General features: G+C 39.6%; 3 protein-coding genes across 13 annotated transcripts in view; 1 reads left to right on the top strand and 2 right to left on the bottom strand.

Annotated features, from left to right (window-relative positions):
• NEXN (nexilin F-actin binding protein) overlaps positions 1 to 34,280 on the bottom strand; it is a 34,953-nt gene extending 673 nt beyond the window's left edge. The window contains exons 1-14 of one of the 7 annotated variants that reach the window (XM_072419508.1): positions 33,722 to 34,280; positions 16,106 to 16,189; positions 13,477 to 13,668; positions 11,922 to 12,000; positions 11,243 to 11,391; positions 10,015 to 10,056; positions 9,166 to 9,363; positions 8,682 to 8,861; positions 8,150 to 8,338; positions 6,352 to 6,546; positions 4,442 to 4,639; positions 3,241 to 3,462; positions 2,913 to 3,098; positions 1 to 144 (exon numbers count right to left, since the gene is read on the bottom strand). The exon at positions 1 to 144 is cut by the window's left edge and continues 673 nt beyond it. In XM_072419508.1, coding sequence (XP_072275609.1) covers positions 1 to 144; positions 2,913 to 3,098; positions 3,241 to 3,462; positions 4,442 to 4,639; positions 6,352 to 6,546; positions 8,150 to 8,338; positions 8,682 to 8,861; positions 9,166 to 9,363; positions 10,015 to 10,056; positions 11,243 to 11,391; positions 11,922 to 12,000; positions 13,477 to 13,668; positions 16,106 to 16,132 — 2,001 coding nt within the window. In that variant the 5' untranslated portion in view covers positions 16,133 to 16,189; positions 33,722 to 34,280. The remainder of the gene's footprint in view (positions 145 to 2,912; positions 3,099 to 3,240; positions 3,463 to 4,441; positions 4,640 to 6,351; positions 6,547 to 8,149; positions 8,339 to 8,681; positions 8,862 to 9,165; positions 9,364 to 10,014; positions 10,057 to 11,242; positions 11,392 to 11,921; positions 12,001 to 13,476; positions 13,669 to 16,105; positions 16,190 to 33,721) is intronic. The other 6 variants (XM_072419507.1, XM_072419513.1, XM_072419511.1 and 3 more) reach the window with 6 other exon arrangements.
• A 2,422-nt stretch (positions 34,281 to 36,702) lies between these two features.
• On the bottom strand, positions 36,703 to 89,306 carry MIGA1 (mitoguardin 1). Of its 3 annotated transcripts, none has more exons than XM_072419522.1 (16): positions 89,276 to 89,306; positions 81,273 to 81,405; positions 78,165 to 78,339; positions 76,553 to 76,683; positions 75,892 to 76,018; positions 75,321 to 75,457; positions 74,188 to 74,311; positions 59,692 to 59,792; positions 54,540 to 54,658; positions 53,681 to 53,753; positions 52,425 to 52,511; positions 50,392 to 50,490; positions 50,040 to 50,174; positions 47,212 to 47,265; positions 45,443 to 45,559; positions 36,703 to 44,707 (listed from the first exon to the last, which is right to left on the bottom strand). In XM_072419522.1, the coding sequence occupies exons 2-16, from the start codon at positions 81,375 to 81,377 to the stop codon at positions 44,507 to 44,509; spliced, it is 1,785 nt and encodes a 594-aa protein (XP_072275623.1). In that variant the 5' UTR covers positions 81,378 to 81,405; positions 89,276 to 89,306; the 3' UTR covers positions 36,703 to 44,506. The 3 variants fall into 3 exon arrangements, with proteins under 3 accessions (XP_072275623.1, XP_072275622.1, XP_072275624.1); XM_072419521.1 differs by lacking the exon at positions 89,276 to 89,306 and adding an exon at positions 83,462 to 83,611; XM_072419523.1 differs by lacking the exons at positions 36,703 to 44,707; positions 45,443 to 45,559; positions 47,212 to 47,265; positions 89,276 to 89,306 and adding an exon at positions 83,462 to 83,612 and having other exon boundaries at positions 49,517 to 50,174.
• A 5,375-nt stretch (positions 89,307 to 94,681) lies between these two features.
• On the top strand, positions 94,682 to 142,071 carry USP33 (ubiquitin specific peptidase 33). 3 transcript variants are annotated; one of them, XM_072419504.1, is made up of 24 exons: positions 94,682 to 94,824; positions 106,891 to 106,994; positions 108,284 to 108,337; positions 108,424 to 108,486; positions 112,402 to 112,530; positions 114,136 to 114,238; positions 116,528 to 116,597; positions 117,966 to 118,079; positions 118,332 to 118,410; positions 120,972 to 121,386; positions 121,475 to 121,603; positions 122,583 to 122,695; positions 123,623 to 123,795; positions 125,681 to 125,751; positions 125,857 to 125,890; positions 126,817 to 126,862; positions 128,311 to 128,491; positions 128,585 to 128,711; positions 130,416 to 130,585; positions 130,887 to 130,968; positions 132,508 to 132,616; positions 133,520 to 133,622; positions 134,909 to 134,977; positions 135,615 to 142,071. In XM_072419504.1, the coding sequence occupies exons 2-24, from the start codon at positions 106,914 to 106,916 to the stop codon at positions 135,770 to 135,772; spliced, it is 2,673 nt and encodes an 890-aa protein (XP_072275605.1). In that variant the 5' UTR covers positions 94,682 to 94,824; positions 106,891 to 106,913; the 3' UTR covers positions 135,773 to 142,071. The 3 variants fall into 3 exon arrangements, with proteins under 3 accessions (XP_072275605.1, XP_072275606.1, XP_072275607.1); XM_072419505.1 differs by lacking the exons at positions 132,508 to 132,616; positions 133,520 to 133,622; positions 134,909 to 134,977; positions 135,615 to 142,071 and adding an exon at positions 131,635 to 132,501; XM_072419506.1 differs by lacking the exons at positions 94,682 to 94,824; positions 106,891 to 106,994; positions 108,284 to 108,337; positions 108,424 to 108,486 and adding an exon at positions 109,407 to 112,272.
• The last annotated feature ends 2,108 nt before the right edge of the window (positions 142,072 to 144,179 follow it).

The following is a 144,179-nucleotide window of genomic DNA, read 5'->3' as shown; positions in this document are numbered from 1 at the left end:
TGTAAATCTTACCGGCTCCCCATCTACCACAGACATATTCTTTAAAGGTTTTTTAAACCAAGGAGCCCCTGAGCGAGCCAGCTCCTCCTCTTCATACTGTGAGCCGTTGACACTGGCTTCTTCCTCATCTTCTTCTTCTCTCTTCTAATGGGGAAAAATAGGTAAGTGAATCTCTGCATATCAAAAAAACTAAAAATTGTCAAGAATACATTTTCACATGAAAGCTACCATTTCAGCCTTTGTCCGTAAACTTTGGTTCTACTTCATTGGTGATAAAACTGGTTAGCTGCAATCGGGCTTTTAGAGATGTTTTTTTTATATGGTAGATTATTCTTTAAACGTTGGGGGAAAGTTTAGTTGCTGTTAGCTAGAACAGCTTAAAAGGCTGATAAACGGTTCGCAATTGCCAAAGGTTAGACCTACTCTGGCATGCTGCAAGTACCGGACGGATGTGCAGACGGCTAGCCTACACCATATTCCCCCTCTCCATTGCATAGAATGATTGTCCAATTGATCATTTTGCAAACAACTTGAACTAATCAATACTTCATAACTCATGTTTCAAAAAAAAAAAAAAAAAGTTTTCCCAAAGTTTTAAAATGACATTTCAGCTAAATGTAGATTGTTACAGTATTTTGATCAAACAAAAGTGCTATCATGTATACACAATGAAGCATGGAAAATTTAGGAGATATTTGAGTTGTGATCTGTGGAACAGTTGAATTTTCTTGGGGTTGCCTTTATTGTTTTGTATTTTTGTATTATATCAAAAAAGGTTACCAAACCGGGAAGTCATCAGGTGCATCTCTTCTAGGCTTTCTTATATACAGTTGTACTCCTGCAGTCATATGGAATTGTCTGTGACTGGCTAAAAGGCAGATGCCACCACCTTGCAGCAGTTAGATTTCCTATACTTTGAGTACAGTATGAAAGGCTTACAACCATGAAATGAAGAGATGCCACTGCCCCTGTACATTTCTGATGTATAATGCAGTGTTTACACTGGTCCAGACATGATCATGTTGAAAAGACACGATAGGTTACATACTGGTAGGTTAGGTTGAAAAAAGACAAGTAGGGAAATATAGGGGTTTTATATATGGGATATCTCTAAGACATAGTTGGTCCAGAGGAAGGCAAAAATAAAAAACACCGGGCACAATTTGCTTAAATGGAAAAAAAATTCCGTTCTGGTTCCATGAGGCAATCGGATGTTCCCTGGCTCAACAGTCCCTGTTATTTTTACTTTAACGCCCTAATACCCCGTTATATTCGGTACGTCTGGAAAAGCATCTAGCTTTTTCTTAAAGCAATGTATAGTAGTTGCTGAAACTCCTTCCTGAGGGAGCCGATCCCACATTTTCAGACCTTACAGTGAAGAATCCCTTCTCAGGAACTTAAACTTCTTTTCCTCCAGACACAGAGTGCCCTCTTGTTCTTTGTAATGATCTCAAAGTGAATAATTGGGAAGAGAGTTCTCTATATGGACCATTTATATACTTATACAGGGTGATCATATCCCCCCAAAATGTCTCTCCTAATAGCTGAGCTCCTCCATTCCTTTTATTAATTTAGTTGCCTTTCTCTGCACTCTCTCAAATTCAACAATGTCCTTTTTGTGAACTGGTGCCCAAAACTGGACTGCATATTCCAGATGTGGTCTGACCAATGCTTTGTAGAGGAACATGATTATGTCTCCATCTCTGCAGTCTATTCCTCCTAATAAAAGAAAGTACTTTGCTAGCTTTAGATATTGCAGCTTGGCTATAGGTATGCTGTAAGTCTGATCTACCAGAACCCCCAGATCCTTTTCCATTTCTAACTCCCCCAAATGTATTCCCCCTAAACACTATGAAGCATGCATGGTATTAGCTCCCAAGTGCAAAACTTTACATTTATCTATATTAAATGTCATTTGCCACTTGGATGCCCAATCAAACAGTACATCCAGGTCTGCTTGTAGTTTATAGACATCCTGTATGGACTAAATTCCATTCAAAGTTTGGCGTCATCTGCAAACACAGAAATGGTACTTTTAATCCCAAACTCTATCATAAAGTTAAACAGTAAAGGTTCCAACACTGAACCCTGGGGTACACCACTAATAACCTTAGACCATTCAGAGTATGAATAATTAATTACAACTCTCTGGATGTGGTCTTTAAGCCAGTTCTCTACCCATTTACAGATTGACTTTTCAAACCTATTGACCCTAACTTGCATATTAAGCGTCTGTGGGGTACAGTGTGAAATGCTTGAGCAAAGTCTCTATCAACTGCTACTCCACTGTCTACCTGTTTACCTTACCTTTACTTCCTCATAAAAAGAGAGGAAATTTGTTTGACAACTTTGGTCTTTCTTGAAGCCATGCTGACTATCACTTATATTATTTTCTAGCAGAAACTTCTCTATGTGGTTCTTTATCAAACTCTCTAGGACCTTTCCAACTATGGACGTTAAACTAACCGGTCTGTAGTTACCTGGTAATGACTTAGCTCCCTTTTTTAAAGATAGGAACCACATTGGCCTTATGCCAATCCATCCGTACCTTGCCAGTGACTAAAGAGTCTAAAAATTGAAATAATGGCTTTGAAATAACTGAGCTCAGCTCTTTGAGGACATGTGGATGTAATCCATCAGGTCCTGACGCTTTGTCAACCTTAATTTTTCCCAGCTGTTTCTCAATCATATCAATTCTAGTATACAACTTGGTAAATATACCGAGTGTCCCAAATTTCTAATTAAAAGGTACAGCCAAATATTGTTCCTACACTTTCTATAAATCTTTACATTTCTGAACTGGAAATGTTCACCAAACGAATATAGATATACTATTTGTTCAGTCAATAAAAGTACTAAAGTCAGCTTTCCTTTAAATGTTAATGTATTATTTCCCCTGTACTATACAATACCTTCTGCAAAGCCGCATCAATTTCCTGCTGCTCAAATTGCATTCTTTGGAGCTTTTGTTCTTCGATTCGCCTCTGTTCCTCCTCTTCCCTAGCTTTTGCCATTTGTTCAAACCGAGCCTTCATGTTGACCTTGTGTGAGAAAGGAGCATGACTCTTCACAACTGGCCTCACATCAACCTCTTCATCCTGAAACATTTTAAGAGTTACTATATTTTGTCTTTACAGCTACCCCTGCAACAATCATGACCTCTGATCATGAGAATTGCAGCATCACAATCTAGAATCAGAATGGATTTGTTTTCAAGCCACACATCCTGTACACACTGACCTCATGAAAATGTTCAGCTTCCCTTTCTTTCAGTTCCTCATCTGTGGCCTTTCTTCTTAACCTTTCTTCCTCCACCTTTTTCTGTATTTCTTCTTCAGACAGTTTTCCAATCTTTTCAAATTTACTTTTCAAGTTTTTGGCTTGAATTGAACCCGTCCTCTTTAGCTTAATCAATTCTTCATACTCTCTACTTAATACTTCATAGCTCTCATTTATTTCCTCCTGAAAAATATAAATAAAAAGTTAAGGTATAACATAATTTTAGTGGCCATTCAACAACACCACATATATCTAAAGATCTGTGAAAAAAATAGAATCTGCATTGTGTAGGTTTGACTATTGATGGTGCACACTGCACCTGTGGTTAGCATAGCTCAACCCTAAGAATTTTTTAAAATCCTTTTGGCCTGTTGAACAATGGTTTGTTCTGAATAATCTATGCAAATGCTTTATCTGCCAGAAATCTAGTGCGTGCCTTAACTTTTTATAGTGCTGCACTGAAATCTCCAGCTTTGGCTCGACATGAGTTTTCAGTGGTCCACAGCATACGTTCACCTATTTAAGGGGGAGAGCCTTTCTTCTACTTGCCAACCAAGCTCTGTTCTTAAGACTAGAATACTAAGTGAATTTGTCACTAAGGCGCACAACGAAATACAAGTCTTGAGAATAGTAAATGCTTTTATAGTTATTACTGAGGGAACTAGACTTAGGTTTGAGGCTGGTGCAAGATGAGATACTTGACACAGAGATGCCATGCTGCCAAATTTAGGACCAAAGTTTTCGTACAACATACAATATTGAGTGGTCAGAGAGCGTCATAAATAAGGTAGGGCGGTAAGTGTGTCTGTATTAAGCTCAAAACTAATTTTTTGTTATAAATGGGTTAGTAAATTACAGGTACCCGTCTAAAGAGGAGCACAATGATTATTGCTCAAGGAACTTCTAGCAATCACTAGAGCAGCCCTGGTTGAGTAGTGATAGGTAAAGTCCTTTCTACCTGCCCTTTACAGTATATTGTATATTAATTTTGATGCCATGACCAATGTGACTAATTTCGTACACACCACTTAAGTCATAATATACTTCAATGGTGTCTGAAAGTGTCATATCTAATATAGACAGACCCTAGCTCTGATCCTGGAGAAAAAGTTTCCTTAGTGGTAATTACAATATCCACTATTATCTATAAAACATTGTGTACCTCTCCCATCTCTTGACGTAGCTGAGCAAACTCTTGTTTTTCAAGTTCCAGCTTTTGTTTTTTCTCTTCTTCTTTTAACCTTTTCTCTTCTTCCATTTTCTGTCTGAGTCTTTCTTCAAAGTTTATTTCCAGTTTACCTGGTGCAAGTGTCTCCTGAGATGTGGTTTTACTGAGTGGCAGGGTGTCTTCATCTGGCTCCTGGGGAAAAAATATATATTTCTAGCAAGTTTCCATATATAGCAACCTTATTGTTTCCCAAAGTAAACAAGCTCTGTCTTTCATGGTTACCAAAGTGGTGAATGAAATGACTCATGGCCCAAAAGATGTCACTTTGAGTTCCCTGGTCTTGTTGAATTTTGCATCAGTGGTTAAGCTACAGACCTATGGGTCCTTTTGCACAATTTAGACCTGGATTCCCCCTTTTGTGGAAACTGCACCATTACTTATTGTTGCCTAGCTAAAGATCAATGGGCCTAGTGCTAATTTTTGACAAGGCCCTCCAAAAAAAAAAAAAAAAAAAAAATACAAGGACAAGCTTTTTCAAATCAGAATCACCTCTTTACACCAGAGAAAGCCAATGGTAGAAGATTGAGTAAGCGGCCTGGACTCAATCAAGACCTCAATAATCCATTCCTTTGTTTCTGGTGTATAATTTTGGCAAATGGGTGCCTGTCTTAGCTACATACCCATGCAACCAAATGCACAAACCCCGGATGCTTGGGGTTAACAGTTGAACAACCTCCCATTTGTTGATGCGTGCAAAGTTCTGGGGCCAACATTACTTGGTAGAGCCATCTACATGACTCTAAGTATGTTTTTATTAGTCCATAAAGGTGGTATTCTAACCACTATTGTTTGGGCCATTATTTCCACCATCCAATTTAAAAGGTTTTTTGCCCTTGACCCAAAATTTGGTCTTAGTAGGGATTCCCTGAGACCTAAAAATTATCTCGGGTTTCGTAGGGGTAAAAAAGCTTCAGAAAGGCTGATATATATGGCATAACAGGCTACTTATTTCCAATTATAGATTATTATAAACCCTATCAGAGGCAGTTCAAGGGTGACTTCACATGTATGTCTGTTATACAGATAGTCCTCGACATACAGATGACTCCTAGATGCGGACGGGCTTCTCTGCTCGTTCCTGTGCTGGACAGAGGCTTGACGAGAGAGAGGGGCGGTTTGCATGACTTGCAGAAGAAATATTATGCTAAACACAGCTGAGGTTGTGGGTGATCTTAGCGATTGAGCTCTTTCTGCAGTCTCTTGTAACTCTGTAATGACCAAGACAAACTCTGCAATTGTTTCTTTTTGCATATCAAAGCACAGCTTTCTCCAGAAAGTAATGAATGTCTAGGCTCCATAAAGATTTTTTTTTTTTTGCTTTGTGATACATTGAGGATTTTATACAGTAACTGACACCATGCTGCCTAATAATATGTTGAGACAAACATCTGTCCTAATTGCATTTATTAAAATAATGTACCGGTTACAATCCCTATCTCGTATGTAACCCGGGGATTACCTGTACTTGAGTGGGGGGGCTTGCAGCCCATTAGGCCAAATGGGTTATTTGACACACAGCATTGCACAAAAAGAAGTGCATATACTTTATGTTTAGATTCTTGGAGCAAATGCACAGCACATGAGTTACCCTACAATGAACTGCAGATCAGCTTATGGTACCTTGGGGTATGGTACCTTGCTCTACTGTACCAACGTTTGTCACATGCACTACTGTGTATGAACTAGCCTTATCTTTTTAAAGAATGCAGATGGCAGGGATGTCTATTCGAATATAATGGAATAATAATTTTATACCTGCACATAGAAAAAAGAAGGTCTGCTTTTAAACCTACAATCTGTAAAGGTTTTAGGAATTTTAGTATGGTGCATTTTTGAGACATTACCATGTTTTTCCTTGCTTCTGCAAATTGCTTCCTTTCCTCCTCCAGTCTCCTCCGGGCTTCCTCTTCTGCTCTCCTGTGCTCCTCTTCTCTCCTCTGTTTTTCCAGTTCTTCAAAACTTAATTTCAGTTTACCAGGTTGGCTGTTCTCCTTTGTAACTTCCAGTCTGATATCCTCGTCGTCGTCCTCATTGGAAGCCTGTAGAGATTACATATTTACTTGTTTAAACATTCATCAAATCTTTTAGAAGGAGCTTCCAAAAGACAAATCTTTTCCAGACCATCTCAAAATTACATTTTTTTTAACAGATATCAAGGTTCACCTCCCTGTACTTTTTTCCTGCAGTCTTTAGGCTGGTGGTGACATCACTGATCTTTCTTCTTCCACAGAGGTGGGTAGTCTTTCCAGACTGAGCATTCTATCCGTTCTGTGACCCAAGATGCATAGGGGCAGTACCAAATGTTTGACTTAGGCTGGATACACACATGCAATAATTGTCTGTGGAAAGGATCTTTCACAGGCCTTTCCAATGACAAAGGACTTCACGATGCATTAACTAGCGCTGTACATGCAGCGCCCTTCTGGTTTAGGGAGAGTGAAGGGGAAGAACGATGGAGCCTCACCGTGCTGGGCTCTATATCCTTCACTTTCATTACAATTTTTCCTTGTCCATTCTCCGTGGATAATCCAGGATGATTGTCCAGACGATGAGCGCTGTACACACACCAGATTCTCATCTTGATATCAGCCCTGAGGGGATAATCGGACAAAAATCATCTGGCGTGTGTACGTAGCTTTAGTCTCATCCCTCCAACAGAGCTTGGCCTGCAAGAGGGGGTAGGAGCTTAAAAAGTGCATGCCAGTAGTAGGAGAGGCATACGCTCATCGGTCTGCTGTTGTGCTGTCCAGTCACTGGCTATGGGCAAAATACAAACCTTTTATTATGACCGCAGTAGAAAAGTCTGATGTCCAGGCTACCAGAGCTGCCTGAATCTTTTAGAGTAAAATGAAGTAAAATACAAACTATATGGTAAGTAACTTTAAAAAGAAAAAAAAAAAAATTACTGTATTTCAAAATAAGTCGTAATCCTAAACATTCAATTATCTAACTTTTTTTTTTATTATTTCAAAAAATTGAAAGCAAGGGAATGTGCATTAGTAATTTGCATTCTGCTATTATTTAATTGCTGAATCTATGTAATCAATGCAAGTACCAAAAGCAAATCAGATTAATGATGCACTGATAGGAAATGCAAAAGCAAAGTTATCCACCATCCCCATTGTTGTTTTTTACATTTGCAAATAAAAGCAACAGCATTCTATAGGTAAGTGTATCAGGATGTTCAATAAATGGGTTGGCTAAATAGGGTGTTGAACTTGGAGCCAGTGGAAACCTCCAGTTGGGGCCAAGCACCTAACTTAAAGCTCGTCACAATAATTGCTTAATATGACTATACGTAAAGTAGCCCTCATTCAATTATAGTCAGAATATTGGAGAACTGAGAGCTAGTAAAATGACTTTAGGCTATGTTCACACTGGGTGAGGTTGTGGTGCATTTACCTCTTGCCAGGGGACTGCTACCTCTGAAATGCTACATGTACCTTCTCCCTGTGGAATCCTCATAGAGCATGAATGGGAGCAGCAGTGAGCGGTAATGACTGCCTCCAGCTGTTTAAGAACCACCTCTGCTGTGCAAGTCACCAAGCAAGGTGCCAGCCGCCCACTGTCACTCAATCACATATTACAATGACCAGTTTACATTTCCCATTTTTTTCCCCAAAAACAACATTTCTACTCTACCATGCTCTTCCTTGCTTCAGCAAAGGCTCTCTTTTCTTCTTCTATCCTCCTCCTCGCCTCCTCCTCCACTTTTATTCTCTCCTCCTCCTTTCTCTGTTTCTCTAACTCCTCAAAACTCAACTTCAGTTTTCCTGGACGTATTTCATCTTTGTGTGCGTTGACTGGCTGTTCTTCGTCTCCGTCATTGACCTTTTGGAAAACATATGCTACAAATGTTATGCAAACTTCATATCTTGTAGCAAAAGTTATTTCTGGTTTAGTATCACATCAACACCTTGGGTTGTAACTGATGACAAAGCTAAATGCTATAGAAATTGGCCCCTTTATCCAAAAAAAACTAATAAAGATGTAGGTATTATGACAAGTGTCTCATTATAATTCTTAGAAATGAACAACCCCCTTAAAGTAAAAATGGTCAAAAGACAATATGGGCAGTATATATAGATGGAATAGCTCCAAGCTCTGGGGTATGGCATTGAGAAATACTAAAATCTTAAATACTAGGGGACCAGATCTGCGCCATTTTTTTTACCACGTGTTGCCTTGCTTCTTCAAAAGCCCGTCTCTCTTCCTCTAACCGAATACGAGCCTCTTCTTCTGCCAGCTTTTTCTGTTGTTCCTGCCTCTGTTTTTCTATCTCCTCAAAGGATAATTTGAGTTTTCCAGGTGTTACTTGTTCCTTGCTCTTCTTGTCTTGGGTTTCTGTCTCATCCTTGGAAAATAAGATTTGCTCTCATAAGTTGGGAAAGCATTTTGATATTCTGACCTCTTGGTTCAATAAAAAACTGGCCACTAACTATTAAAAGTATCTGGAGAAACCCATAAATGAACTATGGTCATGTTTATTATCAGATATTTCTCTGCTTGTGCCCTTGCTTTAAAATTTCTTCCTCTAACACATGGTTTTTACTAAAAGATAACCCAAACCTCTGAATTTTCTAGCCAACATGTTCTAAATTTCCCAATTCTTTTGGTCTATAAACAGCTATACCACCTCCAATATATCTAATCATTACCATAGCAGAGGAACGTCTCTTAGCATCTCGGAATGACCTCCTATGTTCATCATATCTTCTGTTTTTTTCTTCCTCGCGTCTTCTCTTTTCTTCTTCTTCCCTCTGTTTTTCCAAATCCTCAAATTTCATATTTATTTTTCCAGGAGATCTAACTGCCTTTACTGGAGTCACCATAACTTCCTCTTCTTCCTCTCCTTCCTGTTTGAAATAAACATTCTTCTTGGTTAGTGGATTTGTTTTTTAAGACCAGTTTTTGCTAAGAGGAAACCTGTTGACACATTCAACTCTGAAAACAAAAGAATGTGAGTTTCTACAAAAAGAGTTATTATGTAACAGGATGACCTTGTTGGCAGAGCATCTTCATCAAGAAACCATGTTCAGTAGATGATTGGTATAAATCTTGAAGATCTGTGGTTTGAAGTATTTTTCACACTTTAAGTATTGAAAAGATACTGTATCTGAGGAACACTTAAAAGGTTCAGAAGAACACTCAAGCTCAATACGAACGTATAAAGCTGAGATGAAAAAATAATATGCCTGTATTCCGTGCACCACAGAGGTAACCTATTATGTATTGGACAGATATTTTGTGAAATTTACAAATTACATATTTAATATGTAATAATAATAATAATAATATCTGTTTTCTTGATCTCCCATGTCACATTTAACATGGGCCTTCAAAATGAATTTTTAGACATGGTCACCAGGATATTATTATGTGAATTGAAAAAAAACAGGCTATTTCCTTATTACCCAGTGGTGTTAGTATAGACAGTGATAGAGTGTGGAAAAATAAGAAAAGTTACATAAAGAAAGGATGTTTGAATTGAAGAAATATCTTTTTACCTCCATGTCCGAGTCACTTTCCGCACAGTTAATGTCCTCAATCTATTAAATAAGAATTTTAAAGTGTCAAACCCTGCTGTGTTTTACTCTTCCAAAGTAAATACTTGCTTCTGAATAGCTCAAGACCTCAGGTGCACTGGAAAAATGTAATTCTGTGATTTAGAATCCCCAAAATACAAAAATAATGCATGACAGTTAAAATTACGAGAGATATTTTGACATTGTCTGGAAAGTGTTCAAAATTCAGCAGATGCAGAAATCTTCTTTCTGTTCCTAGCTGTTAAAGAAGAAAACCACAAACGGACAAGGTTCTAAAAAAGTTTTATCGTTCTGCTTTTTCCCTCATTTTGTTAGAAAATGTAGCAAAAAAGGATGCTTACGTTGTAAAAAATATTTAAGGAAATTAAGTCAAACAGTAGCCATGATTTATTTTCATTTTTGCAAGGTCTGATGTTCTTTTTGACTGCAGGAAAATGGAACATGTTTAGTATTTCTTATCTGCACATGTTCGAGTACCATGTTTATCAATCAAGGTCCAGTGAAACCCTGGGGTTCCTCCTGAGTTTGCTGGGGGTTCCTTGAGCAATGAGCAGTTTCTGACTCAACTGACACTGATGATCTTTTTGGCTATCTGTAAGAGGGACATTCTTCCCAATGTCCCAGTAAAGTAAGAAGCATTCTTCCCAATGACCACTACACTATGTAGTTAGCTGTGGATAAAGTAATTAGAGCCGGGGTTCCCTGAGACCTGAAAACTTTTAAGGGTTCCCCTATGTTTAAAAGGCCAAGAAACACAGTTCTAGTGGTGAAAGTTTAAAGAACCCACTGTGCTGGAACTTTTTTTAAAGATGACTAAGAAAAAGCACACCTGCAATTCTTGCATTGAGCTTCCTTGACTTTTATCCACTTTGGGTGTAGAATGTGCAGTTTTGCTCTAAAGTTATATATAGACATAAGGAAATGCTACGGTATTGGTAAAAAGTAACCTCAAGCTGCAAAGCATGCCTAAAACTGCTAAATGTCAGCTGAACTCCAATAAGCTGATTAGTTTTTGCTAAGCCAAATTTTTCAGCATCTACATAGTAGCAGGTAACCCATGCAATTGATCCAGGTATAATACAGAACAAAGCCTATGACAAAAAGGCACATCAATAGAGTCTGCATATTGGTACCCAGGACCTGTTGTTAGCTCTTTGGTCAAGTGCTCATTTGACTACTGGAGCCATACCTCTTCAGCTTTCTTGGCCAGTTCACGCTGAATCTTCCTTTTCTCCTTTAGGTCCTGTTCAAGCCTTCTTTTCCTCTCCTCCTCCATTCTTTTTCTCTCCTCATCTTGTCTTTGCTTTTCCATCTCTGCAAATTTCCCTTTAACTGTTCCTGAATAGAAAGGATTGATCAGGTTGGAACAACTCCATCTATTGCAGTAAGCTACCCAAAGAGTTTCACCATAAAAAGTAACTATTTCTGGGGTCTACCAACTATCACTATAGCTGTGCACATTTAGAAGCAACCACCATCTAGTGCTAATGCATAAAAAAAATGTCCTCATGCTAAACGTATAATATATTTTCCAAAAAGAAATATACAGCCTACAGCAGCTGCAGCTATGTTCTTTTTACCCGATGCTTCAACACCTGTCTGTCATGTTGATCCCACAGCCTCAATAATGCCAGAATCACTGACTCAATACAAGTAGAGTGAAAATTCCCCATGTTACTTAGCCGATAATATATATAGAATGTTTTATATGCTAGATGCTTTTTTATGTATAGGGGTATCCATTGTGCTTATGATAAAAAATAGTGTATTACATGTATGTGACCACATGGAGGCATCAGAATCATACAGATTACACTTGAATTTGTAGAATAGAAAAAAAATATTATTCTATGATTTACATCACTTACCGGTGAGTTTTGGAACATATCCCTTTTCTGCCTGCTTCGGTTTTTCTTCTTCATCATCAGAAGCTAGCAGTTCTTTAATCTGGAGAATTGGAAAAGGCCATTTGGTATTAGACTATAAAGTGTAGGATTAAAATGTAACATTCCAAATTTTTATACTGAAAAATGTTTTGCAAAGGAGACCAAACTAGAGAATATTATTGCCAATAATGACCATTGAGCTTTGATTTAAAGTGACAGTCCCAAAATTAGAAATTGCTTTTGGAAACTTTTTAGGTTCAGAAATGACTAAGTTGGAACTGAAATTTGGTACCATGAAATGTAATTCTTATCATCTTGTTATAGTCCTTAGGTACCTCTATGGCAACAGTTAAGCAGAAGAAGAAATTAAAAACAAAAGTAATGACAGCTGGATTGTCTGCACCAGTTATCCCTCCTATTGTGTGCTACTCCCCCCACCTCTTAGATTGTAAGCTCCTCTGGGCAGGGTCCTCTCCTCATCATGTGTCATTATTTATATCTGTCTGACATTTGCAACCCCTATTTAATGTACTGCTACAAACAAAATAATAATTATATTAAGATACTAAGTACAAACCTGTAAAGACAGGCAGTAAAAAGAATAATGCTTTTTGCACTGTAGCTTTTAGTACACCTATCATAGGAGAAGTAAAGGGTCCTAGCTACCTTGCTGTGTCTGCCTTTAGGCCTTGTTCCCGCTATGGGGGGTGCAGTGTGGTTCATAGTCCTTAAGTATCACACACAAACATGATGCGGGATTCGTAAGGACATCAGATGTTTCATAGATAGCAATGTCTAATGTTCTAACCTATGCAGTGCACTTTGTCAGTGCACTACTATTGTCCCTGGTTTACTGCCCCATTCAGTGAGCTTTAATCAGGTCAGCATTGCAGCAGACACAGGTGCGATAAAATGCGCAGCAATGCACAAGTCTCAAAGTGGGACCAAAGCCTTAATGCTTATAAGTCACTGACCTTGAATAGACCTGGTGTAAACAAATGCCAGAATTATCTCTTTACTTATTCCTGGTCAGTGACTAAGAAAGCATTTGTTCCACAGCATCAACATAACATCCAGGCAGCTAACATTCATGGGTCAGGAATGGCAGCCAACCATGGGCAGGTGAACTTTAAAATTGGAGGTCCTCTTGCATTGAGAAGATGGTAATCCAGTGGGCTCTCCTCCATGCCGCTGATCAGGGATTGTGTTCTGCTCAAAACCCAACCAATCAGAAGTTAGAGTTATGCTCATGAGCACCTTTACCTATGAGAGTTCATCTTTTCGCCTTTCATTGCATTACTGTACTGGGTCATTTGCACTGGAAACCAATGGTTAATAAAGGAATGCTATGAGGAAAGCCAAGTAACTCTACTAAGTCTCAAATTTGCTCCTCAAAAAGCTGATTGATGGGTGTTTCAAACAGAATACCCCCGCTGATCACTGGAAATCAACTTATTGCATTTGTATGAGGTGCCTTTGTGCTTTTTTCTAATACCCTTATACACTACAATAGGGGTGAATTATCTGGACAGAGAACCTCTTGCTTCCTTTTGTTCCAGATTCTCTCTCTGTTATATTGCTCTTTTCTCCGCTGTATCTCCTCTGTGGTTTTTCTTTGGCTCCTCTCCTCTCTGGCTTTCTGCATGGCTTCAAACTTGTTCATTACATCTCCCTTGGCAAGCTTGGGGACGTAGGTTTTTTGGACAGGCTTAGATGTAGAAAGCAGAATCTTGAAGATGAGAAAAACAGGAAAAGACAGAAAAGCGTGACAGGTTAAGCAAGAGAAGATGAATAGTAGAAGTGAGTGTGGAGCCTGCAATGTGTGCTTTTCATGCTGCTGAAGTTTGAAAGTTTTTTTTTTTACTTTAACCTTTTTTTACTTAATTATTCTTTGCAGGTAGCCGGTTATTATTGTACTTCTGGGCAGTGATACAGCCTCTCATCACATGATCCTATTTTATTACCTACTTTTCTGAGAGTATTAAAGGGTGGTGCTGGAAGACTTAACCTGCTTTCTCAATGCAGAGCCATTCAAAAAGTAAGGAAACTGGCAGCCATTAGATTTTAGCTAGATGGACAACCAACTGCAGATGATGAATACAAAAATTAATACAAAACTTGATTCTGTCCAGCAGATTAACAATGGCCTCTGGGGCATTATATACAGTATATGAATTGTTCATATTTGACTAGTTTGTACTTTTAGTTTACATCAACTATTTCCTAGTAAAAGAAAACACTAGTAAATGCCTTGCAAATACCTGGAAGTGGCCAGGGCTGTCTATAGCCTTGTCACTCTTTTACAACTCTAGTATAAACATAAATTGCCCCCAAAATGCATTGTAGAGACCTGTATGTACTTTTCCAGGTGTTTTTTCTTATAAAAAAGGCACCAGGCTTTTTAGGCCCCTGTTTACATTTGCATTCAACAAACACATGGTTAGCTGCTCCTAGGTACAAGGCAAACTGCACCTCAGGTCATGCATTTGCATTCAATGCCCTTGCATTTGCAGTAGCTGTGCGGTTCTTCCTTCAGAGGCCAACATGTCACTTCCAGGAACCGTGCAGCAACCTCATCTAATACAAACGTGGACAATGTTTCCCAACTGCACTGATACAGTCGAATAAAAGTGGTTTGATGCATGGTTGAGCGTTTTAAACAACGCTGCAGTTTACAGCACTCTGAAAGGGGGCTAAGGATATATTACTAAAATGTTAATTTTGTAAATATAATTATCCTATCTTTAGGATGACGTGTGACTATTCACTAAGATTCAGTCTAACATTAGTATATTGAAGATAAAATGAATCTACATAGAAGGGGTCATGTGAATGCTCCCTAAATACAGTTTGAATAGGCAATGTGCAAACTTGAACAGATGCACCCCACATGAATTTAGAAAAAGCTAAAGCTATTGGCTCAACATGGCCAGGCATCTTTTACTTTCAGAAGCAACGACAATCTTTGTACTTTCCTCATGCTTTCTGTAAGCCCGACCATATCATCTGATTGACAAGTTGGGGTATGGATGTGAATAAACACCAACAAAATGGAAAAGGAGCAGGCTAGGGATTCACTTTAGGAGTGTTTTTTTTTCTAATCCTGAGATGCAATACCCCATTGTATCCTGTAGAAGTCATTGTTGCAGTTATCTTGAAACTCAATAGAAGTAGTAGAAGCAAACAATGGGCAAATAACTAAGCACAAAGAGCAGTGAAAAATATTCAAGGAGACATTTGTTAAATTAGATACAAGTCAGGCTGCCTGTCATGTGGGAAAGTCTATGCAACAGTTTTTATACATATGTATACATCTGTATTCCTGGACAGCCAACTGCAACAGATTTGCAAGGAACTGAAGTGGATTTTCCACTGGAGATGAGAACAATTTGTACTCCAAATGGTCTTAGAATTAAAGCTAAATTTGATAGGAGACACAAATACAGCTCTGTAGTCATAAATACATCACTGAACATATTTAATTTAAATTGACCTGGTATCAGTAGAAAGACTCAATCAGTTCATGTGATGGATAGGAAGACCAAGCAGAATGTCAGGGAGATGATGTATTAACTGTACTGCTTCCCCATTAACCGCATGCAGTAGATCTGGAAGTCTAGGATAACCTGAGCTCACAGAAAGTGGGTTAAATGACATTGATGATCAGACTGGTGACATCTAGTGGTCGAAAAAAGTACTGCAGAGAAAATTGCTGGACTGAAGGTGAATGTTTCAGCAAAAGTTAGTTTTGTTACTCTATAGGTAATGTACTATGAGTTTTAATCTGATATAAGAAGTAGTCAGGGTCAGTTTTGCAGGCAGGGAAATAATGTATTACTTAGGCAGTAACTTTGTAGTGAATCAGTGTTACTGCTCCTGCATATCATTGCTTTGCTGTGTGCCGGAATGAATAAATGTCGACCACGGTGATTTTGGGTGTAGAAAACCCACACACATGCTTTGCAATACATGTCCTGTACATGTCTCTATACATGTGCACAGTTTCGGCAAGGCCATGATCAGGCAGTCCCCCCTTTATATACATTTCATGTTTAGTAACATTTCACTGCTTCATTAAACAAATCTGAGGCAATCTGATGAATCAGCAGTGATAATGCCACTTTTAACGATAATTACACTTTATTTGTTTTTTTTAGTGTACCTACCTCAGTCTTTTGAGCCACGTCATTCATGATTAATTATCCCTTCCCTTCTGTTCCCCAGGAAATTGGATTTCTTTTGCACTCAGCCTGAAATCATACAAAATAAATCACGTTGAGCATTTTCCTTTCCTGTTTACAGATGTATTCAGAGTGGTTGGGTCAGTCTCACACACAGAACAATGCAGGATAAAACCTTCACCGAGGGGGCAATTTGAAACTGTTTTATCCAAAATGAACACATTTGTTACATTAGGTACAAGTAGAAATATTGTGAATGGGTGAAAACATAAATTGACCCCTAAGATTTATATGGCGAAAGAACCAAACACCTGACATCGAAGCTAAGCTGGAAAAGTCTCTGAAAAACAACAATTTGGTTTATTTATATAAAAGTATCACAGATAATTTTCAAATATATCAAAGCCTCAGGGGTTTGAGAACAGAAAGTGTATTAGATAAAAATTACCTTGTAGGGGGCACAGGGAACTAATTGTAATACACGGGTGACAGCCTGTTCATGATCAGGTCCCTGTAAGGCTATGTTCACACTGGCCTTGATGTTGCTGTGCAAGTACTGCTTCCTCATGCCAGTGAATGGCCATTTTGGGGGTGGTGCTACATTGAGCTTTTCCTGGCAGCAACTCTATTGAGAATGAATAGGGGCGTCACTGAGTGGTACCGGTACTGCCACCAGCTGCCAAATGTTCCAAAGCTGTTTCGCCAAAGTTCAAGTGAATGAGTGGATGGCAAGGCACCACCCGCCAGGAGCTGCGCTGGATCACGAGGCATGTGTGAACCTACCCTAAAACCCTAGCAAATGTCAACATATTACCCAGAGCTGTACATTAAATAAGGGTTGCAGGTAATAGACTGACACAGGAGGAGGAGAGGACCCTGCCTCGAAGAGCTTACAATCTAGGAGGTGGAGGAAGTATCACACAATAGGAGGAGGCAATGATAGAAGAACCTGCACATTGTAAGCTCTTCGGGACAGGGTCCTTTCCTCCTGTGTCACTGTCTATATTGGTCTGTCATTTGCAAACCCTATTTAATGTACAGCACTGTGTAATATGTTGGCGCTATATAAATACTGTTTAATAATAATAATGTCAGATTTAGTTTCTGCATGTGTATATAGAACTTTATATATTTTACATTTTGCTAAATAGTTTAACTTATATCCATTAGAAATCATCTTTATGTTCATTATAATTCTTTTCTGTATCTGTTAGCCAACCGTTTGCTATCAGTATGAAGTTTATATTGTAAATCCTTTTAAATAAATTGAGTTGTAGCTCAGGATTCTGATCCTTATGGGTATGACAAAAATAAAATATGCACTCAAGATATGAATTCCGGAACTAAATTGTTAGTCTCTGGATAACATTGTAGATGGTCATGCAGAATACCGCAGCTTAACCCCCAAGCTTGGTCCATGTATCGGTGCTTTAAGACACAGCTGGTTTTAGGGTAGAGCAAACTGGATAATTGCCAAGAACCACCACAGGTAGAATGGCAATAAATATTTGGAACACTTATTGTACCCTGATCACTTTCTTTATGGGTTTTGGCCTTGTGATGATGGTAGTGCAAGGAGCTGGAATGCTGTGCATTTAGAGTCCTCACTTTATATTTGCCAAGGGCACCATTGTGTCTAAATCTGTCCCTGCTTACAGATATAGCACAGAAAGATATAGAATAATGTATCTTTTCACTCAGGTACAATCCAATTACAAGGAAGTGAACACAAATAGGTGGCTAACATAGAAAACAGGTGAGTGGGGCATGTACATATCATTTATGTCTGTCTCTGGGAACGATCTTTCATGATCGTTTTCATTAACCTATGAATGAACGAGCGCAGTACACACAATGCAGTTCTGTTCTATGAAGGGGGGGGGGGGAGTGGGATGAGCAAGCACTGAAATGGACAGCAGCTATTCCTGGCCATTCGCCAGGACGGATCAGTGAGTGACGCTGGGGACTGATATTCACATATCAAATTTTAAGACATGTTTTTCTCAGAACAATTTAATGTGTGTACACAGCCTTTCCCCTATACTCAAATACAAACCTACCCAGGACCTACTTTTTAGTCGTCTTTTGTAGATTTCTAGTATTTATATCCACAGCCCTATCTGGAACTTGCAGTTCTTTGCTACCTTCCAAACACAATTGTATTGCAAAGGAAAGCTTGCCAATTACGAGAGCCCGATCACATGTGAGACTGCTTTGGTATACAACAGCAACTGAATTACAAAAGACTGTCATTTTAGAGATCTCTACTATGTTATAGGTAACTGGTAAAGACTGCATGCAAAATTGCAGAAGTTTGGACAGACATGTTCGAAGGGATGAGGGCATTTGTTAAAGACTGGTGAAATTTTACAAGAGACTAACAGGCTGATGTTATGTTATCTGTCATCGTATGAGCAGAATGTAAGCTTCCCTGTCTGCCCAACTTGTTAATTAATAAAAATCAAGCGTTATCGCTAATCCAGCTGGCAGTGATATAGAACAGATGGTCTCATGGCCTAGATGATCACAAATGGGCAGCCTGATTGTTGATTTACATTGCAAAAAAATCTACTGCGTGACTCAAAAGGACCATCGAAGATCCCTTTAGAGCAGCTTTTCTCAATGTTTTTTTTTAACATGGGGGAACCCTTGAGATAACTTTCAGGTCTTCAGGAAACCTCTGGTGTGTGTGTGTGTGTATATAATAAATATATATATATATATACACACACACATATATATATATAAATACACACACACACACACACACACACAGCTCACAGTATATTAGTGTGGTGGTCAGGAAGAATGACTCTTACTTTGCTGTGCATTGGGAAGAATGTCACCCTTACAGACAGCCAAAAAGATCATTGATGTCACTTAAATTCACCTGAGAGTCACAAATTGCTCAAGGTCCCCCTAACAACCTCTGGAGGATCCCTGGTTGAGAAATACTGGTTTAGAGACAGCTTTGTTAAGATGGCAGGAACTCCATATTCAAGAAAAAGCATGACAACTGATAATACCATTCTAAACATAAACACATATTGCATGTTTCTTTACTTGTTTGCTTTACTTTCAACTTTCCAATTTGATTTTCTCGCCAAGAGTAACAAAAAGAAAAATGCAGTAAGTTGCACATTTCTGTTAAGTAACCAAACAAAAACAGAAATATGCTAAAAATCAGGATGTTTGTTCATTTTCCATTTAGGATGCAAAACATGCATTAACAAAACTGTTTTTCCTAAAAGAAAAGATGAGACAGATGTCCAATTATCCTTTACAGCTTAACTCTATTTCTTGGTTGTTTTGCCTTTTGTACGCAAGGGGTAAGGGTTAGACAATTGTTTCTCATTCAGGGTTCCTCCAGGGGTTGCTAGGGGTTCTCTCTGGCATTCTTCCCACTAACCACCACACTAATATACTGTAAGCTGTGAATATAGTAATTATAGCAAGGATTCCTTTTAGACATGAACGTTAGTTCAGGGGGTTCTCCTATGTTAAAAAGATTGAGAAACACTAAGTTAAATAGTTTTGATGATGTTCCTATTGAGGAGATATATTTTCAATTCCTATTCAGGTAACACGGGATAGACACATCAGAAAGCGGTGGGATATTTCTCTAATAGGGACAGAGACCCAACCCCTCTAATTATTTGTCCTGATATGATAGGAACAAAAAGTGAGGGTAAATCTAAATAAGGATACAGCACTAAATTGTCCAAATTAAAAATGTAAAAAAAAGTTAAAATGGCCATATAATATCATAATATATTAATGCGTAATGAAGGGAAAGGGGAAGATGGATTCTACCAAAAGGGACTACTTAAATAATTGAAGTTGCCAAGCCTGAGTAAGTCTAAATATAAAGCATAGTAAGAGAGAAAGCAGGCTTTTACTGGCAAATTCTGTTGGAAAAAAAAATTCACACAGTATTTGAATCCTATTTCCAACATAGATTAACTATATTATTATATGTTTTGAGGTTAAACAAACTGTACAGATAGATGGTTTGAACAGAAAACCAAAATGTCAGGGTATTTATCTCAGGGACCTGACGTGTTTTGCCTCTTGGCTTCCTCAGGGGACTGGCACCAAAAGTATGTATTAAACATTCAGTTGTACAAGTTAATGGGGGACAGCTGGATCAAAGCATCCCTAGGTTCTTAAACACATATGTTCACTTAGTCACTTTTGCTTTGCCAGTCCAAAAGATATTAAGTGGTGTTACTGTCAAGGTGGCGAATAATAGCCATTCTCAACCAAAAATCCATTGAAGTTCCATCAGCTTTGCAGAACTGTAGCTGTTCATCCTCACATTTATTGGGTGCCTTCTATTCCTGCTGTAAACACCATATGAAAGAGCCAGTCACAGGACCCCAATCACCTTTTTAGCTGATTATAAGGGTGATGTTTTGAGTACCACTGAAGGCGTTGTATTCTTCCCATAAAACCAGCAAAATAGGGGATATTTTCCCATTGACCCCTTAATTTTAACAAGGTTTCCTCCAGGACCTGAAAACTAGTTCCACTGAATCAAAAAGATTGAGAAGGGCTATCATCTAGTGCTGCAAAGTAGCTCACAGGTTAGCACTTTGGCCTTTGCAGGACCAGCCTTCCAAGTTCGGACCTGGCCAGGGTACTACCTGTATGAAGTTTGTATGTTCTCCCCATGTTTGTGCGGGTTTCCTCTGGGTACTTCAGTGTTCCCCCACATTCCAAAAACATGCAGTTAAGTTATTTGGCCCCAAATTGATCTTAGACTTTTGTAAGGACTTATGACTATGATAAGGACATTGGATTGTGAGTCACCTTGGAGGGACAGTTAGAGATATGACTATGGACTTTGTACAGCGCTGCGTAATATGGTGGCGCTATATAAATACAAGATAATAATACTATTCTTTTCTTTACTGGTTAGTGAGTTGCTGACTTGGAACAAGCAACCAGCCCATGAATTTAGAACTCCTATGATGAATACTTGATCCAACTAGGAGTTTCTCACCGAGGATAGTTTAGATGCTTGTAACTTTCTGTTCTGATAGGTACCCTTTAAACTGTCTTGGGAAAGATAAAAGCTTATATACAAATTGAAAGTAAGACTGAATGCAGCCTTTTTGACCTTGTTAACATGGGGTAACCCCCTAAAATAACTTTCAGGTCTTAGGGAAACCCTGCTATAATTACTATATCCACGGCTCACAGTACATTAGTGTGGTGGTCGATGGAAAGAATTTCTCCTAGATTGCTGGCCATTGGGAAGAATGTCACCCTTACAGATAGCCAAAACGTGTCACAAATTGATCCAGGAACCCCTAGCAACCTCTAAAAGAACCCTGATTGGGAATCATTGCTATGGATCTGAAATCAAAAAAGTAAGCAGTAAGTTGTGGGAAGCTAGATGTTTCCTTTACAAGCTTGTTGAACTATAATGGATGATATGGTTTTGTTTAGAATGTCATTACTATTTTAAGGATGCTTTTAATTTAGGATTCAGACAGAAAAATGATGATGCTTTGTAGGCATAGCCCTATATCTGTGCCCTGTGCCATATTCATATATGTCAGTATCGTATGAGAGGTGGACAGCTGCCAGGAAGAGTATATGTGAGCCATTAGTCGGGTTCATGTTCCCAATCTGAAACGTTATCAGACTGAATTCCTCTGTTATCTCCAACAGCATAAATTGATACCTACAATGAGACTCTATCTCCCACTGGATTCCAGGCCCCCTGAACCCTGCCAGTCTGCTGCATACTTATCATTGTGCTTCTGCAAGTTTTGTTCAATGTAAATATAAATGGAGCGTCTGACATCCTAAATGGCATATTACAAGATAGCGGCACCCTCAACACCAAAAAATGTGTTGTGCTAAAAAAGAGGTAAATATGTATCAGTTCTCAGGAATCCCAGGGCCGTGTTTGAACTGCTGTCTGCCAGTGGCTCAGTACTGTAATTTAAGTGAAGCAAAAGCACCAGCCCTACTTTGCACCTTCATATCAAGGACTATTCTTTAAGACTTCCATTTTACCCATCCCATCTTTTTTAACTTGCCTACCCGTCTTCTTCTGTCTCTTTAAACCCTCACTACATACCCACTATTGCATAACCTCTCCCCTCCTATTGTGTGCTGCTTACCCCACCTCTTAGATTGTAAGCTCTTCTGGGTAGGGTCCTCCCCTCCTCCTGTGTCACTGTCTGTACCTGTGTCAATTGCAACCCCTATTTAATGTACAGTGATTTCGTAATATGTTGGCGCTATAAAATATTATTAATAATAAGGCTTGTTCACATGTCCCTTGCTCTAATATTGAAACCAATAGTAGTGTTCCCATAGGTGCTTCTAAGATTGTTTAAGGAGTTTGTCAGCATGATGGTAGATCAGTTGTCAGCATAATGGAACAAATGACGAATAGATGTCAACCATGGTTGATTTCTATGTGAAGTTGGAAAATGATAACCACCCCTTCTTCACAACCTTCCATTAATATTATTAGCCAGTATTTATATAGCGCTGACATATTACACAGCGCTTTATAGTCTGTAGTCACATTATCAGAACAAGCAGTGTCAGGTCAGGGAGCATTGAATGAGTTCGAGCTAATGAACGCAATTACTATTATTAAACTGTATTTACAAAGCGCCAACATATGCAGCACTGTACAATAAGGGGTCGCAAATGACGGATACAAACAAAGACAATGAGAAGGAGAGGACCCTACCCAAAATTTCAGGCACTAAATTTCAAGGCAAGTGAAGAACATACATATTTTTCCAACAAAGCTATCTGTATTCAGAGAACAAAACAGTACCAGTCTGCAACATACACACATCCTACTATGAAAACATAAAGCAAAAAAAAAAAAATATATCAATCGTCAAGTTGCCCAGAATCGATTTCTACAAATGTTGTGTGACCCTTCTACAATCATGATACATTTCTTTCTAGGTTACATGCAAAACAAACAGAATAATAAAACTATCAACACAAACTGACCACTGAATAAGATACAATACAATGTTATATTTTTTGCAAATTCTGTTAACCATTTACCCTTTCAGATATGATATAGTCATATTACCCAAGACTTCAATTAAGCATCAGGAACATGAATGGACATCAATGCAAAGAAAAGAACAAATCAATGAGTATTTTTATTATTAATAACTTGTATTTATATACAGGTTATTAACAATATATGCAATTTACAAAGTCCATAGTGATGTCACTAACTGTCCCTCAAAGGAGCTTACAATGTCCCTACCATAGTTGTGTAATTAACCCAGTGGAAGGACAATTTTTGGAGAGAAGCCAGTTACCCTAACTGCATGTTTCTGGGATGTGGGAGGAAACCCACACAGGAAGAACCTGCAAACTCCATGCAGATAGTGTCCTGGCTGAGATTCAAACCTGGGACTTAGCACTGCAAAGGCCAGAGTGCGAACCTCTAAGCCAACAATGCTGGATAGAAAGTACACAAGGTCTCGTGGCAGGTACAGCTAGTGACTTACACAGTCACTGTTAATACTTGCAGTAATCATTCATCACAATTTGGCAACCATTTATAAGGTTTCACTAATACAGTTAGCGGATAGGAGAATTTACAAGAAAGAAAACTTTAAAAATAAAATGTAATTCTAGTTAAATACCTTATGTATTTTGTTACTCTGTCATTTTTTTTATAGTAAAACATTTGAAAATTATTCTGGTAAGTGGTTAAGGTAAAAACGTGTATAGCCTTTCCTGGAGTGTTCAGTGTTAGGACAATCCCGCCGGATGCTCCAACCGAAGTCAGCCATCATATGTACATCCCATCTACCCTGATACTGTCCTTCCCTGACCTTCAAATCTTGGTGGAAATTTTCACCTTGCTCATCACTGCACCAAGGTATGCACTTGATTCTCATATTGCAACCAAGCATTTTGCATCTGAGAGTTTCTGGACAATTTCTGTGTAATTTTTTGCCTGTGTGTTTCCAAGAAAGTCCTTGACAATGGCTTTGAATGATAACCAAGCATTCTTTTCGACTTCTGCCATTGTCCTGATGTTAATTGTTAATCTTTGATGAGCTGCCAAATCTGTGGACCATCAAACACACCGGCCTTTATTTTTTCAAATGACAGGCTAGGAAATGCCAAAATTAGGTACTTGAAACAGTCTCCTTCAGAACTGCTTCATAAGACCCAGTTTCATGTGCAGAGGCGGAAATATATTATTCTTTTTATCAAGAAGTGGCCCATGTACAATGTTTGGATCACCTAGTTTTAGGACAGATCTTTGGCCAATTGGCCAATTCCTTCCTACCCAATGCCTCTCACAAGCTCTGCTGTCCCACATGCACAGATAACAGGGATACTTGGTGTATCCACATTGCTGACCAAGAAGGAAGCATACCATTTTAAGGTCAACACAGATAACCCAATTGTGTTGGTGATATTGCAACAACTCAATGGGTCTGATGTATTAAAGCTCTCCAAGGCTGGAGAGGGTACACTTTAATCAGTGAAGTTGGGGGATCTAGCAAACCTGGAATGGATCTGGTCCAGCATTGAAAATATTTGCTAACAAAAACCAAATTACTTTTAAAAACTCCATTCCAGGTTTACTGGATAACTCACCTTCACTGTGAAAAGTGTATCCTAACCAGCCTTGGAAAACTTTAATAAATCAGGCCTCATGACTCCGTTTATATCTACATATTCTTCACAAAGAGAAACTGAATGGCCAATTGGGATTGACCCAAATATATTGCTATTGTGAAGGAGGATACACTTTAAGCTCCGCTTTGAGCTATCGATGAATAGTTGCCATTCAGTTAATGATTACAATTCCCAATTCCTCCATTAAACCAGGTTATGTTATGGCAATACACAAAGCCACTGCCAGTTCTACGGTACTGCAGAAATACAATTTCTCTTGTTCGAAAGTACGATACCTTTGTTCCTTTTTCGAGTAAGTTTTTCTCATGTAGTCTTGATGCTAGGAGTTCTGAAGCCTTCTTCGATAGTTCCAAATCACTCAAATCATGCTGATCAAATCCCTTACGAACTGAGGCCTCTTCAATTTCAAACTCTTCATCATTGTTGTCACCTAGTTCATAACCATAATCATGTTCTTCAAGAGAGGGTAGTGTATTGAAAACCGGCACTGGGATTTCATGTGAATGAGCCACTGGGGGTATACCCGATGGTAGACTAGGGTACTCTGTTACATTTATTTTTCTTGTTATATCCTGAAGTTTTCACTATACAAAATTAACAGTCACTGAAATGATCTCCTGGCCCTCGCCCAACTATAGGTTATACCAAATGGCATCTTATCACGTGTTCTCTTTGTCCACATCTGTAAACCCTCGACACACTGTTTGCACACCTTATGAGGGGCCCAAGACTTATCATGATCACCAAGTTTAACTTTGAAATATGCCAAATAGGCTTCCTCTACAAATGTGCTGATGTTTGCCCTTTGAATGGGAATGGTGAAACTGCCACAGAAAAAACAAAATGAATCAGGGTTGTTTAGGCCCTTACGACGAGAAACAGCAGAGCCAGACATGATCTGAAAGAAAGGAAATATATGTGTAAGTTGAAAAATAGTTTGCTTATTCACTACGTAGAGCAGCGCACAACCTCTGACCACACTATCCTGCGTGTAAATGAATAGCCTATACAAATCCACGCTACAGTAATTGCATTAATATAGGCGGTATAGAAAAAACCTGACGTGATAGAAGAAAACTAACTGCACTTTCAGATTTAGCATACCTATTTTAGTGTAAATAAGCTTAAAAATTGAAGTCAACAAAAAATTTGTTCAAAATTAAGTGTAATTCCTCTGATGGGAATCAATTATTGCCATTGAAACACATGAACCTGGAAGATGAATGTCAGATTCTTTGATTTACAGAGCCCTATACTTCACATCATCTCAATAATTTGCCAAAACCAAAACCATACCAAATGTATGTTATTATTTGTTAGGATAAGTAAGTGAAGTGGCCCTAATCTCCCCAATCTCTGCACGGACCTTAACTAACCCACGCTCCCTCTCCACACTACAGTACTTCCTTAGATCCAGGAACTGAGTCCATCAGTAGTATACTTCCCTCACTGCTGTGCTGGACCACAAGGTAGACAGGAATAGGCCCCCTATAGAGGTGAATGGGGTTGTATTGATAAGGCATGGGCAGCAGGGAGGCACAGGATATAAATAATCAGAGGGGCACAGTAACTGTACCCCAAATTCCAAGATATAAAGCTACAGTCCAGTACAGTACTATCCTATTGCAACATTTTAAGAACTCAGCGCTCACCTGGATATTGCCCAAATGGTGTTGGTGTTTCCCTTGTCTTGGCAATGCTGGCAGAGGCTGGGTTAAGGTTAGCATAGAAGTCAATTTTCTTCATCTTCCACTTTTTATTGAGCATTACTCATACACTATACAGAACAATACTTTATGGCATAATACAATATAAAAACATAATAAATTGTGTTTATGAACTATATCTCAGCCAATTGTCAATACACTTTTAAATGGCAATACCAGTTATTTGTCTCCAATTTAGAAAAGTTAACGGACAAGTAACTGAATTGTTGTTACAGCTGACAGTAAACACTGCAGGTCACCAGTTAATATTACTGGGAAGGGGTCACAGCAGTCCTACTGTAGTTGCAGCTGGTCTATGGTGGAACAGATGGGCCATCTTGCTATCACCACCTGTGTCACTTCACACTTGCCTACTAGGCCTACATTACCCCTTCATACATGTATACTTCAAGGTTTTTGAACCTGGCTAAAAGTTGGCTAAAAATAACATGTAACATGTTTGTATAAAACAGATGACGGCTTTAAAATTAAATTACCAAACCAGGACCAATTTACCAAAATCAAAGCCAAGATATGTGTGTAAAAAGTCCATTAAAGTGAACCTATACATGGATATATTCATGAAGCTATTCTGGAAATGCGGTTCCTTTAAACTGAAGCCTAGATGTTAGGTCATGTGATCCATGCCAAAAGGGGAGATAAAGGTTCTAATTGATGTATCTACTTCTCTAAAGGAGATCATGTGACCAAAAGCCTTGACTGTGAGATCAGCAAGGGTAAGAACCCAGAGAGATATATTCATAGGACAAAATACCATTTAGTTAACAATTTACCTTAGTCCACCCTTGAGAGGACTTTTTCGGTTTGGCCATAAAGTTCCCCCAAACATGAGATGGTCATTGTACAGTCCAGCGATTGGGTTACGAGAGAATGCCTGTGCAAATTTTGCTACCTGAGCAGACAGACCCTGGCCAGTTGATCTTGGGGTAAGAATCAAATGGCAGAATGGATTTTCCCAAGGGATCATTCCCTGGGATGAGCAACATAACACAATGCATTGCTAAAAAGTGAGTTTTCTGGTCTGTTTTGGTGTGCTAACAGTTCATTATAATGAAAAACCCAATTAACTTTGGTGCACATTGTAACGTGTTAATGCACTGCAACAAAACACAAGGAGGAATTACAAAAATATGAACCAACTCCTAAAGAAAAACTAAACCCATCTTAATAGGGGTGAGCTTTAGACACAGCATACATGCTGATCATGGCACACACTTTTTCTAGGCGCCCTGCAGGTCAGGACAGGTCTAAGATTCTGACACTACTGCATCTCCCAAAGCCGCCATCTTTGCCCCCAAGTCTGATGTAGTAAGTCCTGTGTATGCCAGGCTGTACACCATATGGTGCTATGCATTGTAGGCAAATTACATAAAGCCACCAGGAGCAGGGAAAAGATTTTTTTAAGAAAAAGAGACTTTAAATGTCTCTTCTTCCACAAACCTCTACCTCCTGGTGACTTTTTGGGGTTTAGTTCCACTTTAAGGAAGAAAGCTTTGCAATGTGCCCAAAACGTTGCTAAAAACAGAACCAGATTATACTGTTTAATTGAGATTACAATAGGCAAACCCTTTCAGCCACGTTGCAGTAACATTCACCTTCCAAATTCAATAAAACAAAAGTCTGTGTTCCTGGCATGGACTTCCAGACTTCTTCTGCCAAAAAAAACACACATAATATATATATATATATATATATATATATATATATATATAACATGAAGCGTCGCTCTGAAAAATTGAATTGGACCTTCTTTTCAGAATGTCATTACATGATCTGTTTGTTTTAGTGAAGATGAAAAATACAGGCTGGCGGTTTGTGCTGCGTGATTACTGTAAGCCTGTACAACTGTTTCCCAGTGAGTAGAAAAGTCTAGAAAAACAGAAGCTGACATGACGGGATGGAGGGGGTCTCAGCTGTGTGAAGCTCAAAATAGCCAAACCGAACACAAGTTTGTACGCCGAAGTCTCGTCTTTCAGATGTGGCGTTGTGCCAGGGCCAGTAGACAGCCGTAGAGTCCCAAGAGATTCCTTGCATTGTGCTCTGCAAAAAAGTAAAACTAAAGCCTTGCATTGCAAATATGGAAGTTTATTATGCTTGTACTAGCACACCTTGGCTACTTTGGGGACCGTTCCTTCTGGCATGCTGACTCTTGGCTGTGGACAGTGGTTTACAAACTTTCCAAGGTACTGACCTACAAGAAGTGAGTGGATCAGGACTTTCTGATATTTCTGATATGCTGTAGCTTCCTGTCACATGGCTTTTTGGTGGATAGCCAATCCTTCTGGGAGCTTTAGAAGGTGGTACTTGGACACTTAGAACATGAGGAAGTAAGACAAATGCTATTATCAGAATTACAACAATTAAATAGGTCTGCTATGCCTCTTGAGATTAAAGCTTCAGCCAACATAAAAAAATCCTAATAAAACCAAAAACCTAATAAAAGATAACTTAATATTGAACTCTCCTCTGCACTACTACCTTTCCAACACAAGATGTTCTCAGTTTGATGACCAGCATCATTGAAACCAGTTCCTCTGAGCCCAGACTGTCCAGGCCCTGCCCCCAGTTTATGTTCATCTTTTTTGTCTTCTTCTCCTAGCAACTTGCATTTTGAGCTGCTTCTACCTCTAACACACCATCCCTGCCAAACAAAGTCTTCAAGTGATTGCACTGCACACATTAAGAAAATAGATTTAGGTGTCATGTAGGCTGCTCTGTACTGAAATGGGCTAATCTGATTTCACTGCACAAAGTAACTTTTCACAATGTGCATTTAAAGCTGCATCAAGCCTGATGGAACCCGAGTCATTTCCCAGCTGGAACATATCCAACATACTCTAGCCATTTTCTTCCAAGCTTTAGCTGTCTATGGCTTCTATTTTTCATGGAGACTCAGCATCACATATAGGTGTTACTACAGCTTCCTGGTTTGTTTTTTAAAGCTATGGATGCAGCTTAACGGTGACAACATCAGGATTTCAATGCATCCTTTCCACATAGAATGCAAAATAATTTAAATCATTTCAGCTGGAGCTGGGCATTAGCAGCATAAATATTGGGGTCTTGGTGGCCCATATAAAACAAAAAGAATATACTGATATCCACATTTTGATGGACACTGCAGTATTATTCATCATTTTGGCCTGCACTCTACAGCTCATTCATAAACACAGCAGAACTATGGGAGGTCACATGGTTTCCGGTTTGTTTTTGTCCTCCTCATTGGGGTCTGTTTATAAAACAGTGAATCTGACATCCCTGATGGAATATCTTCCGGATCCATGTGTTTCAAAGGCAGTAATTAATTCTCCATCAGGGAATATTTCAGTGAAATTTAGATTCACTGCTTTGTAAATAGACCCCATTAAGTTTTTTAATACTTAAATTGCTTCATTGTCCCAAAGCACACCTAACCTATAAATAAATAGAGGCATCTAAATTGTATAATGTTTCTGAAAAATGCAATACACTTGGAATGTTCAACCCACAGTATATTTGTTTCTAGTGAAGGTAACCACCTAACTGTCACTGTTATCCTAAAAAGCTTTTGGGATCTATCAACACTCGTTGACACTGACAGTCCTACAAGTACAAGATTAATGTCCAAGTGAATGACCTTTGTCTACCTCAGAGTGGGGAGTTAGCAATGGTCAACATCACAGTCTTTGTATTGCTGGTCCAGGGCATGACACCGCACAAATAATATAATTTATATGATTGATTAATTCTTGAATCCAAATTCCAATGGAACTTGTCTCTCCTCAAGATTGAAAACCTAGGATAGCCCAAAGGTTATGGTTCAGCATAAAGCTGAACAAGCTACAATAGTGGTCGCCAACCCTTTTTGGACATATGTACCGCTACATGCAAAGCCATTTAAAGGGGACGAAACTTCCCCTGTAGTGACGTCATAATGCCAGAACCCGTCCACTCTCTCATCGCAGGTCTAGAAACACAACCCGTCCACTGCCCTGAGCCTGTGATCTTAATAGGAGACATAGTCCGTGGACCACCCAAATTTTCTTGAGGACCACTGATCTGGCAACCGCTTATCTACGACACCCAAAATCGAAATATAATTGAAAATAGCACAACCAAAACAACATGAAGGCAACTGGATCCCACATAGACATCAGATCTATTCCCTAATGTCATGGAAACACAACAATTGTAAGGTCAACCATTGTGAAAGACTTGTCAAGGAAATGCTAAGTACCAACTGAAAAAGCAAACTATTTTGTCCATATTGTCAGATCATTTATGGTTGGGTTCTTTAAAATGAAGAGGGAATGAACCTTTTATTGCACATGGACACATCAAATCTTGTCAAGTCTTGGCGGCCTTTTAGGAAGGGCAGATTTTAAACCACACATTGCTCTTGGTGGGATGATTGCTCCTCTACAGTCAACCCAATAGTTGTAACACTTTCTTAAATAGTATACAATTTAAACAAACAATAGTAACACTTTCTTAAATGTCCTATAGTGAGCACTTAAAATTCCAACATACTTTGGAGCTTTCTGAAAGATATCTAAACCACCATCAGATTTTAATTCCCTATTGTACACCCCTTGTAAACACTTCCAAACTTTTCCTGTGTTAGAGACATAAAAGTCTACCTAATATAATTCATGTCCAACATTTGGCAGAAGTCACCAACACAGGGGTCTACTAGGGGATACGCTTTCTAATCCTTTGACATTTTGGGATTCTCCTTACTTCCTGTTCTGGTGACAACTGGCAACCAAAACTCTACCCAGAACTGGAGGTTTAGCTTGCAAACTATGTTAATAGGGTACAAAACGTCAAAGTACTCTTTGCCATCCTAGGCTGTCATATGTACCCCTGAGGTAATTAAAAATACACATGCAGTACCAATCAGAAATGTTCCCAACAGTTCATCCAACTCCTTTGTTGTTTGGAAGTACCCAGCACTGCCCCTTCCAAAGTGACGTCAGAGCCAAATTGGGGCTCCATCAACTTTCACCTGGGTCCCTTTTGACACATTGTAGGTAACATCCAGGGATAAATAGTTAATTTGTCCTCACTGGTGTCAGGCAGAAGGTTTGGTATGACAGTGACAGCTGCCACCTGTTCTGAGGACTCATGCTCTGTTATGGACTGCACCAACTGAGACTGCAACCTGTCCTTGTCAACTGCTGCACAGCCCAAAATTATCACTTCCAGCAAAGGGGTCCTCAGGTTTATATATTTTAGTATCAAAAGCACTCTAATTCATAACAAGAATATCGGATATAGTTTAATATAAGATTATTATTATTGTTTATTTATAAAGCACCAACATATCATGCAGTGATGTAGCATAATGACAACCCAATCAAGTCTCTAACCTCTGTTTTTTTACCATGTCAAACATCTAAGCCAAAGTGCCATTATATTGGAGGGGCAAAACAGCTCAACCACCCATGAACAAAGAAAACAACTCAGTAATTTTGTAGAGAGAATGGAACCCCAAAATAGAGAATGTCTTAAGATGTTCTGATGTACTATATTCTTTCTGAGATAGTGATGTTTAATTATCACACATTTAGGAAACAAACCTTAACCCAAATCATTGGTGCTCCACTTTTTCTATTTCACCCTCTATTCAATTGAAAGACTTAGAAGTAGCCTATTTAACACAGCTCAAACAATCTTTAAACATAAATTCCTTCTGGCTGTAGTGGCCAATATAATAATCAGTACTTTTTAGGTTTCAACAAACACAATTGGCAATTGTAACCTTGCTACCAAATCAATTACTGATGATGGGTAAGAAGGGAAGATATTGGTCAAAATGTCTTTCAAACTTTATAAAAAGAAAAAAAATATTCCCTGCAGATGAATGCTTTCAACAAACGTTATCAATACAAGTGATTGTTTAAATTATGGGACAGTTACAGTCTATACTTTTGCAATGTTTAGTATCTGTTAGTGTCCAGAACACAAGAGATCAGAAAGTGGCTAACCTTAGAAATGCTAGGAATATACCATGCAATTCTCTCTCAATAATATTTTAAAATCAATACACCCATCAACATACAAACTGATCCTTTGCAATCAGCTACAAATTGGTATGTATTATGATACATATCACTAATATATCTAATAAAAAAAATGTCTGTAATGTTATTTTTATTTATCATATTGTTATTAGTCAGTTAGTAATAGTAAAACATATTCAACACAATATTGCTAACCAAACAAAAAAAGCATATTTGATTGATCAAACTCTGATTGATATTTTGCCCAAATGGTGATCAAAATTAGCATTTTTTTATTACTTTTTAATGAATTATACATTTTTGTCTAGTCAATCAAAATAATTTCATAGAATGCTAGCTCACGTAAAACAAATATAACATATGTTTAGTATACTTTTGCTTTACCTAATATCATGCCAATATTATGAAGATATATTTTTTGTTTTTAATGTTTTAAAACAAATGTGCTGTGTATGGCCATTTAATTCTATTAAATCTTCATCTCTAGCTTCTTTTCTCTTCCTAGTAGCCCCCGCAAAGTGAGTTATGTCCTACATCTCTCTTCTTCATTAGTAAAACCAGAAAACTGTCTCCCGTGACCATTGACATTGAACAATTTTTGTGTATTGGTGACTCCATTGTTTTTACTATAATGGTCCCTCACTGCTTTGTGGAGCCCTCACTCCAAACCATGTCAATTTACTAAACAGATCTCAATGGTACATGTCGGTGGCAGAATATGTCAAAATACATTAGTTAAATAGCTGAAGTCAAGGAAACTTATGGAAGGAAACATACTTTCTAAGTCCCTGATATTGAACAAGTATGCAGATCAGAATATTTGACTTCCTTCTATAAGCTCGTTTCATGTCAGTGCCTAAAATGTAAAATTGGAATAATATTAAAAAAAAAGTTAAAGTTTTCCTTTAATGTAAACCCTACCACAAGCATTAATCATAGGTGACACAAAACTTTTTAACTGAACTCTCAGAATGCACCCAAATTAAAGAAAACTACTTTTGTAATACACTTTTTGAAACTTATATAAACATTCTGATGTACTAAAACACCCCCTGATTGTCAGACAGGTGCAAAATAAGTGGAGGTTATGCTGTGGCTTGTGGTTCTACACTTGCTTTAACCTTCAGCTGGATGGGAACTTGATTTTAAGGACTTGCTGGGAGCTAGAAAAAGGTTACTTGTACAGGTGGCTGATGCTAGGATCTTACCTTGCTCCAGAGAAGAGCTATATGGTCAGTTTTCTGCTGGGAATGAGACAGTTACAGTAATTCCTGGCTGAGCTGTCCTCTTCCTGTGCCAGATTTGGAATATTTTTAAGGTGCACCCTGGCTTGTCCTTGGTCACCCTGAGTTGTTGCTGAGCAGATCCCCCTCCACTAGTCCACACTGAGCTGCTCCCTGTTTGCTGCTGCTGCTGCTGAGCTGTCCTTCTCCTGGTCTGCTCCTCTCATCAGACTAGATGCCATTTGGCTGCACTTACTCCCAGCCTGCGAGTTTCCATAAAAGTCCTGCTGTCAGGTCATCTACTGCATTCCAGACAATCCAAAAGCAGCTCTCAGCTGTTCAGTACTCACACATACAAGCCTTGACTCTTCCCACTGCGACCCCCTGCATGGGAAACCACTTCATTCCTGGGCAATGAATGAGCACAGGGTGATGGCAGCCATAAAGTGGTCCTGAAGGGGTTAACCTCCATCCTGATTGTTGCAGATGCTGGAAGCAGGCTGAGAATTTATTCTTCCATCATTCAGACTTTTTGGATCTCTACCTGGACTCCTCCCTCCTTTGGGAAAAGGAGAGCTGAAAACTTTTTATGAACTTGTAAAGTTTTCAAATCTCCTGCTTCCTCCAAAACAAGATCCTGAGTTCAGGAAGAGTGAAATGTCACATGCATTCTGCAAACAGAAAATGAAAGTTAATAGTTTCCAAATGTCCCTTCTTTGGAACTTTGTGTCCTTTTTCTTCTACAACTGTCCAGCTTTTATGGCAGATCTATGTCAAGCAGTGTCCTGCAAACCTATAAATGTCTTGTTTTATAATAGAGCAATCCATTTTCCTTCTTATTTGAAAAAAAAATGAAAACGAAAAGTAGTTGCATCCTTGCTATACCAGTCATGCTAAACCAAGATACTAAGGAACCACAAGGTGTTCCTCCAGAGGTGTCTAGGATTTCCTTTGGATGTAGTTGGTCTGATGGTACCTGCGTAATTCCAAGACCAACATTAAAAAACGGACAAATCCAGCAACATCACCCCACTTATCCTTTTATCTGTGTGTAAGGGTAGCAACCTGACCACCAAAGTAAGGGTTGCATTCTTTCTTCTGCTGGTCAATTTACTCAAAGACCCCAATGAATTGGTTTTAGTTTAGTTGAATTGGTTTCACCGAGATCTTAAATTTGTTGGGTTGAGAAAGGTTGCAATGCTGTGTATATGTGCAGCAAAACTGCCTGTAAACTACAATCATGGACACAATAAAGCACAGATTTGATTTTTTAATATGTTAATTGATAAAGTAAGAAAAAAAAGAATAACAACAGAACAATACTGCAATAATAAAAATAAAGAGAGGATGGTGGCAGTGGTGATGCTATAGGGACAGGTCAGTATTCACAGGGTTTAATTCTACTTTAATGTATTGTTTACTCGACATGGATAACAGATCACGTCTTATTGTGCCAAACCTTTATAACCTTCTGCCAAATAAAATGTAATACATTGTAATTAAGCCTAAATCACAAATTAAGTTATTACATAATGGAATGAACATCAGACTTATTTCATGTTCAGTGTAAGCATGCTATGTGTAAGTGTATAACATTCAAGTATATATTACTTTTCATAGAAATCACAGTAATCTTCCATTGTCTTCATCTAATTTCCTGTTCAGAAAGAGAGAGCCATCTTTGTCAGGCATTATCCAGGATCACCCATCTACTTCCTAGGCCGATATACCAGCTCAGTGATGGTGCAATTATCTAAATCAGTTCTAAGCTTTGTTCACAAATATCTGACAAAGTCAGACCCTGCTGCAGCTCTCACCTTGTGATCGTAAGCTCTTCCGCGCAGGGTTCTGTCCTCCCCATATGTCACTCTGTATCTGTCATTTGCAACCATCATTTAATGAGCAGTGATTCATAATATTTTGACGCTGTATAAATACTGTTTAAAAAGAAATAATTTGCTACAAGTTTGGAGTCTAGTCAATAGAGTGGGGGGGGGGGGGACTGAAGAAATGCTTCCTCCTGCTTGCAGCAGACTGATAACATCACTGTGAAAGTCACTAGACCAGAGTTAAAAAAATTGAAGCTGTTGTTATATATTGAAACTTGTTAGGAATTTATTTATGTAGACTTTTTAGTAAATGTCCAGGGAACCAGGGTTGGGTAGACTAGAGTTAACTAGCTAGGACTGACTAGAGTTAGCACACATGGACAGCCACGTAAGAATAATGCACCTACTGTCTTTAGTTTGGGAGATGTTCGATGAAAAAGCCACCGTAGGCCATTATTAGGACAAGGGTTATTTAGAGAAGAAAATAGTCCAAGGAATGGTGTGTTAAATCAATGTTGTGCTGTGCCAAGGATGAACAATTGTGGAGTCTGAAGGACCACTTATAGAGGAACTAAATGTCCTTTTCTACAAATGCTTGATCAGGCAGATGATGTCCTTGCCTGATTTTTACAAGTTTCTAGCGACAAGGCTGAGATGTGCATGCTCAGCTTTAGTTGTTCAAAATTCGGCAACCCGTTTCCCTTGCATGTGCTGGAGATGAATGGAAGATGGGGTTATATCATCCCGGCAAGGCCAATTAAGATAGCCAAAGACGTTACCTGGGAAAAAAAAAAAGATGGCGGCACCCTGCAATGGAACATGGATGAGTGATTCCCATGGCTTTAGTATCATTTTACAAGTCTTTAGAGAAGGGGGCTGCAACCTACATCCCCCCTCCCCAGGTGGAGTGCACATAAACTCCTGTTTAATTCTAGGTACCAAGGGTATTAAAAAAAACCCAAACCATCTGCACAGGACAACAATATGATATAAGTGGGCTTGTATTAACATATCATGAAGCCATAATGACACCATTTCCAGTATAGTAATCTAGTAGCCCTGGAAGGTGGTGGTAGACATGTTTTGTTTCATGCAAAAAAAAAAAAAAGATAATGATCATTTCCACTACAAGTGTCACATGTTTTAAATTTGTGTTTATTTACCAAAACATACCAAGAATAGATACATCGTTATTTTACTTATTTGTCCTTTTCAATGTTAAATACAAACCGCTCGCAAGACGTACACAAAAATACAACCGCTTTACATCAAAGAGTAACAAGTCACCAAATCCAACACAGCAAATATATTCAGTGCATATTCCAAATATATCCAGTGTAAACAAATGACAATATTATATACCTTTGTAGTCTGCTGCACCAATGAAATTTGTAGATTTTACAAGGATTAGTGCATTACTATTGATGTCTTATGTGACATTTTGCATTTAAAGGGTCAGTCCATCCTTGGAGGCTACAAAGCAAAATATCTGTGTGAGAAGTAAAAGGTAGAAATGCCATCTTTGGCACCCACCGGTATACTCTGTATAGAGGTAACCTGAACCTGTCCCCTTAGTAGGTATGCGCACTTTTTGAAAAGGGTGCATGTAGATCCCACTATTATTGTAGGGACTCCAGAATAGCATTGGCCTTGATTTGGCTCTGGGCTTACCTTCATATTGATGGGTATGTGGAACTAACAAATCTCTGGTTTATTGAAGGTGTTGGGTTTATCCGCTAGCTTCATGTGAACTTTGAACCCAGGGTGTTTTTATCTTGTGCTGAACTAATATCTGTGATTGGGATCAATTGCTTAACTATCATGCAATCTTTGTGGATGATTTACAAATGGCAACAAATTCTTTCATTTGGCTCCCTGATAAATGCCCGTTACCTGATTTTTCAATTGACCCCAAATCCAGGTGGGCTGGACCATTTATAGGCCTAATATATATCTCAGGGGCTCCGGCACAGACATATATCCTGAGTTCCCAACTCCTCCCACCATCACTGGCTTTGCTTTGGTTCACCTATTTACAATACAGGATTTGCAGCCAAATTATTGGACTTCCATTGTGGTACCCCATCCATAAATTCTGTGCTGTTGCCCATTGGAGTCTCAGAGACATAAAAAGCCAGATCTTCCACCAATACCTGATTTTGGGTGGATTGACCCCTTAAAGGAAAACCTGAACAGGAAGTATGGAGGTTGCCATTGTTATTCCCTGACTATTTCCATAATCAATGGAAAGCCAAAACTCCTGAACTGTTCTCAACTTCAGGATCAATACTAATGGACATCAAGCAATCAGCATTTTTAACATGTGACCACCAATGGCAGGTGAGGTTTTCCTCAATACAGGTGGCCTTTAAATTACAAAGTTAAAGTCACAAAACCGAAACAATCAATCAATGGTCAGTGGCGCCAAGGTCCATTTAATTACCTGTCCATGCAGTATTCTGCTAAAATATATTATCCACATTTAATATCAAATATAGATTATTTTCCATACACAGCACAGCCATATAAATAAGCAATCGGTTACATAGGTGAAGATATAAAGCAGAGATTGGCAGCTGTATAGATTGCAAGACACTACAAGATCTGACATGACAAGGATTAGAATATTTGTAGGGTTATAGTTGAATTATTGTTACAGCAGAAGACATGTTCACTTATGTCTGTTACAGGTCATAGGTTGTGCTGAACGGACTCTAAGCATCTATTTATATTTGGATATGAAAATCCCTTTGCTCTACTGATTGATAATGTGCAATAGTTTAATAAGTGCCAGGATTCTATGATACACATTTATTTTACATGAAAGCCCCAATGAACTTGATTATAAATGAGTAAAATACATTTCAGGTATAGCAAAACCAAAAGGAGTACAGAGTCTTAAGGTTTGTTTTTTGGAATCCAATCAAGGGAAGTCTGTCCGCCTCTGGCATGCTGTAAATAATGAACTATGCAGCCTGTGTGGAAGCAGTGGTCTCTTTGCACAGATAGGACAATGCTAAATCAAAATTAGAGCTCTCATATCAGCCAAATGTATGCTCCCTGGTGATTATGCAGCTAACTTATTAGGGAGCCTTCTACATAGATAAAGGGGGAGGAGAGTATTACTTTAGGGAGTCTCTGGGCCAAAAATCAGCAGGAGAGGCATCAGACTTCATCAGAGAGACCACTCCTTTCATACAAGAAGCAAGGGTCCTTTTCTGCAGCATGCTGGCAGATAACGGTTTTCTAAATAAAGCTGCACCGGTTTTGTTAATTTAGGGAAACATATTACTAGAAATCCAACACCTTTTCGGTGCACCTTAACTGGCTTTAATGAATCAATTTAAACTAAAGATTCAGAGGGGATTTAACAGGAACATATAGTGATTTGTACACATTTTGAAAAATAAAGATTTTCATAAGTTAATAATAAATATGTCATATAAAGCGATAGAGGAAGAAATATGTACACAAACATCACTTTAAAATATGTATAAGCATAAAGTGTATGTAAATTGAGAATCAAAATTGCTGTACATGGAAATCATTCCAGTGACATAATTTCCTAGTTCAGGCTGACAACCTTAGACCAGTGCCTTACACTTTGCAGCCACGTTGTCAGCCTGATGTGCATACTCTTAACAGTCCTAAGCAGGCAATTTCAATTATATAAATAACAGTCGTTATACCCAGGAAAACAATAACTATATTGAGTTAAAGTCATGCGTTCATCTACTTCAGCTCATTAAAAAGGTGGTCTTATCTTAATCATCTGCTTGGTAGGGATTGAGCTACTATAGATACCTATACAATGCTATAAGTCATAGGTGATCACTGATTTCAGATAAAAGCACAAACCTAACACAGAATAGGAAGTGACAGCCTGAAAACATCTAGCCAACTGTTAAGTACAGAAGGTGGTATACCCTAAAGGTAATCCAATTCACTGTACGTTACAGATGTCCAAATGAACCCCTTGGACCTGCTTGGATTTCTTCAGGAAATGTGCAAAAATAGTGTAAAATGAAAGCCTCTTATCTAACAACAACCCACTAGAGTGCACATTAGTATATTTTTACTGAATTAGTTCTGCTTTAAACCAACATTTTATTCCACTTTAAACAATTTGGGATCAGGCAGGGCTTTATTGCAGAAAGGGACAGGTGACGTCCTCTGGCTTCATTCACTTTTACACCATTGTAATCCAGGTCCTTCCACATAGATTTTGATGTCCTTACAAGGCACATACTTCTCACTACTTTTGGTTACCAAAATTTGGAATTATCTATTCACCTCACCAACATGAAAATCCGCTAAATGCGTTCTATGTAATTACCCCTGAGGTAGCCAATAGGCGAAATGCGTCAGGAAAAAACAAGGGCTGGACCTATTTATTATTTCTGTGAAACTATTATTTATCAATTATTGTTTTTCACTGATTAATTGTAATCTCTAATGTGTATGAAACCAATACATATTGAGTTGCCAAAAAAACATTTCTCTGTTTTAGTTTTCCTTTCTCAACAATTTGTCAACTCACACAGTGTATATGAGTAAGATTTTGGGTTGATTTGAAATATATGATGGAGTGAAGCTATTTACTTCCTTGGCTATTCCTTCTGCAATAAGCTAGCCAGATTGGTTGATTTGGCTGCTGAGAATACCCGGCACATCCCAGCTTCCCCTGCAGTTGCTGGAACTGAATGAACTTCTGCACACCTATGTGGGAGTTATGTCATCCTGGCCCATCTAAAAGGATGACGACAGATGGCTACAAGAGAAGACAGAGACTGTTGATCCAGGGAACATCCGATTGCCTCACAAGATCAGAAAAGATTTTTTACCCTTGTTGGAACAAATTGAACTGGGCTTTATAGGGTTTTTTGCCTTCCTTTGGATCAACTATGTCCATAGGGTTTTCGTTCTGGGAAATGTTTATCTTTTGCTTGCAATTAATGGATAATTGAAATCAGTAAACCATCATATCATCCACAAAGCTAATTTATGAATAGGCTCTACGCTTCTACTGGTAAACAGCCCCTCTGAGTTTTGTTCAACCTGAAACACAAAAGGTAAAATAGTAACAGAGGAATAAATTCTATAATATAGAATGGACAGGTTCAGACCTCAATCTCACTAAAGTGCTGTGATCAAATGTAGGCAATGATTGAGCTTTATACACTAAAAGATTTTCCTTAGTTAATAATATATTATACACACTTCTATTAAAATATTGACTTAATACCAAAGGGTCCACAAACATGCATGAATCATATAGTTGGTCTCTTGCAACTTCTGGTCCTTCAGCTGCTGTGCAACTAAAATTCACAAATTATAATCGAGGATTTATCATTTCATTCCTGTTTGCCTGTTCAACCTACAGGATGTGAAAAAACCCACACAAAAAACAACTGCATTTCTTCACCCTGTTCTATCATATCGTATATCAAAATCTGTTCCTGCATTGTGTAATATGCTACATTATATTACCCAGCACACTCATAAAAAGTTATATTGCTGCTACAATCTATTCTACAAGTGAAATATTATGTTCTACTGTAGTGTACTGTCTAGGTGAGTACAAATATACTGTAAATACTCAAATATAAACCGGTCACAATATAAAAAGAGGTACATACTTGTACTTGAAAAAAAGAAAGATAAATTAATTGACTCAAGTATAAACCTAATGTTCAATCAAGTAAGCTGAGCAAAAAAAAATCAAACATGAAGGGTATATCTAAGGATGGCACTCAGAATTAAACAGAGGCTTCATAACTCTTTCATTGGGATTGTTTCTATTTTGTAAGGAATGGATAGAATATTAATGAGTTCATATGCCAATTTCTGGCCTTTTTCTAGCTGCTGTTTCATATTAACAATAAGACTTAACAATAAGGATGGTGGTGGACCACTGGAGACTCAGACCTTATACTCGGTGTTAAAGCACTGGTCAATAGGAGATCACAGCACTAGAGACCAAGACTGTTGTGCTCCGTGTTGAAGCACTGGGCAGGAGGGCGGTGGGCCACTTGAGACCCAGGTCTCTATGCTTTGTGCAAAAGCAATGGGCAAGAGGGTATTGCACTGGTGGATACTCAGATTGCTGTGCTTTTTGTTGAAGCACTGGGCAGGAGGGCACTGGATTATTATTGGAGACCCAGACCATGGTACTTTGTGATAAAAAAACTGGGTAGGGGAGTCTGTCACACCCCTGGATATCAAGATGGCTGTGGTCTGTTTTGAGCAGTGATCTGGCTGTCTAGGGGGTCTTGATGCTTAGTGTTAAAATATTGGGCAGTAGGGCATTGTCCTACTTGAGACCCAGATAGCTGTGCTCTGTGTTACAGCACTGGGTAAGATGGTGGTGGACCACTAGAGACCTAGACCTGTATTCTTTACAACAAAGTAGGAGAGCATTACACCACTGGAGAACCAGAGTGTTGTGCTCTGTGTCAAAGCACTGGGCAGAATGGCAGTGGACAATGGAAACCTGGACTTCTTTGCTCTGCAATAAAGCACTGGGCAGGAGGGTGTTACAGCACTGGAGAACCAGACCACTGTGCTCTGTGTTGAAGAATTGGGCAGGATGGCAGTGGGTAATGGAAACTCTGACTGCTATACTATACCATGTGAAGCACTGGGCCGGATGGTGGTGGACTACCAGAGCCCGTACCTCTAGTCTCTGCAATAAAGTACTGAGCAAGAGGTCATTACACCACCGGTGACCCAGAATGCTGTGCTCCCTGCTGAAACATGGAGCAGGATGGAGGTGGATCAGTGGAGATTCAGACCTCTATGCTTTACACTAAAGCACTGGGCAGGGGGTCATTGCACCACTGGAAACCCAGACTGCTTTGCTCTGCATCAAAGCACTGGACAGGAGGGCACTGAATCACTGGAGTCCCAGACCAGGTGCTTTGTGATAAAACACTGAGTAAGAAAGCGTATCACACCCCTGGAGATCAATACCACTGTGCTTTGTGCTGAGCAGTAATCTGAGTTTCTAAGGGGGTTTCATTATTCTTTGTTAGGGTCACTAGCCGGTTTGGGGAACATGGACAAATGGAATACATAAGGCCCTAGTTACTGAATATAATAGGACGATCACACATATTTCAAGAAATGACAATTCTCTGTAAACCGCAAGCAATAAAAGTGCAACAGTATGTAACATATTTGTTTCTTCACATTAACTACATAAATATTTACATTTATATACACAGAAAAATGTAAACTAAGCTGGGACAGCTTGTGGTCAACCCGCTCTTTTGATCAACATTTCCCAGCATGCCATTTGGCCAGCATGGTGGTTGGGATCTGAAGAAGAGAAGGAAGGTCACAGACCGCCTTCCTCCAATGTAAACAGCACATCTTGGTCTCATTTTCCTCAATAATCTCCCTGAGAACCGTGTAAACTGCAAAATTTCAGTGTAAACTGTTAGCACCTTCTCAGTCAAGGCCACCACATTTCCAGTTGATGAAAAAAATAAACTCTAGAAGGACAAGTTTACTCAAAAAAGATTGTCAGCATTGGACACTGATGAGCAAAATTACTTATTTGCAGACTGCTTGGAGCCAACATATCACATTTAAAGTAAAATAAAAAAAAAAAAAGAAATCAGTGCTTACATTTAATTCTCTAGAACATAACATCTTACAAAGCGCTGTCATTGCCTTTGCTGACCCTCTTCTAAAAATGATAGTTGCTTGATTTTAAAAATTTATTTAGGCTATGTACACATGTGCAATAATTGTCATTAGAAAGGATCTTTCACAATCCTTTTCAACGACCAACAACTGCATGATGCATGAACGAGTGTTGTACATAGCACCAACCTGCTCTATGGAGAGGGGAGAATGACGGAGCGGCACCCCGTTGCGCTCTCTCCCCCTTTACTTTCATTACGAAGGTTCGTCGGTCATCGTCCGTGGATCGGCCAGGACGGTCATTCAGAAGATGGACAACAAGCGCTGTACACACGCAAGATTGTCGTCCGATTTTGGACCTGAGGCGATAATCGGAAGAGAACTATTGCACATGTGTACAAAGCCATGGTCTCCAACCCAACCCAAAATCTGTAAAGTTTTTGGGTTGTACGACAAGAGTCAGAAAAAAAGTCAGAACCCTTATCTGCATACATGGTTTGAGTTATTGATTCAACAGTTTTGAAGGAGATGAATCAGTATAACAACCAAGCAACAAATTTTCAGAAGCAGAGGTCAGAAATCGCCTCTTCCATAGGACAGGTTTACTTTAGGGGGAAATGCCAACATTTTAGGAAGAGGTTAACTACTACAGTTGAGGGGCAAATATTAAATTATTTCCACCAGTTTTCCTGTTTCTATAAGAAAGGATGCTGGAAGAAGGAAGAACTGGGGGGGGGGGGGGTACATCCCAAAATTAGAAAGGATGAGTCATGATTTTACCATCCTATTTACCACTCTCTACAAAAATGTATAGACAAACTGTACTATCACATAAAAGAGGGGAAAAAATAAACATTCACCTAGAACTAGACTTATTTGCTCCAAAATCCAGATATCAGAATCCAAGCCAATCTTAACTGAGTGTAGAAACATAAACAAGGTGTGGCGCAGTTTTGCAAACATATTGTTTGGGGATAAATTGTGTTGTTAAAAGTTGTTATGGGACAATTTGTGGAGGGCCAATTTTGGCAGTGGGAAATGAATTGGGAATACATTATTTTGCTTTTGTTTGGCTTGTTTTATAATTAAAGATCTGTCCTGTACACGCAGAATACAGCCATTTAGTAACATTGAAACACATTTGACATTCAGTTATACCTTATATTTTCCTAAAGACTCAACCATTCCTAATATCCAATGGCTTCTGTGGCTTATGATAAACTCATAGGATGTGTCCTGGGAAAACATGTGGTTCATTGTGTGTAAGGAACCAGTTTGGACTAAATATAATTTATGCTAGAAAGGGTTTTGGTGGTTGGTATACATGGGAGGGGGCATACGGGGTTTTGAAAGTGTCTTTTCCTAAGTAAGCATCAAAGAGTTCCATTCGATGCTGCAGACAATGCATAATATCTTCCGACAGACTTTCCACACTGGAATAGCAGACTTTCTCCAGATCAAATATGTCCTTCAAGAAATGCATAACCTGAACCTGTATACAAAAGAGAAGATAAAAATGGAATAGTATAATTCTGCTTTATTGACAGATTCTATCAGTGTATGAAACCGTCTATCAATCTACAATATTGTGTGGTTATATTTTGCAACTAGTGAGTCTGGTTGTATTGTGCATCACATTGCTCATAGGCTTTTCTAAATGTCAACATTTTTTCATGCGATTACATTAACATGTAGCTGGGTATAGTAAAACCTCTAGCTGCACTTCTCGTACAGTGTTACTTGGAAGGAGACAAATATCACTCCCTGTATTGATGCACAACAGACATTTTTTTTACTGATGGAGATTCCCTTCCAGATGTAATCTTCTTAACATCAACATTTAACGCTCTCAATGTACCCTTGAAGAAGCTGATAGACGAAACGCATCGGGCTTAGAGATGTTATTTTGGAACACAGGGAATCTGCTGATTAATTAATAATCATACATTCCATGCTATTGAATAGGATGTGAACCATTATTTGATGAAAAGTTGTATTTATTTTTCCTTATGTATGTTTACTTCACCCTATTTAAAAGCTTGTGACTTTCAATACAAGTTAATTTACCAAAGCGAAATCCCCAGTTTGACCTCCTCTTAGTAAACCTATTGCTTTGTAAACATTTTACTGTACTATGAGAAAGAGAAATAAATAGGAAGAAAACAGCCAACTCCAAGTATGAAAAGGAGGGGGCAAGTTTATGAGAATGAGTAGTAGTTTTCATTACCTTATAAAAGCAACACAGGTCATTTAATGAATTTCTAGGTCCCAGGAATCCCCAGGCCAAAACTGGACTAATGTGCTCACAGACTGCATAGAAATGGGAAAAGAATCCATCAGGCACCTATAAATAAAATGAAACCACAGTTATGAGAAGTTCTTGTGATGAGTCCATCATTCATTTCTGTCTCTACATGGTAGGTAGGTAGAGATTATAATTGGCCATCAGAACACAAGCTGCAACAGGGAGGTGACCATTATCCACAGGACAGAAAGTAATGCAAATCCAAACTGGTTTAGAATACATAAATCATAAAATAAATCCGAACAGGAGGGGATCAGAAATCTTCCAACATGGCCACCTGAGGCCATAACATTATCTAACAATATATTTTCCTTTGTTTACCAAACCTCTTTCTATGTCTCTGGGGAAGAGAACAAAGGAAATACTCTATGTGTAGGCAGTGGACAAAACTCTTCATGCAAATGGCAAAGCAAAATAACAAAAAAGGCTATAAATACACTTCAAAATATTAAGACTCTGGCAAAAGCCAGATGACTGTTTCTTTTTAGGGCCACATTTGGTAAGCTTATTTGTTCCCAATGCCCTACTATAGAGCTGCTGAACATCACCGATGACACCAAAGCAGTGTACACAGCCAAACAACTGACATTATATATTATAATATTATCATATCTGTACTCTAGAGACAATGCAGGTGTATATGTCAGTACTGATGCCATAGGATTGTACTGTTGAACACTTCCCTCAAACGCCACCACCAGCTCAGGAGGTGCGAAGAGTCGGCACCAGGAGGTCTGTGCATCCAGAACTTGGTATATCAGCCAGTAGGATCTGACCAATTGTTTATGCCGGCTCAAGATGTAGTCAGGTACACTTTAGAGATCTCATTTCTTGTCACTGCTGGAAATAAACCAAGGACATTAAATCCTTTTCAGCTGCTTCCTTTTCACAGCAAGATCCAAGTTTTCCCTCTTGGGTTACTATAGTTCTTCTTGGCCGTGATGCTGGCAGATTACATCCACTCCATTATAAAACTGCCATATTATCCTCTTTACTAACTTGCCAGGAACTGGACAACTCTTCATAAAATAAACAGTAATAAAAGAATAATACTGTGTAATAAATGTGATATAATGCCAAGAGGTGTCAAAGGACTGTGTGTGAGTGCATATTTTATATCTGTAATACCAAAGCAGGGCCAAGTATGGCCTTTACAATAAATGTTGAGATTTGTATTTAAATTTAGTTACCCTTTTCTCTTTGCTATACATGTTTATTGAAAGCAAATCCTTGGAAACAATGGTTTAATATTTTATGATTTCCAACCACTAAGCTCCTTTGTGTGTTTACCAGGTTAATCTTAACTGCTTTTATTAAATATCAAGCATACATAGGTAAATATCTGAAGCTAAAAATACACAAAAAGATGAATCAAGAGATTCAAGATGAAGATGAGTCAAAAAAGGAATTTATATAATACCCCTTTCTTTCTTCCTATAAACCACGTTCTATTGACTGCAAAGAAAGAGAGACAGAATGAAAGGAAACAGCTTCCTCTGTTCTCTCAACAGTAAAATACATATTTTGAACAAAACATAAAAAAAAATATCAGTTGTAAATATATAAATATATTTTACTGCAAATAACTCAAAACTGCTACAAGCAAAAGCTTCAAACTCTGCCCATCCAACCAAAGGGGAATCATTTTTGGAAGCTAAGCTCCATATACTTGCCATACATGACTGCTTTACCTTTATCTGTTGCTTTTTCTGCTTCAGAACAGACCAGCAGCTGGATGTCACAGCCTAAGGGCAATCAAAAAAGGTGATATGGGTACAGAAAATTAATTTTATTATTTAGATAGATATGAGAAGAACATATTCAAAAATATGTAGACTTAGTGCTGTGGGTGGATAAAATTTTATTGCCCTTTTATATTTCACTGACTTTAAGGCACACAAAACTCCAAAGAACAGTAAAAAAGCAAATATGTAAGTACATGCCACATTATTTGTAATTCTGTCAAGCTTTGTGATTCAGGTATCCTTGCCATTATCTAATCGAAACGTCATTCATTTTTAGTCTTACCTAAAGTTTTTTTTTTGTCATTGCATCTTATCTACAAACCAGATATCAGACACACTAAAATAGTCACTGATCTGCTCTTCCCTATTGCAAACATGAAAACTGAACCCCTACATTTAATTTTCAAATCTTGGAGAGCCCCTGGTAAAACCCTAACTAATTCATGGGTGTCCATGGGAAAATGCCCTAAATTAATGGTCAATTGGCAAAAAATGTTGCCCTTAAAATGTTGTTCTGAATGCCACTTTGAAATCTAAAATGACCTCTGTTGTCACTCTGCTGATTTTACAGTAATGTTAGCTTGAGAACTATGCAGGCATCAGAAAACAGGAAGTCATTCAAGTCCAAGGAACTCCTAGGAACTTCTGAAGGAACCCTGGTATGGAGTGACTGGTCCAGTGTGTCTTTAAATTGACGCTGGAATTTCAGGGGACTTTCTATAAAGGGGCAAATCTGTTGTTCACCAGAGAATGGTGATTTATAAAGAAAAGTTACTTCACTGTTCCCCGATTAAAGATTGCTAAAGAAGAAGGAGTTGGAAAATTCAGAGGCACTGTATGAGAGGCTAGAACTGGGGTGTATTGCATTTTCATTTGCTACGGTCCGCTGACATGGCTAGTAGGGACGTCAGCATTATCTTCCATTAAATGGCTTTGTTAAGTGATCGCTCTCAGAGATCCCGTGACCCAAAGCAGACAGGATCTGGTTTGATGGAATAAACAGTCTGCTGGGTAATTAAACCCATCAGTCTGGACCTCAGACAAGCACAGAGCTGTATATTTCTCTGTTTGCTTGACTTGGATGTTTTGCATTTAGCTGCTTCTGTTGCAGAGAATTCTGTGCCAGACCGAGCACTTTAAATCCTCGGCACATCATTCCAATGGAAAATAATGGAATGTGGAAGGAGCCATATGATATTTTCTTTTTTTTTATGACTTTCTGATGTGCCAAACTAGAAATAGTTTAGTCATTCTCTGTAATTTGCCCAAATAAGGACTCAGAACTGCAATGTAAGGATAAAGAAATCTCATGTATTTGTATTCACTGCAGAAGCCTTTCTCTGCTTTTGTTTCTACTTGTAGTCTGAATTGCAGGGCAGTAAGTGCGCCAGAATATTCAGGATATTCTATCATTAATAAATCAAACAGTGCAGGTTTACTAATAGGAGGTGTATGCTTGTCCACTTATTCAGCTTTGTTTGCCTTGCCTTACCAATCCTGAAGGTTGTGAAGATCAAAGTTCACCAATGGACTGTGCCAGCCCCTTATGTCTGGAATAATCCAACTACCAAATCTCCCTGCTAATTCCAACTCTGTTTCCATCCACCTGGAAGTTTTGGATGTTCCTGCCCACCACTGTGTGTTCCAGCTCCTTCTGTTACATTCTCCACAATACAAAATGGATAATAAATCCAACAAGGAACCCTTCATAAAAAAGCACAGATCTGGGAACTCAGCAAAGAAATTGTAAGAACAGCTCATAATGGGCACATCTAGTGTACAGACCTGGGAATATAGGACAGGGATGTGGGAGTCCCTCATAGTTGGCACAGCAGGTGTGAAGACCCAGGACCTAAGCACAAGGATGGTGGCAATCACTTTATAATGGGTACAACAGTTTAAGGACTGAATGGGGCGGTGGGAGTCTGTTATATTGGGCACAGAAGGTTCAAAGACCCAGGAGCTTGGCACATGGATCATACCAACAGAGCCCAAGGAAAATCAAAGGAACTGCCAGGGGGTTTCACTGTTCAGCATACACCGAAACTTAAAATACCAGTTTGGTCCACACATTCTGTAGAGATAAGTGGATATTCAAAACAACAACAGGAAACTGAACTTATAGTGGTAGTAATACTAAATAATGTAGGGGAGTACAAGAAAATACAGCAACAAGAGCTGGCTACCCACAGGCTACTCACCTGGATTGAGCTCCAGCCACTAATATTTCCAAGCTAAAACAAAGGGTGCACATGTGTGGGGTGGTAGCTGCTGATGCACACGTGTTGGTTGGCAGGTGCTGGTGGACATTTGTGCTTGATCATCATAATGGGAACTGGGCAAAGTATAGGTAAAATTTGGTGCCAGAAAACAAAATGGCCATGCAATATTTTGCTGGGCTGAATGGAAGAGTTAGTATGTCTTTTAATTTGGATGCATCTAACATTTTTCCTACTTTCTTTTTTTAAATTTTATTGTATAGGTGGAAGTTCTTATTCAAGCATATATTTGGACGACACTAACCACGCTGCTTCGAACACTCCAGAACCCCAGGCCTAACCAAACTCTCTTCTAAATTGCAGATCTACAACCAGTGAATAGCAGTATATGTGCTGACAGCTCACGGTTAGGTCGAAGCAAACAGCAGAGGCGATATGAAAGCTTTTTATCACTTCTTATCTCTATGGTGACTTCCTTACTTGGGCAGGCAATGGCGCTATCAGTGATTATTTACAGACACCGCTGACGTGCTCCTAAATTTGGCAACTACTCACTGTTTCCTTAAAGGAGGAGTTTAGCCAACGGTTTTTCACAACATTCTGTATAGATAAGGGTGGATTTTCCAGATCTTCTAAGGAATCTATTACAATAAAGTCCAGGAAAATGTCATAGAAGTTCATATTTCTCACCTGTAGGCACATTGAACACATTATCAGAATTGTAAAACTTGTATCATTTTAACATTTTTTTACTGAAAAAAAATATTTCTCAAATGTGTTTTTGTAGTTGTGTAGGCAAAACCAACAATTAAAAGTGAGAAGTGGAGCTTTTTTTGGAAACCTGTTACTGTATATTGTGAGATGTCTTATTGGCTATATATAACACAAAAGACTGCACATTACTTACCCCCCGAGAGAACAATTCCATCTCTGTATGTGCCCAGGGCTCTGGCTGCTCCAAGAAATACATCATTTCATCATAGGAGTCCTCAAACTTCTTAGGATTCTAAGAATAAAAGTGAAATCTAATTGGTTGCTTTTCTATTTTTTAATTATTTTTAGTTGTGATTTAGAAAGAATCACACAAGGATCCTTTGGTGGAACCAATAAATTCGCTGCTGCCTCTGTGGGATTAGTGCAAAATGTCTTCCTCCTCTGAAACCTATTCCTTATTTTCATGCAGATGTGGAACACTAACCTAGTCCAGTTCCTCACAGATGGGCTCTAGAGGTGCAGGGACCTGCAGCAGAAGTCCTCAACATCTCCGGGTGTAGGTACCTCTCCTCCAGCCTAAAAACTCTGTATGAAATGTACAATGCCAGGACGTTAAGTTTTGCCCAGCACAGGAACAGGTATACCTCTTTTGCTGCTGAAAGATTTCCTAATATGTAATGTACCCCACTGCTGCCAAATTATCTGATTGAATCTGGATCAAAATACTCTGCTGTCTTTAGGGATGATTTATCATCCTGCTTCATGGTCTCTGGCTCTATTGGCATGGTGGTGAAGCTCAAGTTTAAATAAAGAGGGGCATCTCTAAGTCTCTAATTCCAATAATGCTTAAAGCTAAGAAGCCAACTTTCCACAAGGTCTATCATTGGATACTGAAGGTAAACTTGGTTTAAGTCATAGAGGGGTTTATCCTCAGAAGTTTCTCTTTTGGATAAATCCTCTTCTTCCTGCAGTGGGGTCTGAAACACGATCAGGGGTGGTTCAAAATATGAGTGTCTGTTAGTTGACTACTACACCTTTTAGAAAGGCCATTTCCCTATTTGTCATCCTGGACCCGAAAAGGGTGCACCAGCTGCTTGTCCCATTCTTTTCTAACAGGCCATCTTCTAAGCATATGGTCTTTAGAATCATGTTCCACCATGTTCTCAACATCTCCTAGTGTAGGGACCTTTTCCCTAGCTGCTGGCAGTGCCAGGTTTAAAACGCTGTACTAAATGTACAAGGTTAGGACATAAAGTTCTGCCCAGCACAGGAACAGATCTACTTCCTCTTGCCTCTGTACAATTTCCTGACGGTTGATGTACATCGCTGCTGCCACATTATCTGGCTGAACCTGGATCAAATGAGCCTCCAGTAGTATGGTAGAGCTGTAGTGCTGTAGAGCAGGGGTTCCCAAGGCCACGGCCGTCTGACAGGTGGGCCACTTCTATGGCCGGTGGACCCCGCTTGGGGGGGGGGGGGGAGTACTGGCCAGAGCCACGAACCACGTCTCCAGTACCCATCGTAGGCTTAGGGGGATAGAGGGTTGTGTCTCTGGATGGCTCAGACCTACGATGGGAGAGTGGGTGGGTTCTGGCATCATGACATCACTCTGGGGGAAGTTACAGAGTCAGTGCATTTAGTGGTCTGGGAGCTCCAAATAGTTGGGGACCACTGCTGTAAAGACAGCCAAATATCTTAAAGGTCCAGGATGTTGATTTCAAGACCAGACTCCTTGGATGACGTCCACTGCAAGGACAGGATATCTCCCAAGCCTGACAGATTGGCCTACATTGTGGGAATCTTCCAAAGGACAAGAGGAAAGAACTTCCTCAATTCAAGAGACAGAATCCTGAGCCACCAATCTAGAAAAGCAACAAAGCCTGTGCAAACTGTTTTCTCAACAGCTTGTCTAAGTATCCCACAACATGGAATCCATGAGATCACTGTGGGAGTATAAAAGGGGCCAAAGCCCATGTGAACACCCAAGGCACAGACAAAAACCTGAAAACCAAGGCCGTAAGCTGGTAGTGTAGGGATGCCACAGTAAAGTATAGAAAACAGTGATTGACTGGAGACATAAGGGGGGCAGTGTTTGCCAGTGTCCAATCCTTCTGTAAGTAGCGGTATATCCTGCAGGTTATAGACTTTCTGTGTCCCTCAAAGGGGGGAGAAACATATATTTGTTCCAGGAATAAAATATGCATTAGCCTATGCAGAAAGTCTTACCTTTTTTGCTCTGACAATGAGCGTTGACAAAATTTTTCTACCAGCTTCTATCAAAAACTTCCTGTAGTCAGTTTTTGAAAGGATCATCTAAAAATAAATATAAAGGAGATAAGAGGAACCACCACTGACCTTCCAAATAACATACAGCAAACAGATTTTGTTACATTTGTCCATGCACAATAGGCCTTTGTCCCATATGTTCTTTCCCTACTTCATGATATAGAAAACTCAATGCTCTCCAGTAATCCTCTTTTGTATCCATGCATCTTTCCTTTTAAATACTGAAGTATAAATACATTGGATTTCTGTTCATATAAAGTATATAAATATAACTATATAAATACTGTATATTATTATTATTATTAATAATAATAACAACAACAACAATAAAAGAAACACAACTTAAATAATAATAATGCAGATCACATATCACTGCTTTGAAAGCAAACCTGAAGGAAAATATGGAGGTCTCATGTACTGATTTCTTCTTGATATCACTGACCTGGAACTGGTATGCAAATGTGGACCTCTGACTTATTTTGACTTGGCATACTTGTTCCAACACCGCCAGGCTAGTAAAATTCTTTCAGGGGCAACTGTTGGGAGCTCATTTCCTGCTGACCTAGCCATGCCCCTAGAACTACCAAGAGTTTTTTTCCCTACATAGGATGTGTGGGAATGCAGCATTCTTTTGCTGGGAAATAAATCCATGTATGCATGGAAAGAAATAAAAAGGGGTGGGCATAGGCAGAGTTCTGTAGTCCAGCAGGCAGAGCTTAAAGTGCTAGTTGTGATTTCAGTGCAAAGGCAAAGGTACTGTTTTCGCAACACAGAAAGGAAGTTAGGGACAAGTTGGATTTCTGACAAATCAGCAGGTATTGAGTTTTAACTGCCGTGTCCTTATCATAGAGATTTCCCCAACTTTCTGTCTTGGTGTTACCTTGTATTATAGTGTCAATTTCTGTGACAAAAGAGTGGTGTTCCTCCCAGATGTTTGTTTCAGCCTTCTGTGAGGAAGCTGTAGGTGGATGGCAACCCCTGTATTGTGACCTAACTTTTATATTCACCAAAAAACAGCCGGGTGGCTACTGATAAGCGCCGGGTGGTGCACCCAGCTAAGAGGGTTTGGGGAGAACATTGAAACAGAAAGTGAGTGATATACTCCCAAGAAGGACAATCTTAGCTATGGCTTGTTTGGACCTTTAAGTTTATTCATTTCACAAACACATCAATTATGGTGTAAATGCCAAAATTACCTGGAAGGCCTGACGGATGCAGTGGAGCTTGGCAAGAAAGTCACTGTCGCCTCCACATTCCAGAAGTTCTGTCCTGCAAGAATTATATTCATGAAATATAAAAACTGATAATGGCAGATTTTTGTTTTTGCCCTTTTTACGTTAATTTTACAGCTGGCACTTCCATGTTTACTGTGAAAATTATTTTGTAAAGCAGGTCTAGGATGAAGATGTAGTGGGAAGGTAACAAAGAATGATCTTCACTATATCAAAAACCTGATGGACAAAAAGAAGATGCTAGCCAATAACTGTAAGCTTTACATTGAATAATCTTACTAATATTTAGGGAAACTGTTAAAAAAAAATACAGTAAGTATTCATCTGGACATACTAAAGGAACAAAGAGATTGTGGTATGAACCTTAACGAGCCAGCCAAAGGTAGTCAACTGTAGCATAGTCAGGTAGACCCAACTCCACAATTGAAGGAAAAGTTTCAAATGGCTAATTTTATGGTCATTTGTGGCAAAACACCAACAGATATTGCACACATCTTTACAGACTCCATTTATGTCTTGACTGTAAAATCACGTCTAAATTTCAACACTTGAGGTTTTTTTTAATAGGTGTCATGGTTACATTTATGTTTTTTTCTTCTGTTTTTTTCCCCCCAAAAAAGTGAGGGAAATTTATTACATGGAGACATCTTTCCAAATGGGGCAACTATCTAAAGGGCATGGTATTGTTTGCTGGACATATATCTGGTTCTGTAGTTTGGTCTTTACAGGCATTTTACCTAGTTCTGGTTGGCTCAGAAATAGCAGATCAAGAACTATAAGTGAAAGTAAACTTGTCACAAATCACTGATTGTGTCACCCTTACCTGAGTGCCCTGCAGGGAATACTCCCTTCCTCAGAGAGGTGCATTGCTTCTTGATACAAAGAACATTGGTAGAGTGACTGAAGGCCATTTCCTTCCTGCAGATCCCGATGATCTGCCAGCTACAATGACAGAACAACTCAGTGTTAGGTACCCCAACATCACGGCATTTGTGATACAAGCAGTTCTACAACTGATGGGTTGCCCATTGGCTATGCGTCATATACAGACAAGAACTTGGTAAAATAAGGTACTTTGACCAGAGCAAAATTTTAACTAAGACTAACAATAAGACCCTGATTTATTAAAGTTCTCCAAGGCTGGAGAGAATACACTTTCATCAGTGAAGCTGGGTAATCCAGCAAACCTGTAATGGATTTCCTAAAAGGCAAGCTATTTTTTAGCAAATGTTTTCAATCCTGGACCAGATCCATTCCAGGTTTGCTGGATCACCCAGCTTTACTGATGAAAGTGTATTCTCTCCAGCCTAGGAGAGCTTTAATAAATCAGGGCCAAAGAGTCATTCCACCCCAGTGTTTGGTGTTTAGTATTTGGTTTTTATAATTGCCAACTCCCCATGTGCCCAATATAAACAATTCCTACCCTCCAAGATGGATTTCTTTATTGCACATTATGGAGAAGGACATAGGAGTAAGTAGAATACATAAAGGTGGGCGAGAGCACAAGACTCTCCAATGGAGAGAATAAGTATTGTTATCTGCCTGATCTCCACTCATCTGTCAAAACTGTTTGTTTGTTGCCTGGAAAACCTAGCAATCATGGCTTCCCTTGCAGATGCTGGGACTGAATGAACTCCCGTGCACCTACATCATCCCAGCCAAGCCAATCAAGATAGCCACAGATCAGGATGCAGAAGAAAAGAAAGGAGAAGATGGCTGCACCCACATGGCAATGGGATTTAGTTCTGCTTTAAGTATGCATTTGAAATGAAATCCAATTTATTGAATTAACTCACTTTTACCCTTATGTGTTCAACACTTTATTCAAAGCAGCAGCATTTAAGCCCTAGTGAAGGTGAAAGTTATAGTCCCGGAAATGAGTTGGACTGTTGTCACTGGACATCCATGATGTGTTCCCTTGTGTTCCCTACATCACACAGTACAGCATGTACAGTATTTCTAACAAAATCAGTACACAGAGAAATAATATATTTTTCATTAACTACACTGCACAAAATATAATAATTTAAAACTGAATATTCATATTTTTTCCATGACCACTTCCCTTAAAATAACTAAATTTTCCTGAGATTTCTCCTTTTCTGATTTGATAAATGTACTTTACCATGTAAAAGTAACCCCAGAAGTAGAAAATCATCTTATAACCCTCTTTATACAGCATTGTGGTCAGCCTAACACCGGATATCAGACAGGAAATGTAACAGGAAATGTCCCAGAGAAGGACACAAAGACTGGATGTAATGGGACATTTATTTCGTGTACTCCTGCATATCCTGGCCTTGTCAGTGATTTATATCATTTCATAAACCAGCAACACAGACTTGTGGAATATTTATGTCTGATCTCCAATCTCCATCCCGCTACAGACTCTTGGCGGACGTTTCTGAAACTAGCAACATATAAGCATCTGATGTTTATGTTAGAGGCTATACACTAATTTGTCAAAATAGGGGACGAATATTTTCCCTGTATATACAACAGACATTCTTGAGATTTAACCAAATGGAAAAAACTTTGTCTAAAGGAGTAGATTTAAAGAGAGCTTACAGAGGTTGTCCTACCTGACAGCAGACCCCACAAGGTGTCAGCTATGGTAATATAGTGAAACGAGTTTCGGAAGGTACAAGAAAATCGTTTCATATAGGTTAACTGCAAACAGAATGGTCATATACTGTTGACTGGTCAATATGTCTGGTAAGTTCAGTTTAAGGGAAAACTCCATTAATGACATACTGCCAACTGTCCAGTTATGGCAAAGTGGCATTGCCTCCTGATAACCCAACCTGCTCCCGGCAAGACATGCTCACTAACCCATATTCCATTTCTAGCTTTCTAATGTAGAACTTGAACCTGGGTAAGCCAACATTTTGTAGTTGTTGGCTGCTCAAGCCCAAGTACCATCAAACGTTGAAAGTCACAAGCTTCCCTCTGTCCTGCTGTTAGGGTAACACAGGAAGGGCTTAAATGGAGAAAGGAGGTGGGTGAGAGAACAAAGATGGGTAAGTATCCAGGAATTATTGGAAGACAATGGCACTTTGCACAGAGTAGGCTATAGTGGCGACAAACCCAAGGACTAAACTTTGACTGTATAGACCAATAGCAGGCAGAATGGGGACAGAGCAGCCAATCTATTACCTTATATTTCCACAGAAAGTGTCCTTTAAAATTTGGAACCTTAAAAATGCCCTTTCATAATGAAATATTCTTAGTGCTGCCTCAAGACAGCCCAGTTTGCATTCTGGAAGATGTATAGTGGTATTTGGAGAGTTTCAGCCACTCAGTGACAGCTGAATTGTTCAGCAAATGCTTTCTCTAAAAATTCCTAGAAATCCTGAGAGTGGAAGGAAGGGAGAGTATGTAAAGGGTCACATTTCACGCTAATTCTATATACATTTTATAGTATTGTTAGTCTAGTGGAACAGTCTATTATTATTATTGAGTAGACATTGCAGGAATGCCAATACTGGGCTGGTCCAGGCGACTACAACTCAGACACATGGAGGAACTAACGATCAGACAAATGGAAGAAGGAATTACAACTTCCTTACCACCATAAGAATGTTAAGCAGAAGCTGCTATAGATTATGCCCATCTGCACATCTCTATGTGGTAATATTAACCCCACCTTCTGTAAATCATTAAGATGTAAAGCATTGGCCCTCGTTCCTAATAGATACCTGTACTATTGCAGAAAAGAACAGTAATCTATACAAAAGCACATACAAATTGGACCCCCAACTGAAGATGTATGGACGCTGAGATCTACCCACTGCTGACACTTTATTATTAAACAGGTTTTTTATAGCGCCAACATATTACGCAGTGCTTTACATTAAATAGGAGTTGCAAATGACAGACTAATACAGACAGTGATACAGGAGGAGAGGACCCTGCCCTCAAGAGCTTACAATCTCATAGGTGGGGGAATTTACACACAATAGGAGGGGGATACGTAGTGGTGGGAAGTAGTGATGGTTTCAAAAGACAAAAGAAGATGGGTAGGCAAGTTTGAAAAAATGGGTTTTGAGAGCTCTTTTAAATTAGCAGAAAGTAGGAGCAAGCCGAATAGGACGAGGAAGACCATTCCAGGGAGTTGGAGCAGCTCTAGAGAAGTCTTGTATCCGTGCGTGTGATTAGGTTATGAGTGAGGAAGTCATTAGCAGGTCATTGGTGGAGCGGAAAGAGCGGCTGGGGGAGTATTTTTTTTACCAAGTCAGAAATGTAAGTGGGACAATAACTGTGGAGGGATTTGAAGGCAAAGCACAGGACCTTGAATTTGATTCTAAGGTGAAAGCCAATGTAGAGATCTGCAAAGAGATGCAGCGGAAGAGGAGCGGTGGGAAGGATGGATGAGTCTGGCTGCAGCATTTATACTACATTGTAAAGGAGAGTGGAATACCAGAGAGGAGGAGGTTACAGTAGTCCAGACGAGAGATGATAGGAGCATGTACAAGGAGTTTAGTGGTCTCAGGGGACAGGTAGGGGCGGATTTTTGAGATGTTGCGTAGGTGAAAGTGACAGGACTTGGAAATGTTCTGAGTATGGGGGGTAAATGAGAGGACAGAGTCAAAGGTGACACCAAGACAACGTGCCTGAGGGGAGGGCCGAATACCAGTGTTGTTAACAGTTAGATAGATGTCGGGGAGATTTGGAATTTGAGGGGGGGAAGATGATGAGTTCTGTTTTATCCAGGTTGAGTTTCAGGAATCGGTCAGACATCCATGATGAGATGGCTGACAGGCAGCATGAGACCTTATACAGGACTGAGGGAGACAGGTAAGGGGTGGACAGATAGATTTGAGTGTCATCAGCATACAGATGGTACTGTAAGACAAAGGAGGATATGAGACTACCGAGAGAGGAGGTGTACAGAGAAAGGAGAACCGGTCCAAGGACTGACCCTTGGGGAACACCAACAGGGAGGAGAGTAGGTGAGGAGGAGTTACCATTGAAAGAAACTTTAAAGGAAGCAAACCAAGACAGAGCAGTGTCACTGATACCAATGGAGTGCATGATTTGTATTAGAAGGGGGTGATCAACAGTGTCATAAGCAAAGATCAAGGAGAAGGAGCAGGGAAAAGTTGCCTTGAGACTTAGCTCTGATGAGGTCATTGGTCACTTTAGTAAGGGCTGTTTCAGTGGAGTGGGCAGCTCTAAAACCAGACTGAAGGGGGTCAAGGAGAGAGTTGGTGCTCAGGTAATGGGTGAGTCTTTTGTAGACAAGGCGTTCAAGAAGTTTGGAGACATATGGGAGAAGGGAGATAGGACGGTAGTTGGAGGGTAGGGAGGGGTCCAGTGAGGGTTTCTTTAGGATAGGGAGAATTATGGCATGTTTAAAAGCTGAGGGGTATTTAAAGGGAGAGGTTGAATAGTTTGGTTAGGAAATGTTGGAAATAATAGTGACATAATTTCCCGTCTACCCTTCCAGGGGCCGTGTGTGAAGATTATGCTAGTTAGAGAGCTGCTCCTGAAATCAGAGTCATAGACTGCCATTGCCTCATCCTTGGCGATTAAAAGACCCCCCATTCCTTCTACCTTTTATTTGATAGAGGGGCACAAAGCGGCAATGGCCAGATCTCTGTATCTGGACATCCTAGGCAGGGGTTCCAATTATGATATCTGCTGTACTTCAAAGGGAGAGGCAGATATCAGTAATTGTGTTTATGTATGGTTTCTACCTGTGAATATGCCACATGGTTATTTAAGCAAAGCTTTGAAGCAATAAACCAAATCCTTGCTGTAGCTGCAGACACTATGGAACAATTCATTCCTAAATTAAACAGCAAACTCAGGTTTTTTAAGACAGCCCCTTTTTCTCCCTATTTCTGCACTTTTCACCTCCCAAAACTCGAGCTTTTTTTTATTTGTTAACAAAAATATACATTCACAGCAATAAAAGGAAACATAAGCAAAAATAATCTAATTGAAAGGGTATTGTATAAAATGTTGTTTACCTCCATAGCTGAGCAGAAAGAATCAGGCGAAGCCATGCTCAGAGTGTCTCTTGTGCCAAAATCACCTTCGTTGTCCATGAATGTGATTTCCGCATCGTCATCTACAATGAAGATAAATCACTTACAGCGACAGGTAATCAGGATGCAAATCTATTATCTTTATTACCTGGTAATTGCTACTAATCTTAGATACCAAACCTTATAAAGACCAGTTAACTAGTGTGTTAAATATGTGCATTTTATGAATGTGTGTTACCAAGAAACTCAAGGTATCACAAATTTTGTTGGAACCCCCAACAATAATGATGCACATAATGCATCTAAAACACACTCAACAGGCCTTCTAACAGCTGTTGGGATACAAGTTTGTGAATAATGAAACTGAGCTGGCCTAAAATAAGCTGTATTTCATCAGTAAAATGCCAACACTTCCATTCAGAGACCTTCACTCAACAGTCCCCCCAGGTGCCACACAGCCTTGCTTCTAAATCGCCTTTACCATTATCTTCAGGACTCCTGGAAGTATATGAGTAAATGGGGACATCCTTGCCAGGTCGTTGGTAAGGACTTTTTGGTAAGTAAGCTTGTGTGGTGCCTTGCAGGGCTGCAGAGCGACGATCACTGAATCAAAACATGGACAAGAGCTAAGTCCAAGGTGGCACTAAACAGGCTGCTGCATTCATCATAGGACAAGCTGTAGGACAACGTGTATCAAAGACAGTTGTTCTGAAACAAGTAATTACAGTCTGGCAAAACATACAATAAAACCCTGTGGGTTCCTATATCATGCTCCACTACATAATACAAGAGACAATATAGGACTTTATAGGTACTATGTAAACCACTCAATACCTTTTAAAAAACAAGGGGTATACTTGGAGATACACTCCCCCCTATTGATAAATAACCAAGTTTTTAGCCTAGCCAAACCCTGGGGAGCAGAAAACAAGTGGTATTTGAACACCTGTCAAAGATGGGTTCAAGAAAGCAGGGTTTTCTAGAATGAAACAATGATTCATTATTGTCACATCAAATCTATACAAGGTTCCGCTATCAAGATAAAAATAGCACTTAGGTTATGTTCATGTGCTTAACATCATGCAATAAAAGTCTTGAATACTGATGCATTTCACCTTTTGGCTTCTTTAGAGCAGCGGTCAGCGGCTCTAGCCCGTGCACCCACAAGGGGTCAGGAGAAGGACCCCACTGGCGGGGCGCACCAGCCAGAGCTGCATACCATGTTCCTTGTACAAATCCCAGGCTCAGGGAAGTGGGCGGGCTGTGTCCCTGGACACAACCTACCTGTTCGCCCATCACAGGCTCAGATCTGTGATGGGAGAGTGGGAAGGGTTATGTCATGGTGACGTCACTTTGGAGGAGGTTTCTCCCCTTTTGATTGACACCCGGCTCCCCGCACATGCGCGATCAGGAGCCGGAAATTTTAGTGGTCCACGGGACCCAAAACGTTGGCGACCACTGCTTTAGAGGATAACGAGATATCAACAATCAAAAAAAAACCTTTATTAAGACAATTATTAAGGAAAACATTACCAAAGGCTTAACACCCCCCCCCCCCCCCCACGTCATATCTGGATGGTGGAGGGGGCACCAAAAAGTACCCAGGTATCAAGTATAGTACACAGGACCCTCATAACATAATGCATATTGTACAATTGTTAAAACATACTGCCTATATTACCCCTTTCGTCTCTAACCCATTTCACTCCCAACTCGTCGTCCCAGTATCTGTTCAGTCCAGCACAGAGGGAGCACTAGGCAGCGACATCTTCTCCTCTCTTTGTGTGAGATCAGCATTTTTTTTTTCTATTGATGAAAGAGCAAACAAGAGCCTCCGGGGATGTGTGACGTAGGTATCCCGGGAGGATCTGCGCTCTTATTCGTTCTTGATCGCCGAGGAGATCAAGAATTAAGGGGAGGGGGTGCTGCACCCTTAATTAAAAAATAAAAAAAGGGTTTTGGGCTAAAAAAAAAAAAAAAAAAAAAAAAAACAAACAAAATTTTTTCTTTAAATAAAAGGGTTGTCTACCCTTTTATGTAAAGTAAAAATTCTGAGTTTAGGTACGTTTTAAGGAGGGTAAGAAGTGGGAGCCTATGCACAGGTCAAAGTAGCTCAGCTGTGCTCAAAGGAATGTATAGAGGGCATTATAGAAAATAAACTTCCACGCTCCAATGAAAGACAACACAAGCATAGATACTCCCATAAGACTGTAACAATATAAGGATCTGTACTTCTCACCTTAGGGATATCACAACTTAGTTCTGGCTTTGATGGGTCTAGATGGTCCATACCATGTCCAGCCTTGTGGGATAACTCCCAGCAGAAAGCCAGACTCCAAAAGGTAAAGGAGGATCATCACTCTTGCTTTACTACATAAACAAAATTACATATAGAGTGCAGCACATTTCCAGTTAGTGTAGCCTCAGAGGAAAAGTGAATTTTTTGAAAAGTGATTTTTAACTTTTTTAACTCATTTTAACTATTTATGACATTTTTTTGTAAAAAGTATTCTGTTCCTTGAATTATAAATGGTGTGGCAAATCTATTTTGCTTTTATCAGGGAAAATGTTGGGGACCAGTGGAAAGTAAATATCTGATCTCCACTACAATATGTATCTAACAGATGTTTGCAGGCATCCTCTGTATTGTTGGAAACATTTTAGGCTGGGTCGATATAACTTTAATGTAAGAGCTGAAATTAGTCTACAACTTGATGTCCCTACTGTGAACAGGAGGAGAAGGTTAATGATATAGCTCGGGCCAGATATAACCAGAGAGTAATGTAGTCTAAAGAGCATGCAGGATAAAGTACAGTGCCAGAGTCCCAACACCTATATAAGCCCCGTGCAGCATAACAATGGCAAGTGGTTCACCATTATACGAGCAGGACTTTGGCAGGTTGAAAATTTCCGATCTATGTTCCTTAATGTAGGTAATGTGGGTAGCTGTCTGGCTGGAGATGACAATAAGCTGGCCAACATACTCCATTTACAAAACTGACTTATGACTTCCAGCATAAAGTTCCTTCAGGAATTCTTTTAAGATTAGAATTTAGCCCACTCAACTGACTCATACAAACAATCTTAGTTTTCAATTTGATGAATATTTCTAAAATTATTAAACCAGTAGTATAAATCAGCTTGCTTCCTGTACACAAAGCAAACTTTTATTCCTTGGTTTTCATGGACTTGTATGGTGAACTAATTGAACGATTCTGACCTGTTGGATCACTTCCACCATCTGGAGTCCTGAGACCAGCTCTGAAAGAACAGTGTTATATATCAACATGTCTAAACTTCAGACATTACAAAAGCAAAGTCTGTGCTACCTCTGCCAGCCATGGAAACCAGAACTCCTCCGAAATGACAGGTTACTAAGGACATGCTGACTTGAAGGGCCACAGAATGAGTCCACGATTCATATATCAAAACTCATAACTGCTTGTACATTTGCGGTGTACAAACCTTGATACGATATCCAATTTCTTATAACAAGTGTTCCCATTAGGTCTCATCTGTTAAGCATATTACATGGAAAACCAAACTTTTTGTGTGATGTTTATGTAAATGAAAGGTTCTATCAACATATGTTTGGAAGAACTTTCGGGGCTGGTCATTGGGTCACTGGCTCCCTAATGGATTCTTCAAGTATATGTAAACCAAAGCATTTGGTGAGCATATATGAGCTTCAGCAAGTTTTTTTATTTCCAAAAGGTATTTTTAGTCTTTTCAAATCCTCATGGTGATCACACTTTTAAAGGTCCCTATGGAGACACTTCTCTATATGGAGGAACAACACCCTGGTCTGTTTTCCCAGCTGTGCAACTTTGCAATATTCACCCTTACACAGGCTCCCAAAGAAGACAATTGGCCATTTCTACTTACAATATAAAGGTATTGTGCAAAGTTGTCACCATCAGAAAACCTTCCCTGAGGAAAGCCATGAAACCACCACTGGGGTGCATAAGATCAGACTTAAAAAGGATCAAACTTTGCAACATTCAGCTGAAGTTGGGCTTTATTTTAACCAAAAATTTGATCTTTGCAAAAGAGATGCCCAAGAGTAAAAAATGGGTGGGTCATGTTGGTGGATTTACTTAGGGCTGGGGTAATCCTGAAGGGTACACAACCGTCATACCATCCCATAATTTCCTGCTATCTGCTTAATTAGCGGTCATGATAAAAACAAAATCCCATTTTTTCCAATCATGCTGGTTAGAGACTTTTGGAGCCAGGATACAGAGGAGTGACATGATCAGGTTGGGGACAAGGGGTACTTCTGTACCGGGACCCGATCAAGAGAGCTTGACATTGCAATAATGGAACTTTTAGACATGGGGGATGAGGGCCCAGCGAGCTTATCTAGCCTGTGTTCCTTTTTTTTTTTTTTGCACAATTCCTCTAAAGTGCATCTTTAATGGGATTTGTCAGGTACCTTTGTATAATTATACTTTCTATTAAATACTTTAAAAACACAATTTATTCAAAAAGATACATATCTAAAAATCAGACCGTTGATTACAATCATTACAATTATCAGATTGTTTGATTGATGCCATTTATAAAAAACTGTTTTCTTTCCTTTGTGTTTGGCTCTTAAATAATGTTCTTCTGAAGAAGCCTCATCGGCGAAACGTGTCAAGAATGGAGCTGAATTGTTTGTTCTATTGATAACGAAAAATAAATTTTCATGTTTATGTCAATCTGATATCACTGAAATGATTGTAATGGATGGTCTGATTTTTAGATATTTTTCTTTTTGAATAAATTGTGTTTTTAAAATATTAAATGGAACGTGTAATTATATAAAGGTACCTGGAAAATCCCCCTCAGGATGCACTTTGGAGGTAATGTGCAAAAAAAAGGAATAGAATATAATTGGGGATGTGGTATTGCAATGTAACAAACTTCACCTAAAACTGAGTTGGTAGGGTTGGTTATCTATTATGGGGGCTAGAAATTTCTGATGGCGGTCCTGGACATTGGGTGGAGAGAGAGACTCAAACTATTTCATCACTTGAGGAGCCAATCCACCAATTTTCATCCATGGTTGGAGTTATTAATAATAACTAGTATTTATATAGGGCTAATATATTATGCAGAGCTTTACAGATATTGTCATATCACTCAAATAGGCTCACAATCTAATGTTCCTACCATAGTCATATGTCATTACCCCAGTCTAAGGAAATGTATTTGAGTGGAAGCCAGTTAATCTCATTACATGTTTTTTGGATGTGGGAGGAATTGGAGTACCCAGAGCCCACCCAGAGAAGAGAACAAGAGAACAAGAAGAGAACCCAGAGAGAGAACATACAAACTTCGCGTCCTGGCCAAGATTCAAATCTGGGACCTAGCGCTGGAGTTGGGTTTTAAAAGACCAATAAACTTAAAAGACCAATAGACTTTTTAAATCTTCAATGAACTTTTGTTTTTAGGTTAACAATCCATCTGTGCTACTGCCACAGAAGGAGACCAGGTGCACATGTTCAGCCTTTATATCTCAATAGACTTGCTTGGTCAGCTGGTGGATGATGACCCTTCAACTCCTACAGAGGGAGGGACATTGAACATATGTCTGTACTTAAAACCTTTGTCTGGGACAATTTTTATGTCCCATTAACCATTTATGTTTTGGGAAAACCAACTCCACAAAGTAAAAAGTTCTATAGGTTTTCTGATGAAAACTACTTACTTATTATTTATTGTAGCTTGTAGAGGGATGGGAAAATCAAACTAACCTCACAAGCATAGCCAGCTCAATGGCAAATGAAGAAAAACACAAGCAGTGAATATTTTGGTGGTCTGCAGAAAAATCACCTGGCTGGTGCACCCCCCAGCAGGGTCCTTCTGACCCCGCTGATCATGTCCCACACAGTCACAGCCCTGTGCTACTGTCCCCCCAGGATGCATGCAGGTCTGAGCCTGCGATGGCAAGAGGGCGGGTTCTGGCATCATCACATCACTCTGGGAAAATTTCTTCCCCTTTGAGAGAGACATGGCTCCCCGTACATGGCTCTGGCCGGTGCACCACTGAGCAGGGTCAGGCGAAGGACACCGCTGGAGGGACGCACGGAAAACGTCCCCGTACAGATCCCAGGCGCAGGGAATGGGCAGGCTGTGTCCCTGGAGATACCCCGCCCATTCTCCCATCGCAGGCTTAGATCTGCGATGGGAGAATGGGTGGGGCTACATCACAATGGCATCACTATGGGGGAGGTTTCTCCCCCTTTGATTGACACCCAGCTCCCCGCGCATGCGTGGTCAAGTGCCGGTGATTTTAGTGGTCCACGGAACTAAAAAGGTTGGCGACCACTGCTTTAGATAACTCCAATAATCTTTTTAGCTATCTGTAAGGGTGAGATTCTTCCCAATGACCCCCACTAATGTACTGTGAGTTGTGGATATATATCAATTTAGAAGGGAAGACCTGAAAGTTATTCCAAGGGTTCCCCCATGTTAAAAAGGTTGGGAAAGGTAGCTTTAAAGTGTATCTAATGCCCAAACGTTTCTTTATGTTTTAGTAAAGACTGAAGGGGAAACCCACAGCCTCCTGGGATATGTGAGGTATGTATCTGTGTGCTGCTCCTTCTGCACATGCCCAAAATCTAGCATGCATCATCAGGAGCTTTCCCAAATTGTAACAAAAAAAAAAAGTGCAGAAAACACGCACGTGCAGTGCAAGATCAGGTGACCTGTGAAGAACCCAGAAGACAGAACGAAGATGGAGGTGGTGGAATGGAGAGAAGAGGAAAGCGGAGCCAGCACAGGACTCGCTAGGCTTGGTTTGTAGATGGATCGAGGGCCTGCCATTGTGAAAAATATATATATATTTTTTTTTTTATAAGGGTACCATTGTGCTTTTGAAAACAAGACAAGATCAGGGATAAAGGAAAAATCCAATTTGTTTTGTGTGAAGCCTGTCATCTTAATATTGTAACAACACACAAGAAGTAAAAGAAAATCTCCCCAATGGCACACTAACAACCCTATTTAATCTAAACCTTTCATCCCCAGTTTTACTTTCCCTTGCTCTCCTTTTTCATTTATGGGATTTCAGTCCTTTTAGTCTTGGGGGATCACTATTACTGAGAGTGGACACCACTACATTGGCTTTTTTTCCAGTAAGCCATGTACAACCCTCGGCCAGCAACTTCCACCAGCCACATGGTGCATTCATTCTTGTTACAGAAAAGCACAGAAACAAACACAGAAACGATGCCGTCTCTGGGCCTAGCATAAGGCATCTTATGAAAGCAGTATGGTGATATTTAAAGCAAAACTAATCATGCATTTTTTCACATCTGCAGCATTAATCTCTGTTACCTTTTATTTCTATTACTCCTGCCACTGCTACAGAAGCAGATAAACCAATGCAGCTTCTGCTCGCTCCACTTGTTTACATAGCAACAGGGTTTGTCACCATTGGTAACCAATGTAACCAGTGGGCAGCATTCCCATTGCTGGTGGTTGTGAGGGGCACAACCATCAATAGCCAATGGGAACGCAGCCCACTGTTTTCCTTCACATTGATTTACCGCAAAACTCTTTATTTACTAGTTGCAATGTTACAATTTACTACATCATGATCTATGTTTTGTCTATTGGTCATCTGGTTTACAGTTTGTCAAAAAATATACTGACTCAGTAAGCAAGGACAGCTTAAGTACTACTACTGACCGTAGACCATAAGTCTAAAGAAACAACAAAAGTTATGTGTAGAAGTTGAGTTATGCGGCACCAGCTTTGGGTCACCAATGACATAATTTCTATTTTGCAGCATAATAAAGTTCAGTGTATAAGATCCCAACAACCTGATCACTATGAAGGTGGCCATATGTGATTCAATGTTTTTAGGTTATAGGTTCAATTAAAAAAACATTTCAATCAATTAAAATCTATACAAAAATTTAAATTATTTTTTCAGTTAAAATGTTAATCAACCATTGTAAAGAAATGTTTATTTTTTGCCAACCCCATTATTGAAAAATGTATTTCTTTGTCAAATAATAATTCTCATGAAAAGACAAGCTACAAATACAGAAAATCATTTGTCAGTCTATCTATCTACCTAATACTGGGTAGACTATCTGAAGTTAGACTGGGTGATACTGAGTATATTGTTGGAAGTTAAACCGGTAGTCTGTTGGAAATTAGATTGTTCAATACTGAGACGACTGTCTGAATACAGGCCGGGTAATACTTGGTAGACTGTTGGAAATTTGATTTGGGTAACATTGGGTAGATTGGTAGTTATATGACAAAAAAGAGTGTTGGAAATTAGACTGGGTTACATAGTTATATATTAAGTCAGGTTGAAAAAAGTCCATCAAGTTCAACCACAAGGGAAATAAGCATATCCCAGATATAAAACTCTATATATAGTTGGTCATAGTTGGTCCAGAGGAAGGCAAAAAAAAAACCCTGGTACAATTAGCTCCAACAGGGAAAAAAAATTCCTTCCTGATTCCATAAGGTATTTGATTGTTCCCTGGATCAACAGTCTCTGTTATCTTTACTTTTTAGACTGGGTAATACTGGGTAAATATTGCAAATTGGACTGGGTTTTATTTGGTAGACTGTTGGAAAATGGACTGAGTAATGATGGGTAGACTATTGGAAATTGGACTGGGTAATACTGGGTAGACTGTTAAAATTAGGTAGGACTGTGTATTACTGGGTAGACTTATAGACTGGGAAATATTGGGTAAACTATTAGCAACTATACTGGGTAGATCGTTGGAAATTGGATGAGTAATACTGGTAATAAAATTTAATATTTTACCAGTAATTTAACTATTAGTTATTAGACTGAGTAACACTATAAATTACTGGTAATACTGGTAAAATATTAAAACTTAAGCTGGGTAAACTGGTAATATTTCACAATTAAGGGCATACTAAGATAAAAAGTGGGTGGGCTGTTTCTTGTCCTCATCTATTCTCACGCTTTGCCAATTTCCTGTTCTTAGGTCTCTCTCCTTTTTCCTAATGCACACCCATACCTTTTTTGACAGGGGTTCTAAACCAGAGAAGCAGACATCAATGTAGTGTAAATTAGTACTTTGTAATGCCACTGCTTCCACCATGCCCAATGCTGTGTTGGCATTATTGAGACAAATTGAAAAAAAACTTTGGCAGTAAAAATCTCTTTTGATATGAGTCTAGGACACATATAATTTGTACTGAAATAAAAAATTGGTTTCAAGCAGTCACAGTTCTACATGGCTATATTTGGCTATTTTTTTCATCACTGCTTCAAAAAAGCAAACAAATAATTAACGTGAATCTTTCCACAATTCAATATTTTCAGAATATTGCAACAAATACTGCAAGGGATACCCAAGGACCTCAGGAGGAACCTGAGATGGTCTGGGGAGCCAGAGATAATCAATAAGGCAGAGAGTGAAAGGCAGAGATAAAACAAAGAAAGAGGGGGAGAACCGACGCCTGAAAAAGAACATGGAGTCACAAAGGAAAATATAAATAGCATGGAGCGAGCTATATTAATTACAACGTGACTTTGAGTAAACTGCTGACAATGACGTGTTTTCTATCACCAAGGCTGTGTAGTAAACAATTGCATTTACACATGTGTCCCTGGACTGAGCGGCAGCCGGGCCACATGTGCCTGAGAAACTGTAGCAGGTGGGAGACGGGGAGGTGGCAGGAGGCCATCTTGAGCCTAAAATTAACTTAAGGGTCTCTGGTAGCAAAAAACTGCAGTGACTTGGGGAATCAGATTTGAGGCTGTGGTTACTGGTGCGTGCTTCACATACAGATCGCTTTATATAAATGATGTGATCAGAATATAAAATTCAGTGACTAGTTCTTCTAAGAAAAGAGAGGAATATTACAGCACGTGGCTGAAAGAGTAAAGCAGGAGTATCAGGAAAACCTTGGTAAAAAAGTGAGAAGAAGAGATTTCTGCCAATCTGTAAGGGTTTAAAATGGATCTTTCAATTTGAAAACAGTATGTGGTCTGATGCAAGTCATGAAATTGCCTAATATTTTTGTCTGCCAAAAATGTCTTTTCAGATGGACTACAGAGATAGTTGTTCGACCCTTGACTGAAAACCTGGCCTTCAAAATGTGACTGCAATATATAAACTTATTCAAGGGTGCAATGGAAAGGCCAAACAGCAAAGGGAACATCGGCTTACACTGGGGCTGTATTCCATTTTAAGCTGAAAGCCCATAACAGAAGAAGCATGCATTCAACTGGACATTTGCTTAGATAACCATGTATTACAAAAAATAATTCAAAAGCATCAAAGGATGAATTCATGATGATGAAGTGCAACACTTTGCTATTTTGCTAGAATGGCTGTAACCAATGAGGACAGATATTAGGTCGAACAGATCCGCGATGGACCGTCCATCATGGCGTGTCTGCTCTACTGAAAACGTGGAAGCCTAGGGTAGGCTCCTTTAACTGTGGCTGATTGACCTCCTAGTTAATGATTTGGTCATTATTTGGTTCAGACAGTACGAGGACCGATGGGGCTAGACTGTAGAATGTAAATTTCAATAAATGTTGATTTTAGATAGAAACACAATGGTTGACATTAAAATAAATCTGAGCCAACCTAAAAGATTTCTAAAGCAACAATAATGCTGAAGTATCGGCACCTTGTGGTTGCTACAAAACATGTGTTGGTCTTCAGCTTGATCCCTGTGATGTCCCCTTTGGATTCTAGACTCAAGCTGTAAGTTGGGTCTTGACCTCTGCGCCCAATGAAGATCAAGTCTTGCCTCTTCCTGCATTATGACTCACTCCATGTGATTCATAAATCAAATTCCAGACCTTCAATGGACAGCAAACTATTGACATTCACTGTGCTTGCAGTTTTTTAAGCATGATCAAACATTACAAAGGCAGGGGGTGTCATCAGTAAAACCAAATCAAAACCATAAGTACATTTAGCGAAACAGGTGTCTGGGGTTATATAGAAAATCTGATTTTGCTTTTGAAAGTCAAAATTGGCCCATTGTCCCCATCTCCATATTCTCTACACTTTTATTGTGATGAGAATTTTTTTTTGCGAACGTGGCTGCCCAGAAAAATTAACAGACCAGGGCCTAGTTTTAGGACCAGGTCAAACCTCAGATGCCTATATCTCTGGTTTTTACTGACCATACCTTCTTTTTTTTATGTACCAGTTGTAATCTATGCTTATGCATTCTATATTCATATGATTTTCTCAGTCTGCCAGAATATTAATAGGTTTAGACTGACTCTCCTCCTATGTGTGGGCTAAGAATACATATAACTCCACCGTCTGAAGCAGATGCGTCAGATCTATCTTAAACTATTTATAGGATATGTTGTCAGCTGCTAGGATTTTAAGAGGACCTGGACAGTTTATCCTCCCTCCCCGACACACATACACACACACGTGAGCAAACACTTCAATACCAGCATGTGCTAAACCAATTAATAATTCACAAGCATCTGCTAGAAAATGTCCTGACTAATCAATGGACGTTCTGATGCTATTTTCACATCATTCATGATCCTTCTGGAAGGGAAGGAAGCCTTTTCCCCCTTTCCCATGGACTGCGGTGGTGCTTTGCAAGGTTCTTCATTGTGGGGCTAATGCAAGCCAAGTTATAGATACGGAGGACCAGCTGTGCTGGACACAGGTCTCAAGTTCATACCATCTTTTGAACAAGATCAGATCAAGATCAGAGGAATATTAACAAGATCAGATGAATATTAACTAGCTGTTACATGACATTTCTCAAAATAAATCTGTTTCTAAGAAAAAACAAACATTAACCTACACACTAAATATATTGCCTGGTCAAAAACATTTTCCCAGTGTTCTAGGGGTGCCTGTGGGGGCAGTGCTACAATCTGGGGTGCCTGCGGGGGCAGCACTACAATCTAGGGGGGGCCTGTGGGGGCAGTGCTACAATCTGGGGTGCCTATGGGACAGTTCTACCATCTCGGGTGCCTCTGGGGTCAGTGCTACAATCTGGGGTGCCTGTGGGGGCAGTGCTACAATTTGGGGCGCCTCTGGGGGCAGTGCTACAACCTGGGGTGTCTGTGGGGGCAGTGCTACAATCTGGGGTGCCTGTGGGGGCAGTGCTACAAGCTGATGTTACTTCAGTTGGTCAGGTTTAGGGGTTCACCAACATTATGTACTCCCTGAATATACAAAATGATCAGGTTTCTCGATCAATGAATGGATGACAAGGACATATTTCAAGATGACAATGTCAGGAGTGGTTCAGGGTGGCACAGATTTGCCACCACCAGAGTCCAGACCTTAACCCCATTGAGAGTCTTTGGGATAGGCCGGAGATGACTTTATATAGGGGTCCAACTCTCCAATCATCAATACAAGATCTTTGGGTAAACGCAATTTTAAATGGAAATAAATGTTGCAACTTTCCATAAGCTTATCAAAATGATACCATGGCAAATACGTACTGTAATCAAAGTTGAAGGCCATCACAAAAGATCAATTCCGTTGACAGAAATCTGACATCTATCTGAGGTCTATACAGCGCTTTTAAGTTATTTAATGGAGACTACAGGTAGCTGTGCTGACACATGGTGCAGGCGTGGGTACCCATCATCACGATCAGCAAGCTGCAGCAAAGAAAGATGTGCAGGTGACACTGGAAGGAGTACATGTAGACAAGAAGTGGATCAAAAACTGGAAGAGACCAGCAGTGCTGCATTGAAAAACAAACACCACTACACAAGCACAGTAAAATATTTTGTTTTTACATTTTCGAGAAGACACCTGCGCAGTGTGAGATCGCACGATGAACGAAGAAGCCAGAAGAAAGAAGGTGGCTGTGCCCGCTATCCAGTCCATGCCAGAAAGAAGAAGGAAGCCAGGACGACGCAGGACCTACCAAACTCAGTTTGTGGAGGGATTAACGTCTTGACACCTGTAAAGTTTACTGTAATTTTTGGGGTTTTTTTGCTGAAAGTTCTACTTTAAAACTTTTTCATTTTGGCTTAAGTCCACAAATATATTTCACAGATACAGAACAGGCACATATAATGGAACACATTCCTCTAAACACGTTCAGATTTATTTTAAACTTTCACCTAAATCATACCGATGTTCTCATTATAAAGCACTCGTGTTCCCGATAGTCAGCTCTATTTCTGTCGGCTGCTGCGATACGCAGCTTACACGGCGCAGTCATCAGATGTCAGGTCACTCTGATTCACCCACTTTACATCTCTCAGAAACACATTACTGGTCTCACAGACTAAACATTTCAGCTGGCAGAGAAGGCCGAATTAACACTTTCCAGAATCCAGTACATCATCTCCGGATGCTCTACTGTGCCGCTACAAAAATGATAAATGAGATCGCTGCAGCTTCCTAATTCTGTTTATTATCTGGCTGGTATTAGGACTAAAGGGGAACTCCAGGAAAACAGCTTCATATCCAACTGGAGAATATTATTATTTATGAACTCTATCACCTGACACAGTAGGGGTGATATATTTAAGGAGCTTCCCCACATTCTCTTTATGAATTATCCCTTGCTCCCTGTAAGCTGCCTACAGATGGAAAGTTTTTGACACCCTTTCGGTGTTATCTCAACAAGTTCTTCCAGTTCTTTCTTAGGATTCAAAACAATTCACCTGAACATGGTGGGGATGAAAAGAGTCATAAGGATTCAGTTCTTTACCAAAAGGCAGCCAGACAGCTGACACCATTTCTTGCAATTCCATTCCATTATAAGCAATGTGTGTCAAGATATTAGCAGCCAAGTGCGTTTTTGGCAGTTGCACTTGCCAGGGTGGGGATCAGGAAATGTATGTATAGTGGAGATGTACAATAAATGTCTGATTTTCAATTTTTTCCTGTAATTACACTGACATACAAATATCTGCAATCGATTTAAAAATGAGGAGCTTCCTAGTAGCTCTCAAACTGCACTGGTATCAAAAATCACTGGTGCATCAAAACGGGGAACCAATCAGCATGGTTTACAAATAAAACTGCCGCCATGGCACAGTGACAGTTGAAGCCAGCAGGTTGCAGGTGTCACTGTGAATTAGAATATAAAACATTTACATGAATGTTAAAATGTTTTGCAAATTGGGTTACAAACTTTAATGTGTAAATACCAAAGACTTTTTAAAAACTTTTTTGTATATTTGTCACTTTATATTAAAACATGAAAAGCATGATGGCTTAGAGGTTAGCACCCTAGCCTTTGCAGTGCTAGGTCCCAGGTTCGAATCTCGACCAGGACACTATCCCCATGGAGTTTGCAGGTTCTCCACGTGTTTGCATGGGTTTCCCTTTCACATCTCAAAAACATGCAGTTAGGTTAATTAGCTTTCCCCATATTTACCTAATGGTAGGGATATTAGTTTGTGAGCCCCTTTAAAGGACAGTTAGTGACATGACTATGGACTTTGTAAAGAGCTATATAAATATTATAACATAATAATACAAACTTGAACTGCAAATATATGTCATGATTACTTACCAATGTCATTAGCCAATGACGCTGGATCGGATGCCCCAAACGAGGCCTGAAACTCCTCTTGAAGGCGATAGGCACGTTGCAGTAAGGCTTCCAGTTTATGGATGAACTCAGCACTTATAATATCCTGAGAAAATATTAATTGTTAAAAATGTGCTAATATCATAAAATATTCATCACCTAGATTGCTTGCCTCCATGTACCATCCTTTATCCTAATCGGAAAATATCATTAACAGATGATGAGTAGAGGCAAGCCAAACATTATTCCACCGGCTTATTCATTACAACACTGGTATACAAAATTAGAGAGGACAGAAAAAAAGAATGAAGTAAGCGGGTGTTTTTGGCTTAGAATAAAATTATATTGTATTCAATGTTGAAGTTACAGAAAATACAAACTTTATGTAGACATATTTTGAACTTCATGTGTATTAATGCTTCATCTGGATTAATGCTATCAAGAAAATAACATTTCCAAATATTGGTTAAGTTTACAGTTTACACCATTCATTGCACCTACCCTATACCTACTGTTCATAAAACTGTTGGTCCCTTTTATGGGTCCTTCTATAGTCCACCAATAATTTTAAGTCATATGTTTCCAGTAGTCTCGGTTTTCCGACACGTTTCGCTGACTAGGCTTCCTCAGGAGAAGTACAGACATTTACATGGATTCCAGTTTAACCATAGTAGGGCTTGGAAAGGTTGGAATGTCCAAGGAGTAGAACACTCTAATGAGGTTGGAACCTTTATGTCTAGGTGGCGGAGAAGTACTGAAAGTTGTCATCCATGTTCTGAAAATTTACATTTACTCTCAAAGGCCCCCACCAGACTACAGACCTGAGCCTCCATCTAAGGCAGCCAATATTCTAATTTCTCTCCAATTTTATATACTAGTATCAGGGTGTTGGCTTGATGTACTAGATTCTAGATAAGCGGACCTGTAACATATTTATTTCCCGCTCAATATAACACTGCACAGGATATTGATAATGGGCAAACGGCAAATACTTATTGCAGTAAATTAGATTTGTGTTGATTTCTTGTTTTTAGAATTTGACAAGGTTCTGGGAAAAGTTTTACTGCACGTATTACAGAAGCATCAGCAGAGTGTGCCATGGGTTAAAGCCTTACCTCTACATTTTCCTCGGCAATAGCGTCCCCTGCACCCAGTCGGATAGAACTACAGTTGGCCTCGTCTTCAGCTTGCCTATTCCGGAAACTAAGTGCTTGCTCCCACCGGCGCAGGGCCTCTTCAAACAGCTCCATTCCTTCCATACAAAAAAAAAAAAAGAGGGGATTATACAAAGTTTTATTCCTAATAGTATTTTGAGTTACAGTGTACACAACATTAAAGAGATTTGATTATGTCAGATTGTTGAAGGAAACCTATATTAGTTCAGGATGCCCCTTCTTAAAATTTTGGATTCCTGGCTGGCATATTCAGCAATACTTTCTATTATCTTGCCTAATCCACTTGCCAGATTTTAACCTCCAATCCAATAAATGGTCCTTAGGCTGTGATATATGAATATAGCAAGGGTATTAGATTGTGAGCTCTTCTGAACACAATTAGTGACTTGACTATGGACTTGGACTTGTAAAGTGCTGTTCTATATGTTGGAGCTATATAAATTCCAGATGATAATAATAATGCTATCTGCACTTGGAGCTGTGCAATGGTCAGAATAATTCTACGCCATACCCATCAGATAGAGGTTCTCCGGAGTGGTGACCGGGATGTTAACAAGCTTCATCTCCTCTTCCTCAGTCTTATCCCAGGAGCTGGAATTAACGCAGGCACAGCTGGGACAAGAGTTGACACTTCTGACCTAAAAAAAAAAAAGTATATGTAATATATATCAGATGTTACAGTCAAAGCAATCTATGTAGTGAATACAGATATTGATATACCCAAATATGAAATATTAGGTACTATATTTAAAAAAATAAATAAAATCCATTGTTCAATAAATGTAATGTAGAGTGCATTGCACGTTTGCTTTATCAGGAACTAAAATTACTTAAAATGTTTTTTTTTTTTTTTTTTTTAACCAAATATGAAGCAATAAATGAGTTACAAACACTTTTGCTCAAGAAACAGCTTTGTGTTGCTGATTTATAATTGTGTATACATTCTTCAGCCAGGAAATGGTTGAAGGACTTGCTGCAGCTTCCAATGAACATTCACATTCAGCAGTGGAATCAGCAATTTCCAGAGCCTGTACAAGGGTGCAAGAGGAACTGGAAAGTTAGAGGTAATCTCTCATGCATGTGTACCTGTGTAAAATATATCTTTAAAATCTGCAGTTGCATAACATTCACTTTACCTTTACACTTAAATACCGACACAATTTCAGACTTACTGAAGCCAAACTCTGAGGAGATCCGGAATATTTACTGAGCAATCCACCATTCATATGTAACTGGGAGCCCTTCTCCCTTATCGAGCTCAAAGACAGCGTCAGATTCTGCTTGCTACTAGAACAACTTGAATCTATGCATGAGAAGGAACAAATGAGAGTAAGAGAGAGAATGAGAGAGCAAAATATAGTAGGGGGAGTAGGGGGAAAAGGGAGAAAGTAAGAATGGGAATAGTAAGGGGAAAGGGGGAAGAGACAAAGAGAGAGGCGATCGAGAATGAATGGGAGCGCAAAGCCTCCCGGGATACCTACGTCAGGCATCCTGGGAGGCTCTTGGGTGCTCCTTCTGCGCATGCCCGAGCATCTCAGGCATGTGCAAAAGGAGCCTTTTTTGCTCAAAGAGAAAAATTTGCCGATCTCATGCATGAGAAGTGAGCAATTTTTTTTTCATCCTACTTCACCCAATTTCGTGCCTGAGTCGGGTGACGTAGGATGAAGAACCCGGAAGAGAAGACGAAGATGGGGGGCCCGGAGAGCCCGCTTCGGGATGGATGCCGACACTCCCGGGGTGATCAGACTGCCCTGCGGGATTAAAGGTGTGTTTTTGTTTTTAATTTTTGAGTATAGTTCCTCTTTAAGATTGCCTACAACCTCAGCTGTGTTCAGCAAGATTTTTTCTGCAAGTCATGCAAACCACCCTCCTCCCCCCCAACAAGCCTCCGTCCTGCACACTAGCAAGCAGTGAATCCCCCCTTCGTATCTAGGAGTCGTCTGTATGTTGGATGTCCTTAACGGTATTCAGATCAGCTATTCTTGTGATCCAGGCAGTCCTACAATACAGCCTAACCAGTACTCGGGCCTCCAGTGCACTGGCAGTCCATTGTCTGGTACAGAACACATCCTCAGCCTTCTGGACTGGGCAATAACGGAGAAGCAGCATACTGATGACCTATCCTTATCCTCTCACCTTCTGTCATTGAAATACATGCATACAAGTACATGTATCCCCTTACAGAAAAGCCACCCACCACTATCCCAGGAGCCGCTGTGATAGATCGGGATGCAAGGTATTGCTTATCTCTCGAAAATAGCATTAAAGTGACGAGAGTTGAAGCTTCTGAGAGCATTGAAGCTTCTGAACCTGCATAATTATTGGTGTTTCCAAAAAAATAATAACAGCCTACATCTATATTATCTTTCAGTAAAAGTTTACTTTAGGGAAGTTTCTGAGAAATAGATGGAAGCTTCTCATATTGCTAATTCTGATTGCCTGGCTGTCATGCAGATCATCTGCTTCCAATTCTTTAAATAAATAACCCAGAAGAAGAAATCAAACTTTTCTCGATCTTTACTGATCACCATACTTTTCCCAAGTCAGTGAATTAAGAAATGGCAGCTCACCGTTTTCTTTAGGAAAGGATTACAATATATAGTCAAGGACTATCCTTCAATTTTAAAGCAATGCAATTATCAAAATGTGCTGCAACGCAAACAAATGAATAATAAGTAATTTCTAACAGATTGGGTGGGTTAAGTAATAAAATTTAGATTTGATTACTAGCACATGGATGAAATTTGACATTTATCTCATATGAGCAATGAGTTTCCTACCCACCTTTATCTAAGGCCATAGATTTAGTACTGTCTAGAAGAAGCTGATATGGCTCCCGTGATGGAACTACGGTCTTCTTCCCTCGTCTTCTTCTCAAGTGATGGGCCAGAAAAATAACAGATATTGTGCCCAATGCAGTTGCTGCAAGAATTTTCTTCAGCCCAGGATAGGACGTTAGCTGCAGGCCAAAGAAAACACAATTTTTAAAAATTCTCTTTAAAATTACAGCACAAATTTTGGAAAGATGATGTCAAGTTCACTCATGTATATTATTTTGTGTTTCCTTGGTTTCTCAGTTCCACCCATCAGTAATGGGCAACACAAAGAAGACTTTATTTTCCTTCATTTATATACTGCATGTTATGGAACAGGTCTTGGAAAACCAGATATTGCTCTGTATTCAGTATATGATTCCTGAGATGGGACCTCCTGTGCTAAATCGTGACTACAAGAGACCCCGAAAAATGAAAAACACCAGTGAACTATTCAACTCAACTATGTCAGCTAATAATTGACAGATTTTTCACTATAATGCCACCACGTTTCCATATATCATGGTGACCATGTAATGCCCTCCTCAGATGTTTCCTTCTCCATTTACCAAGACCAAAATTGTCCTTTCATTGTCATCTCTTCCTCTTGTACAACAAACAGACACACAAGAATCCATTTCCACCACTTGAAAGTCTCACGCTAGCCTTCCTTCTGCTGGTATAACAACAAAACCATCTAGAAGAGTGAAATCTAAGGAATTTGTTCATAGTCTCCAACTTCTACCCCCTTATTTCTTCAGGAGTGGAAGCGGTGAGAATTTTAGGTTAGCATCACTTGTTGTGTTGTATTTTTTGCCATATTAAGGTATATATAAACCCAAAAACAAAAATTTCATATAGTGAAGCCCTTGGACAAGGTGGGTTTTTTGTCTTTGTTATTTACAGGATCACTGGGAGAAAACAAAGTTTCTTTCCTTTAGGTCTTCTTTATTGTATCAATGTGGGCAGCCATAATTTAAAGACTTTAAACATGTCTGCCTTTAATCATCTCCATTACATGGTGGATTGATGAGAATAAATAGGGTGATTTGTGCTTTCTCATAGTAACAAGTAACACAGTAAGACAGAAGTAACACAAAAACTACATTTTTGCCAAGGTCAACAGTAGTTTTTGTAAGTTATGAAGCCTGAAAAATGAAAACTAAAGCATCTATAACAGTGATCGCCAACCTTTTGGAAATCACAGACTACTAAATTTACAGACTCCAGATCATGCATGCACGGGAAACTTCCCCCCCAGAGTAACGTGATGATGCCAGACCCACCCTCCCATCGCTGGTCTGAGCCCTGAGAGTCCAGAGAACACCTGCCATTCACACGTGGGACATGGCCCTCGGCTCTGGCCGGTGCGCTCCCTCAGCGGGGTCCTTTTCGGCGACTGCTGCTCTATACCACTAAAAGAAAGGCAAGCTGGAATTTATATATTTTATGTTTTCAGGTTTAGATATGATTTAAAGTGGAACTAAACCTTAAAAAACTGCAACTGGCAGCTCTTTGTTGAAGAAGGGACATTCCTCTTTTGCAATAAAACATAAACTTACCTGCCAGCTCACAATCTTTTGTGGAAAGTACATTTAAGTACACATGCACAAACCTCGGCAAAGCTTGCTGCCGGGAATGAATGGACTCCTGTGCACGTGCATAAGAGTTACATCACTCCAGCCTGACCATCAAGATGACCAAAGAACCCAAACTCAGAAAAGGAACAAGTGAAATAATTCTGAATATATCAGAACAGTTACTAAGAAGCTTCTCTGTATCATCTAATACTGGGTACCCTTTAAAATGTGTGTTTTATACTAAAACTATTTAAACATAAACATCTACCTATCTTGTATTTCTGTAAATAAATATTGTAGGACTTCAGATTGACATAGAGAGCAATGAAAAATTAGCCCACTTACCAAAGCCCACATTCAGGGTGGGTGTGACCAATAGTTTTTATTGTCTATCAAACACAATGGGTCTGATTTATTAATGACTGGACTGGAGTCCAAGACTGGAGAAGATAGACTATCATGGGGGAACCTGCAAACCTTGAATGGATTACCTAAAGCGTACCTAAACTCATCTGAACTCAAACCTGCGCAGTGCAAGATCGGGTGACGGAGCAGGAAGACGGTGAGAGAAGGCAAATGATGGCGGCCCCCGGTGCTTTCCCTGCTAAGCCTTAGTGCACACAAGCAGATCCACTGTGAATTTTGTACTCAAATGTGTAGTCCAAATGATTTTCAGATTGGTATTGAATCGGTTGGAAGTCCCCAAAATACAGCACATGTGTATGATATTCTGCCCTTCAGATTGTTTGTACATATGACTTGGCACTTGTACGCTTTTAATTGATATTTTTTGGGGGCTGAGAAATTTGTTGCTTGTGATTGGTCCCATGTCAACACACTTTAGGTAAAATTCTTTAATCAGATCGCAGTGAAATTGGGCCAAGATGCTGACATCACATCCAAGATGGCGGAGCTCAGCAGCAGCCACTGGGTTTTTGGGTGTCAATGCAAGGGAAGCTTTTACAGGTTAGCAAAATTATGTTTAATGCAGCCTGCAATACAACATCAGCCTGACAAAGTCCCCTGAGGAAGCCCTAAGGGCGAAACGCGTTGGGACTTAATTGAACCTCTCATTTTTTAACATCAATACTGATATTTTGTCTAGATAAGAGATTAAAAACCACCAGCATGTCTTAGGACACACCAGGGTGGGTCTCACTGTACATATGATGTATTGTTTGTAAAACTTTTGCACCTGTTTTTTGTTGCTATCTTCAAATTCCTTAACTAAGGAATAACATTGTACATTACAACTAATACACTGCCACAACAAATAAATACCATGGCTCCTATTCTCTTTTCTTTTTTATTTCGAATTATGTTTAATGCACATATAACCTTATGGTAAGATTTCTGTTGACATGAATAATCGAGTAACAAGGTGTCTAAAAACAGAGGAACAAAGTGAACCAAAAAGTTCTCCATGGCAAACAAATCATAAAATTTGCTGCAAAAAGGGAAACAAGAAACAATGTACATTTATCAATAATACAAAGTACCTGTATGATAGAATTGTAACAAGTTAGAGGGAAATCCATAATACGTTGAGCCGCCATATTTAATGGATGGTACGTCTCTGTCATGGTGTCTTCCAACGAGGCCATTCATCTCCTATACTCTATTCCCACCAAACTGTAAAAGCAAAATGAGAAATAACACAAATACATTAGAGGATGTAACAAACTATCAGCAATGCAATGCAATAAACCTAAATTAAAGTTCAGGCCATTGAAAATGAAAGAGAACAGCTTAAGGTGAAGTCTGGTGGCTTCTTTTATTGGTGGTACCTGTAGCCAGAAACTCAGCATTGTTTCCCCCAACCTGCAGGGTGTTCATTTAATTTTGTTTTAATTTAATTATACTGAATGATCTACTGCAGTGTTTGTCAAACTTTTCAAGATGGGGAAAACTTTGTAATAACTTTCAGGGCTTAAAGAACCCCTGCTATAATTACTATATCCATGGCTCGCAGTACATTAGTGTGATGATCCGAATGCCACCTACATTGCTAGCCAGTGGGAAGAATGTCACCCTTATAGATAAGACAAAAAGATCATTGGAGTCAGCTAAACTGACATAAGAGAGGAACCCTGGTTGAGAAACAATAATCTACTGTATGACTATATTGATACATGTGTGGCCACCAATGGATCTTTGGTATGTGATTTTGATCACTCTGAATGATTGATCATACATTTATATTGGTAAGAGTGTGCACACCTTAACAGGGTTAAAGACAGAAATACAAACTTTTAGTTCCCAAGGTAATCCAAGGTGTGACTCCAAATTGGCCCTGCACCATTTTTGGAGATGCAGAACACCACAATACGCAGTAGGACCCTACCATGCAATATGGAGAGCTCCAATGATGGCGCATTATGCCCTGGTTTGGGGAATCAGGGTGCTTTAAAAAAAAAAAAATGTAAAATGCAGCAGTAGGTGTTATAGATCTCAAAGGGGCTTGAGCTATAACTATTTTTCAACCCTAACACTCTCCTATACCCCCTCCTAACTGATCAAGGAATCCTGAACCAAGAGAACTGCTGATTCCATCGGTTTCAGGTCAACGTCCTCGAAACTACTGAAGAGATTGGAACAGCTGAAGAAGGCTCAGTATTGGCAGCGCTCATATTACACTCAGCTTATTTACACTTTACCTCCTCTCTCTGCAACTCCGGCCAGCTAATATACATGGAAGGACCTGACATCCTCAATAATATGAGAAAGTAACCCCTAAACTTCTGTTCTCTCCTGGTCTGGTATATTCGGTATTTGAAGTGTTTTCTTTTCTGTTTCATAAGTTAAAATCTGAATTTATTTCAGTATTTCTCCTCCAGCAGTTGCTAGGAGTTCCTTGAGCTATTTGGACATCTCAGGTCAGTTTAGGTGACACCAAAGATCTTTATGGCTGTAAAGATGATATTCTTCCCAATGGCCAGCAATGTAAGAGGAATTCTTCCCACTGATCACCACACTAATGTACTGTGATCTATGGATATGGTAGTGATAGCAGGGGTTCCGTAAGACCCGGAGACCATAAGACCTGGAGCATAGGTTTTTGGGTTGGGTTTTTTTATGCACCTAAATCTGAGTTCCTCTATTTTACTACAACAGCATATTCTTCTGAACAGAATGTTCCCAAATACAAATGATACATTTCTGCCCTTACCCAATTTTTGAACCTGGCGGGAAACTGGAATATTTTTATTGTCAATCAGTTTTATTGAGTTTTCAGTAAAAAGAAATAAACAAACATACATAGCAAACGTTATAAAATAAAGCACAGATATCTTAATTACCCGAAACGGCAATGGATCAGTATAAACATAAAGTGCACAACCTTAACATAGCATATACTCTGACAATAATAGTAGTAAACCGTCAAAGCCCTCATGGTACAGAATAAGATAAATCAACGCAAATATACAAACGATAACTGAAATACTCATAAAGGCACATAGTATAAATGATGCTCTAACAAGTTTTAGCCGCTTATATTAATATATATTTATGTAAATATCTTTTAACAAAGAACAATAATATTAAGACAAAGCAAGACAAAACAAAAACAATGCAGCCCATTGGGGGAGGGTTGGGAAGGGAGGGGAAAGAAAGAATATACACCACACGAGGTTGGAGGAAACATAAAAAGACCCTCAATACAAAGAGAGTACCCTAATATACGTACAGGCCCATTATGATAAGTACATCTGGAGTCGAGGAGATTCTTTAAACCAATCCCACGTGGACCAAACTGTTTTAAATTGTTGCATTCTGTCATCATCTTCCACCACCAGCATTTCCATATGGCGGATTTTTTCGAGTTCGGATACCCAGTCAGCAATAGAAGGAGCAACAGGTTGCCTCCACAATCTCGGAATAAGGACTCTAGCTGCGGCAAGAAAATTACGTAGGGCATCTCTTTTAATATTTTTAAGCGAGCCCGGGATCATAGATAAAAGAGCCACATTAGGGGTGTTGGGTACGGTAGAACCGTAGCAGTCATTAAAGATCTGAATATTCATATCCCAAAAACTAGATAACTTTGAGCATTCCCACCAAATATGAAGCATTGTCCCCCTATGCGACAGGCATCGCCAACAGCGATCCGAGTTTGTGGGAGATATTCTATGCATATCCACAGGACAATAATACCATCTAGACAAAATTTTATAGTTAACCTACTGGGCTTTACAAGTCAATGCCAGCTTGGGAAACTGGAATATTTTTAATATTATTTTTAAACAGTATTTATATAGCGCCAACATATTAATTATGCATCGCTTAACATTAAATAAGAAATGAAAACATTACCAGTCCATTTATACCTACGTACGGTACATCAAAGTGCATTCACTTGAATGGGCACCCAGCACCCTGGACCAGAACCATTCTGGGTTTACTGAATGACCCAGGTTCTCCAAAAACAGTCTATCTTCTCCAGTCTTTGAGAGCTTTAATAAACCAGTCCCAATGTGGGTTGTGGTGGAAATTAAAATGATAGCACATCCAACCTATGCTCTACCATATGATACAGAAATGCAGGTTATTGTTTGCCTAGTTGCACTGCATAGACCTAAAAAGGCCCCAAACATAGCCATTCAATACTTGACCAAATTGTTTTTAGAAATGGGAGAGTAATATATATTTATTTTAAAGAATGACACATGCTGCTATGTGCATTGTTGTGTTGTGCTGCCATTCCTTCCATATAGCAACAAACATACATATATATATATATATATATATATATATATATATATATATATATATATATGCCAATAAAGCACGGGTTAGGCTGATCACAAATAAAATGCTGCTAGCTCGGCACTGTTAACATCGCCTCTTTCATAAAACTGGTGATTAGCTGACATGATTGTAACTTTAATAAATGATCAATACTGTTTATTGAGGGTGGTACTATTAGCTCTGCATTTTTAAAATGTCAATCTGCAAGGTCCACACAGAATTGTCAGAATGCATTTGCCACTTTGAAACGATTACCATTGAGCTCCAATGCGTTCATTGGTGTTCTCCACTTTCAAACACCCCATTTATACGTTTGCCAAATTGGGCACTTTTGAAAAGAAGAAATCAATGTGCATTGCACATCCCATATAGCAAAGGCGATCAGTTACTGCATTCAAATGAATGGAACTTCTAATATACAATTTGGGGTTAGGGTGATTATAGCACTGATGGCTACAGGAAAAAGTTTCATTGCACATTTGTAAATCTGATGTTGTAAGTGTTGAGCAAAATAAAAAGTTGTTGATCTATTGAGTGCCACTTCTTTATATACGTGACCCCTAGAGAAAAAAATGCACTGGAGCTTTGCAGCCCTGGAAAGCACAGATGTGAATGTACTATACACCAGTAAATCATTTTCTAATTACCGGTAGGCCTAATGGCTAATGACTCTCTCTCCAATAGCAGCAGCAGCAGAATACTGCCACCTACTGGTTAACAAAAAAAGATTCCACCACCTGTTGCCTATTTGGATTGATTGTGGTTACAATACTCAGTTTGCAAAATGTAAAATTTTAAAAGGAACCTGTCAAAAAAAAAAAATTAGGAACCACTGCTAAAAAAATAACTGCCTGGTGGTTAGAATCCTGTTTTTTTTAATACTTTTTGAGCATTGAACTGTATGCAAATAAAAAAAAAAGTCAGAGAAGGTTCTGCACTGCATACTTGTTAGAGATTGAACAAATGGAAGCAGGAGGATCAGCACAAAGGCTAAGCAATCAGTATGGGACAGGCAACGTCCCCTCTGCAGTAATCTATTATACTTGCTTGATCGCTCTGGGAAAGTGTTAATTAAGCTGAGCTGTGCATGCAATCCTGACTTCTATTGCACATTGCAGGAATGAATGAACTTCCACATCCCTGTGCTTGGGTTTCAACATCATGGCAAGGCCAATCAAGATGGCAGAATATTTTAAGGAGGAAGACAAAAAAAAGAAGCAGAGATGAGATGGAGTATGGATAGGTAAGTAATGTTGTTTTAGTCCCGCTTTATGACAGCTTACTTATTTTGCACCTGCAATCATGTACTCCACATTTGTGGGTAGAGAAGTGCACAGTTGCATATTGCAGTGAGCTGGAATATTGCATTGAGGTGTCATTCAGAATGAATGGCACCACAATACACCAATGCACGTGCGTTGTTGCAGCACACTGGTGTGAATTTGCCTTTAACCAGGTTTCATTCACAAAAATCATTGATAATAAATACAAATCTACCACTCGTTTTTTATTAACACTATAACCAGAGTCGTCCCTGGTAGGATCCCATGATTGGTTTGTAAGATTTTTCCAGCTAGATCTCTCCTCTGTTACAGTTACAACACTTTTACCAAATGAAATAAAGTACTCTGATCCTCTGCCTTTATTACTTTCTGAATCCCCGACCCAGGATAAGGCTGCAGCTCAGGTGTTCAGCTAGCTGCATTATCTATATTAGGTGTGTGATTGCAACTACAGGAGCCAAAAATCAACGCAAGGCTTAGTCTACACGGACTGTTTCCCCAGAGTTTAACCTGAGGTTTTTAAAGCCCATGTTTGAAATCCCCATGCATTCCAATGGGCTAATCTACACCAGGACGTTTCCTTCAGGCAGGTTTATGAGCCTTATTCCAAACATTGCTTGCCACGTTTAAAAAATTTAAATGCTAGAAAACGCCCCAAAACGCGGGTAAACGCTTCTATTGATTTTAATGGGAGGTTTTCCCGTGTTTGTTCGCATTTTTGAGCACTTAATATGCAAATCAGTTAAAACCGCAGGAAAACGTGAAAAAACATGGCTTAGGCGTTTTCCATCATTTTAATGGCAAGCTTTAAAACTCTCATAAAAGTGCATAAAAACGCATATAAACGCAATAGGAACGTTTACATGTGTTTGTAAAAACGTCCGTGTAGACCCAGCCTTAGATCCAAGCAGTTAGAATTCTATATGAGTTCAGTAATCATCATTCAGTAATCAATCATCTCTCAGTGACAGGTCCGCTTTAACAAACCAAAAAGGATCAAATAGGCAAAGTTAAATATTGAAATATAAAGTGTATATAAATGTTAACTTCAGGTAAATTATACAACTATTCCTGCAGTGGGGCTTCCCATCTGCAGGCCAAGGCATTAATGAATGAACGAATGCTGCACACTCAGAACCCATTCTGTTTTATGGAGAGGTCATGACGAGCAAGCAGCGCCCCGCTATTCTCTCTTCACTTGTCTTACATAGTGGTCGTTCAAAGGATCTTTTGCAGAGTATCCATGAATGACATTGGGTGACCGTTGTACACGTCAGATCCTTGCCCTGAACAAGTACCACCCTACAGTTAGTGTGATGATTATCTCATGTTAAGGCTTAGTCTACACCAGGAGTCGGCAACGTGTTGTGGCTCTCTTCCCTATTTGCCGTGGCCGGCGTTATCATTTCCGCCACCGGGGTACATAGGGAACATTCCCTCTCCTCTGTATGCATTGCGCAGGAGAGGGATTTCCCTTCAGGGGCGTTCCTGGTGGGGGGTGGAGCCATTAGGGCAGGACTCAAGAGAAGAGTCCGGCCTAGAATGCTCCAGCCTACCCCTGAAATGGCCTAGTGGCCAAAAAAGTTTGCTGACCTCTGGTCTACACGGACATTTTCACCAGCGTTTAACCTGAGGCTTTAAAAGCCCATGTTTAAAATTCCTATGCATTACATTGGGCTAATCTACACCAGGACGTTTCCTTGAGGCAAGTTTATGAGCGTTATCCTAAACGTTGCTTGCAATGTTTAAAAAAAAAAACGCTGGGTTAACCACCTGGGCGTTACAATGAGGTCTAGATTTCTGTACCAAAAGTGTTACAGGTTTTCATGAAATTTTTTTTTTAACAATACAAAATGAGAACAAAATTCAAACTCTCATTATGTATTGGATTGAATACAAACTCCTGTATCCAATCCAATACAAAATACATACTTTGTATTTATTTTTAATTGAAACTCATTCATTCATTTTGGATGAATTCTTCCATTGATTTTATTGTTTTCCCGCGTTTAAAAGCGCTTATAACGTAAATGCGGGAAAAGCACAAGAAAACGCGGCATAGACGTTTTCCCACATAAAAGTGCATATAAATGCAATAGGAACATTTACATGTGTTTTTAAAATGTCCGTGTAGACCCAGCCCTAGCATTAGGTTTTAGGATTCCTGCATATATGTCCATTCTGCTGTATGCAACAAAGACATTTACACTCCCTGCATATAAAGCTGCATAGTAACTACTGTGACCCCACTGGAGATATTAAAACATGTAATATAATAGAATGGTATTGCTTACAATTCAGAGCTATATCTCATTCCAATTTCCTATAACCAACATCAGTCACATTAATTAATATATAAACGCAAAATGACTACTCATTACCATTTGTCCTGGTGATTTTAACATGGGTCTGAATCAGATAGTTCACATGACCACATTTTTAACATTATATAAAAAGGGGGTTATGCCTTAATATAATGGAAAAAATGTGTTGTTTTTTTTTAATATTTTTTTTTGGGGGGGTTAACTTTGGTGACTGAAGGGGAACCTGCAGCCCCTTTAGATACTTGCATCACATACCCCAGGAAGCTATAGGATGCTCCAACTGAGCATACTCAAATTCGGGCATGCGTCATCAGGGGCTTTCCTGTAAAAAGTGCTCAATCTCATGCATGCACAGTTTTTACATTTGGAGGAAGACCAGCACCCCATCTCATAGTAGCACAGTTTGGGTGACATGAAGAAGAACCAGGAAGAAGATGGAACAACAAGCGCTGGAAATAAGAGGGAAGCCAGGCCAGCATGGGACTCACTGGGCTCGGTTTTTGGATAGATTGATGGCTTCCCAAGTAAAAGTATTTAACCACCTATTGCCCCCTCTGTGCTTTACCATCAAAACAAATGAGAGCTGACAGAGCTGGTTGCCAGCTGGCTGGCATTTCGCCATTAACTGGACCTCTGGTTCTGCCCTAAAGAAAGATCATCCTACTTCCTGTTATGTCTCCAGGTCAGGAAATGAAGACAAATCTCCCCTAATAGAGCACATGGCAAACATTACCTGACATGATTTAACCCATAACTACCACAAGCCAACAAAAAAGTCTAACTTTATCCATCTGCACATTTTAAACATACATTTGCCATTTTACTCCTAACACAGTTACAATAAAAATGAATACTAATTGCATGCTGTACTATGCATTAACAAGCAATCTCCATTATAAACCCACGTGTTAACATTCACACAATATTGCAAGGCTACAATAAAAATGAGTTGCAGATAAGCAGGTTGCAATATTAACCCTTTCATGTGTTTTGCAATACTATTTGCCTTGCAGCAATGCTATGATCTGTAAGAAATGATTGCACACAGAGATATGGCATGTTCTGTGCTCCCTCCATGCAGTGTGTGTTGTGCCCTGGATTTGGGTGTTCTCTGTCACCCCTGGGATTGTACTGATCACACATTACCTGCCATGCACAGGCTGCAGCTCCAGCACTGATGATCCCAGCAAGGAGGGGGCAGGAGAGGAGAGAGTGCTTCCGGGAGAGAGGCTGGCACACTGATATTATGTGCACAGTGCTGCCCTGGTATTGTGCTGCCATATGCAGGCCACAGAGGAGGAAATAATAGAAATCATTGGATTATAATAACACTGTGCACACACCTGTTCCTGATTTGGAAAGGTTGTCCCTCTGTCCTTCTCATTTGTCCCTCTTTTTGGGAGAATATTTACTATAAACCTCTATAAAAATGTATTATTTTGCACTAAACCTCCAAATCTTCATGTTATTTTAGGGAATAATATTGTTGCAAAAGAAAAAAAACTCTCATGTCAGTTCAGCCAATCATTTTGTTCTATGTTCAAGTCTGGGTCTGTTGTCTACGTACTTTGAGCTAAAAAAAAATAATATACATAATTCATATAATGGAGTGTTGCATTAAGCAAAACATATGCATTTTATTTGTTGGTGAACTAGCTCAGCAATCGTCAACCTTTTGGACCTCATGGACCACTAAATTCATAATTTTAAATCTCGTGGGCCATTAATAATCATTTTTTTTTAAAAGATAAATACAGTTGTAAAATAATGATCCTCCTAATGGTGCTGACAAGGACTGTGGAGGCTCTAAATTAATGATCAGCTCACAGTTACGTTACGGTTGGTATTACTAAAGAGATGCAAAATAATTGTGTGCTTTTTCTCACTCATTATGGTTTTTTTTTATTCCGTATCTAAGACCATACAAGAAATGATAGTTATCAAAGTCAAACTATTTGATGCCATTAAATATAATAATAATATAAAATATATTAATATTAAATAAAATAATAAGGTAAAGAAAATACACAGTTACACAGGTCATACTTACCTAAAAGAGCATCTGAGAAATAAACAAATAAAATAAAACAATCGGATGAGAATCGGTATGGGCGGATCGGGGTGACTGCTGTAATGGTGGAAACAATACTGAAGCATATGGCTGGGCAATGGTTGCCTCATACAACCTAACCCTACACTGACGTCACGCTGCACCTCCCTTGTTTGTCTGTTTCTAGTACAGTTTGTGAATTTGGTGCAATATAAAGACCAAAATTGTCATTCAGTATATAAGAATTTATTAGAATATTATTTTTGTTTTATTAAAACATAAAAATTGCAAATATTGGACCAACAGTTGGCGACAGCTGCACCAGCTTACCCTTTGTTGTTAATGAGATACTTTTATATATAATACATATATATAGGGTAGTGTGAATGTACAGGTCCTGTAGAGCTTATTGACAATACGCATGCGATACAAGATACATTTTGTAATATGATCTAAATAGAGGTCTATTGTCTAGTGCCCTTTTCGGGTGGATATGGCTATGACATATTTTCTGGCCATCTGATAAAAGATTGTTATTTATATTGTTATGTATTATGAAAATATATCATTAATACAATTCAACATTTGCCTACAAAAACCCTTCTTTACCTTTATTGTATTTTTGGGAGACGGAATAACAACAAAAGAACCCTCAAAAACCCAGTGCTCAAATGTCAGAGCTTGATGTGCATTGTAATGAGTAAAATAAGTATTTGATCCCCTATCAACCAGCAAGATTTCAGGCTCCCAGGTGTTCTCACTGTATGCAGGTAACGAGCTGAGATTAGGAGAACCCTCTGTAAAGGAGTGCTCCTATTCCAAGCTTGTTACAGTACCTGTATAAAAGACACCTGTCCACAGAAACAATCAATCAATCAGATTCCAAACTAGCCACCATGGCCAAGACCAAAGAGCTGTCTAAGGGTGTCAGGGACAAGATTGTAGACCTACACAAGGCTGGACTGGCCTACAAGACTATTGCCAAGCAGCTTGGTGAGAAGGTGACAACAGTTGGCGCGATAATTCGCAAATGGAAGAAACACACAGTAACTGTCAATACCCCTCGGTCTGGGGCTCCATGCAAGATCTCCCCTCATGGAGTTGCAATGATCATGAGAACGGTGACTAATCAGCCCAGAACTACGAGGGGGGGGGGGAACTTGTCAATGATCTCAGGGCAGCTAGGACCATAGTCACCTAGCAAGAAAACAATTAGTAACACACTGCACCGTGAAGGCCTGAAGTCTTGCAGAGCCCACAAGGTCCCCCTGCTCAAGACAGCACATGTACAGGCCCGTCTGTTTGCCAATGAACATCTGAATGATTCAGAGGAGAACTTGGGTGAAAGTGTTGTGGTCAGATAAGACTAAAATTGAGCTCTTTGGCATCAACGCAACTCGCCATGTTTGGAGGAGGAGGAATGCTGCCTATGACCTCAAGAACACCATCCCCACCGTCAAACATGAAGGTGGATACTTTATGCTTTGGGGACAGGACACCTTCACCGCATCGAAAGGACAATGGACGGGGCCATGTACCGTCAAATCTTGGGTGAGCTCCTCCTTCTCTCAGCCAGGGCATTGAAAAGTGGTGGTGGAGGGGTATTCCAGCATGACAATGACCCAAAACACACGGCCAAGGCAACAAAGGAGTGGCTCAAGAAGAAGCACATGAAGGTCCTGGAGTGGCCTAGCCAGTCTCCAGACTGGTTGATAGGGGATCTAATACTTATTTCACTTATTACAATGCACATCAAGCTCTGACTTTTGAGCACCGGGGTTTTGAGGGTTCTTTTGTTGTAATTCTGTCTCTCACAGCTACAATAAACTTATCATTACAATTATAGACTGGTCATTTCTTTGTCAGAGGGCAAACATACAAAATCAGCAGGGGATTAAATACTTCTTTCTCTCACTGTATATATCTATATTTACATTTACTGATGACAAGCCCTTGTTCACCTCACAAACTGAGCCCAGCGAGTCCAACACTGGCATCCTTCTTCTTTCTGGCACTTGCCGTTCCATCCATTGTGGCATGTTCTTTCTTCTGGTTCTCCTCATGTCACTGTGCAGGCACAAGACCAGGTGACGTGTCTTCCAAAAAACAGTGCCAATTTCACTTCTCATTCACATGTATGAGACCCAGCACTTGTCTTACAATATAGAAAAGCCCCTGATGATGCATGCCTGATCATAGCTCATTAAAGCAAAACTTTCACAAGAAAAAAATCACTTACCTTTACCTGTGAAAAGCCCTCAATCCAAACACAAGGCCCAGCAAGTCCCATGTTGTCTCGTCTTCTCTCTTCTTCACAGTGCTCGCCATTCCATCCAAAGCTGTCATTTATTATTATTATTATTATTATTATTAGTATTATTAATAATAATAATAAAAAACAGTATTTATATATTATATACACAGCTCTGTACGTTAAATAGAGGTTGCAAAATGACAGACAGATACAGACAGTCACACAGGAGGAGGAGACCCTGCTCCGAAGAGCTTACAATCTAGGAGGTGTGGGAAGTAACACACAATAGGAGGAATCTTCTTCATTCCTTCTTCCATTGTTGCACTGAGCAGACATGAAATTGGGGGAAGTGTCTTTTTGAAAATGTAAGAAATGCTTACTTTCTCACTCTTTTTTTTATATTTTCTCTTACTTCCCTGAAGCTGATAGGCACTTGGAGGTCTGCTTGTGCAGGGCACTGATGGTGTACAGTCCTCAGCCAGCAAGGACCCCAGTCCTTGTCTTCCGGCCCACCCTCAATTGGCAGCTTGCGGCACGTGCCCTCGGTGACAGCCTGCGCCATGATCTTGCAGGCAAGGACTGTGCCAGTTGCTGCTGGGCCCCCTGCTGGCTGACAACTGTCCCAGGGGCCCTCTTGCAGCTTCACACACTGCCCCACAATATATCCATTCTGAAACAAAATCATTGGTGTCACCTATACTGACCTGAGAGGCACAAATTGCCCCAGGAACCTCTAACAACCTCAGGAGGAACTCTGGTTTATTAGACTAGGCTGTGGTGGGTTCATTTGGGATTTCATTTGCTCTAAATTCCATGGGAAAATTACTGGAAGCATGGTGACATCTCTCCCATGAATGCAAAGAACTGGGGTAAGGCAGAAAATCTGACATTCCCTGTTTTATTCTTGGAGCCCTAAGAGATTCAGAAAGTGGGCCCAGAGTGTGAAGCAGACCCTCATTTTACCATTAGAGTACCCAAAATATGTCTGGGAAATAAAATACCTTATATATCATCCAATGTGCAAATTGTATTCTGCATTTGGTCCCTTTTGTAAAGGTCCTGAAACACGAATTAGGTACAAAATTTCACTGTGCTTCAGATATATACGTACTAACACAAATTTTTCAAATTAAATTTTCCATTGTAAAAAAAAAAAGAAAAAAAATTCCTTATGTGTAACAATTGTTTTTGGTGAGGCCTGGCTGGCCAAGATATTCATATACAAAATACATTTTGGACTCCCTATCTCCATGAAATGTATTGCTGCCTATTGGAGATATTCTGAAATAGTGCGCAGATCCTGGCCCTTGTGGGCAGCTTTGTCTCTGAGCAATTATTTGCAACACTTCTGTCCTAACCTGACCTTTCCTCTATCATTATGTATGGGACCACAATTGGAAATGATTGTGTAAAGCCATGAATACACAGAATTGTGTAAGATTATTTCCGTGGTGTGAAGATGTGCCGAGTGACACATTTGAGAATGATGATGACTTGTGCAATCTTTAGTGGTGCCATGTGACTGCCGTATACTCTGTGTCATTGTGGATCCGTCAGCCGGGGCCACAGGGTATTCACATTGCTGGAAGGCCGGGGTCAATGTCACTGCCAGAGCAAATAAAATCAGCAACAAACTTCACACTGGTCACTCCATTATGGAGGATCACCGGGGGACAATCCAGCTGCTGTCCAATTGTTTTATAAAGTGTTGCATGTGCAGCATGGAGGTGCCAGGCCAGAGGGCATTTATTAAAGAGCACACTTGTTGGCTGGCTGTGCTTAAATGCAACATAGAGGGGGGGCATTGCTGAGCCATCTTGAAATTTCAGCTAGTTAGAATGTTTATTTTCTATCACTTCCTGTCCCTGTGACACCAGAACAAGAAATAGAGGGAATGGTTGTCACCAGGACAGGAAGTCAATGGCTGAATTAAAATATGAGACGTCTTAAAGCTTCCCCACTGTGTTTTTTTGGCTGGAAAAAATCTTTCCAGTGGATAAGATGCAGCCATTGCAAAGGTATACATTGTTGCAAATAGATTGCTTGTGATGAACAGCACTAAAAAGGCAGCAAAATAAAAAATAAGGATAAAATGAAAGATTTTAAATAAAAATAACAATTGTTTATTATACAGTTCATTCTCCCTTTGAGTTTCCATCTAATTTAATGATCAGAGTGACATTTGTGCAGGAAATACAATTATCACAAATGTCACTCCGCAGATGCTGTTCGCTGGGCTGCAGTTCGCTCTGCTGGCCGGCAGGTGGCGCTCTGTCCAGGCCCAGCCCTTAACACCGGAAGCCGCGGCTCTCAGATCTGAACACACAGCTACTCGGGCGAGCCTGAGACCGGGGCCCTGGGGCCACACACAGCGGAGACAGGCCCGGCCGGGTGAGTGGCTTCATTTATCGGAGGGGAGAAGCGTTTTGTATAGCAGGCCGGCTTAGTTGTACTCCTCGTGTGCACAGACACCAATCTCCCCATAGACAGCTGCTGGGGTTTGCATGTGTCTGCAGATTTGTATGTCTGGGCATTGGCCAGGTGGGTGCTGGGGCCCTCACCTACAGGACAGGGGGTGCTGGGGGCCCTCACCTACAGGACGGGATGCTGGGGGCCCTCACCTACAGGACGGGATGCTGGGGGCCCAGGACGGGATGCTGGGGGCCCTCACCTACAGGACGGGATGCTGGGGGCCCTCACCTACAGGACAGGGGGTGCTGGGGGCCCTCACCTACAGGACAGGGGGTGCTGGGGGCCCTCACCTACAGGACAGGGGGTGCTGGGGGCCCTCACCTACAGGACAGGGGGTGGTGGGGCCCCTCTCATGCAGGATAGGGGGTCTGGGGTCTTCTCATCTGCAGGCTGTGGGGTGCTGGGTGCCTTTCCCTTCATGCTGAGTGTGCCCTCAGATAGGGGTGCTGGGTGCCCATAGCCTGGTGGGTGCATCACTGACATCTCCAGTTTGGGGGTGAATGCCACCCGGTGCAGTCTGAGGGGTGGGCACCCTGTCCTACAGGCTGGTGGTGCTGGGTGCCCTAACCTTAGGGTTGGGGTGGTTTACATGGGAGATGGGCACCCTGACCTATAGGCTAGAATATGGGTTCCCCCACCTACAGCCTGGTGGGTGCTGGTACCTTTACCAACATCCTGGTGGGTGCCCTAACCTTCAGTCTGTGGGGTGGATGCTTCAGGCTAGCGGATGGGTGCCTTTACCTACTGATTATTAAGGAGGGGGGGGGGGGTGTTCCATTACCTTTATTTTGGAGGTGGCCTGATCTAGGGGCTGGGGGTGGTGGGTGCCCTTATCGTGAGTCTGATGGATGAATGCTCTCCATGGCAAGCTGGGAGGTGGGCACCTATACCTTCAGTCTGTGCGGTGTTGGGTGCCTTTACCAACATGCTGGGGATTAGATCTGCTCACATGTAGGCTGAGTGGTGGGCACCCATACATTAAATCTGGGGGGTGGTGAGTGCCCCCATACAAAGGCTATGGGGTGGCAGATGTTCATCCACTGGCATTCTATGGTATTGATGTTCTGTCCTCTACAGATCTGTATGATATATCCTATGTCATGTTGTATTTATTTAAAGTGGCTTGATTTTGCTTATGCTGCGCCAGACACCTCCGTGTGTGACCGCTGGCACTGCATTTGTAATGTAACCGGACACGTATAGGAATATATAGCTCGTCATTCCTCTGATTTACATATTACAGGTTCTCATTGTTAAAGTAGCCATACATACAATCGATTAGGTACAAGTGATTTGTCAATGAATGCTGCAAGAAATGTATTGCACACTCCGTATTCTTGCACACTTGCAGTGATAGAAGCACAACCCGTCGGTGGCCACACACGGTATGATCATACGATGCAACTAAAATGATCAAATTGGACAAAAATCATCCAACCACGGACCGCCCATTGGATTGATTTATTCAGCTTCTGTTCAGTTTTGGTGCTGACGAGTCATTCTGCTGTGATGGAATTATTTGAATAATTTCTGATCAATCAATTCCAATACAGATCAATTAAATACCATTTTCACTAAATAATTTTCTGATCGGCTTTTGATTTTTTTAATCGATGATGAATCATTTGTTTGTAGTTTTTCATACTTAGATCCTTCACAATTTGATATATGTGTGTGTGTGTGTGTGTGTGTGTGTGTGGCCATTATAACACTGAATAATGCAAATGATGATTCATTTATATGAATTATAATCGGTTCGCTTTACACGTGCAGATATTAGCTGGATTGTTCAGCAGAATTCCACACATATGAAGTGCTGGAACCTATCATGGTAACTCGCCAAAGATGAAACAAAAGATTTCTTTGATGTGGGAAATTTATTTTACTGCTTTTGCATTTAAATACATGTGCGCCCGCCATAACTCATACATCAAACATGCACATGTAGGACGTACATTGATAACATTCATACATAATGTATGTGGTTTCTACAGCCCAGACTTCCCCATATATAAGAGCCAGGGGCTTCTATAGGAAGATTGTGCTAGAAAGAGAATTTCTAGCCCTTGTCCACTGATCAGCTGTCAGTCGCCATTTCTAAAGGGCCGAGGCTAGAATGTGGATTCCAATCTGTTGCTGCGGCTATTAGGAAATGTTTTAGTTGGGACACATTTTATCCATAAACCTCATAATGTATCCATGCCGTATTTTGCTGTTCATTCAGTCATTTGGCTATGTGTTTTGATAATGGCGTTCAATGCTAAGTGTTGGCATGCGTTGTGTCTTGGCGCTGTGCTGTGTACACATGTGCAATCATTTCCAGTGATGTTAGGAATGAGGGCTATACAGACAGTGCTGTCCATTCAATGGAGAGGGAAAGGGAAGGATGAACTGGAAGAGTTCTGTTGCAGTGTTCTCACCAGCTCTTTTAGCTTGGTGCACCACCCGGCACTTTCAGCTGTCTTTGGGTAGTTACTGAATAGTTGGGTCTCAATACAGGGGCTGCCACCCACCGACCTACAGCTTCTACCCACCCAACTTAAAAAATTCTGGGGAGAATAATGCTGTTGCATCCTCCCCATAGAAAAGAGAAGTTTTCAATAGTTGTCAGTCGTTTGGTGGTCAGGTGTCAGGACAGATCACTGAGCCACAAATTTTAGATCGGCCATTGTTAACCAGAGTCCCCAGGGTTCATCTAGAATTTGCCAGGAGTCCCTTGAGCTGTGGCTGATTGACCTCTCATTAGATAGTTCTATTTTAGAGTTTTTTGCTCTCTCTAGGGCAACACAATGTAGTGTTAATATGTGCTAATCATGGTCTTATTCAGTGTTTCTCCACTTTTTTAACATGGGGGAACCCTTGAACCCTTGAAATAAATTTCAGGTCTTGGGAAACCCCGGCTATAATTCCTAAATCCACAGCTCACCGTACATTAGTGTGGTGGTCTTTGGGAAGAATGTCACCCCTACAGATAACTAAAAAGATCATTGGTGTCCGAGAAACACAACATGAGAAAGTTGCTCATTGCTCAAAGAACCCTTAGTAACCTCTGGAGGAACCCTGGTTGAGAAAAAGTCTCTCTAAAAGGCTCTAATCAATTACCCCATTAACACAGAACAATATAAAACAATAACACTTACCTCCTGGACCAATTTCTTCCTTTTAATGCAGACAAAAGACGTTGATCAGCTTGAAGGGTTATAGCCAATTGGGCACCAAATTGGTTCTAAAATTCACGGACGGTGATAGATTGATGGACAATGTTCCTTGAGTAAAGGTGTTTGCCCATTTTTTACATTGGTTTTGGTGATATTTAGCTCCTATTGTTGTCCAGTGTGTAACTCAAAAAATTATTTAAACTGGGTGTGAAGAAGCTGTAGGTGGTGGCAGCCCCTGTATTGTGACCCAACTCTTCAGTAACCACTAAAATACAGCCGGGTGGTTACTGAAAAGTGCCAGGCGGTGCGCCCAGCTAAAAGGGGCCAGGGAGAAGGCTGTTGTCCTATTTATTGACTGCTCATTGGCAGTTTCAGTTCAGGTTGTGTTAACGGATTCCTCATCTGTTTGCAATGTAATGAGATTTAGGAGCGGTGGAGGTGTTGTCTGTCACTTTGAAGCCCAGATGATGATAGTGATTGGTTACAGGGCACAGGGTTTTTTTTATTCATTATCATTGGATGTGTGGTATAAATTTGGTACCTTGTATTCTCCTAATTACCATAGGAACCCAAAAATTGTTTTAATATATGAAAAAATACTGATTGTGTGATACTTCCCCTACCTCTTGGATTGTAAGCTCTTCTGGCCAGGGTCTTCTCCTCCTGTGTCACTGTCTGTATCTGTGAATTGCAAGCCCTATTTAATGTACAGCTCTGCGTATAATGTTGGTGCTATATAAATACTGTATAATAATAATTTAGGAAGGTTTTGTGCGTTAAATACCTGATACTGCATGCTAACTGTGTCAGCGCATTGTAATCCCATTTATGTTGATGGCAACCCAACGATCTTCCAGAACACATTACACCAAATAACTTATGTGGTTTTGTAGGTAATGGGAGAGGATAGCTCGATGTGTGTTTACAGTCGGATTGGGATCACGTTTTATATCTCCTACAGACATCAGATGATTGTCATTGGAAACAAATCTTTTGTAATTGTTTCTGGTGAGAGATGAGGAGGGACGGGTGCACCCCGCTATACTCTCCATAGGATTGAACAGGGGGCCATTCCCACTTGGTCGTTCTATCGCCTGTGGTGAATTGATGATTGATGCCAGGGGACTGCTGTGGAGATGTCAGGTTTTCAGTTTTGCGCGACCGTTTATCTCTAAGCACAACCAAACCCAAGAACAAGAATGCAATATATTGCAACTGTTCGGTCAGCCAGGTCCTTCTTGCAATGTCCCTTCTGCAATAATGTGTTTTACCTTCCTGATCGCTCTGGATTTCTGGCGTCAAAGATGAGCTGCGTCAGCTTTGCCTGCCAGGGAAACTCGGCAATCCATTGCGTGTGCCCACTTTAATGAGTTCTTGCATTTGGTGGCTGCATTTTCCTTCCATTTCACCGGTGCTGGGGTAATAACACTTAAACCTGTAATGTATTCTATGAAGATGCAGCATTTTTACCATTGGACTGCAGGACTCCTCTGCCTCTCTCGATAACATAGAGGAGGGGAATTCTGTAGTTCTCAGAGAAAAGTGGGAATGTAGCACGGCTCAGGTGAATGTCGGCATTGGCATCAAGGGAGAGAAAGCAAGCAGGGCAAGCTGACACTGCAACGATGGCTTCTTTGATGCTTATCACAGGGACGTGAGATGCCGTGTCAGGTGTTTTAACCCATCCAGTCAATAGTTCCCGTGTGTGTAGCGGGTTGGAGGTGTCCGTTTGTCAATATACCTTAGATCGTCATTGGATCTGACTGTCATGATACTTCTATATTGTACCAACGATCTCCTAACTTCCATATCGTTCATCTCCAGCTTATGATTTGATGCTGGCACATCTATAGGAAACAATGGATACCAATATTAATTATTAAAATAGTTACTGGAACACTCCTATTGTTTAGTGAAGCTTCTGTGTACTTTGGAATAATTGTTAAATTGTTGCAGATTGTCCTCTTAAATATTTACTATGTAGCAATGTGTTGCCAAGAGGCCTGAACTTTATGTTAACCCGATAGTGATTTTTGTGTTTTGCAGATGTCCATAGGATAGACATAAGTGTGCAGATTGCCCCGAGTATCCCATACATTATTCATGGCCCATTGGTCATCTGCCAGTTAGGTGCTGACGGAGAGTTCACAGCTTCTTGTGGTCAGCAGCTTCCAAGCAGTCCACTTAATCTTCCTTTTAGGATCTTGCACACGTCGATGGCACGGTATTCTGTGTTCGGTAAACACATGTATTTTTATATTAGCGTTTGTTTTTTCCTTTATCTCTGATGGCATTAAAAACATCTTGGTATTTATTTTGATGAATACATAGGAAAATATTTGTTAGTTTGCTTGTGTACGTCTTCCAAAGTCATTAAAGTGATCCTGTGATATGCTTTTGTAGTTATTTCATATTCATTAAAGTGATCCTGTGATAATCCTATCAGCATATATCTCCTTCCTTTTTGCAATCCCTACTACATACTGTAGCAGCATTAAAGGGCCCTTTTATACCTGATCCATGTATTTGGCCACTGCTACTGTGCTCCTTCTGTGTTCTCCCTAGAAATTTATTTAGGCTGGGTAGGAAGAAGCTGTAGGTGGGTGATGGCCCCTGTAATGTGACCCAACATTTCAGTAACCACTAAAATACAGCTGGGTAGTGCGCCCAGCTAAAGGGGACTGGGGAGAACACTGTTTTTCCCCCTAAAGTGAACCTAAACTAAAAAAATTACACTTGGCCTTTAATCCTACAGATCCCTTGATGGTACAGATTCTTCCCATGATCTGCTCCCATGAATTCCCCTTCTTCCCGGCACAGAGGAAGTTCTGGACGCCACCATCTTCAGTCTTCTCTTCCGGTCATCTTAATACGCCACCCGATCTCGCACTGTGCGGATATGAGATCAGGTGATGTAGCCGCTGTTATAGGGGAAAAAAAGAGAGCCGATCTCACTGCGTATGCTTGAAATTGGCATCCCTTTCCCCTTGGTGAAAGAAATGCTCCTGCTGCTCATGGGCTATGCGCTCCCATTAAGTCTTGATCCCTGCGGTGGTGCTGCACCTTTTTTTTTTTTTTTTTTTTTTTTTTTTTATAGCAGCTTGTTATTAAAAAACAAACAATATTCTTTATTTAGAAGGGTTGTCGACCCTTCTATGCAAAGTAAAAGCAGCCCGAGCCTCCGGGGATGCATGACGTAGATATCCCGGGAGGCTCTGCACTCCCATAAAGTCACAATCGCTGCGGCAATCAAGACTTACGGGGGAGGTGTTGCATTCCCCTGCATGAAAAATTACATTTGTACTTTACATAGAAGGGTAGACCTCCCTTCTATGTAAAGCAAAAATGTTGAGTTTAGGTACGCTTTAAGCACAGGTCACTGCAGGTAACCACATTTTCATGCAGGCTGCAGCTGTGGTGTGATTTTTTTTTTTTTTTTTTCCTCACAAGCAACCACGCAGCAAAAAGCCCCTTATCACATTCAGAAGCCACATCGTGATTAGCAACAGCCATGCAAAAAATGGTTCCCAGTGCCTCCTATTCACTCAAATAGGAGAGCTTGGCACTGTAGTTGAGCTCATGCCTGAACACCATACTCACCACAGGTCTGAAATAACCTTAGGATGAATTTCAAACTTAAAATGTCCCAGAGTAAAAATGGAATGCCTGGCCGCATCAATGTAGAGAGGTGGGAAGGGACGAGGGATGCGCTCACACAGAATGGGGGATCATTATTGGTTAGGATATGCATAAAATCGCACCCAGTTGGTTGTTCCCTCCAAAAGTCAATGAGTGCAGTTTTAGTAGACATGAGCGGCCCTTGTTACCACCTTTTATGAATATACTTGCAGAAATTATCTGTATCTTGCAGTCTTGTCTTTGTCATTCCACTAGAGGCTTTTAGCAGTCGACCATGCTAGAAATATGAAAAATATGCTTTAATCCTTGGTAACCAAGCCCATTTGAGCTTCGATTTTGGCTTAGGACATTAAGGGCCCAGTATTTAACTAAATGTATTCTCTTTAATCATTTTGTTCTCCTTCAGTCATTCTGTCCTTTAGTATTTGTAAATATGCTGCTGTATTCTTTCCAGTAAAATGACAGGATTCTGACCGATGAGGGAACAGCTGGAGGTTCAAGAATTTATATGATATTCCTATTTAAACTGTAGATATAATCAAAGCCTTTTTTTTTCGATAGGACAGGGAAAGAGTATTTTTTGCTGTCTCTACCTCTGGAGAAATTTTCCTTTACTTCATGTCCTGAAGATTCAACAAAAACTTGGGGGAATTCCACTCTTCGATGATTATTTCTAGAACTGATGGACCTATTGCAAGATTTCCCCTCAGTTCTGGAGCCATCTCTAAAAATTTAGATTTTCCCTTAAGTGTTCTCCAAAATTTTAATACTCTGGGTGGGAAAAAGCTGTAGATGGTTGTTGGCCCCTATATTGTGACCCAACTTTCAGTAACCACCTGTTACTTTTGGCTGGGTGATGCACCCAGCTTAAAGGGGCTGGGGAGAAAATTGGCCTTGCTTTTTGGTCACTAGTACAAATAGATGGGTGAATCTCCCCAATGGGGCCATCCACGGTATTTCAACCTTTTCAGAAGTTTAACTCTTTTTCATGGTATCCAAAAGTTAAAAAGGAACCCTGCTATGCTCCTCTGTCGTAGGGCACCTCCATCTTCCTTCTCTTCCTAGATTCGATCTTTGGCCATTTGATTGGCTGGGCCAGGGTGATGTAAATCCCGCACAGGAGAAGCCAGGATTGCCATGGAGCAATCGGGCAGGAGGTAATGCCATTGGTAGGAGGGTCCCTTTCTAGGATAATGCCCTGCCTGATCAGAATTTATCAAAATGGATCTTTAGTTCCGCTGAAATGTTAAACTTATGCACAGAAATTCTCAAACTTTCTAAACCAAGGGCCAGGTCACTTTCTTTTGAAGTTGGAGGAACCATATGGTGGCCAGTTGGAGTAGAAGATGCCCCAATATCAATGGGAATAGACAACACACCAGGCTTACTGGCCAGTGGTGGTTACATGCACTTATAGCCTGTAGTCAATGGCCCTGATTAATTAAACTTCTCCAAGGTTGGGAAGAATACACTTTCATCAGTGAAGCTGGGTGATCCAGCAAACCTTGAATGGATCCAGTCCAGAATTGAAAACATTTACTAACAAATAGCTAATAACTTTTAGGAAATCCATTCCAGGTTTTCTGTATCACCCAGCTTTAGTAATGAAATGGTATTCTCTCCAGCCTTGGGGAGCTTTAATAAATCAGGGCCAATATGAGAAGGAATATGCCCTATTACTGGTGTCATTGAGATGAATGGTGTCACATTGGACCTGATTTATTAAAGCTTTCCAAGGCTGGAGCGAATACACTTTCATCAGTGCAGCTGGGTGATACAGAACACTTTGAATGGATGTGTTCCAGGACTAAAATTTGCATTTGCTAACAAAAAGCTTGATATGATTTTTAAGAAATATATTCTAGGTTTGCTGGGGCACCCAGCTTAAAGTGTATCCTCTCCAGCCTTGGAGAGCTTTAACAACTCCGGGCCAATGTGTCAGATGAATGGATATCGCCCAAAGGGGCTATAGAAGGCAAGCAAAACTCTGTGTTCAGTCCGTACAAAACACCACAGAGTAAAAAATTAGTGTGTGTTGTACTGCTGTGTGTCAGATCAAAATACTGAATGTTCATTTTTTGGTTTAGTACATTGACAGCCCAGCTCAGAATGAAGAACTTCCTTGTCACAATGTACAGTGAGGTCCATAAATATTTAGACATAGACAACTTTTTTTCTAACTTTGGTTCTGTACATTACCACAAGTAATTTTAAATGAAACAACTCAGATGCAATTGAACTGCAGACTTTCAGCTTTAATTGAGTGGGTTGAACAAAAAGAACTAAAGACGTTTTTTTAACACAATCCCTTCATTTCAGGGGCTCAAAAGTAATTGGACAATTGACTCAAAGGCTATTTCGTGGGCTGGTGTGGGCAATTCCTTCGTTATGTCATTATCAATTAAGCAGATAAAAGACTTGGAGTTGATTTGAAAGGGGGAGTACTTGTATGTAGAAGATTTTGCTGTGAACGGACAACATGCGGTCAAAGCAGCTCTCCATGCAGGTGAAACAAGCCATTCTTAAGCTGCAAAAACAGAAAAAACCCATCTGAGAAATTGCTACAATATTAGGAGTGGCAAAATCTACAGTCTGGTAAATCATGGGAAAGAAACAAAGCACTGGTAAACTCAGCAACACCAAAAGACCTGGACATCCATGGAAGACAACAGTGCTGGATGATGGCAGAATCATTTCCATAGTGAAGAGAAACCCCTTCACTACAACCAACCAAGTGAACAACACTCTCCAGGAAGTAGGCGCATCGATATCCAAGTCTACCATAAAGAGAAGACTGCATGAAAGTAAATACAGAGGATGCACTGCAAGGTGCAAGCCATTCATAAGCCTCAAGAATAGAAAGGCTACATTGGACTCAAAAACAGCCAGCACAGTTCTGGAAAAACATTCTTTGAACAGATTAAGCCAAGATCAACCTTTACCAGAACGATGGCCATAAAAAAGTATGGTAATATACAGAACCAAAATTAGAAAAAAGTTGGCTCTGTCCAAATATTTATGGACCTAACTGTAGGTGTTATCACACAAGGATTAATACAATGCACAATAGTTTTTTTTTTTTTTTTTTTTTTTTTTATACACTTGAGCTAGATCAGTGAATCAGAAAGCATTGAAGCAAAAGCATCAACATGACAGCCAGGCAACTAGAATTCTCAAAAGGAAAGGTTACCTAGTGCAAATTCTACAAATATCTCATGGCAGGTGTACTTTGCTTGATCTGTCAGTAACTTTGCAAAGGTGCATGCATAACTTAGACATTTCATGTTCAAGGCACAGTAACATTTATATATATATATATATATTATACGTTTTGGTGTATAAAAGCCTTATTTCAGTTCCATTCGAATGGCTACATGTAATTTGCAGTCTTTAAATGTTTGACTGGCAGGGAGCTGCTGCAGACAGGAAGATTCATTCTCCTACTCCGCGTTCAATCATTTACAATGAATTGTACTCCTCAATGATCACTCAATTGCACTAAGGCTTTGTTCACACCGGTTGTGAGGTTGTGGTGCGGTTACCACTTCCTCGTGCCAGGGAACTGTTACCTCTGGGAGAGACTCTACATGCAGCATCTCTCTGCAGCAGCACCATAGAGAATGAATAGGGGTGTCAGTGAGTGGTGCTAGTTCTGTTAACTGCCACCAGCTGTCAAATCTGCCGATCCGCAGAACCAGCAGTGTGGTGCCAGCCGCAAGGAGCCATGTGGGATCGCTCAATCCTGAAGCAGGACTGAACCTGCCCTTAATTGTTAATTTCACTTTAGTTAGTTTGTATCATTCTCTTCCTCGGTAGTCCCCCAGTTAAATTGAATCGCTCTCTTTTCTAATGATCGTTTAGATACCTTAAATCATTCTGTGAGTATGTAACTCTAAATGAGTATGTAACTCTGTTACGTTGTTTTTTTGTGGTACCCCGAAGAGTGTGAAGTTTAAGCCTAAATTGTTGCTGTGTAAAAACTCAATCATGTGCAGACGAAAAAAAATAAACAGCAATTTGCCTTATCGCATCGGCTTATCGCATTATTGTATAAATTAAGAGAAGTTTTTTCATTACTTTAGTAAATCTGTTTCACAGGCTGCTGCATAAGGATTTTTATGAATTTTCATCCCTGTGTCTAATATGTGCGAGCTTCTTTAGCCCTTTACAAAAGTGCAAGTATTATTTCTTTATTGACTTTAGTTATTGTTTTCTGGGACAGTAAGTGAGCAAGTATTTTACAGACTGTTCTATTCTATTGCAAGCGGAAGGATGAAAAGACGATGCCCAATGCCCAATAGTTGTTGTCTGTCTTTTAGTGATCTAGCAGGATGGATAGTAAAAATAATAAAGGCAGTATTGTCCCCAGCCACTTTAAGCAGGGCGTACCACACGGCACTTTTCAGTATGTACCCAGCTGTTTCAAGTGGTTACTGAAAAGATGGGCCACAATACAGGGATCGCCACCCACCTTCTCACCTAGTTAAAAAATATTTCTGGAGAGAATACTGTAAAAAAAAAAAAGAAGGAAAGAGTGGGGGAGAGGTCATCTCATACAGAGTATATCAGTAACCTCCAACCCCTTTCACGGTTTCAAAAAACGAAGATCAAATAAACCTAAGCCGGGTCTGTTTGGAAAAAGAGGGGTCTTTTGGTACACAATATTAGCGTTTTATATTTCAAAGTGTCAAGAAACAAAAGTATTTTACAGTCAGAAGACAACAATCAGATTACAGTCATTGGTATGCAATCATTTGAATTAGCAAATGGTCACATAAGTACATGTTAATATATAATCTCAGATTATTCCTAAAAGCCTGACACGTTTCACAACTCTTGCTTCTTCAGGGGATGAAGGTGGTCCGATATTATTGACTAAGAGAGAAATAACCAGTTTATATACCCGTGTCTACATAATTGTTATTAAATAAAGTTTTGAAGCTTTGTAGTGTTTTGAGTGGTTACCTCAAGTACTGGACCATATGCTTATATAACGCCTGATGGTTAGACTATCAAACATTCCTTTTCCATGGGAAAAGCAGGATGGATCATTAAACTGTGTTGGGGCAAACCCTCAAAACATAAACGTTGGAACTTGAGTGAAGGATTGGCAATAAGTTTCTATATTTTAAATTTGGACTCTTCTTTCCTTTTTCCCCATGTATTGTAATTTTTTCTTATATTACAGACTGAGAGGCTGTGGACTCTAAAATGACCTCGTTGGCATGTGACTGCCCCCATTTAGAATCTGTGGGTGAAGTGACCAAAGAAGAACTTATTCAGAAGTCTCACGTAAGTACAATCAGGTCAGGGGTTTAATGGACAAGGAGAATGTTCAATAGATGTACACAAGGGATGCTTGCATTTGAAGCATATTCAGGAAAACAAAACACGGGAAATGTGCATATATTGTAGTATTTTATGGAATTTTTATTTTGTGTTTTTATTTGTATTTATTTTGTTATTTTTATTTTGTCCAGACATATACTTTCAATGATAGGTATGCTGTATTACCTGAACATTCCAATGTCCCCTATAGATAACAAGAGCCCGCGGCAGATAGACAACTTTATGTGTAGTGAAGTTCATTTTTTTTTTTATTGCTTTGGGTTTCCTATAATATGTAATAAATAATAATTCATATAATAGATAACAGAGCCAAAGAAGCCCTACTAGAAAAGTATCCAGATGTAGTTAAAATTTTACAATGAGCTGAAAGATCTGTGTGGTATGGAGAAATGTTAGCTCTCAATACAATCCAGTGTTCTCTCCAGCCTCTTTTAGCTGGGCGCACTACCCAACTCTTTTCAGTAACCACCCGGCTATTTTTGGGTGGTTACTGCAAAGTTGGGTCAAAATACAGGGTTGCCACCCGCCTACAGTTTTTACACCCAGCTTAAAAAAACTTCTGGGGATAATACTGCAGTCATTAAATCAGAAATAAAGATTCCATATTTAATAATTCACGGTCAGGCAGGTCTTTATTACAGAAAGGGCAGACGATTTTTCTTCTACAATAATAATTTTTTGATCGCCTTGAGTTTCTGGCAAAAAGCTGAGCTGCACATGTGCAGCAATATAAAAATTAAATTTTACTACTTGTCTGTCTGCCTGCCTACAGTTATCAAAAGGTGACACAGGAATAGGGCTGTGGATTTGGTAATTATAGCTTCTCCACCTGGCTTTGTAACAGGTCCTCTTTAGTCTTCCCTGAAGCCTGACACGGAGTCGCACCATATGTCTGTGTAAACAAGCATGCTAAAGCTGCAGCATTTTTCTCATAGCATTTCTTGAAACCGCAGATATCAGGAGCTCCGAGCTTCAACACGTGCCAATTTCCAGCTATGCAGGCAATTTCCTGCCTTATTTTCTGCACTGAAGTATAATTTAGCTCTGCATCAATTTTTAATCTTAGCATTTTTATCTCCTGAGCGGAGATGGGGGAACGTGCAGCTTTGCAGTTCTGCGGGTGACAGCCGGGTTATGTTGGGCCCCAAGCGCAACATGTTATTCCAGCTGGGGGTGAAAGATTCAGAAATAACCATATTTCTCCTCTAATTGTGTTCTCTTGTTGTGTACAGGGCAGCTGCCTGGACTGCAAAGTCAGAGGACCAAACCTTTGGGCTTGTTTAGAGGTAAGAACTGTCAGAAAGTATTGTTACTGATGGCTATACATTTCCTTTGTTGGGTGCTGAAGATGTATCGCTTTGTATTTTGGCAGAATGGCTGTTCTTATATTGGCTGCGGAGAATCTCACGTGGACCATAGCACTACTCATTCTCAGGTCAGTGTTTTTCCATTGAATTGTCCTCTGTTCTTTAGCTACTTATAAGCCCTCTCTCTGAAATATTCTATCTTTCTGTTATGTTAGCATGAACAGCACATTTTGACATTGAAAGACTTGTTTTCTTTGGGTTAAAATCCAGGATCCAAATTGGATTTTTTAACCCAAAGACTCCCTTTACGGTATATGTATATTTTTAACTTTTTTTACTTTGATTCTGCTGGGGCGGCACGGTGGCTTACAGGTTCAAACCTCAGCCAGGGCACTATCTGCATGAAGTTTGCATGTTCATTCCATGTTTCCGGGGGTTTATCCTGGGTACTCCGGATTTCTCCCACATTCCATAAACTTGAAATACTTGTTCCATAACCAGCTTAGGCCAAATTCTGTACTTAAATACATAAAAATGTGTTGTTAGGCTAAGTTGAACCATTACCAAAATTAGAGGGTGTCAAAGTAGGGGAAAAGTTCCAGAGAAGGGACAGACATCTACGAAATCCTGAGCTTCATGAGATGAGGGAATGATTAGCAGAGTGCAGTAGAATGGTATCTAGAAATGAGTTGTTAGAGAAAAAAGCTTAACCTCCCTAGCAGTCTAGTTCCGTCTAAATTTCCATGCAAAGAGCAGTACAATTTTTTGCATGGAAATTTGTTTTTCATTGTAGGCTATAATTCTTAGGCATACCTCACCGATATTTAAAAAAAAATTTAACACATTTATTAATAAACTTTAAATAACAAAACATGTTATAAAAGTATTTAAACATGTAATATAACTGTACAGTAGCATTTATAATATAATGAGATATATATTATGAATATTTCTTTGTATTGGACTCAATACAGCTATTTTGTATTGTATCCAATTTTTTTCAATTTCCCGCCGATCCTCCCACCCGTACTGACGCATGCACCGACATCACCGGGAAACCCCGGAGATTATTGCTGCATTCGCTGGCTGGAGATTGGGGAGGAAGGACGTGTCCCCAGAACCTGTGGGGACCAGCAGGACGCCGGGGGATGACAACGGAGCAAGGTAAGTGGTTCTGATCAAAACTGATTTTTGCCTGGAAATTCCACCCCGAGTCACTTGGAAATACCACTAGGGGGGTTAAACTGCACCTTTGATGGACAACTAATGGAGAGACTGACAGAGATGCAGCATCTCAGACCATTTATTACCATTTATTAGCAGGCCATGGAGGGTGTTTCAATACTCTACTCTAATTAGAAGGATATGCATTACCATTTTAGTTGCAATCTGCATCAGAATGTTGAGCTTGAAAGAGAATCAAATGTTATTCCTTAGCAACAAGTGTGAGGAACCAAACCTAAAACAATGCCCCTTCTGCAATAAAACATATCTGCCTGCCTGTTCACAATATTTTTTGTAAAATACATTGAGCTGTGCATTCACAGAATTGGGTCAAGATTGTGCTGCCTGCAATGGAGCGAGGAAAAGTTTATTTAAAAAAAAATGCAATTAGACTTCTTCATTAAGGGACCTGCCTGGTTGCATTTTTTTTATTTGTAGCCTTTCTGCTGTAGCAGCCTTCATACTGACCTGTGATACCTGCACACCTTTTATATGGGGTGCATGCAATATCTGACCCTGCTTTCTCCATTGTGAGCTTCTATAACATAATCGACATTGTATGACTGTAGATCATGGTTGTAATTATTCAATCTCTAAAGACTTGTGGCATGTGTGCTGTAATTCACATGCTTGGTTACTTTTACAGCCACCGTGAGTTATTTCTGTCAGGGAGCCAAATTTCTTTATCAAGAAGATTCTGAAGGCCAAGGTCACCAAGGAGCCCAAACAAGTAAAATTAAGACTCCAAAGACAAGAGATGGTTTATTACATAAATATTTAGAAAGGAAAATGCAAGTTATAAATAACTGTTTGATTTTGAAGCACTCCTAGATATCTCATGGATGCAATAACTGTGCAAAAATGACGCTTTTTTTTGCAACAAGAGTTCCAAAAGTTTTAATGTGTGGTTCAGGGCATGGCTGCGCCTTTGTTACATATGATTTTATGCTGTGTTACTTATACCTACAAATGACTTTCAGTTGCAACTGGGAGCCTGCAATAAATTGAGTTAGCAATTCTTGGGTTGAACAGTTGCATGGCTCAGTAGTTGGTGTTCCTGGAAGCCAGCTGACTAAGATGATGTTAGGCAGTGAGGTGTCCGTGCACAGTGTCGCTTTGGTTGATTGAAGACCAAAAGCAGGGCAGGTAGGCTGTGTATGGACTTCAAGGCTTACTTCCTTCTCTGTGCTAGGAGCGGCATTCCTACTAGGAACATTTCACAAGACCTGCAGTTTTGAAGATGCTCAGACCTAGCAATGTAGCCATCTCATTTTGACCCTTTTCGCTGATCCAAAGGCTGATCCTATCAAGAATTGACTGTTCACTAATATATATTACTCCTTGTGAAGTGATGCTGTAGATTTAAAGCAGAACTCAAACCTAGGGATACTCACCTGTCGCCATACCATCATGAGTGCTGTCATCGTCTCCCTTCTTCTCTTCTACATTCTGACCTTGTCCCATTGTGATTGCCTGGGAAGATGTAACATAACCCGGCACCCATAGGTGAGGCCAGGATTGCAGGCAACCAACTCTGAGCTGGGACAGCTCAGCAAATTTTAGCGTATGGGATGCAATCAGGCAGGTAAGAATATTTATTGCAGAGATGTTCCTTCCACATAAAGGGCCTGCCCGATGCCATCTTTTTAAACTTCCTTCTTATTGTTATGGCTAATCGGTGTGGCTCATCATTTATTTTGCCTGTTGTTTAACTTTAAGGAACCAGACCCTGTGATCTTTTCTTTGTTGCCAGTGAAATATGAATATGGGACTGGTGGTTTAAGATAAATGAACTTTCCTGAAAGGTATTTAGGAAACACTGATCGGGCAATAAGCCAGCTTCCTGTGTCTGGCGAAACCTGCTGTAATTTTCCAGCTCTGTGTATATTTGCTGATGCAATCAATCAGCTCTTGGGGGATTTGCTGGTTATTGAAAGAAAGAGAACCTGTCCTTGCTAAGAAAAAGAGAAAGAGAGCTAAGAAATAAACTTCGTTATTCATTAGTACAAGATAAATGATAGACATTTAGGCACAAATACATGGAAAGTCAATGTTGACCATCTTTGGAAAATGATAGTTGAAGGGCTGTCTTTATCCTTAATATTGTTTTTAGACAAAGACTGACATTGAGCGATCTGCATACTTGTTTCAAGCCAGTGACTCAAACTGTAATTTTGCAAAGCAGAGTCCACCAGTTCAGTCTGTGTATATTCTCAGTTTATATTTTATTCTAAGGTCAGAAAGACAGTTCCTCTGCACACAAACATTTTATCTGTTCATATATCTACTGGGTTGTAGTTGCATTTTAAAGTATATGTACAGTTTTACTTCTCATATAATCTTTAAAATGTAATTTAGTTCTCATAATCTTTAAAATGTAATTTAGTTTTAAGAAACCCATTTATAAAATTAAATCTTTTGAATCAATACTCAGTATAATCAATATACTAAAATCTGATCCTTTTATGAAGTTTTTCTTCTTTTTATAAGATGACGACAATCTCTCTGTTTTCCCAATTGTTTGTATTGTCACTGCCACATAGTCTGGTCCACTTTTGTCACCATAACTAAACTTATCATGAGAAATTCTGTTCATTGCTGGTTTGAATGGAACAAAGAATGGCTGCAATAAAGCTGCAGGGCATTGGCAGCAGCACTGATTTGCATCAAACAATGAAAATAAGGTGAAAGTAAGTATATGAAAGACAGTTCATTAACTATTTTTGATTTTTTTTTTTTTATAATGTTATATGCCAAACAATCCTTCTTATAAGATCTCTCTCTGCTTTTGGAATGATTTCTGGGTTTTATCTTTGCAGGACACCAAGCATTGCCTCACTGTGAATTTGACCACACTCAGAGTCTGGTGTTACACCTGCAGCAAAGAAGTGTTTTTGGATCGAAAACTGAGCTGTCAGTCCCCCAACACCAAACCCCAGGACACACAGGTACTTGTGTGTGTGTTTGTGTTTTTTTTTTTTTTTTTTATACACATTACACACTGCTTAAAGTGGAACTTAAGTTCCTTTTCTAAAGCTGCATGATTGGGCCTGGTCATTATTGCAGAAGGGGACAGGTGATGTCCCTTCTGCAACAATTCATGTCACCTGCCTGGTTGGTCCTGGTATCTGTCAGCAATCCCGGCTTCCCTTGTGTGTGCCTGGAATTAATTCTCAAATTCTCATGCGCTTATCAATATGGCTGAACATTATCTCTGGAAAGAAAAAGGTAGAAGATGGCACCGCCCTGTGATGGGAGGTGAGTATAGTAAGTTTATTTCTGCTTTATGGAATAGTTTTCCCAACAAAGTATTTCACTTGTACAGAGTCTTGTAGGGTCATTCATCATCAAGATCACCCCATCCAAGTAATATGAATACCCACATGATGGTCATGGCAGATATCTGGACTCACAAGAACAAAAATAATACCCCTGGAGCACCTGATAGGTGTAACAAAAAATTTGCAGAAGGAAAGGGCATAAGAGAGTCTTTTGTATTGTTTATTATGGGCTTTAACCCCCCCCCCCCCCCCAGCACTAATCCCGAGTGTGACTGTGTGGATTTTACTTGCAAAAAGCTCGGTGTGACTCGGGGTGGATTTTACTTGCAAAAAGCGGTAATCCCAAGTCACACTCAGGGGCTAACTTTAGAAGCCCCGCGTTCCTGCGACGATCTAATGGTCTGTGATGGCGGGACATTTCTGAAATGGGGGGCGTGGCCAGGCGGGAAATTTAAAAGCAGATTACCGAGTAATCGCCGCTGCTGGTACCAGCAGTGAGATGCGAAGCACAATGCAGGACTTCTACATTGTGCATCACATCTATCTGCTGATGCGAGCAGCAATAGTAAATTCTGGGGGTGGTGCCAGCAGCAAAGTACATATTTTAGTGCACCAAACATCATTGCCCAGTGCCTGATTTACATTTTGCCCACTATTATCCCTGACCTTTTGACATTTTTTGATAAATTTTTTTTTTTTTTGATAATATACATTGTTGTGGTCAAATATTTCATTGTTTTGTATAATTATTATTTATAATTATTTATTATAATATAATTTATGACTATAATATAAAAAATAAATATAATTATCATACCCGGGAGTTAATCCTAAGAATTACGGGCCCACAATACAAACAAAAATATCTATGCAAAAAAACTAGGATCACTTTTTTGCATCAAAAACTGACAGAATTAGAATGCTAGGGGGGTTAAAGTGCACCAGTGGGCAGTTTTCTGGCACATTCAGGTACCCACACACCATAACGGGTCACCTGGATCGATCCTGCAAATTAGCAGCCTCACTTTGCTTTACATTTTTGCGCCAAGGGCCAGAATACATCTCCACGACTTTATTGTATATGTTTTCCAGCTGCAGCTGAGTGTTTCTTGCTAATGCTATATGGAAGGAGAGGCTTAATTCTGATGAAGCATTAGAAGCCACTTATAGCTGTTTAGTTTATAAGCAGGTCTAAGTGCTCATTGTTTTCCATTCTTCAGGCATAAAACAAAGGACTCACTCATATTTTTTTCAAACCTTTATTTCTAAAAGGATTTAAAGATGACAACAAACCTTACATTGAAAACTCCCCCAGCTGTGGTTTATGATAATCTGGATGTAGAACTAGAGGAGGAGGATGAGCTAAAAACCAGAGGTGAGTTTGCATTTCTTTAAAAAAAAAAAAAAAAAAAAACCCCAATGCTATCATTTTAAATGTGTATGTATAAAACATTTTTGTAAGCCAGAATGGAATGCTGAAATCGAGCAGAACGCCTTACTAGGTCATAGCCGGCTGTTTCCAGTGCTTGGTATTCTTTTTCTTAGCATGGGACACCCTATCCCCCTTCATCTTTTATGCTGTAGCATTGGCTGGAGAATTATCACTTCCTATAAAGTAGAATTTTTAAATATGCAATTCAGGAACAACAAAGTGTGCAGCATCACAGAAGCAGCTAGGAAACTAAAATCATCAAAGGTGCAAAAAGTAAACACAGAAGAGATAACCACCCAGATAGGAGATCACTCTGACAAACCTAAATAATTCCCTGCAGATAGAAATGCTATAACACCTGCAGCAGCCTTTCTCAACTTTTTTAACATAGAACCCCTGAAATAACTTTTATGTATTCGCTTATATATTAAATATTTTAATATGTCCACTGGGAAGAATGTCTCTTACATTGCTCGCATATGGGAAGAATGCCATCCTTACAAATAGCCAAAAGGATCATTGGTGACCGTTAAATTTACCAGAGAGAGACAAATCGCTCACTGATGAAGGAACCCCTAACAACCTCTGGAGGAACCCTAGAGTTCCATGGAAACATGGTTGAGAAACACTGTATTAAGACTATTTGTTATTCAGACATAACGGCATGAATATACACTATATGGCCAAAAGTTGTTGCCTGACACCTGACCATCATACCTAGTATGATTGTTGGACATCCCATTCCTAAACCATGGGCATTATTATGTTGTCTACCCACTCAACCCTGGTTGGAGATTCACCCCCTCAATAGCCAGACAATGTTTTCTACTATATATATATATATATATATATATATATATATATATATATATATATATATATATCCATCCACACACACCTGCTGGATTATGGTACCATTGTTAATATATTTTATGTTTCACAGATGTTCCCGTAATGATCATCATTAACCTCCCACAGTGGCACCCATTGCATTTAAATACAGAATATAATCTGCACAAGGTTCTTTTTGCAATAAAAAATAACCACTACTAGCAGATTGATCATCATTTGTTATGAATAGTTACTAGTGTAGCCAATTAATGACGTAGTGGTGCTAACGTGGGAATAATCACCACGTTAGCACCACTACATCCAGGCGGCGATTACAGTCAGAGAACTGTTTAAAAAAGTGGCCACTATCAAAGGGTTACCTCTAGCACTAAAAAGCATGCATCCAAGTCCATTTTAGTCCATATGCATCTGTTGGAGGATTATACCTGCCTTGCATATCTAGGGCTAGTGCTTTGACCATGGAGGTTAAAACAAAAAAATCAGCAGTTGGCATTCTGGCCAGTTCTCTCTGCCAAGGATTCAGAGCTGCAGGCACTTCTGGCAGTCACATCCCAGTTTCTTTGTTACATAATTGTTCCATTTACACAGGTGGCAGCTCCTGTTTTGTGCTGTTCCCACTCAGTTCACATCTTGGGTTCCATCGCTTCTCTGCCCTCTGGTTGCATCTATATACAAGGAGATCACGCTCATTAATTATATTTTTTCCTTTGTCTTACATTACCTAGAATACAGCAAAACAAGTAAATCTGGCAGGAAAGATTGTCTTGATGTGTCTTAAAGCAGAAGTAAACCCAAAACAAAAAAAACCACACACCTTCAATCCCGCAGATCAGTCTGCCCGTCCAGAGGTTTTCATCGGGTCCCGGTATTTGTCTTTGGCGTCTTCCGTGTTCTTTGCAGGCGCGAGGTTGAGTGGGGTATATTGGGAAATAACCCGCCGATCTCACTGCGCATGCGTGAGTTCTGCCATTTTTTTCACTGGTGAAAGGACCTGCTGCGAATGCCCGAGAAGAAGCAGCCAAGGGCCTCCTGGGTTGCGTGATGTAGATATCTCGGGAGGCTCTGCGCTCCCATTCCTTCTTGATCTCCTTGTCCATCAAGAGTTAAGGGGGAGGTGCTGCACAGTTTATTTTTTTTTTTTCAAAGGGTTTTGCACTTAAAAAAAAAAACACAAACTACCAAAATTTTTATTTTAAATTAAAGGGTTTAGGTCCGCTTTGTGATGTTTGTGAACAAGATGTGAGGAACTGATCCCTAAATGCATTCAAAATACAATTATTAGGATGTTTATCGGCAATAGTTTATTCTTTTTTTTTCCCCCATTTGCTGGTGATAACCATTCCCATTACAGTAGTGATCATTTCTTGTATTTCTGTTTAGGCCTTACAGGACTGAAGAATATTGGCAATACATGTTATATGAATGCCGCTCTACAGGCTCTCTCTAACTGGTAAGTGCATAAAAATTGACACTTGTGTGTATCTTATCCTACTTTGTGAATGGCAGGTACTTTATGAAATTGCTCCAGGCAGATATAAACACAATTTAGATCATTTTTTGAAAGGATTTTGAAAATGTAAGAATCAGATTTAACTTCTGCTTGTGTTATATACAGATTATCGTTATCATTATCACTAGGCAATTAATAATACATTATAAAAAAGTTTTTTTGGTTTTATAATATATAGGTAGTCCTCGTTTTAACTACTTACCTGTTTACTTACCGCCCGCATTTCTGATCGGCTCTTCCAACGAGTACAGTGTACATCCATGCAGTGTCTCCTCTTTTGTCTTCTGGGCTCCATCTTCCTCCTCTATGATCCCCAGTCTGCAGACTGTTCGTGAACTTGACACTGACAGGCCCTGTAAACTCGACGCTCGCATCGCTACAGACCAGGTCTATCCTATGCTCCTCGCTTAACAACCAAGTTGCAGGAATAAGCCATTAGGCATGGAGCATCTTTAGTGTAGTTACCCCAATGTGACCTCTTATCGATCTTTTGCTGTCCCTAATGCAGCAGAGCAGTGGTGATGGTAGAAAACAGTTTATGAAGCTAATTACCTTATGTTTTCACTTGTTCTTAACCATTTTAAATGCAGTGAGCTGTACAAAGTAAGTGGTGGCTGCATGCCTTCTAATTTTTTTTTTGTTATATACAATCAGATTTGCAGTTACCATGCACATGGCATAGGAGCCAGGTCATGGTGGCCGTTTCAAGCATGTGTACCGTCACAAATACAGACTGGCTGCTATTCATTAGTATCCAGAGCATCAGAAATGAAATATTTATTATGGCAGCATAGGATTTAAAAACTGTCTGGAGCTAGACAGACTTGCTACTGAGAAGATTTTATACCTGCACTAGTCTCACCATCACTAGCAGTTTGCCTAAATGGCTGTTCTCTAACATCTGCCATCCACCTTTCTAATTAGAGTTCTTTTGGCCACCACTGAGTCAGCTTTATTGGGTAATTGTCTACAGGATAATTGCAGTTGGTGGGGCATAGCCCCAAATCCAAATATGCCTGGCCCCGTAGTGATAACAAAGAGGTACTGGGGCTTATGCCAATAGCATCAGTTTAGCATAAGTTTGAAACTGTTTAAGATATTACTGTCATGTGCAATTGTGCAGTTCACCTCTTTACCTGGATTTTATCTGTTTCAAGTGTGTGTATGTGTGTGTGTGAGTTTTTTTCATGGAAATGCAAAACCCATTTGAACATAAAATGGCTAACAGGGGCCCCCTTTGCAATTTTCAGTTTATACACTCAGTTTCTTCCCTTCCTTTTTATAAATTCTCATTATTTTTTTTTACAGTCCTCCCCTTACATATTTCTTCCTTGACTGTGGTGGTCTGGCACGCACTGACAAGAAGCCAGCTCTTTGTAAGAGTTACCAGAAACTGATGAGCGAAATCTGGCACAAGAACAGGTAAACCCAACTGCTGTTCAATATTCCCTATCATCATTAATAGGAAGAGATACCACTGGCTCTACGAATATCACACTCTGTCTTATTTTTTAAAGCAGTTGCAAACTGACCTGATGTTTGCCGTGCTTTGCACAATAATTTTGCTGTTATTACCCTCATAAATAAGTCTGACAGTATGTTATGTGTCCCTTTTATTTTACCTTGGTAATGAACTAACAGAATTCTATCCCTGGTCTTTTGTCCTTTACCCAGGCCTGGCTCTGTCATACCTACTAACTTGTTCCAAGGCATTAAGACGGTAAACCCAACTTTCCGAGGTTATTCCCAGCAGGTAAGGCTTTTCTGTCGAGATTTATTTTCTAGATGACAATTTGATTAGCTCTCAATTTCATGTTCAGGCTGTTTTCTACGATCAAACAGCCCTGTGAGGTTTTGTAGAGTATCATTTTGGTCTCAAGAGACTGTTTGATTCTGTTGTGTGAGTCATGTTGTTTATGTCATGGGGTTACATTAATTTATTGTACAAGCTGCTTTGTGCAGCAGGTGTCTAATACTATGGTTTCTTGGTTTACTTTGCTATTGCTGCCCATACAGAGGATGGAAAAACAACTAAATACACAGATTAAACACATGTCCAAGATTTGTTCTTCTGTTCATTCTTGAGATTTTCCTACCACCCAGCAGCCAACCCTGAGACCTGCCTTTTTTCCCATTTTTCCTAATATAACTAGTTCTTGTCCCTGCTTCCAACTGTTGACTGCACTGTGAAGTAGAAGCAGCAGACTGATAAGCTCATGTCTTTTTCCTCCTGTCAGCATGTCCCTTGTTAGCACAATAACACAATTGTTTGTAGGGGTTTGCTAAATTTATTTGTCAGATTTGATCAAACTACATTTTAAAGTTTTGGTATGCATGACTCTACATCATTCTTTCAAACAATTAGGCTTACATAGGGCTTAATTTGGTAACATTTAAAGTAGGACCAAAGTTCCACTTAAAAAATTTGGCATCAGACAGGGCAGTGTCTCGCTTTGCTGAGCTGCCCATGTGTGCAGTTTGGGTGCCAGGATATCCAACACTCCCGACTTCCCCTGCAGGTGATGAAATCCTGCATGCCCGTGTAGGAATTTTGTCATCTCTGTTCAGCCAATCAAGATGGTGAAATATCACATCTAGGAAGAGAAGAAAGAAGATGGCGGTGCCCTGCGACGGGGTTTTGCGTGGTAGCCAAATCGTTTGCGATATATTTGTATAGCTAACTGTTAGAATACTTCTGTCCTTGTTTTGTAGTTTAGTTTAGCAAGGTTTAGTTACTTTTTAATAATATAAGAATAGGTTAAAGTGTCAGCAAAAGTTTCATATCTTTCTATGTCCTCATTGGCGAGAATTATCGATCTATTTTTACTTGTGACCATTACCACCAAAAAACAAAAAGCAAAGGCAGTGTTCTCCTGAGCCCTTTTTAGCCGGACACACCACCCACTAATACCGTTTCAATCTGTTTCGTGGATATTACTTTTGCATAATTAAGGCTTCTAAAGGCATTTAACCTGAGGCTCTTAAAGCCAATGTTTGAAATTCAGGCTTTTTAAGGCTTTGCCTTTAAACTCCTAGAAAATGTCTGCCGTGTTTTACTGCATTTTTTCCCGCAATTATGTTTTCAAACATTTTTAAACGCAGGGTAAAGCCTGTAAAGGCGTCTATTGAAATCAATGGACATGTTTACCCACTTCAACCCTGTGTTTTAATTTTTAAAAAGTTGCAAGGAGCCTTATCTAAAACGCTCAAAAACGTGCTTTACGGAAACGCCCTGGTATAGATTAGCCCATTGGAATGCATGGGAATTTCAAACATGGGCTTTTAAAGCCTCTGGTTAAACGCTAGGGAAACAGTGCGTGTAGACTTAGCCTAATATTGTTAAAAAAACTTACTAAAGTATTTTCTTAATCCTGTGTACAGGGACAGCAAATATGTGTAGCCTTTGCTTCATTCACCATTGCTACATGGTCGATAAACAAGTGTGTATATCATTCAATTTTAGATATTAGGCATTTTTCATAACTATGCCTTCAGTTTAATAGCTGTCATTTTAAGAATGATTTAAATAGAAAATTGTTATTGTTTTGTTGTTCTTGTCAACGAGCTCTCCTTCTGTCCTCTGATGGCTGAAGCTGCTGTGTGAGAAGTAAAACTTGTAAATGTAACGGGTGGAAATGTATTTTTATTTTTTTTCCTGTATGTCATTAATCATAGTGATCACATAATCTCTCACTGCTCAAAAGTATTACAAGTGCAGGGTTCTCCCCAGGCCCTTTTAGCCGGGTGAACCACCCGGCACTTTTCAGCACCCACCCGGCTGTTTTTGAGTGGTAACTAAAGAGTTTGGTCACAATACAGGGGCTGCCACCCACCTACAATTTCTTCCCACCCACCTTAAAAAAATTTCTGATTTGAGCACTGAAGTGGGTTCATCCGGGTCTCCAGCTGATTTATACAGTAGTTTTAGTAGACCATAGGGTTCTCCAAAGCATATTGCAGCTAACTAATGTCCTCCTGACATTAGTTAGCTCCATAATGAACTTGCTAGGACAATAATTTGAGGGGTGAAAAATACACTAGTGCAGATTATTTTATATAAAAATCTATGGTAAGTATTTTTTTTTTTTTTTATCGTTTTGAAATTAAGCAAAAGAAAATGGCAGGAGAGGAATGGAGCTGAGCATTTAGATGGCAATAAATACCATTATTTATTAAAGTTGACATTTCGCTACAGAAAAAAAAAACAAAAAAAATGGTTGTATGCAGTTCTGCATGCTCAATTATAAACACTGCACACTGCCATTATTTAAATCTGAGTAAACCTAATTTCTATATTTCTGTCTTTTACCTTAGGATGCTCAAGAGTTCCTGAGATGTCTAATGGATATACTACATGAGGAGCTTAAGGAGCATTTGGTGGAAACGGAAGAAGATCCCCAACCTGGGATCTTGGAAGAGATGATGGAGGAGGACAAAAATCAGTCCGACAATGATTTTCAGTCCTGTGAATCTGGGTCCAGCAGTGACCACAATGAAAGTGAAAGTCGAAAGCTTTCTGAGGAGCTCTCAGAATCTGCTATGCTAATCCAGGAGGACCTGAAAGAACAAGATAATCAGAAATCTTGGCAAAGGGAAAATAGATTCTCCAACCATATAAGCCAAAACAACTGCCTCCAGGATCTGGAGAAGAACCTGGAGAGTTTATCCGAGGACAGCGATTACAGCTCACAAGGGACAGTGAAAGTGCAGATCCAGAGTCGAATATCTGGTAAAAAGATGTATTGGATGTTCTAGAGCTAATGCCTCATATTTACAATGTAATAGTTAATAAAACATGTTGGTGCCATGTGTTGTAGATTATGCCACAGAAGTCAGCATTTGTGATCTGTCAGCTTCTCAAACACCCTTACTAAGCGAAGGCTCAACGACTCACCTGTCCAGCAGCCCGCCGAAATCTGGAGCTCTTTGGGCAAATCACAAAAAAGGTATCTGGTAATTTTACATATACTTCAAATTATTTTTAAAGTTTGTATCTTAAAAATAGTGTAACAACCTTGACATCCAGACAGATTTTTCTTGGTTACAGCAGTGAAAACCTAGTTATGGAATTATCTGTGTAATCTTTGATCTTAGTCCTATGAAATTAAGACTTTTAAGTCTTTTGCTTGTTATCAGCAAAAGTCTTCCAACCCAGAATAAGGTGAGTGTGCAGAAAAATAGTTAGTGGTTGCTCTTAGTTTAAGAGTTAGAATGTGTTGGACTCATTTTAGGGGTAGGATTAGTTGTTGGGAATGGGCAGTTTAAACATGGCCATACGCTGGTAGATTTGTAAGCAGTTACTTGCATTACCACTATTCAGCACTCTGTATCAATCACATTTCAGCAAATCTGATTGATGATGAGTGCTGCATAGTGGTATTGCAAGTAATTTCAGAAAATCTGATCAATTTTGAGTGCTGCATGGTGGTAGATTGCTTTCATCTACTAGCTTATGGCTGTCTTTAAACAGCCACAATAAATTGGAACACTGCCACTGCTAAGTTTGTACCACTGCCTGCAAAACAAAGCTATGCATCTGTTGTTTGCTTGTTGCCCTAATGCCCTCCACCTCCTTCCCCCAACTTCATTCACCAAAAAACAAGCATTCCAAATCAATGTCAATCAAATTTTGGGTTTGTTACTCCAACTCGAACATCTAATCTTTAAAATATGTGCAGTCTGCCCAAGAGTTCGTGTGGGTACAAAATGTTGACTCCCTATTCCATTCACATAGGCGCATTGCACTTGGTACCTCACATAGAAACTACAAGCGGCTGGCTCTGAAAGTAAAAATTTATTATAAGTCCCCTTTCTTGGAAGCAGAGTTCTAGGAAAATTACCTTTTGTCCATCACCCCTTGTTTTGAAAATGAAAGGACTGATCCATAAATATGAGTACTCCATATGCTGCATTTTTTTTTTCCAGTTCCTACTCTCTGTCTTCCTAAGAAGAAAAAGCAGAAGAAGTATCGCAGTGTCATATCGGATGTGTTTGATGGTACCATTGTGAGCTCAGTACAATGTCTGACGTGTGACAGAGTAAGTTCCACGGATGTTTTTGATCTCTCCTTTACTGCAATTAAAACCCTGCATTTTCCTGAGATTACCGGTAACTGTGTAGGGCAGACTTTAAAAAAATGTATTTGGCACTAATTGTAATTTTTATTCTGTCAGAATCAACATTGCAAAAACATGATGGGACATTTAAGGCAGCACACATAGAACAGCAAATATCTAAAAACATTTTATTATCATCATATTCGACATCTGATTGTTTTCCAGACTCCCTTGGAGATACCCTCCTGTATTCTTTTTTGGAACATTATATCCTAATATATTCATTTAAATTTTGGGCTTATGCTTTTCCTTTGGGAAAATCTCCTTTTAGTATTAAACATACTCGAACAAATTCCCCAACCTTTGAGAATTGAGGGTTCCCCATAGGGCTTTTTGTCTGGGTCTGGTTACCATCTGTCCCACCGTGGCAGTCCTCCATGTTCTTGTACCGTTTTCTGGCCAGGTATAAGTTGCACCATTCCATCTTTGGTGTACACTGTATCTCTCCTTTCTGTATACAATTTTTCCCTGTTGAAGTGGATTTAACCTGCAAAACGCGTTGGAATTGTTATCAACTAACAAGATTGTTATCAAACACTTTGCCTATAGGCTGTTCTATTTTATACCATTCAGTGTAACCTATTTTGCTCCGACAAAATGTCATACTGAATTTACTATAGCATGGAGATTATTTTAGTTTGTATTTTGTCTTGTCTGTTTTAAAAAGAATATAATGATATAAAATGTTTTTATATATTTCTTGTTCTATGTATGCTGCCTTAAAAGTCCCATCATGTTTTTGCAATGTTTGATTCTAAGTGACATAGGGATGTTGGCAGCAAGTTAAAATCTTACAGATTTGAAAAATGAGTCATTTTTTTTCTACCTTTTTATTCTGTCGTCAATCAGGTCTCGGTAACACTGGAAACGTTTCAGGACTTATCTCTGCCAATACCGGGGAAGGAAGATTTAGCTAAGCTGCACTCGTCGAGCCATCAGACCTCCCTGGTTAAAGCTGGATCTTGTGGGGAGGCCTATGCTCCTCAAGGATGGATTGCATTATTCCTAGAATATCTTAAAAGGTAGAGATTGTAACATCGGGGTAACAATGTACTTTACAAATATTAAGACATTTTGTTTCTAAAGGAAGCTCATTCTGTGAAGGTAAGAGGTCCAGAGGTCTTTACTGTTTTTGGTAGCTACCGGAGAAATGAACCACCTGACCATTTCCTTTGTCTATAAGGCACTCTACTTAGTCTGCATTTCTGTGTGGGCTGTTAAAGGGGTTCCTACTCTTTCTATTGAGTCCTTCCGTGGGCTAAAAAGCAGGAGTACACAAAGATGCGCAGTAACACCCAAAACATGCAACTGAAGAACAGGGAAATGCATTGTTATAAGAAGATCCTGATGGTGGAGAATCTGAGGCTGAGGAATCGAAAGTGTCTCCTAACTAAATTGACATGTTTAGGTAGACTGGACATTTAAAAAGATTAAATAAAGAAAAAAAAAACAGACTGGTGACTTATCAGTGCAGCACAGTTTGCTCAATGGCTGCAGCACTAGATCACACGTTTGAATTTGGGCCAGGATATTATTTGCAAGAAGTCTGTATATTATCCCCAGGTTTGTGTACGCTTCCTCCAGACACTCCATTTCCTCCCTCATTCCAGAAACATGCAGTTAGGGTAATTGGCTTTCCCTTAAAAAAAGCCATATACTGTGTTAATGACATATGACTATGGTAGGGACATTAGATTGTGAACTCCCTTTAGGGACCGTTAGTGATATGAATATGGATTTTGTAAAGTGTGCTATATAAAAAATATATATCAATACCTTTTGAAGTCTGAAATCTTGTAGTGACTGCCATTTCTGACTACTCTCTTGCAATCCCTGTGTACAGCAAAGTTCAGACTGAGACAGGTAGAAACGGGTAATTATGTAACAAAGAGATTGTGCTAATCCTCTCCCATATAAATCTAATGGGCCGCTCCCTTAAATAAAGTATGTAGGTTGAAAAGAAAGGCAAAGGATAGTTGGGGTTTTAGAGCGGCAAAAGGATAATATATTGTAAAGAACAATTAGTAAGCCACAGCTTTTAGCGAGATGTGTAACATAGCATTTAATTTGGTCTCTCCCATATACACAACCATGGGAAGAATGACCGATAGGCTAGACAGTGATAACCCTATTTAAATATTGAAAGAAGATTTTCGTCTGACAGCGGAGATCGTTTGTTCAAGGTCTGTAATGGAATGGAACTGGATCATGTCTCATGCAGAGTTCGGCAGACGGAGGTGCTGTTGAGTCTCCGCCAAATCCCCTGAGGAAGCCGACAGGTGAAACATGTTGTGATACGAGACGTTACTCTCAATATTTAAATAGGTATATCACTGTCTAGCTTATCTGTCATTCTTCCCATGTTTGTGTACATGGGAGAAACCGAATGAAATGCTATGTCACACATCTTGCTAGAAACAGGCAACTGCATGTTCTGTAATACTTATGTGGCAACAAGAAACCTGCTAATGGAGAGAGAGCAGAGTGACAAAAAAATGTCATCATTCAGTTGCTTATCCTAATGCACCCTGGGGTTGGGACAACTGTTTTATGGCAGTAGAGAAAAGGCAAAAAATATCGGCACCTTTGTATGTGAAAGACTAAAAATAAGTTGGAAGTATGTTATTAGTGTAGGCTGTTGGGGGTGGAGGGCTGAGCACCCACTTAAATTTGAGGTAAACTATTTGGAGCACACCAAGTGTGGGTGCACCTGGACAGAATCTAAACTTTTCTGTTATCCTTAGAGCTAGAAGTAAAGAATAATCCTCATATGGAGATAGATATGTCAATAAAAATCCGGTTCTGTGTTCTGAGTCTTTTGTGCACTTTGTGGAGCTGGTTTTATATTATGTCTTTATTGGCAGGAACTTAAAGAGTATTTCACTCTTCTTTGCATATTATTTCTAGCTGGTTTTGGGGCCCCACAGTCACTCTTCAGGATTGTCTTGCAGCCTTCTTTGCCAGGGACGAACTTAAAGGTGGGCCATAGCAGTGGAACTTATCCTTTTATTTGACTCATAAGATAATATATTAAGCATGTGTTAGAGCTGAAAGAATCTAACTACTTGTATTTTCTTTTACAGGTGACAATATGTACAGCTGTGAAAAATGCAAAAAGTGAGTCTGAAAAAGATTTTTTTTCCTTTTATGTTAGAGTGGCGTCACCACTGTACTCTGATTTACTATTGGTATGACTTAAAATACCTATTAACTGCTTACCTATTAACCTCTATCTGCTAGTGCATGAATATCATGGAAGAATTGCTGTTTAGTGAAGCTGTCCTTTAAGATACTGCACCGTTCTAAAGGTGAACTACAGCTCCTCAACACCCAAAATGCAGGCAGCCTAGTTGGTATTCTTACCTTCAACTGTGATCCCCTTGGCAATATGAGCCCTGGGTATCTCCTCTTAAGTCTGCACAGGCTTGCATTGGCCCCATTCACTTTTTATGAATAGCTGTACTCATGGCTGCCTCCAGTATGGCTCTACCAAAGAAATGAATAGGGCTTCAAAGTGCATGCCTCGGTTAAAGGGGAGCTGATTGATGTACTCAGATGGCTTTAGCAAAAGACAATTTTGCTAGAGGTAAAGTTGTTCTAGTGTTAAAGTGCATGGTGAAGGGAAACATCCTCAAGAGGGTGAGGGACTCCATGAGACAGCTGATGTATAAAGTAGGTTTGTAAACCTTATTTCTTAAACGGAACAACACATGACTCACACTTGAAGTCCAGGCCAGCTGTTGTAGCTTTGAAAATAAGTTTGTTCTGAAAATAGTTTCTTGGCCAATAGTAGGCATCCAAGTAAAGACTGAAGATGTTTATCAATGTGGCATTATCCTCTTGACTCAAACAAATAGCAATATATGTGCAGTAAATAGCAGTTTTAAACATGTATGTAGGACTATATCAACTGTTGGTTCATTGTTATTTAGTTACTATGTAATTTCTGCAGCTTGGGCACTGTGAATGTTTTTGGTTTTCTGTCTGAAAAGTGTTGCCCTGAATTTTATATTTATGTATTTATTGATTTTTTTTTTTTGTAGGTTAAGAAATGGTGTCAAGTTTTGCAAAGTTCATAAATTTCCTGAGGTGAGCCCCTCAGAATGTCTGTAACATATTTATTCCTTTACTGCTATTGGGATTCTACAGGTAATGTTTTTAGGCAGATTTTCCCAGCCACCATCCACCATGCTTTCCTGTAAACCGCCGACAAGGCACCCTGGGAGATGTAAAGATTAGTTGGTTAGATTGAAAAATGACATAAGTTCATCAAGTTCAACCACTAGGGAAATAAAGATTTCCTAGATAAAAAAAGCCTTTAGATATAGTTGATCCAAAGGAAGGCAAAAAAACCCTGGTACAGTTTGATCCGGTCAGATTGATGTTATATTGTCCCTAATTCCTGCACTACAGTCCTCATTACTATTATACTTACTAAAGTTCTAAATGTTGGTTTGCCAACAACTGGATGGTTACATGGCTCCAGCTTTTTCTTTGCTGCAGGCTCTGTACAGGTAGTCCCCAGGTTACATATGAGATGTAAGGTATCGTAGGCTTGTTGTTAAGGTAAATTTGTATTTAGGTCGGAACAGGTACATTATTTTAATGCAATTAGGACAGATGTTTTTCTAAACATATTATTGGGCAGAGTGGTGTCAGTTACTGTAGAAAATCCTCACTGTGAGTTATTCACAATACAAAAAAAAACAAACTTTATGGAACTTAGACATTCATTAACTTCTGAAGCAAGCTGTGCTTTGATATGCAAAAAGAAGCAACTGCAGAGTTTGTCTTGGTCATTAGAGAGTTACAAGAGGCTGCAGAAAGAGCTCAGTCCCCTAAGATCACCCACAACCTCTGCTAGTCATGCAAACCACCTCCTCCTCCACATCAAGCCGCCGTCCTGCACACAAGTGAGCAGGGAAGCCCCGTTAGTATCTAGGGGACATCCATATGTCGGATGTCCTTAACTCGGGGACTACCTGTACTTTAAACTTCATACTGCCATGGTAGAAAAATTGACCCTGCCTTGTAATCATATACTGTATGTGCTTAGTGTAGTCTAATTTTCCCATTACGACTGCATTCTGGTTGTGGTTTACTAATTCACTTAGTCTAGGCCCTTGGGTTATATAAGTGAGCCTAGAAGCAATTCGGTATCCATATCCATATCTTAGCCATAGGTCTACTTTAGATGAATTGTCTGTGTGTGTGTGTGTATGTATATGTATATATATATATATATATATATATATATATATTGAGGAAAAAATGGATGCCAGAGGTGATCCAGCAATTCAGTATTCCAGGCGAAAATAATAAGAAGTCACTTGGGCTTTTGACAGCGGCAACCCAATGAACAGAGACTGAAATGTGGGTAATAACCTGGATATCATTAATTACTAGTAAGCTAATAAACTTTTTTCAACCCACAAGTAGAAACCGGTTTGAGTTGCTCTTCAAACCATTATAGTAAATTTGATTTTCAATTGTTTCCAATGTATTTTTTAATGTCAATATAATTCTTTTTCTTGCAGATTTTGAGTATACATCTGAAACGCTTTAGGCACGAGCTTATGTTTTCAACCAAAATCGGTACGCACGTATCGTTCCCACTGGAGGGTTTGGATCTGCAGCCTTTTCTTGCTAAAGACAGCCCGAGCCAGATTGTCACCTATGACCTTTTGTCTGTAATTTGTCATCATGGCACTGCCAGCAGTGAGTATTTGTGGATCGGGTTGTTTGCGTCCTGTTGTCTTTAGTAAAGATCCTGTGTACAATTCTATCTCATAACCTTATATCATTATCCAGGTGGCCACTATATCGCCTACTGCCGCAACAACCTGAATAACCTCTGGTATGAATTTGATGACCAGAGCGTCACTGAAGTGTCTGAAGCTACAGTGCAGAACGCCGAGGCCTACGTACTTTTCTATAGGTATTGGCTTCAATAAACTCAGAATTTTTTTTTTTTTATCTGTCCTGGAACTGATGACCTGTAATTAATAAAATAAGTTATATTTGGGTATTAGAATAACCCTAATTTGGTTTATTTCAAAAAGAGAATCAAATCCACAGCTTGTACATCCTCAGACTGCTCTGTGTGCCTTTTCATTCTTCATTCTCATACAAATGAATCCGATGAGTAGGTGCAGCTTTGTATATTAATCTTTTTCAGTTTTACTCCTTATTGGAAATCTCACGTTTGCATGATTATTTTTATTTATTTAATTGCCTATTTTTTGATGGTATGGAATTACCCAGTATTTAAACCATTATGGGTAATCCAATCACTATAATCATCATGGTAACTGGATTACAGTGATTGGATTACACAGATGGATTTAAATGCCAGAGAGAGGGAGGCTTATATCTGCAGCAGTTTTTATAATTTTATTGATAAGTTTATTCATACGGTTTTAGCATTAATGCCTATATTAAGCGGTATAACGCCCCCTTAAGCGGTATTCATGAGTGTGGCTCGGGGTAAAAAAAAAACATGCTGAAAGCGGTAACCCCGAGCCACACTCGGGGTAGCTAAAAACATTAAATAAAAAAAACCACTTACCTGGTCCCATTGGCGTCCTGCCCGTCGGATCCCATCCTTAGGCCGCATCCTCTTCCTCCGATCTTCAGCTGGTGACTGCACTGACGTTTCCCGGAGACGTTGGTGCGGGAGGCGCGGCGGGAAATTTAAATAATTTTGTATTGGATTCAATACAAAATAACTGTATTGAATCCAATACAAAGTAATATATATATATATATATATATATATATATATATATATATATATATATATATATATGCTACTGTTACTGTACAGTTATATATTACAGGTTTTAGTATTTTGTGCACCCCAGATTTTTTTTTTTAATTTTATTTTTAAATTTATTAAATATTGGATATATTTCGGTAAGTTATGCCTAAGAATTATAGGCTTACAATGTAAAATAAATTTCCATGCAAGACAATTTACAGGTTTTTGCATAAAAAAATACTGATCTAATTAGACCGCCAGGTAGGTTAATATATACCGTTGTGACATCTGTATTTATTTACTGCTAACGTATTACATTGTGTTGTAGATTAAATAGGGGTTGACAGACTGAACAGACTGACTTTATATTATTGTATATTTAACGTTAAGCCTGGAGTTAAGCATTATTACTTACATATCCGGCCTTGAAAAAGGCTTTACTGTGTTTTGTTGTGGGGTCTCTGTTAGATACATGTGAAACCCCCACAATAATAATTTTTGTCACCACTGAGGTGCCTCACTGTAAAGTTCTAATTGTAGTGATTGCATTTTTAAGTCGCTTCTCAGGTGTTCAGGCAATGTTGCAAGAAGTAATAAATAAATACACTGCACTAAACTGCATGTCATCCATGGATAGAATTGCCTTGCAGGGATTAGGAATCAAAATATAGGAAAGAGGGGCAAATGAGAACAACAATGTTTTGAGATAGGTGCATACAGAAACATGTATGTTTTGTAAAGCATATATGCTATTCCTAAATCAATGGACCAGACATAGTTCATCTACAAGAAAGGATGCACTGTTCTCTTTTTGCATTATCAGTATCCTTACTATTGCTTTTTGTTTTTATTTTTATTTATTTATTTTTTTTTACACCCCAGGAAGTCAAGTGAAGACGCCCAGAAGGAAAGGAGAAGGGTGACCAGCCTACTAAACCTCACGGAGCCCAGTTTGCTTCAGTTTTACATCTCTCGCCAGTGGCTTAATAGATTTAAGACATTTGCTGAGCCTGGTCCCATATCCAATAATGATTTCCTGTGTGCCCATGGGGGTAAGTCCTGGATATAGTGATGTATTAGTGCGTAGTACTCTTGTTTTAACCCCTTTATATCTTAGTATCAATTCCCACCAGGGATAATAATTTATACAGATTTCTTGTGTCTGTGTAAGTCTAGTTCAGTTATATAAAGGATTTCTGGTAGGTTGTTTGGTGTCTAAATGAACATGTCTTGGAGTACAGAAATATTGATTGCTTACTGACCGGAAAGTTGATAATGCATTATGTTGTTACATCATCAAATGTATGTACTATTCCTTTACCATTTTGTTTTTTTTATTTGGTTATTTCCTAGGTGTTCCACCACGTAAATCTGGCCTTATAGAGGACCTTGTAGTAATGTTGCCTCAGAATATATGGGATCATTTATACAGCAGGTCAGTGCTAATTTTATTACCTAGATCCTAATAAGTGAATTGGCCATGTTTAAAATAAAGATGTAGCCCTTGCAAAACAGTGTGACAACTTGAAGGTTACACAGGGCTGGGGAATTCCTTCATGTGCCCATATGGCAGGACAAGGTGGCAATAATTAAGAACTTGTGCTGCGCTTTGAGTTGGGGAGCTACGTGTTCCCTTAACCAGCAGTACCAGGTATTTCTCTTTACTCCTTGTGGCTCAGTAAGGAGAAGGGAATTTTTCTTGATGAGTAGTGGCTTTATCCTTTTTTGCCAACATTGTGGTGATTGGTAAATAATACATTTAATACATAATGTCCATAACTTGACTCTAAGGAGCAGATGACTATTACGATTTTTTTTAGGCTAAAGGCAAAAATCGTTTACCAAATAATGTAAGGTTGGAGTATTTAATGTTGTGCTAAATTAATTTGTCAGTTTAAGTCTCAAGGGTAGTGTTGTTGAGAGAAGGCCCAGTGTCCCAGTAGGACTAACTGGTCTATATAGATATAGCTCAAGGGCAAAGTTCATGTGGAAAATGACATCTGGCTTTGGCTTCAATATTGATTGCTAAGTATCTGTAGCTAAAGCTAATATCATGTACTCCAGTATCTGCACCTTCCTAAAGGCCACTTTAATCCTCTAGGCTTCAACACTCATTGCTGACCCCCCAAGTCCTTACTGGTTGTCAAATTACTGGGTGGGCACAATATCTTATTGGAAGAATGGATGTACCAGACCTTTACTTTCTGGTTTTAAAGACAATATTTGGTTGTAAGCGTGCTCAATTTCAGAGACTCCTGCTCAATCTGCCTTTATCACAGAGACTGAGGTAGGGTATGCACAGGCACATAAATGTGCCAGTATCATAATAAAGCTGCTGCCCGATATTAGGAGAGGTAAGCTTGACTTTTTAATGAGCTGAAATTGCTGTCCGGATGTTAAAAGTGCAGTAACCCCTTCACTACTGATCTGATTAGCTTGCAATTGGTTACTGCACTTAACCCATTACTGCTGGTTTTTCTATTGCTTTATTTAATAAGCATGCCTGCGCGTTTGTACATAATAGGCAGTTGGCGATGAGGCTCCCCGGTGTTTCCACTTTGTAAGGTGCGCCTTTGAGCCTTTCTTACGGATGCTGTGAATGAATTGTTCTCAGACAGATAAAATGTAATTACATGGAGTAAGGTTCCAAGGTTCTCACTCTTCTCAGATTACACACAGGCACTTTCAGATGGCACATTCAAAGCATTAGGAGCCATTAAGACACTTTGCATGTATTTTCTTGTCTCAGTCATTATATCTGATTGCACTAATACACAGCTATATAATGAGGGATAAGTGTACATTTGTTCAAAACTGCAAGCATGCTATAGAGAGCAATTGATGATTTCATCCTTCAAGACTCCTGCTAACATCCAAGAAGTCCTGCTAACAAAAGGAACCAAATCTAATTCAGAGCTACATCTTTATATGAAAGCACTCTTACCATTTGTCAATATATGTTCTGTGGTTCTAGATTTGGAGGTGGACCTGCTGTCAATCATCTTTACGTTTGCCAAACCTGCCAGATCGAACAGGAGAAAATTGAAAAGAGGAGGAAGATGGAACTGGAAACGTTCATTCGGGTAAAAGAATCTCCCGTGGTCTAAGTCTGTATAAAACCTGAATCAATAAGATTTGCAAATAGCAATCCAGTTCCTTGTTTCTTTTTTAGTGATTTAAGGAGGCTACCAGATTGTTATAAACCCTTAGCCCATGTGTGTCCCTCTTACATTATCTCTCCCATTCGCTTAATAATGCTCTCCCTCCCCTTCTTCTGTCTTTTGTCCATTATGTACAGTTTTTTGGAGGTTTGGTTATAGGGAGGGGATGTTATAAGTAAAGAGCTGGTAATTGACATTCTTATACCCGCAGCAACCTCCCAAATCTTCATGTCAAGGACCAGTCTTGTGGCAGTCTAGCAGAAAATGCTTAAACATTTGCCAACAGTGTAAAATCTTGTCCACATTTTCCTACCTCCTGCATATTCGTATTAGCCCACCTCTGGGCTAATAGGAATCTGTGGTAGTGCAGGCCTAAGCAAAAAGCTCTAACATTCATCAGAGATTTTGTGGGAAAGGGACCCAGGTTTGGTTAGATAAGGAGGGTTTGGGCAGAGCTTTTCTTAATTTTTTCATGTTCTCCATATTATCGCCTTAACTTTATTTCAAAGAAATCCAAACTGTATTTTTCTGTCTCCGAACATTTACAGCCCCCACCTCTTTTCTGCCTGTCTGTCTATTGTCTCTCAGGCCTAATTATCTAACCTGAGTCATGATCAGCCCACACTTTCTCTTTTTTTGGCCCTAACTTTTCTGAAAAATGCAGTTTGGACTTCAGCGAGTGACTTATTTGTAGCCCTAGACTAAAGCTGAATGTATATACCATGTGCTTTCATTCCAAGTAATTACTGTTTTCTAAGCTTTATGATTTTATTCTACTGGAAGGCTCTGTAATCCTTTAAAAGCACAGTGTCTTTGTTTCTCCAGCTTAACAAGGCTTTTCAAGAAGAAGACTCCCTAGCTGTCATCTACTGTATCAGCATGCAGTGGTTCCGGGAGTGGGAAGGCTTTGTGAAGGGCAAGGATGCTGGTATGTACCGCTCTATTGTTGGCCATTTAGGAGGGTTTAACGGTCTAATTAATTTGCATTACAAGTAGTTCATAAGAAGAGAAAGACTGCTTGGTGAGATGGGCAGAGCCTGAAACACAAGTTGGGAAATTTCTTCTAACTCAAAATACATAACAAATTCAGCGTTTCTGCCTGCTAGTATCACAGGTGGCAAGTGCAAGAAAACAAGACCACCTAAACACCAAATTTGTGTTTTAACAGAATATTATTTTACATACAAAATGCATAAGCGCTCAGAGATCGAACCTCGGTCAATTTCCTAGGAAAGACTACATTTTCAGTTTTAGATTTCTCATAATCTTAAAGCCACACTCCCACCCTGTGTAAGAAACGCAGCATGATAATAGTTAATTTTCTGCTGTTTCCCTATTTTATGTAACCCTGGTACTTCTGGGTACTGAGAGGCCCAATGCCTGAAGGAACCACTTGTTGAGCTTAAGATAAACAAATTCCACCAACTCTTTATTGCAGAGTAGACATAGCATGCCTCTTCTACAAGAAAGAGCTGTCTGCATTTTTTTAAATAAAACAAACTTGCCTGTCCTCAATCTTCTACTGAATGTACACTATACCCGGGATCTTACATTTACAATAATGTATATTTTGTCATTCTGACCAGGCCATTAAGATGGTCAAAGCCTGAAGGAGACCAGGTAATGATGTTCAATTATTTAATTTAATTTTTGGAGGTGGCAGTGGGAATCAGAAATACAGATAGCACTAAAGCCAAGTACAGATACTCCTCAGCCTGTACTTGAAACCATCTGTCCAATGAGTACACTGTAAAGCAGCATAGCTTTTCCATCACTTATCTCTACTGTATCATGTTTATTGCTCCACACTCTGACATTGATCCCGGGTTGCAGGCTGTTGGGGATCCTGTCACTGATAGATGCTGCACATTGGCAGCTCCGCACACCGGCTCTTTACTATGCTTCTCACTTAACCAGTTTGCAGGAATGGAACCTGGTTGCTAAGTAAGGAGAATCTGGATAAGTTATTGGAGTCGGAGGTTGGCATTTACCAGCACACATTTCATGGGCATCTGTTGCTGTTACTGTCAGAAAGCCCATCCTAAGAAATGACATGCATCAGATGCAATTAGCAGGGTTATTATGCAAGATATATTAAACATGTAGCAGCTAAGTAAAATACACAAGTTAGTTGTCATTCTGCAAAGATTTTCTTGTACTTTAATGTCGGTAGTGACTGTGGGAGTGTTTCATAAGTGTGTGTTCTTTTTTCAGATCCTCCTGGACCAATCGATAATTCTAAAATTGCAGTTAGTAAATGCGGACATATTACCTTGAGACAAGGTAAGCAATGCTTTTATCAGTGGGACTTTAGGACAGATAGCACTACAAAAGGCGGCTGTAGATAGAAGGCCAGAAGGGAGAATATTATTAAAGCCCTATTTTAAATAATTTATTGTAAAACTTTAATTTGAGGTTATCGGCAGACCTAGAAATGCATGGCAGCATAAAGCAATAGTATATATGTCAATGAAGAATGCAACTACGATATACACATACTGTGCACTACATATGGAGGACTGAGGACTTTTATTTCTTTATTTTTGTACTTTCCTAAATAGGCAGCTGGTAAATTACATACCACAGACACCACCTTTACTTCTTTTAAAACATACCTGTCACATAAAAAAATGATTAACAATCGTCTATATATAGCATTCAAGCCAGATTTGGAAAGAGCAGGGAAGGGTTAAAACTGTTTGAATAGGCAAGGCGAGTAATATTTTTTTTAATCTTGGTAACCTCTGGATAGAATGAGATGATATTAGAACTTTCTGCAGATATTCCCATTTGCTTCCTGCATGTTGCCAAAACAGTAACAGAATACTGATACAGGTTCTAACACTTTCCCATTCTATCCAAAACCTAATATTGCTCATTGTAGATGTAACTAAGCCCAATTTCTAAACTCTGCCATCAGGAGCAGATTCAGGACAGATCTCTGAAGACACCTGGAACTTCCTTCAGTCCATCTATGGCGGGGGTCCAGAAATTACATTGAGGCAAAGTGTGGCAGTCAACGAATCGGAAGTGAGCCAAACCGAAGAGAAGATTGATGTGGAGACACGGAATATATAAATATTTAGGGGAGCTGCAAATATGAAGATGAAGTCACTTTTTTTTTTTTTTTTTTTTTTCCTTTCTTGTACAAATCATTCCATTTGTTAACTGTATTTTTTACATTACAGGGCATTTTGTTAGCTGGTATTTAAAGTGTCCTATTTATGTTTTTGTTTTTTAGAGAGAAAGTGGGAATGCTGATCATTTTAATCCATATGATGTAAATGTATTGAGCTATTTTTGTTCAGTCCCTCACTGTATATAACATGTAAATTTGAAGCTGTTTGTTGGGTTGCAGGGGACACATTCCGTGTACGGCACCTTGTATGATCCACTGCCATGCCTTGGGAGTTTGGCTACCAGGAGTTTCCCATATCAATTCTGCAGCTCCCTTTTCGCTGGGGGATAATACATAAACACTGGAAGGAAAGTCGAAGTTTTGCACTTTATCAGTAACAAATACATTGGCAATGACATCAAATATGCCGAAACCCATGCAGAATCGTGTGTGCTGAGTACAGCTGGCAATAGACTTGTACCCAGTAGTGCATTCTCTGTAGAAACATATTGTGAATAAGAGAAAAGAGTTTGACTATCAGAAATTGATTCTTCTGGGGTTAACCTCACCATCAGATCCTGTCTAGCACATTTCCAGGATTAAGTCAGTGTGCTTTGCAGAATACACCTTTTTGGCATTCTCTAAATCAGTGTTTCTCAACCAGGGTTCCTCCAGAGGTTGCTGGGGGTTCCTTAAGCAAATTGGGCCTCTCAGGTCAGTATAGGTGACGCCATTAATCTTCTTGGCTATCTGTAAGGGTGACATTCTTCCCAATGGCCAGCAATATAAGAGGCATTCTTACTACTCACCACCACACTAGTATACTGTGAACTGTGGATGTTGTTATAGCCAGGGTTCCCTAAAGACCTGAAAGTTATTTCAAGAGTTCCCACATGTTATAAAGGCTGAGAAACACTGCTCTAAACAGTGATGGTTGCAGCTGATTTTGGGCGTTTCTTCCACTTTCTTCTCCCGGTTTCTTTTTAGCCCTTTTTTTTTTTTTTATTCGTCTCATGCTGTGTAAGGCTTTAGCCAATCAGCTTTTTGATATCCTAGCTTGACAAAGTTAGTATTGAGAATGTAGCAATGCCTGATTTTGGAATCCTTGACTTATCATTTTATTGTGCTGTACAAATGAAAAAGCACTTTTAAACCGAAAAAAATGGCGCATCTCCTCTCCCTACTGCCCCTTATAAAATTGTATTTTTATATCGCTTTGGCTTTGCCCAGAAGGGGTAACTTTATTAATATGTGACTCAGGTGGGAGAATGATAGGAGGATCCAATGAAGAAAACGCCAGTTCTTGGTATTTTTTTTGTTTCTTGAACGTATGAATATGGTAATGCAATGATGCTTGAGCCTATTGTCTGCTGAGACTTGTTTTGTGCATGACATGCCCTAGTGTAAAAGTAGGAAGAAAATTTTATTTTGATAATTGTAGAAGATGCTCGTCGTGTTGATCGGAAGTTTCTTAAATGTGAATGTTTCTAATATATTTATATAGTTAAATTTATTTTTACTGGTGTCGAAGATAGATGCATTTTTTTTTAATGTACTGGTAATCCAGGTGGGCAGGAAATATTGCAGAGCACAGGTTTTGTAGCCCCGGAAGAAAGTTCAGTTGAGCTTTCCAAGGTGTTCTCTATTTTGGGTGGGCTGAGGCAGAATTCAGTATTGTGCCGAGTATGGAATGCTGTATTGTACACCATCATTTCATTCCTACCAACCCCCATCATGGCTTCGAATAGCTGAGCTTGATTTTTAGGTACTCTTAAAGGGTATTTCCCAGAATTACACATATACCCCTCAACCTCCCTTTTACCCTCTAGAGCAGCAGTCCACAACCTGTGGTCCACAGCTCTGGCCGGTGCACCCCCCAGCGGGGTCAGGAGAAGGACCATGTCTCCCGTGTGCATCGCAGGTTCAGGGCGGTGGCTGGTTATGTCTCTGGACACAACCTACCCACTCTCCCATTGCAGACTCAGACCTGCGATGGGAGAGTGAGCGGGTTCTGGCATCATGACGTAACTCTGGGGGAAGTTTGTTCCCCTTTGAGTGACACACAGCTCTCTGCGCATGCGCGGTCTGGAGTCCATAAATTTTGTGGTTCGTGATGTCCAAAAGGTTGGGGGACCACTGGGCCTAGAGCTTGTCCTAAGGACATCATCACCAGGCCTATAAAATTATTTTCTAACAGACTTGTTAGAAGCTGCTGTTTGAACCAATTAAGAGACATTAGCAATTTCAAATTGTTGTTAAACAAATTTCAAACAAATTGTTGTTAAACCTTTTTATCCTTTATAATAAATTATGGGTTTTATGTATATCAAGAATGGATTGCTTATTGCCTTAAAAGTCCTGTTGGTTAAAACATTTTCTTTGGGATGGTGTTGTTTAAAGAATACATGAATGGGGAGATATGTACAGGAAGTCCCTGAGTTAAAGACATCCAACATTCGGATTAATCCCAGATAAGAACAGGCCTTTCCTGCTCTCTTGTGCAGGATGGAGGCTTGATGGGGGACAGTCTGCATGACTTGCAGAAGAAATCTTTTGCTAAACGCAGCTGGGACTGAGCTCTTCTGCAAGCTCTTGTAACTCTTTAATGACCAAGACAAACTTTGCAGTTGTTTCTTTTTGCATACCAAAGCACAGCTTTCTCCAGAAGTTAATGAATGTCTAGGCTCCATAAAGTTGCTGTGTGATTAGCTCACAGTGAGGATTTTTTACAGAGAACCCAAAGAACGATCAATGGTAGCTCAGCTGAAAAGGCCTGCTCAGCTAATCACAGCCGTGCTAGGGGTTGGGAAGGATTTTAATACCCGGCATTTAAACTGCAGTTAGATGAGACCCTGCCATAGACTATCCAAATGAATGAGACCAGCTTGTGTGTAGTTTCTTTAAATCTCCACCCAAAATGATTCATTCATTCATTTAGAAAGAGTAAGCTGGCACACATTGGTGTTTATGCACCACCTTTTGGATGCAATGCTATACATTTCATTCCTCAACAATTACCTTTTTACAGCCAGTGCACATGAAGAAGATTCCCCTGGAATGTCTATGGGTATTGTGTGTCAGTTCCTTGAGCAGTGAGGGGGGGAAAAAAACGATGAATTCTGCAATATATCTGCACTGCACTGCACTGTCATCATCCCTCTCCCAAAGCCAGCTTTGTCATTTTGGGTGGAGGTTTCCTCACCAAGGGCCAGTTTGATAGACAGCACAGTTCAAAATTTACCTGCAAGCACAACTGATCATTCTTTTCACATTTGGGAAAAAAAGTAAAACGACTGTAGATGTTCTAGAGGTTCTGTGATTTCTCAGACCTGTAGTAGAGTAATTGCATATGTGTGTGGTCAGAACTTTTTTTTTTTTTGTCAATAATTCTCTGTAAATATGCTGTAACTTCTATTCTGAAATCCTCACAGCTGGATGGGACATGTCAATTTTGCCAATTTCACTTTGGAACTTTCTTCTTTTTGGCAGCGAACTCAACTTCTGTGTGCTGGATAAATACTCCACACCGTGGTAACCCTGCATAATTTTGGAAGATTGTAAGATTCTCTGTGATTTGAGCAATTTTTAACCTGTTGCTTTTTCCTACAGTAGTAGGCTGTGGTTGGGATTTAAAGCTAAACTCCAGGCATATATATAACACTAAATTAACAATATACTGCCGTTAGGGTAACCAGATTGGTCTTTAAAATGACGTCCTGTTTTCCCCAGCACAGTAGGGCTTAAGGGGAAAGGGCTTGGGTTCAAGTATTTAATGCATTCCACAAAGTCAATCTTGGGAGAGGTAAAAAGTCATGGTGATTTTTAGGAATCGAATTACCACATTTAAAGTTTACTATAAAAGAATTAATTTTTTGCAAAAACATACACATACAATTACAATAAAAAAATCAGTCTCTCAGTTTTACAACCTCTTGTCTTAAAAAATGTTTTACTCAACGCATTTCGCAGTTTTCAACCGTCTGCTTCAGATTTTTTTTCAAGATGTTACACCTTGTTGCACATCTGTTTATAACATAACTGACCAATCTTATCCATAGAAGAAAAGGGGAAGAATCAGTTTATAACTAAACTGACCAAAAACTAAACAATTTTTTTATAAAACAAAAAAAATAACACAAAACTTACAAATTGTTAGCAGGTATAAAAGTAGTCTCTCCTAAGAGAGTTGTAAGTTTTGTGGTGTTTAAATTTATATTTTGTTTTATTGAAAGATTTTTGGTCCGACATCTTATAAACAGATTATTTCCTTTTTCTTTCTATAGATAAGATTTGAAACGCGTTGAGCAAAACATTTTTCAAGAGAACGGGTTGTAAAACAGAGATTGATTTTATATTGTACAGGTAGTCCCCGAGTAAGGACATCCGACATTCGGATGCCTCCCTGTTACAGTCGTTTCATTTTGCATATCAAAGCGCAGCTTGCGCCAGAAGGTAATGAATGTCTAGGCTCCATAAAGTTTTTTTTTTTTTTCCTTTGTTTTTTTTGCTTTGTTAGTGATTAACTCACAGTGAGGATGTTATACAGTAACTGATATCACCTACCTCATATGTTGAGACAAACATCTGTCCTAATTTAATTTTTTAAAATAATGTACCTGTTCCAACTTGCATACAAATTCAAGTTAAGAACAAACCTACAGTCCCTATCTCATATGTAACCCAGGGACTACCTGTATATGTGTTTTTGGAATACATTGTATCCCTTTATAGTAAACTTGAAATGTGGTAATTCGATGCCTATATATATATATATATATATATATAAAGGGGTGTGTGGCATCTTTCTGTAAGATATGTAAAAGATTACAAATAGGGTGACTTTGTTTTGCGAGATACACCTGATACCCAGGTGCATTGTGTGGCTCATAAAACTAATTACCCTGGAAACCCCACATTTATGCATTTCAGCTACTTTTCCCTAGTTTCCAGTTTTCTCAGCCGTTTCCCTAGTTTCCAGCTTGTAAAAAAAAATGTTGCTTCTAAATGCATAGCTTGCAGTTTTTCTATACATTTTTACAAGTTTCAGAACATTTACGTCAGTGGCACGAATTCTGCTTAGCCCTAGGGTCCCAGCATGCCATTTACTTCCCTGCATTACATTTATCAAACACATCACAAGTGAATGTGTGATATGAATCCTTTTATGGTATTCATTTTATTGGAGTTTGCAGAGCACTTGGCGCATTGCAGTAGTAAGTCCTGCGCTTGCGGCTTGTGATGCAAAATCTGCAACAAAGTTAAAGTTGTGGGTGTGTATACATGTGGGTATGTTGCCACCAATGTGTATTTCACTCTATGGTACACTGACCTTCAATGATCAGCTAGGAAAAGTATTTTACATTGAGCACAAAAAATCCTTTGATTAATTGCAGTTTGTGTGTTAGTCTCTACTAATGGGATCACAAAATGACTACATTTAGGGGTCTCTAAATGGTTGCCACTGATGAACAAATTGTAATGTATTCAAGAATAGCTCAGAATCAAAAGTACTTATTTAGTAAAATATTGGCATCAAAAAACCAAACTTGGAAAGTTGGTGCCTCAAGCTGCCTTCATTCAGCTGCAGAGGAATTCAAGGGGCCTTGAATGCAAAAAACAACCTCATCCGTGTCAGTTGTTGGCCATACACCCTAATAGTATGTATTCTTTTGTTCTGTGCCTGAAGTTTAGCTTTAAGTTTGTGTTGTCCGTGTCAGCCAATCAGATTCTTTTTTCACTCTTCTGTACTTTACTAGAAAAATTGGGGGAACTAGTTAATTGGTAATTAAAAAGAGGCTGAGGCAATTCTTCCCTATGTGCACCTTGCAGCTATCATAACCTCAGCATCTTTCCAGTTCATGCAAATGCAACAAGAATGGCAATAAAGAAAATATTTATAGAGTTGAATATTGTCTTGATTTATGGCTTCCAGTTATTCAGGAAGTTGGTGCTGGCCCTTCAAGTTTTACCTTCACCTGCAACACAGATTACCTTACGTCCTGGTGTTTCTCCAGTTCTGGCGTGTAAATATTACAGAAACTCAATGATGTAAAAATAACCACTGAGACGTCCCTAGACCATGGTCGGTGAAAACCCCCGGGGTACTGCTGTAATAATGAATTGCATTCTCTGTGGCTTGTTCTTACAGTTTTTACTGCACAAATGCAATGAATGGCACACGTGATTGTTAGCATGTTATGAATCTGTTGAATTATTTAATTGCTCATTGTAAACAGTCAATAAAAGAAGACAAGTTTAATCCATTGTCTGCCTTTGAATTACTGCCTGGAATGCTTTAGTCTCTCGCCATAACTTGTTCCATCTTCATACGAGGTGAAAACCATGGTGGTCTTACGATGCTGGATATGCCATGTTTGTAAAAGAGAAATGGCACCGGGGTAAATATAGATCGGATGCCCACTGCAAAAAAGGATGAGTGGCACAGAGTTACCCCACTTCAATACTGTGAGGTTTACCCTGTGGTAGCTGTGCCAATCTCAGTCCAGCCTCACCTGCAGTCAACTTCTGTCATGCAATTAAGTCCGGTCGCAGTTCAGTGTTTTCAGGAAGTTAATGCATATAAAAAAGCAACCGCTGTGAGCTGCAGTTAAAAGCCGTTGCATTCAAGTCATTGGAAGCAGCCGGCTGCTAAAAGGCAGCCAAAAGCAACATGTTGCATTCTGCAAGTAGTTTATAACCGCCCCCATTTAGTTGAATAGAAGCAGTTGGGAGTGCTATTGAGCTTGCGGCAGACCCATAGCATTAACTGCAGGTTTGCCTGAGAGAGGTTTGCCTACAATCATTAGCCTGAGAATTGTGTCAACTCTAAAGCAAATGATGGTTGTAAGACATACAGTGTATAGCATTGGAATAAGGTCCCTGCTTTCATCTTCCCTGTGCTCCCCCCGCCACCATTTTCCATTGGAATTCTGTAATTTCAGTGGAAATTCTAAATGTTGGCATGACCGCACAATGACTGCCTAGACCTTTAAGCTGGGGACACACGTGCAATAATTGTGAAAGATCCTTTCTAACGACAAACGACTGCACGATGTGTGAACGACCGCTGTACATACAGCACCGTTCTGTATAGCGAGGGAAGGGGGGAGAATGACGGAATGGCACCCCGCTGTGCTCTCTCCCCTTCACTTTCATTATAATTAAACAGTATTTATATAGCGCCAACATATTACACAGCGCTGTACATGTGCTAGTAGATCATGTCACTAGCTGTCCCTCAAAGGAGCTCACAACCTAATGTCACAACCATAGTCATACGGACAATCTAAGGTCAATTTTGGGGAAAGCCAATTAACTTAACTGCATGTTTTTGGAATGTGGGAGGAAGCCGGAGTACCCGGGGGAAACCCATGCAAACACGGGGAGAACCTGCAAACTCCATGCAAATAGTCCTGGCCGAGATTTAAACCTGAGACCCAGTGCTGCAATGGCCAGAGTGCTAACCACTAAGCCACTGTGCTGCCATTATGATCGTTCCTCACCAGTGGATTGGCCATGATGGTCGTTCTGATGACGAGCGCTGTAAATGCCAGATTCTCGTCCGATATCAGCCCTGAGCCGAATATCGTATGAGAATCATCTGATGTGTGTACGTAGCCTTAGTCACTAAGTTCTGCATTGTGAGAGTTAGGAAGGACACGGCATGCATGTGCTTTATTGCAGGAAGAGTTGAGCTCTTGAAAGGCCTTAAATCAGGTTGGAGGCAGAACACTTAGAAAGTCAGGACTGGGATCTTATGATGCCAACCAAATGGGCCCAGTTACACCAAGCATTTTCTTATTGTTGTTTTGTCCAGAAACCTGCTCTGTGCTAAGGGAGCCCATTAATAATAAATGTGCATGCAACACACCTGCGTTAATTGTCAAAGTCCCTGCAGTGCAAACCCAGCAAACTAATCTCAAGAGGAAAAGTTCTGCTGATGGGGAGATTGCAATTGTTCCCTGGAGAAGTCTGGCACTGGGCAGGTCTGCATGGGACACGCATGTGATATTTTACCTCTGCTCAGCTTAAAAGCACGTTTTGGAGCAGACTCCAAAAATGTATGCAGGTTCCTCATTTATTTTTACAGCTCGCAGCAATCCCAGCCCGGACTCTATCAGCAAGAAGTCTGTATGTTCTCCCGGTGTTTGGTGGGTTTCCCCTCAAAAACATGCAAGTGGGTCAATTAGCTTCCCCCAAAAATTGGCATTAGACAAATGACTATGGTAGGGACATTAGATTGTGAGCCCCTATAAGGGACAGCTAGTCACATGACTATGGACTTTGTACAGCGCTGTGTTATATGTTGGCCCTATATAAATACAAAATAAAAGAAATATATCACTATGATAGCACCAGATCCTTTTT

The sequence above is a fragment of the Pyxicephalus adspersus genome, chromosome 8 (genome assembly GCF_032062135.1).
Source record: "Pyxicephalus adspersus chromosome 8, UCB_Pads_2.0, whole genome shotgun sequence".
In the NCBI taxonomy this organism is placed as follows: domain Eukaryota; kingdom Metazoa; phylum Chordata; class Amphibia; order Anura; family Pyxicephalidae; genus Pyxicephalus; species Pyxicephalus adspersus.
The sequence above is the reverse complement of the archived record's forward strand: the minus strand, read 5'-3'. Positions and strand labels throughout refer to the sequence as shown.

Excerpts from the sequence above, each read along its gene's own strand:
- USP33 (XM_072419504.1), top strand. The coding sequence starts at position 106,914 with ATGACCTCGTTGGCATGTGACTGCCCCCATTTAGAATCTGTGGGTGAA. Across the intron at positions 118,411-120,971 it reads TCCGAGGTTATTCCCAGCAG|GATGCTCAAGAGTTCCTGAG; the intron begins GTAAGGCTTTTC and ends CTTTTACCTTAG. Across the intron at positions 128,712-130,415 it reads GCCTACGTACTTTTCTATAG|GAAGTCAAGTGAAGACGCCC; the intron begins GTATTGGCTTCA and ends TTTACACCCCAG.
- MIGA1 (XM_072419522.1), bottom strand. The coding sequence starts at position 81,377 with ATGGCCTCGTTGGAAGACACCATGACAGAGACGTACCATCCATTAAAT. Across the intron at positions 54,659-59,691 it reads CTTTCTGCTCAGCTATGGAG|CTGGCAGATCATCGGGATCT; the intron begins GTAAACAACATT and ends CTGTCATTGTAG. Across the intron at positions 50,491-52,424 it reads TCATTGTCAGAGCAAAAAAG|AATCCTAAGAAGTTTGAGGA; the intron begins GTAAGACTTTCT and ends TTTTATTCTTAG.